The sequence below is a fragment of the Ascidiella aspersa genome, chromosome 9 (assembly GCF_963924565.1).
Source record: "Ascidiella aspersa chromosome 9, kaAscAspe10.2, whole genome shotgun sequence".
NCBI classification, from domain to species: domain Eukaryota; kingdom Metazoa; phylum Chordata; class Ascidiacea; order Phlebobranchia; family Ascidiidae; genus Ascidiella; species Ascidiella aspersa.
Window position 1 is genome coordinate 12183709 of NC_139455.1, and position 144179 is coordinate 12327887.

General features: G+C 35.9%; 2 protein-coding genes and 1 pseudogene across 4 annotated transcripts; 1 reads left to right on the forward strand and 2 right to left on the reverse strand.

Moving 5' to 3' along the window:
- Positions 1-30737: 30737 nt before the first annotated feature.
- LOC146133026 (uncharacterized) lies at positions 30738-95584 on the reverse strand. Of its 3 annotated transcripts, XM_083397390.1 has the most exons (14): positions 95442-95584; positions 83421-83567; positions 74680-74806; positions 71394-71561; positions 64136-64307; positions 63874-63984; positions 60289-60427; positions 56021-56166; positions 54303-54502; positions 47864-51347; positions 47665-47790; positions 41917-42069; positions 36155-36297; positions 30738-34395 (listed from the first exon to the last, which is right to left on the reverse strand). In XM_083397390.1, the coding sequence occupies exons 1-14, from the start codon at positions 95488-95490 to the stop codon at positions 34035-34037; spliced, it is 5526 nt and encodes a 1841-aa protein (XP_083253516.1). In that variant the 5' UTR covers positions 95491-95584; the 3' UTR covers positions 30738-34034. The 3 variants fall into 3 exon arrangements, with proteins under 3 accessions (XP_083253516.1, XP_083253517.1, XP_083253518.1); XM_083397391.1 differs by lacking the exon at positions 41917-42069; XM_083397392.1 differs by lacking the exons at positions 60289-60427; positions 63874-63984; positions 64136-64307; ... (2 more) ...; positions 83421-83567; positions 95442-95584 and adding an exon at positions 56752-57417.
- On the reverse strand, positions 69330-70111 carry LOC146133027 (uncharacterized; annotated as a pseudogene).
- Positions 95585-117718: 22134 nt separating the features above from the next.
- On the forward strand, positions 117719-137307 carry LOC146133028 (death-associated protein 1 homolog). Its single transcript, XM_083397313.1, has 3 exons — positions 117719-117828; positions 135888-135987; positions 137012-137307. Exons 1-3 carry the CDS (start codon positions 117777-117779, stop codon positions 137166-137168), a joined length of 309 nt encoding a protein of 102 aa, XP_083253439.1. The 5' UTR covers positions 117719-117776; the 3' UTR covers positions 137169-137307.
- The last annotated feature ends 6872 nt before the right edge of the window (positions 137308-144179 follow it).

Consider the following 144179-nt stretch of genomic DNA (forward strand, 5'->3'; position numbering starts at 1 on the left):
TTTGTCATTTCTTAACGAATTTTGATGCCGTTTCGGCTATAGACTCACGTGCAACATCTGAGCACTTCTACCGTAGGAAATCGTCGATTTCGCTCAAATAAAGATTTGACGCTTAACCGAAAATCGAGTTTTTTCGCTAAAATGCGATTTTGGCCAAAACGATAACTTTGTCATTTCTTAACGAATTTTGATGTCGTTTCGGCTATAGAATCACGTGCAACATCTGAGCACTTCTACCGTAGGAAATCGTCGATTTCGCTCAAATAAAGATTTGACGCTTAACCGAAAATCGAGTTTTTTCGCTAAAATGCGATTTTGGCCAAAACGATAACTTTGTCATTTCTTAACGAATTTTGATGCCGTTTCGGCTATAGACTCACCTGCAACATCTGAGCACTTCTACCGTAGGAAATCGTCGATTTCGCTCAAATAAAGATTTGACGCACCGAAAATCGACTTTTTTCGCTAAAATGCGATTTTGGCCAAAACGGTAACTTTGTCATTTCTTAACGAATTTTGATGCTGTTTCGGCTATAGACTCACGTGCAACATCTGAGCACTTCTACCGTAGGAAATCGTCGATTTCGCTCAAATAAAGATTTGACGCTTAACCGAAAATCGAGTTTTTTCGCTAAAATGCGATTTTGGCCAAAACGATAACTTTGTCATTTCTTAACGAATTTTGATGCCGTTTCGGCTATAGAATCACGTGCAACATCTGAGCACTTCTACCATAGGAAATCGTCGATTTCGCTCAAATAAAGATTTGACGCTTAACCGAAAATCGAATTTTTTCGCTAAAATGCCATTTTGGCCAAAACGGTAACTTTGTCATTTCTTAACGAATTTTGATGCCGTTTCGGCTATAGAATCACGTGCAACATATGAGCACTTCTACGGTAGGAAATTGTCGATTTCGCTCAAATAAAGATTTGACGCTTAACCGAAAATCGAGTTTTTTCGCTAAAATGCGATTTTGGCCAAAACGATAACTTTGTCATTTCTTCATGAATTTTGATGCCGTTTCGGCTATAGACTCACGTGCAACAACTGAGCACTTCTATAATAGGAAATTGTCAATTTCGCTCAAATAAAGATTTGACATTTAACCGAATATCGAGTTTTGTCTCTAAAATGCGATTTTGGCCAAAACGATAACTTTGTCATTTATCAATGAATTTTGATGCCGTTTCGGCTATAGACTCACGTGCAACATCTGCGCACTTCTACCGTAGGAAATCGTCGATTTCGCTCAAATAAAGATTTGACGCACCGAAAATCGACTTTTTTCGCTAAAATGCGATTTGGGCCAAAACGGTAACTTTGTCATTTCTTAACGAATTTTGATGCCGTTTCGGCTATAGACTCACGTGCAACATCTGAGCACTTCTACCGTAGGAAATCGTCGATTTCGCTCAAATAAAGATTTGACGCTTAACCGAAAATCGAGTTTTTTCGCTAAAATGCGATTTTGGCCAAAACGATAACTTTGTCATTTCTTAACGAATTTTGATGCCGTTTCGGCTATAGACTCACCTGCAACATCTGAGCACTTCTACCGTAGGAAATCGTCGATTTCGCTCAAATAAAGATTTGACGCACCGAAAATCGACTTTTTTCGCTAAAATGCGATTTTGGCCAAAACGGTAACTTTGTCATTTCTTAACGAATTTTGATGCCGTTTCGGCTATAGACTCACGTGCAACATCTGAGCACTTCTACCGTAGGAAATCGTCGATTTCGCTCAAATAAAGATTTGACGCACCGAAAATCGACTTTTTTCGCTAAAATGCGATTTGGGCCAAAACGGTAACTTTGTCATTTCTTAACGAATTTTGATGCTGTTTCGGCTATAGACTCACGTGCAACATCTGACCACTTCTACCGTAGGAAATCGTCGATTTCGCTCAAATAAAGATTTGACGCTTAACTGAAAACCGAATTTTTTCGCTAAAATGCGATTTTGGCCAAAACGGTAACTTTGTCATTTCTTAACGAATTTTGATGCCGTTTCGGCTATAGACTCACCTGCAACATCTGAGCACTTCTACCGTAGGAAATCGTCGATTTCGCTCAAATAAAGATTTGACGCACCGAAAATCGACTTTTTTCGCTAAAATGCGATTTTGGCCAAAACGGTAACTTTGTCATTTCTTAACGAATTTTGATGCCGTTTCGGCTATAGACTAACCTGCAACATCTGAGCACTTCTACCGTAGGAAATCGTCGATTTCGCTCAAATAAAGATTTGACGCACCGAAAATCGACTTTTTTCGCTAAAATGCGATTTGGGCCAAAACGGTAACTTTGTCATTTCTTAACGAATTTTGATGCTGTTTCGGCTATAGACTCACGTGCAACATCTGAGCACTTCTACCGTAGGAAATCGTCGATTTCGCTCAAATAAAGATTTGACGCTTAACTGAAAATCGAGTTTTTTCGCTAAAATGCGATTTTGGCCAAAACGGTAACTTTGTCATTTCTTAACGAATTTTGATGCCGTTTCGGCTATAGACTCACCTGCAACATCTGAGCACTTCTACCGTAGGAAATCGTCGATTTCGCTCAAATAAAGATTTGACGCACCGAAAATCGACTTTTTTTGCTATAATGCGATTTTGGCCAAAACGGTAACTTTGTCATTTCTTAACGAATTTTGATGCCGTTTCGGCTATAGACTCACCTGCAACATCTGAGCACTTCTACCGTAGGAAATCGTCGATTTCGCTCAAATAAAGATTTGACGCACCGAAAATCGACTTTTTTCGCTAAAATGCGATTTGGGCCAAAACGGTAACTTTGTCATTTCTTAACGAATTTTGATGCCGTTTCGGCTATAGACTCACGTGCAACATCTGAGCACTTCTACTGTAGGAAATCGTCGATTTCGCTCAAATAAAGATTTGACGCTTAACCGAAAATCGATTTTTTTCGCTAAAATGCGATTTTGGCCAAAACGGTAACTTTGTCATTTCTTAACGAATTTTGATGCCGTTTCGGCTATAGACTCACGTGCAACATCTGAGCACTTCTACCGTAGGAAATCGTCGATTTCGCTCAAATAAAGATTTGACGCACCGAAAATCGATTTTTTTCGCTAAAATGCGATTTTGGCCAAAACGGTAACTTTGTCATTTCTTAACGAATTTTGATGCCGTTTCGGCTAGACTCACCTGCAACATCTGAGCACTTCTACCGTAGGAAATCGTCGATTTCGCTCAAATAAAGATTTGACGCACCGAAAATCGACTTTTTTCGCTAAAATGCGATTTGGGCCAAAACGGTAACTTTGTCATTTCTTAACGAATTTTGATGCCGTTTCGGCTATAGACTCACGTGCAACATCTGAGCACTTCTACCGTAGGAAATCGTCGATTTCGCTCAAATAAAGATTTGACGCTTAACCGAAAATCGAGTTTTTTCGCTAAAATGCGATTTTGGCCAAAACGGTAACTTTGTCATTTCTAAACGAATTTTGATGCCGTTTCGGCTATAGACTCACGTGCAACATCTGAGCACTTCTACCGTAGGAAATCGTCGATTTCGCTCAAATAAAGATTTGACGCTTAACCGAAAATCGAGTTTTTTCGCTAAAATGCGATTTTGGCCAAAACGGTAACTTTGTCATTTCTTAACGAATTTTTATGCCGTTTCGGCTATAGACTCACGTGCAACATCTGAGCACCTCTACTGAAGGAAATCGTCGATTTGGCTAAAATAAAGATTTGACACACCGAAAATCGAGTTTTTTCGCTAAAATGCGATTTTGGCCAAAAACGTAACTTTGTCATTTCTAAACGAATTTTGATGCCGTTTCGGCTATAGACTCACGTGCAACATCTGAGCACTTCTACCGTAGGAAATCGTCGATTTCGCTGAAATAAAGATTTGACGCTTAACCGAAAATCGAGTTTTTTCGCTAAAATGCGATTTTGGCCAAAACGGTAACTTTGTCATTTCTTAACGAATTTTGATGCCGTTTCGGCTATAGACTCACGTGCAACATCTGAGCACTTCTACCGTAGGAAATCGTCGATTTCGCTCAAATAAAGATTTGACGCTTAACCGAAAATCGAGTTTTTTCGCTAAAATGCGATTTTGGCCAAAACGGTAACTTTGTCATTTCTTAACGAATTTTGATGCCGTTTCGGCTATAGACTCACGTGCAACATCTGAGCACTTCTACCGTAGGAAATCGTCGATTTCGCTCAAATAAAGATTTGACGCTTAACTGAAAATCGAGTTTTTTCGCTAAAATGCGATTTTGGCCAAAACGGTAACTTTGTCATTTCTTAACGAATTTTGATGCCGTTTCGGCTATAGACTCACGTGCAACATCTGAGCACTTCTACCGTAGGAAATCGTCGATTTCGCTCAAATAAAGATTTGACGCACCGAAAATCGAGTTTTTTCGCTAAAATGCGATTTTGGCCAAAACGGTAACTTTGTCATTTCTTAACGAATTTTGATGCCGTTTCGGCTATAGACTCACGTGCAACATCTGAGCACTTCTACCGTAGGAAATCGTCGATTTCGCTCAAATAAAGATTTGACGCTTAACTGAAAATCGAGTTTTTTCGCTAAAATGCGATTTTGGCCAAAACGGTAACTTTGTCATTTCTTAACGAATTTTGATGCCGTTTCGGCTATAGACTCACCTGCAACATCTGAGCACTTCTACCGTAGGAAATCGTCGATTTCGCTCAAATAAAGATTTGACGCTTAACCGAAAATCGACTTTTTTCGCTAAAATGCGATTTTGGCCAAAACGGTAACTTTGTCATTTCTTAACGAATTTTGATGCCGTTTCGGCTATAGACTCACGTGCAACATCTGAGCACCTCTACTGTAGGAAATCGTCGATTTCGCTCAAATAAAGATTTGACGCTCAAACGAAAATCGAGTTTTTTTGCTAAAATGCGATTTTGGCCAAAACGATAACTTTGTCATTTTCTAATGAATTTTGATGCCGTTTCGGCTATAGACTCACGTGCAACATCTGAGCCCTTCTAATGAAGGAAATTGTCAATTTCGCTCAAACAAAGATTTGACATTTAACCGAATATCGAGTTTTGTCGCTAAAATGCGATTTTAACCAAAACGTTAACTTTGTCATTTCTTAACGAATTTTGATGCCGTTTCGGCTATAGACTCAAGTGCAACATCTGCGCACTTCCATCGAAGGAAATCGTCGATTTCGCTCAAATAAAGATTTGACGCTTAACCGAAAATCGAGTTTTTTCGCTAAAATGCGATTTTGGCCAAAACGATAACTTTGTCATTTCTTAACGAATTTTGATGTCGTTTCGGCTATAGAATCACGTGCAACATCTGAGCACTTCTACCGTAGGAAATCGTCGATTTCGCTCAAATAAAGATTTGACGCTTAACCGAAAATCGAGTTTTTTCGCTAAAATGCGATTTTGGCCAAAACGATAACTTTGTCATTTCTTAACGAATTTTGATGTCGTTTCGGCTATAGAATCACGTGCAACATCTGAGCACTTCTACCGTAGGAAATCGTCGATTTCGCTCAAATAAAGATTTGACGCTTAACCGAAAATCGAGTTTTTTCGCTAAAATGCGATTTTGGCCAAAACGATAACTTTGTCATTTCTTAACGAATTTTGATGCCGTTTCGGCTATAGACTCACCTGCAACATCTGAGCACTTCTACCGTAGGAAATCGTCGATTTCGCTCAAATAAAGATTTGACGCACCGAAAATCGACTTTTTTCGCTAAAATGCGATTTTGGCCAAAACGGTAACTTTGTCATTTCTTAACGAATTTTGATGCCGTTTCGGCTATAGACTCACGTGCAACATCTGAGCACTTCTACCGTAGGAAATCGTCGATTTTGCTCAAATAAAGATTTGACGCACCGAAAATCGACTTTTTTCGCTAAAATGCGATTTGGGCCAAAACGGTAACTTTGTCATTTCTTAACGAATTTTGATGCTGTTTCGGCTATAGACTCACGTGCAACATCTGAGCACTTCTACCGTAGGAAATCGTCGATTTCGCTCAAATAAAGATTTGACGCTTAACTGAAAATCGAGTTTTTTCGCTAAAATGCGATTTTGGCCAAAACGGTAACTTTGTCATTTCTTAACGAATTTTGATGCCGTTTCGGCTATAGACTCACCTGCAACATCTGAGCACTTCTACCGTAGGAAATCGTCGATTTCGCTCAAATAAAGATTTGACGCACCGAAAATCGACTTTTTTCGCTAAAATGCGATTTTGGCCAAAACGGTAACTTTGTCATTTCTTAACGAATTTTGATGCCGTTTCGGCTATAGACTCACGTGCAACATCTGAGCACTTCTACGGTAGGAAATTGTCAATTTCGCTCAAATAAAGATTTTGATTTTAGTTAGTGTAATGTGGTCAGGTGAAAGATATAATTTTAATTAAAATGGCATCAGGTGAAGTACGTCAACACATTGCTGCTCAAATGAGTAGCTGGACATAATGGACAATAGTAGGCTAGACCTATAGGCTACACCAGGGTGGTCCAAACCCAGGCCCGTAGGCTACATGTGACGTCATTGTTTGTGGCCGCGAAGCAATGTTGACTTACTGCATGCGCACCGTTGAGAGTTGAATCAAAGAACTCTAAGTTGCCAACGAACAGTAAGCATACTGCAATTGTTTGGATATGATTACACTTATCCGGTTATACCATTAAATAAACCAGTTTTTGCGTGATGACATCTTTGTAATTGGGCGATTGTGTAGTTTGCAACATCTCTCTTAAAATTTTAGTAAGGTACGCACGGTTTTCGCAAACATTCTACGCTTATAAAATGCAGTCATCTAAATTAAAAGTTTTGTCAAATGCGCAAATTTTTAGCGCTTTGCGCGCACCATTTTTCCCAATCTTATAAACACTCGATTTCATTTGCGCACAAGTTCGACGATAGTAGCAAGTTTCTGGAACTTATACGATGCTATGTTACATCATTTAACCATTTCATCTCCCGACCAAACGAAAATCGTCGATCCTCTTCTGGCACGCATTTAGCCTACTTTATGTGGCCCGCAAAGAATATGGAAGAAATATTGTGGCCCGCGATGCTGTCAACCTTGGACCACCCTGAGTTACACAATGCAACAACTTAAAAAAATATGGGAATTTCTACAGCTCGCTTTTAGCATGTAAACAAGGTTAATTTTTTTGTCATTTGTATATATACATGTACCCTTACTAGCCATCTTTGAGGATTGATCACATAGTATAACGCGCAAATTATGGTTTAGGGATTTTTCATGCCATCTAGGGATTTTTTTGACATAGCTTTAGGTATTTTCTGGTTTTCATTTGTGAGAGCCCTGCGAACTGTGCGCTTTCAGCATTTCGCATTTCATTTTGTTTTTCGACTTAATACGTCTTACTGATTGCGGCTTGAACCGCCGCTTTACGTGTAATGAGATTTGCGATGTAAGAATCTCTAAGATGACAGAAGGCAATTCCATGAGCAAGTTAGAGAATCGACAGCCAATCGTTTCTATCCGAAGACGCCAGATAGACTTCCTATGAGCCACAGGTACGAATGACTTGCAAGAATAGCCCCTAAGATGCTCAGCCCTCTTTAGCGTTCCTCAGCAATCTTGCACCTCAAAGGTGTTCGACGCACCCAAAATGTTTAGAAGGATTATTTCACACCAAAGATATCCTCGCTTTCCAGATATCTCAATGAGGGACCCAAGAGCGAACGCTTACATGGAATCAAGCTTACACAGAATAAAACTTCATGCGTATGGAACGGATCGACTAGGATTTCTTCACGACAACGCAACAGTCCAGTAAGACATTTAGGTCAGCACAGAAATTGTGTTGCAAAAAGTTTTTATATCGTTTCCCGATTTTACGTTTGACACAGTGCATTTTTAAACGCTCACCCACAGCGCCACTAAATCATTTCCTGTTCTCACGCTTTTATAACAATGTGCACTGAGGGACCGGGACCACATTTGAGCTGTAATTATGCAGTTGACTTATTGTTCGCAAACCGAGTTCGAATCTCGGCAACACCGTACAAAGTTGACCCTTCACCTTACCCTTTGTGAATTCACATCTACCATTGCCATACAAACATGTTGTTTGGTGACAAGACATATGGAGGTCCTTGGCAATAACGAAGGTTTCTTTGCATCAACATGCTCCTCAACTTCAAAAGATTTCAGGCGTTCTCACAGCTCAACTACGCATCGGAACCAGCTTGTCACGAGAAAAGCTTTTCGACCGCTTATTGGGATCGAATGTGATCTCAGTCTTAAGTGCAACTCTAAACGCACTTCATCAAACCCTGCGTTGAACTTCACAGCACAAGAATACGTGATGCCGCGTCTTTGCTTCCGTTGAACCGATTTCAGTAAAGTGAATTCTATTGATAAATCACGTCGATTTACTGAAGAAAATTCAAGCTATACATGAGACAGCCTGCTAACTATGAAGATCCTTGGGGAATGTAATATATCCCGGGGAGCATTCGACTTCGCAAATTTGCTAGACGACGCATTTCTACTCCTCCTTGCCTCTAACGAACCCAACCCACCCTTACTAACATACCCATACCTGCAGCGTTACTGTTGACAGAGTTGGTGTCTGACAGCGCAAACAACGACTCAGGGGCCCAAACTATATGTCTGCTAAATAAACTTAAAACCAAGTGCTAAACTTACCGAATCGTGCATGAAATTTATCGCCATGTATCGCATTTAATCAATAAATATCTGATTTCTATTCGCGTTTAAAGGGTTCAACTAACCAAAACGAATTCATTATTTACAAAACAGACAGCCTTAGCAGTCCATTTTAGTTTCTGTGAACATAGAATCCACAGCCGATTATTTCTTGCTTCCTGCATTGTATTTTAAACCGTTTGTATACACATTTATTGCAAAGAAATATCTTTTAAAAATTCTCCCCCAAAAATTATAAAAACACCCATAAAACCTTACTCTGTTGAGTTGTAAATATAGTGTTTTCTTATAACGCCACATATGTACCTTTTGCATGTGTAGCGTCATAATTAATAATTAGTGGATAATTTGGAATTTATCGTATTGCATATTTTTACCTCGTTTGTTTTCACATAAAACATGTCTTTTATCAATATGACGTAATGGAAATTTACCGTTATTTTGCCGCTCGCAAGAACCGTTTCTAACCAAAACATTCCCAGCAAAACGCGCCGTTATGTTATGACACATACTTCCGCTGCCCAAAAAAGTTTTTCGTGCTATGAGACATAACCTGTTTCCGTCATACGAAGTGTAAACATTTTCATGTGTTGGCGTTTCGATATACTCAGTTGGTATCAGTCTTGTTTAGTTAATACAGTGAGCGGTTGTGCTTGCCGGCATGCTGGCCGGCTTGCCCATACCAGCCAACCAAACTGCGTGGACTTGTATTAAGAATCCGACAATCCCCATTGGAGAAGTAGGTGATTCATCAGGCAGATACATTAATGAGAACTCATAATCTTACCAACTTGCTTCACATGCTATTTCTCTTTGTGTCACGCAGTTTTTTGCCCCGCACCCAAGCCATATCCTAATATCAATCTTCCAGATCTCTTTTTTCTCATTAATGAACAACCCTTCCTACGTCTGACTTGTTTATTGGAAGGGGGATTCTGTAGCATTTATCATGCAATATTACTCGATATTGCCTAAGTTGGCGTCACTATACACGTGACCGTTGTTCACTGACGCGTGATCAAAACGCCGAACTGTGCACTTTCAGCGTTTCGCATTCCATTTTATTTTATGGTTTTCGACTTAATACGTCTTACTGATTGCGGCCTGAATCACCGCTCCGTTTATCGTGTGTTTCTGAAATTTGTTAATATACTCAACGGGCAATTATCTACTGAGTGGATTGACTTTGCCCAGAGTTCAAGAAGTTAAAGACAGGTATTTTAGCGGCCTGTTTTCTTTGGACCCAGATTAAGAACTTGTAAGGGATTTAGGCCGTCGGCTCTCAGCGCCTCTTACACCTACCCACAGACCACGATTCGCTAAAGTTAGAGTTGTACCTACATTAGGCTACTTATCTCAAAATGTGCGCACATTCTGAAAAACAAAATTTTAACTTTAACCCTAACCCTAAATTTATCTTTAAACTCTAACTTAAAAATGTGCGCACATTTTGAAGGCATTTTAAAATGTGGACACATTGTGAAAAAAGTGCGCACATTGTGCAAAATAACGCCACGTCCCCTGTTACAGGATTGGATGTTAAACATTCTAAGTTCTTTGCATAGCTAGAGAATAAGTTTGCAACTCCTTTATACCAATACAATATTACAGAAAGCCTGAGATTAAAAATGAATTGTTTTATTTTGCGTTACTGTAGTGCCAATATACGTTATACGAAAAAAAATTGTGGTAAACGCGTGAACAAAAAATCGAAATAAACACGAAAAATTATTTCGCTGAAATGACAACTGCTAAATTTAAACCACCTCGGAACTGTCTTTCTACCCATAAAAAGAAAATCCATAAAACGTTTTCTTTCAACATGAAGGCAAGGTTTATTTGAAAATTTAACCCTTTGAAATCAACTGAAGAATGTTTCGGAACGATTATGCTTACCAACAATAACCAGCAATCTTTTGAAGCGAAAAGAAAAAAACAAGAAAGATAGATCTGTAGCAACAGCGGTCATTTAAGATGTTTTATTGAGTATTTAAGACGTTTATTTGAGTTGTGTTCTTTTCAAAATGTATAATCAAAAATGTTGCTACCTTTTCACGCCTTTACCAAACACTTCCTGTCACGCTGCGAATAAAGCTTCAACTGGTTCACAAATGATTAATGTATAATGTGACACATATTCCGTTACAGCAAAAAGTATTTCACCTGTGTGAACGCGTGATTGTCACTGTTCCCGCCAGCCAGAAAAGGCTATACAGGTTCTGAATCATTTACGCTTTCTCGTGTCGCCTTTTCTCTTTCATGTAAACCTTCAACTTATATATGCGAAATCTTATGTCAATATAACCAGACCAGTCTTGTCCAGTTAATAAACAGAATGGTTGCTGCTGCAAGGTTGAGTGGTTGTTTTCTGAACTAAGGCTTAATACGAAGCAGAAGATGAACAATTCCATTTGAATAAGTTTCTACCTTGAAGTAATAGTGAGGTTGATTCATCGGGCAAAAGACACTAAAGAGACTTGTAATTAACTACGCATGCTTCAAATGATGCCCTCCGAGTGACAAACGAAGCTCAAGAGAAGTTGTGCCGAAATCCGAACGAACCACCCGCAAACTACTTTCCCAAGAAGACTGAGGAACGAAGCTCAAAGAAAAGATGTGCCTTAATCTGTACGGACCACCTACAAACGACCGCCTGAAATCTATTGTGTTTGGCACCTGCAAGAAGCTAGCTGTTGGAAGAATTGATCTCGTCGAAAGATACGTCGCAAGACGCTCCATGTCGTCATCAAAGCATTTGCTTGGAATTCGAAACACTAAATACAAACAAGCGTTGCCGATAAAGACATCACCACCCTTTGGAATCATGGATTTCACAATAACTGATTCTGCCTAGTTTATCAGGTGAAAAATCTATTATAGTTTTAAAATAAAAATAAAATTATATATATATAATAAGTTTTAAATAAAAATTAATTAAAATTAAAAATTAAAAAAAAAAAGGCGGAAATCAAGGATTTCTTTAAGGCACTCTACGGTTGTGTTCTAACCGCATTTCCCACCCTTAAACACACATCGTTTCTAGAAACGGATTCGCAAATACTTTTAAAATGCAAGCCAGTCAAATTGACTAATCTCGAGTGTACACTGCAACGTCTGCATTATATTACTTTTATATTACACATTTCATGAACCAATCTGCGCAAGTAAGCGCAAAAACTTTCTAAATCACCAGGATTGCATAGTACAGTAAGGACGCCTGGGCACTATCTAAAAAAATAGCTTGTTCATTTGTAATCTTACGTCAAGGCGTGCCTGTCTTACAAGGCTTAGTTGCCAACTCAATCTCTTTTGCCGGAAAATCGCGAATCCGACCAACTCCATTAGCGGTGTTTCAGTAAACCAGTGCTTTTCGACGCCAGTACTAAATCCCACTCCTTGAAACGTAAAGCAAAATTCTACATTTCAAGATAAATTTTACTTATCTTTTCAAAAGAATACTTGGCACAGAATCAACTGATGTAAACTTACTTTCACCAAGTGCCCAATGTATTTCACGTTACAAATTCCTTGCTCTGGTCACGGGCCCCATCGCTAGCGTGATGATCTTGCTACGTTGACCCTAATAACCTATTACTGCTATTGGTGGTTAATTCTACCATTTCCATGATAAGAAATTTACTCTTATCCGCCTAGGCCTCTATATGCGGCCGCAATTACAAAATGGTGGGAGACTTACCTCCACAAACGCTTTTCCCTACTTCAGAAACCAACAAATCGTAGAGTTGCTGCGCAAAAATCAAATTATGAAGCCAATTTCAATGAAAATACACGTTGCACGAGCACTAATTACAAATGTTTCACTTGTGAAAATTGTTAACTAAAATCATTGTATGTATCGCCAATGAATCGAAAATGAAAAAGTAATACCGCTATGAAAATGTCGTTTAAAAATCGTGTATAACCGAGATTGAGTTAATGTGTAATTGCTATAAAATATATGTGTTATTGTATTGAATCGCAAGATATGTGTAACGTGAGTAATGATGACGATGAACAATAAGTTGGAACAGCAAGCGGCTATGGCTTCAAACAACCAGCGAATGCTGACGTCACAATCATCGTTGCAACACCAAAGAAACGTGCCACCAGGCACACAAAATAATTAAAGAAATGTCGAAGAAGCATGAATTGAAGCAGAAACAATTGCGCAAACGCGTTCAATGATCAGACAATTTCGCGTCCAACGCTCCACGAGCATTCCACAACAACAAACACAACAACACAAACAATAAAACAAATAGCCAGGGCTTTATATGCACCCTGGCCATAAATTTAAAGGCCGAGTGTTCTGTAGCAACAGCGGTCATTTAAGATGTTTCATTGAGTATTTAAGACCTGATTTCACCTGTGCGAACGCGTGATTGTCACTGTTCCCGCCAGCCAGAAAAGGCTATGGGTTCTGAATCATTTCCTCTTTCTCGTGTCGCCTTTTCTCTTTCATGCAAACCTTCAACTTATATATGCGAAATCTTATATCAATATAACCAGACCAGTCTTCTCTAGTCAATACACTGAGCGGGTGTGACCGGCTTGCTGCCAGGCCAACTCAACACCAGCCAAAAACTGTGTGGATTTGTAATCAAACTACAGCAATACTTATTGAAGTAATATTGAGGTTGATTCATCGGGCAAAAGACACTAATGAGACTTGTATTAACTACGCATGCTACAACTGATGCCCTCCGAGTGACGAACGAAGCTCAAGAGAAGTTGTAATTAAACAACGCTGCTTCAGATCTAAGATACAAACGTAGAAAGGCCAACAAATCTGCCAATTTTACACTATATCAAGCAGAAAAGCTTATTTTAAATAAATCCAAGGTAGTACAGGACACGGACAAACGATTGCTTGCCAAGGCCTTAACTTCGTGCCCACGCCTATGTGGCCAGATAAGATCGATGACGACCAGGAATGGATAAAGGCAATCCAACCTGTTTGTCGGGTTGAATGGGAAGTTTGTCTTCGGTCAAGATTCAAATGACAACGTTATCAACATCCCGGATAAGTTAAAAATTCCGAAATAATTGAGGCCATCCAACGAACTCTTTTACAAAGAAACAATGGCATACGAACAACTGGTTTTGGCTTAACTTCGAAATTTTTATCAAAGTGGTATATTCAACTATACTAGAATGTTTACCAAAATTACCACACAAAGTGCGCAATGCCCATAAGGATACGACCCAGGTTTAGTGCGTGTAACGTAATCATTGGGCAAGCCGTTTGTAAAGTGTTAATATGTTAGATAGTGTAGTCGGTCTTGTGTAAGCCACTGTCGCATAGAGTTTCAACAACCGTTCTTTTTGCTACAGTTTAAGTAGGTCTATGGAGCTCGTAGCTCAGACGACCTTTTGCGCAGCGGTGTTGTGTCGGATTTTGGCTGGAAATCTTTCTGTCCATTTGGCGGCCATATCAATTATATCCACCTTAATCGGTACCGATTTAAATGATTACGTTACACGCACTAAACCTGGGTCGTATCCTTATGGGCATTGCGCACTTTGTGGTAATTTTGGTAAACATTCTAGTATAGTTGACCACTTTGATAAAGACTAAGTGTGGTTTATTCAAACTTAACAAGTTTTTTTCTTGTCGCAATTATGGTATTTTTCACCTGTTGTCGCCTTTATAAAGAACAATATGATGGCAAAACGATATGATGGCTCCCAGCAAACACAAAACGTTATACAACCATTTTACAACGTTACCAATTGGTTGTAAAGTGGTAATAGCCTACGTCGAAACACAGCAGATTAAATGTTATATCTTGGTTTTTCCCGAACGTTGTGTTGTTTACCAAACTAAAACTAATGTTCAAATGTTATTATACCGCAACCATAGAGTTTTTAAATAACCTAAAACTACAAACGTTTATGTAACATTAAAACAAGCGTTTGAAAAACGTCTTGAACATTTATTAGGACGTTAACGTTGCTTTTTTATGACGTTGGTTATACGTTAATAAGCAACTTTGAAAGGTAATTTTTTTAACATATTTTCATAACGTTTAAAGCGTCGTGCTTTGGACAGTTCAAGCGCGGCACTCGACAGGATACACTAATTTCCTAGATTGGTGAACTGTAGTCTCTCTGTCAGTCCTATAGAAGGTTTTATTAGAGCTTATTTTAACATATTTTTTTGGTAATTTAGCTACGACTGGATTTTCGATCACCCCTTTACCTGTGTTATAGCAGTTAGATTTTACTTTCTATTATTCCATAGATTTTCTAATTATTTCCATAGATTTTCAATTATTCCATAGATTTTCACTGAATTCATTTACAAAACGGAATTCAACAAATACATGAACATACAAATATTTTCCCAATTACCACCAAAAAAACATTCTATTTTATAACACATAATTACAATAATGTCTATTTTCTATGACTCTTTTTAGAAGGCTTGGCTAAATCCTTGCTCTCCGTCCAAATAGTTTGGCATAGTTTAACAATATCGTTTAACTGATTTCTAACATTGGAATCCACAATGCTATCTGTCAAAGGTATGGCTTCGTAGAATTTTATGTTTGGAATTAAATATTTTAAGAAATTCTGCGGTGAGTATATTTTTTGAATTCTTGACTTTAAAATCATTTTGTACTCCTTAATTTTTGCAGCTGTAGTAATAATCTTTGATTGAATTATGCAGTCGGCACCCTCAGAAAAACCCAAGTTGGCCAGACCAATACCGAACAAATGAATATCCATTTTGACACTCTTTGGTTTTCGGGTAAATAATGATACACGGACTCTCAACACCTATTAAATAGTCAACTATAGTTTTTAGTTTGCTTTGATTGAAGTAAGATTTGTTTTGTATCTTTATACTAAGGGTTAACATCCGTAATATACATTCTTCAAAAGGCAATCTTTTTCCACGTACTTTTTACATGTCTTCTTCATGGGCCGACCATCACAGTTTGTGGTTTCTTTACGTTTTGATTGACTGGGTGTCTCAAAAATTTGTTGATTCTGGAAAAGCTGGGGTTCTTGAAAAATCTGTGAATCTTCGAATACTTGTGAATCGTTGCAAATATCAACTAAACTCTGTGCCATATTTCTGTCTTAAAACAATTGTGAATTTTAATTCAGACTTTGTGCGTTATATAGCCTTCATAAAACGAAAAAAACTGGGCAAGTTATGGCATGCCAAATGATTTTGGGGTCGAACTTGAAGAGTGTTTCACATTGTTGTGCAATTTCGGAGGGCAAGGGCATGCCTTGGCTTGCTTTAAAAACATACGGTTTTCCAAAAAAAAAATATGGGTGGAGTATAAGGGTGGAGTCCGTTAAAATATTAGTCAGAGCTGCCCTGCAATACTCCTTTGGAGCAGTAGGCAACACTCACTGATTTAAGGACATACCGGTACCCCAAGAATGCAGTTATTCGCGAAAGATGGGTTCTACCAGAGGAATAAAGGTCATAAACACTTGTCATGGCCATTGTTCGGCCGTCATTTTATGTGTCATAAACATAGGCAGGGGTGTTGCAAACAAAGAATTTTGCTTTATCTCCTGTAACATCTTAATACCAACGATATGCAAAATATACTATTCGTCAATTAAACCCTTTTGCAACAAAATACACAGATCTTCATACCTTTGTCGCACTTGTGCGATGTGCTTATAATACGTGTCGGTGTTGAACGGCAGTTGTTCAAATCGGTAAAGTTCTTTTTCCATTATTTCAAAATCACAGTAATCCAAGACGATGATTTACCCGTCCTTATCAGCTTTGAAAATAACTATTTTGCGTCTGAACGTTATAGATGTCAAAGTTTGTCTAAGCTACGTCTCAAATCGCGCCCCTATTGTTGCGTGTGCGGTACATGGCATTTACTGCAGGTCCAACATTCCGAAGTTAAGCCAAAACCAGTTGTTCGTACGCCATTGTTCCTTCGTATTTTATCCGGGATGTTGATAACGTTGTCATTTGAATCGTGACCGAAGACAAACTTCCATTCAACCCGACGAACAGGTTGGATTGCCTTTATCCATTCCTGGTCGTCATCAATCTTATCTGGCCACCTAGGCGTGGGCACGAAGTTGTAGCGTCATAAGTAATAATTAGTGGATAATTTAGAGTTTATGGTATTGTGTATTTTCTGATGTGTTGCTGTGTACGCTGTTTGGCGTGGTTATGCCCCTTTGATGTGACGTCACGTAAAATTTAAAAAACTTTTTAGCATGCAGAAATCCGTTCGCAGTCACTTTGATAACATATCTTCGACTGTTTTCACACATGACAATTGTTTTTGTGTGACACATATTTCCGTTACAGATAAAAGTATTTCACCTGTGTGAACACGTGGCTGTCACAGTTCCCGGCTTCGGGTTATAAAAAATTTCCGCTTTTCCGTGTCGCCTTTCTTTTTCATGCAAATTCTCAACTTGTATATGCAAGAGCGTTATATGAATATGTAGCGTCTGGGGTCATTTAAGATGTTTTATTGAGTATTTCAGACGTTTATTTGAGTTGTGTTCTTTTGAAAATGTGTAATAAAATGTTGCTACTTTTTCACGCCTTTACCAAACACTTGCTGTCACTCTGAGAACAAAGCATTTGGCTGTTTCACACATGAATAATGTTATCTCGTGACACATATTTCCGTTATAGACAAAAGTATTTCACCTGTGTGAACGCGTTGCTGTAACAGTACCCAGCTGCCAGAAAGGCTTTTTTCTGAATCATTTCCGCTTTTCCGTATTGCCCTTTTGTTGTTCATGCAAAATTTTCACTTATATAAGCAGACGCGTTATGTGAATATACACCAGTCTTGTCCAGTTAATAAACAGAATGGTTGCTGCTGCAAGGTCGAGTGATTGTTTTCTGAGCTAAGGCTTAATACGAAGCAGAAGATGAATAATTCAATTTGAATAAGTTTCTACCTTGAAATAATAGTGAGGTTGATACACCGAGGCAAAAAGACTTGATTTTCATAATTTAACACCAACATGCTTCAAAATTGGTGCCCCGAGTGAGGAAGAACTTTATTTCTTATGGACAAGAAAAGTTGTCGAACGAACTCTGAAAACTATTGTGTTTGGAACCTGCAAGAAGCCAGAACCCTGCAAGAAGTCTTTTTTTTTCATCAATGAACAACCCTTCCTACGTCTGAATTGTTCATTGGAAGGGGGATTCTGTAGCATTTATCATGCCATATTACTCGATATTGCCTAAGTTGACGTCACTATACAAGTGACCGTTGTTCATTGACGCGTGATCAAAACGCCGAACTGTGCACTTTCAGCGTTTCGCATTTCATTTTATTTTATGCTTTTCGAGTGAATACATCTGACTAATTGCGACTTGAATCACCGCTCCATTTATTGTGTGTTTCTGAGATTTGTTGATATACGCAACGGGCAATTATCTGCTGTGTGGATTGACTTTGCCCAGAGTTCAAGAAGTTAAGGACAGGTATTTTAGCGGCCTGTTTTTTTTTTGGAATCAGATTAAGAACTTGTAAGGGATTTAGGCAGCCGTCGGCTCTCGTCAACAGAGCCAGCGCCTCTTACACCTAACTACAGACCACGATTCGCTAAAGTTAGAGTTGTGCCTACATTACTTATCTCAAAATGTGCGCACCAGCGTTTGGAAGAATTGATTTTGTCGAACGATATGTCAAGACGAAGCATAGCATCAACAAAGCTAAAGAAACAACCGCTTGGAATCATGGATTTCACAATAACTGATTCTGCCTAGGTTATCAGGTGAAAAGCTATTTTACTTTTGAAAATATTTAAAAATAAATAAGTAAAATTACCGACCGAAAGGTCTGTAAATTGTATTTATGTGACTTTTTATTAAACCATTATGTATCGCATTTCGCAAATTATGTATAGTCTATATCTATGAAGTCTAAGCTTAAACGTGGATCACACGATCTTTTGATAAATTTTAAAATAACTTAATTTTTGTGCTTGGAGCTGAATAGTTTGAAATCAACGCGTTAAACTTGTTAATCACGACTTAATATTGTTGTGCACGAAATAATTTCGTGTTAAATTTCCAAATTCTTTTAAACATTTGGTAAATTTTGGGGTTTTGTCTGTTTTTTCTCTGATCATACGCAGCCGCGTTTAAAATACCTCGTATCAAGCATAATGAATTATCCACATGCGAAACATTAGTTTTTCAGAATGTGCGCACATTTTGAGATAAGTAATGTAGGCACAACTCTAACTTTAGCGAATCGTGGTCTGTAGTTAGGTGTAAGAGGCGTTGGATCTGTTGACGAGAGCCGACGGCTGCATAAATCCCTTACAAGTTCTTAATCTGATTCCAAAGAAAACAGGCCGCTAAAATACCTGTCCTTAACTTCTTGAACTCTGGGCAAAGTCAATCCACACAGCAGATAATTGCCCGTTGCGTATATTAACAAATCTCAGAAACACACAATAAATGGAGCGGTGATTCAAGCCGCAATCAGTAAGATGTATTCACTCGAAAAGCATAAAATAAAATGAAATGCGAAACGCTGAAAGTGCACAGTTCGGCGTTTTGATCACGCGTCAATGAACAACGGTGACGTGTATAGTGACGTCAACTTAGGCAATATCGAGTAATATGGCATGATAAATGCTACAGAATTCCCCTTCCAATGAACAATTCAGACGTAGGAAGGGTTGTTCATTGATGAAAAAAAATATCTGGAAGATTGATATTAGGATATGGCTTGGGTGCGTGTCAAAAACTGCGTGACACAAAGATAAATAGCATGCAAAAGGTACATATGTGGCGTTATAAAAATAAATATATTTACAACTCAACAGAGCAACGTTTTATGGGTGTTTTTATCATGTTTTTGCGGGGGGCGAATTTTCAAAAGATATTTCCTACACAAGGGGAATTTCAACTATTATAGTCTGATTTTAGTAAATCATAAAACGAAAAATGTAACGTATGCAGTGAAGGTATATTTAAAAAATGTGTAATTTCGACAACTGATGACGTCAATATGAGGTCATAATTCGACTGGAGATGTAAAAAAAATTCTAGAAAAAAAAACGCAAATTTAAATCTATAAAAATGATTAGAATGGTGTGATTTATTGTATAACTAGACGAAATACCCGGCGTTGCCCAGGTTAAGTAGGGTATATACAGTAACCACTTCTCACTCTACTGACCCTCAATTTGACAATCAATACTGTCTTAAGTGGTTAAACAAACTGCGAAAAGATATTAAACATAAAAGTATAAACTTTGCCACATGAAATTTTATTTTTATCAAGACAATGTATTTGACTTGATTTAAACGGTCCCTTTTTCTTGATTTTAACGGTCCCTTCTACTTGATTTTAACGGTCCCAGTTTTGCGAGAAGTCGCACGCGCGCCCATTGGATCTGACATGCAACCAAACTGCAATGCTTTGTGATGTTTTTAAAATGGCACAACTAAATCATCGACTATAGCGCACAACATTTGGCTAAGCATGCAATACATCTTTTAAGCAACGAAAACCCGTGACATTTGTCAATTGAGAATAACTCCCAAACGTAAAACTTTAGGTTGCAGCAGCAATTGCTTAGACTTGCTTGATAGCGTCATGTTTAAGCAAATACGTAATCCCAGTGCTAAACTGCGTCAAACGTGAGAAAAATCCTCATTGAAAAAACAAAAGCTTAACTACTGCAATAAACGCAATATTTCGCAAACTCTGCTAAGTATTGCGTGGGTAAACACATTATAAGAAGTCATTAGGCTTTGGCCTCAATCACTATCGCTAACAAACGGCGTAAAAATAAAAATTCAATTCTTCATAAATGTGCGAACTCTACCTAAATTTTACGCGGTAACAGGCATCAATAAGTTCCTAAACATAATAGTCTTAGTTGGAAACATTAAAATTTTACTTTAGGAAGGAAATATACTTAGTTTTATATTTTTATTTCCCCGGCAGGTAAATTAAACTTGAACTATGTTTACTTACTGCGACAACAAACGCGATATTTTGCGAAATCTGCCTAAATTTGGCATTGTTAAACTTGAGTCTTTACTTGGAACGTTGCACACGTTTGTTAGCATAGTTTATAACAGTGGTTTTCAACGGGGGGTCCACAAAAACTTCTAAATATACCTATATTAAACTAACTAACGCTGGGGCTTGGGATACATGCTTAAACACAATCTTGGTAACATTGTACCATGTTGTAAATCGCATTAAGTGTGACGTAACATTTCGATTGTGATATAACACAAATATATTGTAAAATGACTGGGCGAACATGTTGCCACACACACACACACACACACACATCTTACAAACTTTCTCTTTTATTATGTAGACTAGACGAAATACCCGGCGTTTCCCAGGTGAAATAGAATATTTACCGATTATTCGTAAGATCTTAGTAAAATACATAAATAATGGAAACATATTTTTTTAAATGTCATAACAAATTTGCTTATGCCTAAACGTTTGAACTGAGTGTCACTAAATAGAAATTTTAAATCATGTGATGTGTTTCAAACCATGGCATATCGCGTGTCTAAAGTCGGTTAACCTAATGCTTCCCCGCAATCAGAGTATCACCCCACAGCCTGTGTGAAAGCGACATTAATGTAAAAGCGAAATCGCGTGTTTAATATGTGACTTATTTGCGTGGCTCTGAAGATTTAATTCTTTGTCTCCGTCGAACGCGCTGTGACCATTTTAATCACTAATTCACGTGTTACCAGCATTGTATAAGCTTGCTGAAGCCGCATGTTATAGCTGATGATTTTTAAAAACATAAAACGTTTTCAGGGGGTCCACAAAAACTTCTCAATATACCTATATTAAATTAACTAACGCTGGGGCCTGGGATACATTAAATTAACTAACACTGGGGCCTGGGATACAAACACAATCTTGGTAAATGATAAAATCACATTGCACCATGTTGTTAATCGCATTGAGTGTGACGTAACACTTCCATTGTGATGTAACGCAAATATATTGTAAACTTACTGGGCGAACATCTTGCCACACACACACACACACACACACACATCTCACAAACTTTCTCTTTTATTATGTAGACTAGACGAAATACCCGGCGTTGCCCAGGTTACAAAGAATAGGGTAACAACACTAATTTACGGAATGATGAATGGTCGGAACGCTCACAGTAATATTATTAAAGATAATAACACTTGACCCACCTTCACCCAAACGCTAACCCCCACCCTAACCCAAATATTGTGCGTTGGTTTAATAATTGTTTTAACGGGGTAACACTTAAATTAGTGAGCGTTCCGACCATTCCGACCATTCATCATTCCGTAAATTAGTATTACCAAAAAGAATATTTACCGGTTATTCGTAAGATCTTCGTAAATGACATAAATAATGCAAACATATTTTTTTAAATGTCATAACAAATTTGCTTATGCCTAAACGTTTGAACTGAGTGTCACTAAATAGAAGTTTCAAATCATGTGATATGAAGTCGGTTAACTATAGCGCACAACACTTGGCTAAGCATGCAATACATCTTTTAATTAACGAAAACCTGTGACGTTTGTCAATTGAGCATAACTCCCAAACGTAAAACTTAAGGTTGCAGCAGCAATTGCTTAGACTTGATTAAAAGCGTCATGTTTAAGCAAATACGTAATCCCGGTGCTAAACTGCTTTAAACGTCAGAAAAATCCTCATTGAAAAAACAAATGCTTACTGTTAACTACTGTTATAAACGCAATATTTCGCAAACTCTGCTAAGTATTGCGTGGGTAAACACGTTGTAAGAAGTCATTAGGCTTTAGCCTCAATTACTATCGCTAACAAACGGCTTAAAAATAAAAATCCAATTCTTCGTAAATTTGCGAACTCTACCTAAATTTTACGCGTAAACAGGCATCAATAAGTTCCTAAACATAATAGTCTTAGTTGGAAACATTAAAATTTTACTTTATGAAGGAAATGTACTTATAGTTTTATTTTTTTATTTCCCGGCAGGTAAATTAAACTTGGACTATATTCTACTTACTGCGACAACAAACGCGATATTTTGCGAACTCTGCCAAAATTTGGCATTGTTAAACTTGAGTCTTTATTTGGAACGTTGCACACGTTTGTTAGCATAGTTTATAATAGTGGTTCTCAACCGGGGGTCCACAAAAACTTCTCAATATACCTATATTAAATTAACCAACGCTGGGGCTTGGGATACATGCTTAAACACAATCTTGGTAACATTGTACCATGTTGAAAATCGCATTGAGTGTGACGTAACATTTCGATTGTGATGTAACACAAATTCATTGTAAAATGACTGGGCGACCATCTTGCCACATTAGTTGAAAACATTAAAATTTTACTTTACTAAGGAAATATACTTACTTTTATTTTTTTATTTCCCGGCAGGTAATTGCACTTGAAAAAAAGTGTTGCGCGGATACCTTAAACTTGGACTATCTTTTACTTAAACTCTGCCTAACACAAAAACTTCTAAATATACCTATATTAAACTAACTAACGCTGGGGCCTGGGATACATGCTTAAACACAATCTTGGTAACATTGTACCATGTTGAAAATTGCATTGTAACATTTTGTGAATCGCATCGAGTGTGACGTTGTGGTGGCAGTGGCCATTTTTACATGTTTAATTAATCGTTTTAAGTAATTAACGAATAACAAAAACATGCGCCCCTTTATTATTCCTTGTCTATTTATCAAAATTGTCATAACGCATCCTTACCAAAAACATCCTGTTGTATATTTATCAAAATTGTAATAATATATCTATTTATCAAAGAGCTTTATGTGTCTAAACTCGAAAATGTAATGTTGACGAATTGCTACTGTGTGCGTTTTTAGTGAAAACTTCCGGTAAATTGCCAGTGCCTTGCGAAACAGTTCGGCCACTTGTTCACAGATGACGAATAGCAAAATTAACACACATCCTTCCTTATATTGTCCTCGAATGTGCGACCTCAAATCGCCGCTTTGAGAATTGGCACAGTAGCCATATCTCAAAACAGTGATTCGAAATTGTGTTTGCAGTTAGAGAAGCCGTTTTCGTGTACTAATATGGACAGATTCTAACTTCCTTGTAAGAGATAAGTCGAGAAAGAAAGGCGATAAAGCCAACACCCGTGTGACGAAATTACTATTAAATAATGTAACAATTTGCCGTGTCATTGCTGCGTCATAATCTTTTTCTCGCGTCATAATCTTTTTCTCGCACAGAAAATTTCTCTTCTGAATTTTGTGTATAAAAAGGATTGCTTACTAAATAAAAATGTCCAGTAATCAGGATCAATTTACAAGTTGTTCTGCTGTTAAACCTAGTTCAGGTTACAGTCCACGAAGTTCAATAGAAAACGAACAGTTAGACGAATGGGACGCTGTTAGCCCTTCGTCAGAAGATTCATCAGCGCATTCAGCAAAAAGGACTCTCAACCCATTTGTAGATTTGGGTAGTGATTGGCCATCAAGCTCGACATTTGGACGAGTGAAAAGACCAACGCCCATACCAAGAGCTCAAGCTAAGTCTTGGGAAAGTTCACCAGAAGACAGAAGAATCCAATCAGATTCAGATTATTATCCTGATAGTCTAGAATCTTATAGTCGACGCCAAAGAAGAAGAACCAGAGAAACTTCAAGACAAAGAACATTTTTGCAAGACAGACGTCTCACCTTCCGTCTATGCTCGGAGACAAGAACCACGTTGAAGAATATATCGCCTTGAGTACATAGGAGTCCCGTCCCATCTTATACGTGACCTCGTACTCACAACGTAACAATGTTATGCAACACATTGTAAACAGAAAGCGAACATTTCAACAGTGAGGTTTTCAAACACGACCTTTGGTTCACAAAACCAGTTCTCTACCACTGAGCTAAAGCGGGGCAACGTTAAATTGCTCGAATTTCATATTATAATCATCACCGACTGTGCGAACATCTTACATCTTACATCTCACAAACTTTTCTTTTATTATGTAGATTATGTTGTACTTTGCGTCATTTGCTTAAACCGCGTGTTATTGCCGATGATTCAAAAAGGTAATTTACCATGTTACTAATTAGTAATGTTACGGACAGCGTAGCTTGTGTGGAAGCAGCATTTAATCGGATGGCGTGTTATAAATTACCACATTTATCTGCGTGACTGTGAAACATCTAATTGTTCGTCTTCGCAAACTAACATTTTACAGTTTGTTGAAACAAAATTGCAAATAATTTGTGCTTATTTGAAATGAAACGACTAAATACGGCTAAGCACGTCAAACATCTTTTACGTAACGAAAACCAGTGACAAATATCAATAGGGAACCACTCACTAACGTAAAACCTTAAGTTGTATAGCAGCCATTGTTCCGCATTGCGTGATATTCAGCAAATACGTAATCCTGGTACCATACTGCGTCCAACGTAATCTCGTTTGAAACTAAAAATTGGTTACGATTGAAACCGCCGAGTTAAATGCGAAATTTTGCGAACTCCACCTAAATTTTGCACGGTAACATACTACACTACAAGAAGTTCTCAAACCTAAAAGTAATAAATTTTAATTAAGGCAATACACGTAATTTAATTTTTATTTACACGCAGGTAATTGCTACTAAAGTTTTTTTATAAAATGCAACAAAGTATGTAACCAAAAGCAATTTTGCAACTACTCACAAATGTAAAACCTTTAAGCAGATACGTAATCCCTGTACCATATTGCGTCGAACGTAGGTAAAATCTTGTTTGAAACTGAAAATTGGTTACTATTAAATCCGCCGCATTGAATGCGAAATTTTGCGAACTCTACCTAAATTTTGCGCGGTAACAGGCATCAGGGAGTTTTTTAACATATAAGCCTCAAGTTGAAAACATTAAAACTAATTTCTATTAAGCCAATCAGTATGTTATGACTTTAATGTGATTTGTAATGCTGAAAAGCCGCGACATTTATCGATATAGAATTACTAACAAACGTTAAACTTCAAGTTGTAACAGCAATTGTTTAGACTTGAGTAATATTCAAGCAAATGATACCGGCACCAAACAGCGTCATACGTGAAAAAAAATCCTTGAAAATAAAAATTGTTTAACGGGGACCGGGTTGCGACGGCGCTCACTTACCTTCCTTAAAAAGATATCTACCAGCACCCGACGGAGAATATCCATTTAAATTTATTTGCTTACCACACAAAAATATTTCTTAAAACTTTTGGTAAATCTCAACCAAAATAGAAAACTTTTGGTAAATCTCAAATAAAAAAATCTGGGACAAATTGGTTAACCGGGCGGGACACTGGGACAAGGTCTTAAAATCGGGACTGTCCCGGCTAAACCGGGACGTATGTCAAGCCTAGCTATAGTTAACCGACTTCACATCACATGATTTGAAATTTCTATTTAGTGCACTCAGTTCAAACGTTCAGGCATAAACAAATTTGTTATGACATTTAAAAAAATATGTTTGCATTATTTATGTCATTTACGAAGATTTTACGAATAACCGGTAAATATTCTATTTAACCTGGGAAACGCCAGGTATTTCGTTTAGTATGCCACTATAACACATTAGGCCAGCGTTTCTCAACCGGTAGTGCGCCGCGGAAGGTTGTCAGGTGCGCCGCGAGACAATGGGAAAAAATGTTACAAAAATTCTGTATTATTTTAGAATTTGCGACTAAAAGTGGATTCCAGCAATAAGACCAAAATTAAAATAACATCAACATCGGAATAAAGCACAGTTCGGAATAAGATCGATAAAGGACCAATTGATAACAAACCCCTATCGAACAGTCCAGTTTCAAAACAGCGTCTACAAACACCGCCGTTTAAAAAAACATGGCCCTTATAAGGCGGCGTTTTATATCCATTTCCTGCGAATGAGGATGTTATTTAGGCCACTTGGATCTCACACCGAAAATGTATTGGGTTTTATTATGGCGTTGGTCAATTCTGGAATTCAAAGTTAAAAATTTAAATGACAAATTCCAACATTTGAATAGTTTAAAATTGTCAATGCAGAATCAAATTGAAAACACTCATCCACAAATAAAATTAAAGCTTTTCTTAAAAAAATAGGGATTTGGAGAAGGAAAGTTAAATTAGGCTATTTGGAGATGATTTTTTAATCAAAGATGACCATTCAGATTTATATTTTTTTTAGGACTCTGTTTGTAAATAAACTCTAGTCACTATTTTCTGTGAATAAACACTGAGCAATATGACTGGATTCGTAGCCCCTATTATTGCAACATGTATCTAGCGGGGTTTTCGCCATAAGACCGCAATTAAAACAACATCAACTTCGGTATAAAAAACAGTTCGGAATAAGACCAAAATAGGACTAATACCTAATACTCGTAATAAAGTTTAAATCAAAATAAGACCTAAATTCGTCCGAATAGGGCCTAAATTGCAAGAATAAGGCCTTTAAAACAAAAAATAAGACCTTTTTTACTTAACCCCAAACTCCACCCATAACTTCAACACTAACTCACCTAATCATTTGAACCATAACCCAAATTTTTATCCTACCCATTACTCGCGCCTAACCCCAAAGAGAGGCAACCAATGCAGTGCAAAAACAGCGGGGCCCTAACGGCATTTTAAACTAGGGCACCCAAACGTCGACACCAAAACGGCCGATGCCAAGAAGATGTCCCTTAACCGTCCCAGGCCACACCCTGCTTTTACTGTTTTGGGCGTTATTTTGTCCATTTATAGGTATTATTCCGTTAAATTTTGGATTTATTCCGAGTTAGATGTTGTTGCTTTCGTCCCTTATTCTATGTTTCCATCGAGCTCTAACTAACATACCGTGTGTTTTTATAATTTACAACATAAAAGGCCTATTTAATTTTTTTCTTTTTATTTAGGCCTGTCTTATTAAGCACATCGTATTTTAAAGCAGGGCTGTGGAGTCGGAGTCAGATTTGGGACTCTACGTACCGTAGTCGATTTGTTTTGCTAAAATCGGACTGCCTGAGCCCCCAGGTCCCGAGTTCGACGTGCGCAGTAACAGTTTTAAAACTGATAATGCCGCCAACTGCAAATTGAAAACGCGGAATAGCATATGGTGGATATTTTCCAGCAATGGTTTGTGGGTGGATGAGATATATGACACCCCTATGAGGGGATAGTTGAAAATCCACTTTAATTTAGTTGCGTACTTGGTTGAACAAAGGCTGTAGAGTGGCAGCCGGACTCAAAATTTGACGAAATTGCACATTTGGTCCGAGTCGAACTCGAGAGTTGGAGTCGGGTTATTTTTAACCGACTCTGCCTGGCTTCTTTATAGATAATAAAATTAGGAGCCTGATTTAATAACAACTGCCAGCAAAAAACAAAATATCCAAACAAAGCTAGCAGTCGACTCGCTCGTCAGGTGCGCCGCCGCGTTTTGAAAAGTTTACGAGTGCGCCCCAGGGTGAAAAAGGTTGAGAAACACTGCATTAGGCGTTTAGGACATAATTGCTAAAAGTTAAAAAAACTCCCTTCAACAAAAACATGGTCGGCCCTTGGATACAAGAACGCGTCGCGTTTAATTGGCACACATAATATAGCGTAGGGCTACCATATAGCAGCACCCAAAAAGGGGACGTTTTTTGGCCGGCAAGTAAAACGAAAGTAGAATTGTTACGTTAGAGTTGATGATGTTTTACGTGAAATTGTTTACAGGAACACTAAACATTTCTTCGGTTCTGAATGTAGGAAATTTTCTGTCCATTTTTTATGTGCCATCAATTTAGAAAATGCAGTTGCATCAGTTGCGTGCCGCCTTTGTACGAACATGCACAAGCCTTGGTACTGGTCGAACAATTTAGCATCATCAATGACAACGTTTTTTTGTTTTTTTTTGTTGGAAAACCTTTTGTTAAACCAGCAATTCAGCATGTTTCATGGCTACATTAATTTTGTGGAAATAAATAAAACGTCTCGCCTTAAAGTCTTGTTGAAAGTATAAGCAACTAACTCAAAAGGCGAAAAATAGGACATTTGGGCGTTTTTAAGCGTCCTCGGAGGACCATTTACGTTTCTTAAAATAAGAGGACAAGTCGTCCTAAAGGAGGACATGGTAAGCCTAATGTAGCGAGCTGTACAAATTCATGAAATGCAAACAGTGCCTTATAACTTAATGCTCGTTCCAAGTTACAGTTGAAATAGAAATCGTTAAGAGTCATAATCTGATACCCGTTACAATAAAACATAACACGGCGTTTTTATGGAGATATTGCCATTAGCAAACGAATAAAGGCATTTGCTTACTAACCGTCTGACTAATAAAATTATGAGGTCCTTACTAACTTAAAATATCACACCCTGCGGCGTTTTTAGTAATTATTTATTTTCTGGCGTGTTTAGTAATTATTTATTTTAACTGAACCTTCATTTGCGCTGACGCGCCTTTCAGAGAAAAACTCCCCAAAATTGACCCTGCCAAAGTGGGTACGAATATTTAATTAACGAAAGGAAAATCCGGTTAACGCAAACACATTTAGCCTACGCCCGTAGCACGTATCTCTGAGCATACTCTCTCTAACAGGCGATAATTTGGTTTTGTGTATTTAGAAAATAGGCCTATAACGCACGTACATTAGGGTTGTTCAGAATTTAAATATTTTTATACTCCTCATCGCCCCAAAGTTAAATTGCTTCAAACCCAAATACAACTGAACCGGTTATGTTAAGCAGTGCGACTCCATTTACTAAAAAAATGATAACTTTTTGTAAGTTATTTAATGTATGCTGCTTGTAGACCATGTTAATATACATATATCAATTTTACTATTTTTTATTATGTGAATAAGCAACAATAAAAGTGGTCATTCGAAACATTTTCCCCGGACGTGCACGTCACCTCTACTATAGGCTCTTTCATTTCAGCAATTTCTACCAATTTTTTCAGAGAAAAGTCAACCTCTTATTAGATTCCACAAGTCTTCTATTTTAAGCTGATTAACTCCTCACCATTAACACGTGTTTTAACAAGCATTTGGTGGCGGCCGTGCCCGTGCTGGCATGCGTTAATGGTTGATATGCTAAATGCAGATAGAAATTCTTTTACGACTTTAGGGAGTGCAGTTAAATCAGTGAGCTGAGCTTAATCGCTGCTTTCTCGGTGAACAGATTTCTCGTGTGCGTTAAAATAAGTTGATTTTATTGATTGATGCCAAAATAGTAGGTCAGGAGATGTGGAACAATCTGAATGGTGATGTCAATCACATAACGATAAAATCAGAATTGATGATAATTATCGGCTGAGCCGGCATGAGTTATGCGAGTTGTGAAGAAAACTATGGTAAAACTGTGGGACAGGTTGCGCGGTAGTTAAGAGAAAGCCTTGGTTAAACAAATAAGATTGTGCGAGTGTATCTTATACTGTTATGGAGCAAATGGAGAGACTACATGTAAGACTAAATGGCAAACACACAAAAAATTCTGTATTTTGTTAATACCAATGAAGCCAACAATATTAAATCATAAACCACAGAAAGTACGTTGACACAAACTTGAATTTTACCTAATGCTGAAATTGGAACTTAAGGACCTAGGTCAAAAATTAGATTTTTTTATATTATAGGGCAGCCAGACACCCATCTAATTGCTTGCTGGTGATCAGATTGGCTAATAGCATTGCAAGCAGGTGTGGATCTAAATACAATTTTTTCGAGCGAACTTACTTCTATCTGTCTGTTAAGTTTGTTTTAGTGTTTTAGTCTCTTTCAAGTAAATAAGTTAATATCAAAGGTATTATGTAGGCTATATCATAGCATGTTGCGCCCCATTACTAACAATTTTTTTCTTTAATTGGAACATGAATGTTTGTGTTTCTAACAATATGGGACTTTTTATGTGTCAAAGCCTATTTCGACTAAATTCTAAGTTTTACCAAATTTAAACCTAATAAACTCATTTTTTCGCGCTTCGCGCTTTAAGATTACAGTTTAGTTCCATATTTTCCTACGAGTTTGTTACAACAACAAAACGGGTTTTTAAGATTTTTTTTATGACGTCACGATTTGACAACTTTCTGAGACATCCTAAAAAATTCACCTGGCGCCGTGAGAAAAATAAAGACCTTCAAGAGCTAAAAAGTTGGGCATCTCTGGCTTAAATAGTTTCTCCGTGCACTTTCACATGCCCCTAAGCATAACTAACTTTTTCGCTCATTTTGCTCAGTGCTCTAGGAGCACCAGTTTTGAATGTTGGTTGACTGGGATTTAAGTCATTTCAAAACGACATGAAATCATAAAATTGTTTTGGGGGGTTACAAACCCTGAAAACCTGTATCACGCACTGTACAACGAAGCGGATTTAGGCCAAACACTGCAAAGCTATCGCTTAACGACAACTGTTAGAAATGGATGATTGCAAGCGTGTTGTGGTACACCAATACGAACAATAGGTTTAAACAACAAAAACTGTCAACTAATTTCATAACACAAAATTTACAATCTATATAAAAGAAATAAGCATACATTTTCAATCATTTAACGAAAATTAGCATATGGTTGCGAATAAATCAACTGCTGTGATGGAAACATGTTTTACCAAAAAACAGTAAAAGACAATTTAGAGCTCATCATAAAGATCCTTTAACCAGATTTAAAAAGAACACTTATATAACAAGTATATTTTTTTAATTTTAAGACTAACCACAATGATAATATATTTTAGGGCAGGGCTGCGGAGTCGGGTAAGGCCACGTAAAACTACCAGAGTCCGACAAGCGCATGAACAGTACCAAATTTTAAAAGTGATATAGCCGCCAACTCTAAATTGCAAAGGCGGAATAGCTTATGGCGGAATATTTTCCAACCATGTATTGTGAGTGAAATAATTACACGACACCCCTATAAGTTGATTGCTGAATATCCACGTTATTTTAGTTACTTAAATTGGCGGAACACAGGCTGCAGAGTCAGGGCCGGACTCGGGACTCGACAAAAATCGCACATTTGACCGGAGTTGGACTCGGATTATTTCTAACCGACTCCGCAGCCGTGTTTTAGGGTAAATATACCTGCATACAAATTTGGTAGTTTTTCATTAGTTTCTTAGAATCGGTTCAGTGCAGACAAATAGTGTAGTCTTCAAACATTATTAGCTATCTTTGGTTCACCTGGGCATATCATGGTTAACTAATTTTTCATTTTACAAAAAAATAAGATAATTTTAACTATGTATTACGATTAGATCTAAAAAAATATTCTTAAAACGTACGTTTTCTTTGTTCTTAAAGCGTACGTTTATTTTTAAACATGTATCACTGATTTTTCTCGCGACACAAAAATGATATTCATAAAAACGTCGTGACGTGTTTAAGTTTTAATATGATTTTGCTATAATAACGATTCGATTTAATGACAAATACATTTGGGCCGCCGTGGCTGGATTTTAAGACAAACGGTGGTAAAAAAACTTCGCATTTTCACACTAAAAATCAAATGGCTGCACCAAACGCATACAAAATTATTATACTAATATTTAAGCACCTTGAATTTATAGAAAAAATATAAGAGCAACAGAAGTAGGCTCTTTTACAAGCATAATCTAGGAATCTAGCAGTAAGACCACAATAAGGCTTTTATGATCCTCGGAAAAGCTATACCGAATAGGGAAAGGGCCTAAACGGCCAAAGTGAGATGTGTAACCAACGTTTACCTTTACTAACTAAAATGTCAACTACAACTCCAAACAAAGGAAAACAGTCCGGTGCCAAAACAGCGCCGTACAATTTGCGCCGTTTAAACTGCTTTGTTTCTGTTTTAGATTTCGATAGAACTTACTACGACGGGTTTGGGTCTTATCCCGACGAATTTGTCTTATTCCGTCGTAGTAGCAAATGATACAAACTTGGTTTAATTATGTCCAAGATTAATTTTTGGTAAATAAAGTAAGCCTCGAAATAAAAAAACGGTAACACAAGAAGAAAACATATAAAACAACAATATATAAAGCGGAATTATCATAATAAAGCCAAATACGCCTTAATATACACTCCGAAATAAGACTTTAAAAAGTCGAACACAAAAAAAAAACTTGTCGGAATAAACCGTAAACTCATCGGAATAAAGTCTAAAAAACATAAATAACGCCTAAAACTGTATGGAGAGGGTAGATTGGGGGCCAGCGGCGAGAGATCGGCCGTTTTGGTATCAACGTTGGGCGACCTGGTTTAAACGGCTGTTTTGACACCAGACTCTTTGTCCCCGTTAGGATCAGGTGAGGGTTAGAATTCGCGTTGTGGTTGAAATTATTAGGTTTCGTGGTGAAGTTACGGGTTGGGACTTGGATTCAGCAAAATGTTTATTTATGGCTTTTCTAGTCGTTAGGTATTATTCCAACAGATTTGGTTTAAATTGTAAATAGGCCCTTATTTTGACTTGGGTATTAGTGCTATTTTGGCATTATTCAAACTGTGTTTTAACCCTACAATGATGTGAATTGGAGATCAGTCTTACTGCTATAGTCTAAAAAATCCTGCTATAATCAGACGTCGAATAAATTAGAAGTTTTGCAGAAATGCTACTTCACGTCGTCTCAATGGTTAACTTTTATGACAATTTACACTGATGTATTTTTCATATTGGAAAACAAAACTTATAATAAAATACCTTAGGTGCTTATAAGTAAAAAATACATTAAATAAACGAAACGGTATAGCGCAGTAAGTGCAATGGACTTTTTCTGTAAAAAGCGCTGATCACAATACCAGTTGGAACATATTCAGATGTGCATGTAACATATTGTTCCAAATCCCGCGTACTATTTAAATACGTTTACGATATCAAATTCGAGAACATGGTTTGCAGCACTAATAGCACCAAGAATATGGTCATGTAAGTTGGCACAAAACGGTAAAGCACCTATGTTTTTATACATTTAAGTGTTCTACAGAGACCCGGCAATTGCTGATATATTTGGGTAAAAGGCTGCCATGATAAAATTTGTTAAATATGGACAATTTGCTGACAACCACACATTAAAAAACATTGCGAAATAGAACAGCAGAAGCATAGTGAATATAATTATATATATATATATATATATACATATATATATATACAAAACGGTAAAACTTTTAACAGCAAAAAATATTTCATAATATAACAACATGAGTCTTCAACTTCCAAAAATTGCTTCATTAGTTGATTTAACTAAAAACTTTACACCTAAAATTATTAGATAAAACTAGAAAAGACAACTGTAATATCACTAACTTTCTCAATAATTTTATAAAAAAATTTCAGATTTTTTTTTTATTAAAAAAAAATCATGATTAGAAAGCAGTATTCAATTTTTTTTCAATTTTTAAAGTGTTTGATGAAACAGTACAAAATGTAAAACCTGGTATCACAGGTCTTTCTCAGCAGCTTCTGATAAACATGGATCATTGACACCAGACATTTTGTCTACCAGCTGTACTGAAGTATGAGGTCTACAAATTACAGAAACCACTGCAGCTGATTTGGAGTTAACAGAGATTGCTTTTGTTGTGGTGTCGGTAGTGCCAGAAAGAATAGCAGGTGGCCCGTTTCCAGGAGACTTTGGGGTGATGCAGTCTTCTGCTTTATCTATGTTACTGTTATTTGGTATGGCAGAGGGTGGAGGAAATTGAAATACTGGAAATTTCTTCATAAGTGCAGATTTTAGTAGTGATCCGCTATTACTACCAGTAGCTGAATTTCCGCGCTGAAGGATTCCAAAGGCGGGACTATCAAAACAATGGCACAAAATGTAGGTATTAAAAGCGACTGTGCTATACTCTACAATACTTGATGTTTTGTTTAGTTATTTTAGTAGTCCCATGCTTTCACCTTGCGATTAGGTCAAGTTAGTTTTCCCTTGCCATTGGGTCAAGTTGTATTTCAACAGTCAATTTGGGATGCTCTTAGTACAAATCTAACAATCTGATGCAGTAAATGGAGATATCGGATGTAAACAGAGAATTAGCACCAGGCCATGCCCAGCAAAAAAACTATTTGATCTAACAGTTTAAATGAGCAATAACCAATACTCACCCTATCAAACAAAAAAATAAGATTTAGCCAAATGTTGAATTTAGAACATCTTTTAACAGAATTAGTGTATCACGCAGTAAAATTTATCTCATGTTAATTTTTTTCACATTTAGGTATTTTTTGTCGCAGAATACTGATTTTATAAAACCCATTAACATAAAATTAACAGTTGTTATAATTAAACTGTGTGGGAAATGTAAGGATGTATATTTTGCCAGAGTCATATACCACTATGCTAAATATGTTTTTAACCACTGTGTATTCTATAGCATGAGGACTTTGGCGAAAATACGCTTATCAAAATGACAGGAGGCTGTCTGAAAATTTCCACCCTATTCTTATTGTTTTTTTTTCATATGATTTACTATTTGAGTGTGTTTATATATTTCTGCATCAGCCGGCCTGGATTGTTTTCCGGAATATTAAGTGCAAACACTTTTTACCATGTGCAACATGCTTGTGTGTATCATTAGTGTTTAATGCAGTGGTTCTGAACTATTCTACAGCCCCTTTTTGGTAATTGTGAGCCTTGTGCCCCCCTCAAATATTATATAATGATCATACCAAATGCAATTCTTTTTTGGAATTACATATCAGAAAGAAAACATAAAAATAGTTCATTGTTAGTGGCGGTTTGTACATAAAGTCCAAAAAATGCCAAAAATTGTTTTTTTTTTTGGATTTTTGTACTAATGTTGGGCGTTTTTTGCCATAGTGTCGTATTTCTAGCTTCTTTAGTTCTTAGATATAAATTTCCTAAAAGTATAGTAGATGCAATTGTTTCTTATAAAATTATATGTGTTGTATGTGTCCATTTATGTCAGTTTAAGGATTTTGTATTCCTTTTTTTAAAGTTACCACTGTTTTATGAAATAACCAAATTAACAACACAAGACCAATTTAGTAGCGTAGCGATGGGTGAAACCATCGAAAACAGAACAAAGGGGTGCAAAATATCATGGTACTCTGTTCGTGTTGGGCATTTCGAAAGTTAAACCGCCCCGATTTTCAAAACAGTAGTTATAGTGAGTGGTTGTAGTAACTTTTTCTAAACAGAATGATCCAATTATGAAAAACTGTCGTAACTCCATAAAAAACAACTTTAATATAGAATATTCAATGCCTAAAACAGGCAATCAGAATTTTAACTGGTACAACATCTTTTTTAATAATATATTGAAATTATTCTGTTTTGTCAACAAAAACTTTTTAAAACAAAAAACATTAAAATGCGTTTTTCTCAAAACCATAAATTTAGACTTACAACATTTTTTTTTATTAGCGACAATATTATATCAAATTCCTAAAATGTAAACCAAAGTTTGCAGAGCACTTGACAATTATTTTACCTTTTTCAAACTATTGATAAAAATAACATAGAGCTTGCCAAAACTTAAAAAAAAAACTCTATATTTGTTTGGGACCAATAGTCATTAAAATTGTATGCCTTACCTGACAGTACTAACTGGGCTAGCTGTTCGCGGACCCGACACAGCACCATAGGACCTTCCTGGATAAGGATACACTAAAACTGGTGGTGAAGACGGCGTAGCTTGAGACGGACTGATTATGTGGAAAAAAGTAGGAGTCTGAACCTGAAGAAGGTATTAAAAATTGAACACTACTAACACTATTTTGTTTCACACAAATATAAACATCCATGTGCAATTTAGGTAACATGGTGATTAAGAGTTGTTCAACACCTTTTGCTGTTAACATAGGCAGGGATGGGATATGATCAACCTTGGATTTAAAAATACCAGGCAGGGCCAAACCGTGGCTCTCAAGTTAAATGCGGGACTTCACCCAATTACATGTGGATCTTATTTTCAGGCTGTATTTGTGCAATTAAGAATTCCAGTATACAATTTTTCATGTGCTTATTTTTTGCCCAATTCAACTACTTTCATGCAATCTTTTTTCAGTAACATCATAAGCCGCTATAAAAAATGTATGCAGCCGGGTGTGCTACGTGATATGAATAAGGAGACAATACAGAATTCGCTCATATCTCTTGCTTTGTTCAGCTTGCGATGCAACTAGCATCTACGCTAGGTTCAGTGTTTTTATTAAGGTGGACCGAAACGGTCCCCCACATTTCTCCAGCGGTTTCCCAACATTTGGACTTGCAACTACAGCAGAAAAGTAATGGTTGCTTCTCGCTACGTCTTGTCGATAATATAAATATAGCCTACGATCAATAGTTCACATCCGGAAAAAAGAATAAGTGGAGGTACAGTTAACAGCTGAATCAAAGAGTTATTCACAACAGAATTGCACCTTCGATACTCGTCAATGTTTATTTCTGATTTATGGCGCATAATGATCAGTTTTTACGTGTGGAAACATAACAAGCCGAAGCCAACAAGAACACTTTGTTTGATTGTGCAGCAAACTTGTTTGGCGGCCGTGTTGGGCTGTTAGGTCGCTGTCACAATCATTTAAGCTGTGCATTGTCGAATAATTCATTTTATGTTGCGTTGATTGTATGTAGTTTAAATGCCTAGGTTTGTACCGCATCTTTAGAGATTAATGTTTGTCAGTCGTTAATTGATCAGCGATCTCTTTCCTGGTAAAAGAAAAGGAAGACGTGACAGTTGCTATTTTGAGCATTTTTGAGATAGAAAGATTGTTTTAGCGATAAAATTTAGAATAGGCTATTTCTTAAATACTCTTTCTGTTTTTCAACTTAAAATATTAAGTTTTTGTGAGTTATTTCAGGTGAAAATGTCTCAGCATAAACGCTTATCCTCTGATAAACTTAACAATCGAAGTATAAAGCATTTCTTTTCTGGTAAACCGAAAACACGTACTGCTGCTTTAACCCCCGAAACCGCATTTGCCAACAGCACAACAAGTTCTAATTGTGTTTTACTGAATGACCGCAATTCTGCTGAAAATGTTCAAGAGCAGTCGACTCTTCCTGTTGCAACGTCGACGACTGTTCCAGCTGCACCATCCAACAAGATATTTCAATCGTGGATTAAACTGAAAGGTTTTGATGATGCTCTACGAATGAACGTGTTCACCCTCCATGCTGATGGAGGCATAATATGTTTGCTTTGCTCTAATCATCCAGTAGCTATCACTGGCCGAGGCAAGCAACGTACCCGCCAGACCTCAGCGCCCCTCTCGTCTGGATATGCAACTGAGCTCGGAGCAACACCAGCAAGCAGTTAAACTGGAACAGAACCAATGTGTCTTGCTATTTCACACAAAGCATCAAGATCGTGTATTAAATAAAACCAAAACAGTGGCTGAGAGAGTACACCTAATTTACTGGGTACTGAAAGAGGAAGTAGCGAATCGAAAAATTGCTTCCTTGCAAACACTGGTTGACCGCATTGGTCACAATACTCACAATGACCGGCTTCGTGACCTGCGACATACCAGTTCAACAACAGTGACGAAGTTTATTTTGCTCATCTCCGACCATCTGACTGATCGCATCGTTGCTGATGTCAAGCAAAGCCTATGCTGGGCTACCATGGTCGACGAGACAACCGATATTGCTACTTTGCAGCAATGTATTACATTTGTTCAGTACGTCAATGAAAAGGGACGCCAGGCAACTGCATTTTTGAATATCCGTCGGATAGACGCTCACGGGGCAACTGCTGCCAACCTATTCCGACTCTGGGAAGAGGTCGCTGCTGACTACAGTCTTGATGTGGGTAAACATGTCCCTATTGCATGCGATGGAGCTGCTGCAATGATAGGCCGCCGAAATTCCCTCTCACAGAAATTGACTACACAAAATCCGATTACCTACACAGTGCACTGCCATGCGCATCGCTTAGCCTTGGCATGTACGGACACGGTAAAGGAGCTACAACACATCCAGGATTGCGAACGTGGCTTAGTCCAGACGTGGAAGTACTTTTCAATTTCGCCGCTCAAGACCGCAAAACTACAAGAATGAAAACTGTTGATGTTGATTCGTCTGCGCAAAAATTAGTTAAAGCCTGCTGCTTTGGTTCATCTCAAGAAGTTATCATTGTTGTTTCAAAAAGGTAGTTTTCACTTTTCTCACATGCAGTCGGCACTTTCAATATGCAAAAAAGAGATTAGGAGCATTGCCAATTCAGGTCAGGTTTTAAACAGCCTAAAACTTGACTGGGAGAAGATTTCAAAAATTTTACCAAGATCTCAAAATACACTTCTTGAAGATGATTTTAAACTGCTGCGATTTACCACAGAAACATATTGTGAGGCACTGCTCTGTAATCTCGTAGAACGTTTCCCTGTGCCTGAGTTACTCTCTGCTTTAAGAATCTTTGATGCTAATGAGATTCCTCTTGATACCCCTCAGCGCCAGCTTGATGGGAATGATGATCTCTCGCTGCTTATCAAAAGATTTGACATTGTTCCTGCTGAACAAACCTTGAAAGTACTAAATTACTATCAACATTGAAAGATAGAATGACAATGCCAGAATTTGAGTTCTGCCAAGATCCCGGCGATGTCTGCAGCAAAATTGCTCGGGACAACGTATTCCAGCAAATGTTTCCAGAGCTGCATCGACTTTGCTGCATTGCATTGTCCATTCCTGGCCAGAGTGAGGATTTTCGACTCTATGTCGTGTTAAAACCAAGCAACGAAATAGGCTACTAGATATCACCCTGAATGCTCTAATCAACATTTCGATGAATGGTCCGGAGCAGCTCACTGACGAGGATGCACAAAAGATAGCTAAGAAGTGGCAAAAACAAAGGAACGACAAACAGTGACAGTGTGAGCATTGAAGGCGTTGGAATCTGCAAACAATGAAGAAATGGAAGCTGGCGGATGGGAACGGGAATGCGAATCTGTTTTGTTGCATGAGATAGAACTTGAAAAATTTGTTCTGTGATTGTGCACTGCCAGTAACCTAATAAATAATTCGTTTAAGCAAATATGGCTATTTTTTGGTATTAAAATGAAACACTTGCGGTCTCTTAAAACTACTTAGCGGTCACCCAAACCAAACCTTAAAAAAAAACCTGGCTAGGTTCATTGTGCGAAGTGGCTCGTCTTTGTAAAACATTGGCTAAAGTGTAGTATATATGCGTTAAACCATTTTAAAGAGAATCATTATACTTGCTTTTTTAAATAGTTAGCTTTAACAAGTTAAAGTGTATAATATGGCCGTACGCATAATCTACATAATGTCTATTTATCAAATATATTTTTCAAAAATACGTCGTCATATTTGAATTTATTGTTGCGGTAATACAGCAAGGCCATGTGATAAAGTCTAACCCACCATACAACGCAGGAAAACATTGCAAGTAGGAATATCAGATACTTAGATTCAAAACTTAACTGGATCCGTATCCAATTTTGCAGTTTATATCAGGTAATTGGAACCGATATCATTTAATATTTTACCCTGTAAAGTTGCGCTTTATTGTACACATGTAGTGTGGCATTAGCATTTTTGGGGCCACTAATTGCAAAATCTTTGCCTAATAACCAAGTGTCAATCAGGTGTTATTTATGTAAGCATTTACTTATTACCGCCGGCCGCATGAGAAACATAAAATGTTGTGGTGGGCCATGTTAAAAATAAAATCTTAAATTCATGCAATTTGAACCTGTTATTACGTTGGAGTTCAGGTGCCAGCTGCAAAACCGCTTAGTGTGCAGTTTACTTGCAAAAAACTAAACAAAGACCGTGAAATATGTTTGATTGATTTTGGTAGATCCATCCATGTACGGATTAGATCAACATCTGCGCCGGGCTGTGTGCCAAGTTAGCTAAAATACAAGCACATCGTGCAGACTTATATCAACATCGGATAGTAGCGTAGACAGCTAACAGCGAGGAACATCAGCTGCACCTGACCTTAACGTTTCATCAAAGAAAAAACGAAAACCACTTTTTTAAATTTTGGTTTCATTCACTGTTGGTTGGTAATATAATCCGACAAGTTCATTACACAGTAGTTCATATTTTTTTTCCTTTCCACGACATGCTTTCGTTCATCACACTGTCACCTCATTGATATTATATGCCTATTACAATCTGTCATCAGGCAAATATAATGTGAACTAGACCGGGGTGTGATTGTTGTATATTTTGTTGGGGGGTATATTTTCAGGGTATATCATTTATTTTATTTTATTTTAATATTTACGCAGTTCAGACTGAGCTACGCAGTTCAGTGGAAGCGGGTAGAGAAACGAACACAGCACCGTTGCCTGCTGCATCCTGTTCATACATACAACCTTTTTCAAAGGGATAAATGTCTATATCAGCAACTAATATGTGCGCTGTTACCGTAGGTCAGGTCTACTCCAGAAAGGCTAGAAAATATTTAGTTTGCAAAGCTTTTATCTAAGAGAGTGACATTGTACACATAGTGCCTTATGTCGGAAAATGACCTCAATTCAGCATGAAAACACTAGAAAGCAGGGCTGATAAAAAAATTCAAAGACTTTTAAAAATTCAAAGACTTTGTGAGAACTCTGTGTTTGTGCTTCTGTATACGGCCACCCCATCAGTATTAAGTATTTGCGATAAGTTTCATAGCTAATCGGGAACACTGATAACTAGGGCGATTATTTTTTAATTAGAAAAAGGAGAAATTTTATCCTAAAAATATTTTTTTAAACATTTTTGACCTTTTAGAAATACATTGATCTAACAACATAATTTTGTTTGAAATACTGCATTAGTGCTGCCTTGGCGTAGTCAACCACAAGTCAGTTTTGTTTTCGGGTTTAAGAATGCTTAGTTGATAACTTTATCATTTCAAAAAGACAAACAACTATAAAAAAAAGATGCTGGTTATTTTAGAAATATGCTGTGTAAACAGTTACAGAAGATTAACAAGCAAACACGGTTTAATACATTTTTCCAAATCAGAGATACACAAATATACATAAAGCAAAAAAATTCAAGCTGGACTAAATGCGATAAACTAGACCTCAGTGAATTACTATTTTAAAGATTGACTATAATTTCTTTAATTTTAAATTGATTTTGACTTGAAATAATTTTGACAAATTTCAACCTAACGTGTAAATTTTGACAGCATTTTGACCTAACATACAAATTTTGAATTTTTTGACCGCTAAAAATCGCTATTTTAGACAAAAGTTTTTTGAAGATTCTTTTTGAAAGTTGCTCGCAGCTCTGGTGTAATAAATCATTAACAAAAAAAAATTCCAGATTACTTACAGACACATAGTGTATGTTAATAAGCTTTCGGTAAAAAACAAAGAGCAACCTGCATTCCTGATGAACCAGATTGTGTAGATACTTGGTTAAGACAGATAGGAGTAACCACCAAAGGTTGTGGGTGAACACAAAGCGCACGCGAAATTCGTTTGGTTGGGGATTCCACTTGAACAGATCCACTGCTTATTGTTGGTGTTATAATCTATAACGTTAACGCTTGATCATTTGTCTACTATGCATCAGATGAAATTCAGACTACAGGACTACCAGTGCTTCAAGAATATAAATCCAATATTTGATTTATTATGAGTCAAAACATTCTTCCAGCAAATTATCTGGAATGTAAATTTATTATTTCCAAGTGTGAAGTTTCTACAAGTTCATTGTACATTTACCTCCTTATTAATACAACATTTAGTTTGTATAATAAACCTATATGAGTCAGCATTAAAATAAAACCAAATGACATACTAGGTTAGTAAATTTGTGTGTTTTTAAGAAAATGCAATATAAACTTTCACATAAAATTTTGGTCCAAATTTACTGATTATGATATATCTGTAGGAGTAAAACTTTGGCATATCTCTGCACACTACCAAGGACATTCCGGAAATCATCTTATTCTGTTTGTGAGTGATTCATCTCAAAATAAAGCATGACCTTCATGGATTTAGCCAAAAAGTGGTACACCCACTAAGCACTAAATATTTACACTTTGTTCCAAATTTTGTTGAAATTGGACCAGTACTTTTCGAGATAACACACTTTCAATTTAAGCAATATAGCCACTAGATGGCGATATATATTCTGTATTTTTGGTAATACCCTGGTCGATTTTATCGCTGTAACTTTAGTACTTTATTAAAAAATCTGAAATTACAACCGAATAAACATTTTTTTTGTTACATTTAAAGGGTCTATAACGCAAAAATCTCATTTAAAACAATCTTTTCGGCCAAATGTGGACTATATTATAATGATGCATAAAACGCCAAAACTGGAGTGAAATAATTATAGAGTAAAGTTTAGGAGATTTTTTTTTGTAGTAACATTTGGTATGATTGCTAAACACTTCTATGTCGCTTCAATGTACTATATCGGGTGGTACAAGGTTGACTTAATCGTGGGCCATAATATTTATTGCATATTTGCAACATTTTTTGTATATTCAGGAGCGGATCAATTTTTTTCTTTTGGTCGGGGCATGAAATGTTTGAAGATCACGTCACAAAGTAACATCGAAAGACATATAAGCTCTAGAAACTTGTTTCTATCGTCAAACTTGTGCGCAAATAAAATCGAATGTTATGAGACTGGGGAATATGGTGTGAGCAAAGTACAAAGAATTCGCATCTTTAACAAATTTTAATTTAGAAGCGCAGAATGTTCGCGTTAAGACAGATGTAGAGTACTACATAATCGCTAAATTACAAAGACGTTATCAGTTCGCGCAAAAAGGTTTTATTAACCAGATCAATCTGGCTGAAATTGCATCTTGGAAAGGGTCAGGGCATTTAGCCTAAAGTCACAGTAAAAACCTATAGGACAATACTTTCTAGCAACGCAATATATTTTTTCATACATTTGATTTAAAATGCAAACAAATTATAAGTTGGAAAAACAGCCATTTTAGAAGGAAAGTGCCATGTAGGACGCACAGCGGCATCTCTCAAACCGGTCTTACACATACCAAAAATTAGGCGTTCTTGCCACCTCCTTGGTCTGAATTTGGTGAGCGATAGGAAACTGGTTTATTTCATTGTATAACCGGAAAAATATGATCATAACCAAACAATTGCAGTATGCTTACTGTTCGTTGGTCACTCAGATTTCTTTGAATAAACCCTTAAACGTACGCATTGCAATAATTTAACAGTGCTTAGCGGGCCACGAACAATGATATCGCGGGCCACATTAGGCCAGGCAAATTTTGCAGTTAAAAACAGAAAGACACAGTTTGAAATAGCAGAAAACTAATTATAATGATTTAATCTTTTAATCTTTAATTAAAGGGTTTCTGTTGCTCAGTTTTGTTGGTTTCTGTTTGCTCAGTTTAATGGAATTCAGAAGAAGGGGATGAACCAGCAGGATGTAAATACTTGACATGGACGTTATCTATTTCACTGCTGGAACTTATTACAATTTCGAGCCACCATTGGTTATCATACTCTACAGATATATATCCCACTATATCTTTCAGAGAAATGTCCTCTAAACAATGTGGGGATGACACTTGTTTTTGCAGAATATTGCAATAGAAGGCATATTCCTTTACCATGATATGTACTTCTGAATTTAAGAGTTAGGGATGTTCAAAGTAGAATCCCAAGGTATTCTAGAATAGTAGGTTTCGAATCTAGAATAACGAATCCAGAATTTTGAATCTTTATGTAATATGTTGAGGAATTTTTACAATTTATGAATATTTGGCATCTGTATGACAACACAATAATGTAAGTACAACATTTTATTTAAAATAATCGAATATTTTTGAAAAAAAAAAGAAAAAAAAAATGAAAAAAATATGAACAAAAACATAACATAATGAACATACAACAAAAATTAAAAAAGTACAAAATGCATTGAGGAAAAAGAATGCATTCTACAATAAAAATTTGTTGCAATTCAAAACATTTAGTTCTTCTAAATGCTTTCCAGTAAGCCTTGAACGTAGCTTACTGGAGGTTATGCCAGCACTTGAAAATGAATGTTCTGATGACGCAGAGAAGGAAGGTATTGCAAAGTATATTTTGGCAATTTGTTTAAGGTTAAGCCTTGAACGTAGCTTACTGGAGGTTATGCCAGCACTTGAAAATTAATGTTCTGATTACGCAGAGAAGGAAGGTATTGCAAAGTATATTTTGGCAATTTGTTTAAGGTTTGGTCATTTTTGCTGGCATGCCACCATTTTAAAATGTCTACCGACACTTTACAGGCTTTAGCTTTGGCATATCGTGCCACATTTTTTCTTTCATTATCATAGTTTGACTCATCATTGCTGGAATTCCCAGCTTCAGCCTCAAGAGCCACGAGGCCAGCAACCAGGTCTATTTGAGCTGGAGGTATTTCAGTGGATGTGATGCTGTACCACTTTCTACCATCTCCGACACCTCTGACTCTGACTCTATAGAGGTTTTAACCAGGTAAAATATCATATATTTCATGTACAGCATAGAATGATTCTGAAATCCAAGATATCTTGCGACCTGCCTGCTATATACATTGTCTTAAAGAATGGATTGTTCTTGAATCCTCATCTGTTGTGCTGAGTTTTTCATGTAATCCTTTGACAATGGGAACCACACTTGCACTGGACACATACTTTTCTTTCTTCTTCATCAAAACTATGTCTATGCTTCTCAACCGCAATGACAACAATGCAATACAGAATTCCTTAGCACCAACGTGAAACTTAACATACAAAGTGTTTTTTAACATGAGTCCAAAGCCTAATCGAGTGGTCAGTCCAAATACTTCACACACGGCCTTCTGAAAAACGCACTTAGGAATGAAATTTATGTAGCACCAACGCAAAGCGAACATTAAACTGCAAAGTCAGCATATTTTATGACTACCATGAGACCCCAGTCCAATCGCGCGGTCAGTCCAAATACGTCACACATGGCCTTATAAAAAGCGCTCTTTGAAATAAAATTTATATCGCTTCCAATTAACCGATATAAATAGCAAAATTGCATTCGAATCCAGTTTGGATTTTTGTTAGTTGGCTCTAGCAGCTAGTCATTTAACAGTGCCATCCAGCCCATTGCATGGTCCCTTTCCATGAGATGTGGCAAAAAAGTTCCATTCTGCATTAACTCCAAAGTAATTCCTGTGATTTATCAAATTAATGAAGTTTTTCTTATTGTTATTTTGTGATGATGCCACATCAGTGAAAAGAGTGGTTTTATAGAATTTTGCCTTCAAGGAATTGTACCAGGTGTTTCTGGAAACAATGCACTGCTGTTGTGTCCGGTTTCAAATAGGGATGTTCAAAAAAGAATCCCAGGTGATTCTAAAACTTAAGGTTTCGAATCTATAATACTAAATCCAGAATATTGAATCCTAGTATATTTTTGTTAAATTATTTAACTTTGATTTTGTTTTGGGGGGGATTAGTCTTAATATACCCTACATGGCATATCTACTTCTTCTTCTGTGTGTTAAACACGGAGCTATGTTGACGAGAGCCATTCCAGAGTGTGAAAAGTTTTTCTTATTCCATCTCTGATGCCATCTCTGACGACCTGTAACATCTTTGCCTGGGCAGCAAAGGAGTGTCTTGATTTTAGGCGCTGACGGCAAGTCCTCTCTGTGACAAGTTTGTGCAGTAGATATTCTTCGGTGCAGAGCGCTTTTCTACAGAGGGCCAGGGTCGCTGGCTCTTGGCGGATGTCAGGTGGTGCTATGCCGGCCAGCACGGGCAGCTGCTCGGTTGGCAGCCAGATATGACGCGCAACACACTATTAAGGGTAGTGTCGACCTTCTTTTCACGGCACCACACAGGGGCAGAGTACTCGCTAAGTTATCATGAGACGCAAAGTAATTGGTCAGCCTAAACCAAGGTGACACTGCACTACAAGGCTACGTTTAAAGCAAGCACTATTAATGCGACAGGCTTTGATCTAAACTTGCCACTCTTGTATGTACAATTAGGCGAAACCATTAGCGGTAAAATATTAAGTTTTTAGTTCCAATCACCCGAAAATAAACGGCAAAATGGGATATGAATCCTATTTGGATTCGAATTTGCTTATTTTTTATTAAGCTTTATTTATTTAAGTTTTGTGTGCCGTGCAATTTTATGATATAAACAATATTTTATGAATTTATTTTTTAAGATGAGATGTTTTAATGAACCCTCAAAGGTTAATGATATAATTTTGTTTACTTTATTATAAATAAAAAATTATTAGAAAGAGCAATAGTTCGGCCTTACCTTTACCTTCAAAAAGAGCCCAAAATTGTAGAAATTCAATGAGAAATGGGAGAGATATTACCAAAAACACAAAATACATATCGCCAATTGTTACAAAATCAAGGCATTTTCAAAGTGCGATATCTCAGAAAGTACTTCACCAATTTTTATAAAACATACGGGTATTTTGTCATTTCTAAGCTGCTGTGTGAATTTTATTAAATTTGAAAAAGGTCTGGTCACAAATGTGATTTAAATTGGGTGATTTAATATGAAATCACTCTTGTCTGTAACAAATTATTATTATCTTTTAAATATTTGGAACATGCAAGGCTGCTGGTAATGTCTTGCAATAAGCCTTTTTCTCTTCTCTTATTACTTTTTGGAAACATGTGAACAGAACGACAGACAGTTTAAAGTTTCTTTTACTACAAATTTATCTCAATTTACCAAAAAAATAATATTACAAACAAAACAAAAAAATCTAGTGAAAAACATATGTTTGGTCCACCTTTTTTCTTTGTTGGTGATGTCAAGATAAGCTGAACTTTAAAAAGACCAGCAGACATTAAAGCACACAGTTTGGCTAATGTAGAAAAAGAATTTAAATTTTCAAAAATAGTAAAGAAATTAATAAAAATGATTGAAAAGGTTGTCTTAACCATGTTGGGCCATTTAATGATATTAATTCAAGGCAATTAATTATATATAAACCTTAGTAATAAGAAATAAAGGTCTTTTGGAATTGGCTGGGACAGCCATACTCAAGTCCATCAATTCAGGAATAAAATACACCAAATTGTGAACTTCACTGTTAGGCATTCTTACTCAGAAAAGTTACAGAATCCCATGTTATGGTAGAAAATTGTGTAAACCAACCTGTATAGTCGATGGAGTGTCCAAAGGAGAGGACTTGCTTGTCTCACTGGATTGTGCTGTTACAGAAATTATTAAATCAGTTTTTCCACCAGATCTGACACGGTGTAGAGTTTGTTTGTTTTTCACCTGATTTTTTGAAAAAGTATACCATTTACAATATTTATTAAAAAACATATTTATATGCTCTAAAATTAAGTACCTGACCAATGGCCTTTAATTTACTCTCCATATCACTGTGTTCACTATTTTCTTCCTCTACATCAGATGGAGGGTCAACAACAAAGGTTGGAATAACAGATGGTGGAGCCATGGCATTTCCGGTATCTTCTTCAGTGGGTTTAGTTTTTTTAGATTTAGTTTGGAAGGAACTTGTTGAATCTTTTGATAAACCAGGTTGAATAGAATTTTCTGTACAAACTAAATTTTGATTGGCTATCTGAGTTGCCATTAAGTTATTTTGAGTGGAAATCACTTGCTCAGAGAAAGAGAACATTTGAGCAACCTCTGCAGTTGGAACAATCCCCGCACTATTTAGTGATGCACTTGGCGTAACAACTTGAATCTTTGATGGTGTCTGCAATGCATCATCTTTAACAGATTGTGAAATTGTAAGAGCTCTTGGTATCTGCTTTTCACCATCACTAGTGGACATAGCACATCCATCATTAAGTTTGCTTCTTTTTGGTTGTTCAGGTGCAAAAAATACAGTGGGGGTGGAAAACCCTGCATTTGGCATAAAAGTAAAAAATTGTGGGGTAGATGTGAGTGAAATGTTTCCCTGGCCTGAAGTTGATTTTCGAACATGGGAAGAAGTAATCCGGCTTGATGGCGTCATTAGTGCAGCTGAATGAATAAAAACTGGAGTATTCAGTTGAGTCTGTGACGTACATGAAAATGAATCCGAAGAAACTGGGACAGGGAATACTGGAGTAATTCGCTGCAAAAGTGGAGCTTTCATATGAGCTAACTGCAAGGCATTGCCAACTAAAACAACACTGTCTTTTTGACTTTCTATCGATTTTCCTTGATGTATCATTTTATCTTTTGGCTTTTCAATATTTTCAGAATCCTCAATTTTAGGGTTTTGTTCCGAATCTTTATCATTAACAGGTTTGGGTTTTGTCTGCTTGCGACATCTGCGTTGCCCTTTTCCTATATCACAATCTGACAAAATAACTGGCGAGCCAGTTTTCATGTAAGCCGTTGGTGTAAATCCATCTTTTTCCCAATCCTGTGGGGTAAAATGGTGGAACCTTAACTTACCAGCCTTTTCACACCCTGTAGCACTGGTGTCAGCTTTTCGCTTTTTTCCTATTGGTGCAGGCAGCAGCTCTTTTACAGGGGAGTCCTCATCAACCGATGTGATCACGTCTGCTTGATTTGGTGAATCGCAATCATGTGTAGGGGTATTTAAAGGTTGTGTAGGAGTGTTAAGTTGATTAGGGGTATTGAGTGCTTCATTTGGAGTATTTAGCGGTTGGTTAGGAGTATGGAGTTGTTCTGTAGGTGACTTTCCTGAATTAGAAGATGGAGTTATGTGCTGAGTAGGAGTGTCTAGCACTGGTGTTGGAGTTTTTAGTTGCTGATGATTAGATTGGTTTTGACCTCCAGTAGATTCTTTCACAGTAACTATTATATTAGTATCATCAGTCCAACCAGCCGATGGCAAGCTTAAAACAGGTAATGCCTTTACATTTGTCAAATCTACCAATCCACCTTGCAATAATGATTCCGATATATATCCCAGGGATGATGCACTTTCCAAACTCCCTGAGTTTTTGGGCGGTGATTTCAGTTTTTCAACTTTTTCTTCTAAAGTTGGAGAGATGTTATCATCTTTCCTTATAGAATCATTTACTGGATTTAATTTATTTCCTTTATCCAGTGTAACACCTTGCATCCTAAGAGCAGCCATTCGACGGCTTATGTGCGCTGGTGGAAAACGGAAAACACTGTTGTCTAGTTTGTTAGTTGCCTGTGGACTACCAGACAAAGGTTCAGGATCACCGGTACTATTTGTACAACTGCTGGGTGGCAAACTTGGAGATTCAGAAGGTGTAAGTGGGGTCATTGGAGGTAAACACGGGCTATCTATTGTTGCACGAAGTCGGTCCCGGCTAAATCGCTTTGATCGATCACCAATAGAAGCACCTTTTGGAGAGGAAATTTGTTCACACTGACTTTCAGATTCTTTCAAACTTTCGGTAGTTTCATTTCCTTTAACTGTTGCTGGAAGAGGTGCTAGCGGAGGCATTAACCTTGTGGACTCTTTTCCTGGCTCAGATATTGCAGTCAAAACAACTGGTTCATTTATAATTTGTGTTGGCTGTGTCACATTTTTCATGTTGATTGGAGTACTAATCCAAGAATTCGAGGTAGAAGAGATTTGATCAACAATATTACCTGAAGCTTGCCAGTCAGGTAAAATGGCAAACTGCTGAGGCCTTAGTGACTGCTCATAGTATCTACCATCAGAATGAGTAGCATAATTAGTGGGATCTAAATAATACTTATCTCTTTGTTCCAGATCATTCTTAGTTAACAGACTTTCAGAGTTATTTTCTTGACCATGATTTGGATCATCAAGGGAAGTTGCAATCCATCCCACATTTGAAAATAGGTGACTTGGCTGCATAACTGCCACAGGTGTAAGTCCTGGAGTAAAGTAGGACTGCTGAGACGCATTATTGGGCAGAGCTAATTGTTGTCTTTTTTGTTCACTCAATAGTTGCTGATTTGAAGTTTCATAAGAAGAGTGTACCTCCACAGATTGACCAGCAGGCATGCTGGAGTCAACCATCGGAAACATAAAATGTTGTTGTTCCCCTGACCAGGTTTGCAAGTTTTTTTGTTCTCCACCTTCATTATTTTGTGAAAAATATGATGCGGGATACATTTGTATTGGAGTTAGAGGCATGCCCATTTGTTTCCAATTTTCAAAATCAAAACCACCCTTATCTTGGCTGTTTGGTAATGCTGGACTAAGCAGAAAAAATTGTGAAGATGTTGTGCCTCCTTCCTGCTCGCCCTGTGGTATTTCAGGCTGTTGAGTTTGAGCCAAAAAAAGTGGTGTCATTCCGGTATGAAAAATTCCATCCTGTGCATGATTTACATTTCCTGAAGCAGCGAGGTAATATGATGGCCGACTACTTTCACCAAACGTGTTTTCTGGCAAACTGGCAATGAAGGGGGCTGAATAGAACTTATCTTGATCCTCTCTTCGAAAACTTTGTATGTAGCTGTTATCCTGCAATTGCTGGTTGCTGCCTTCCTCATGATAAGTTTGTTGGCCTCGCTGGGCTGCTCTAGGTTGAATAATGACACTTCCACGAGACTGCAACTGATTTACTGTTGTCAGGGTATTTTTTTCTATAAAACCCTGTGACTGCATTGTTACAGGGACAGAAAATGATGAAGTATTCTCATAAATATCATTGTGTTGAGATAAGACAGGAGCAGATAGCCTAAAACCATGTCCTGACTGTTGAACATTGCTCAAAAGAGAATTTGAGTTATTGTCTGAAATTTGATAGGCCTGTTGCAGTTTTACAGCAATTTGCGGTTGTTCCTCATTACTGTTTGTGTAAGAAAGTCTGGATTCATAAGTTGTTCCATTCAAAGGTTGGTACAGAATAGGGTTGGTTTGTGTCGATGAACCAGGTTGTCGAAAGTGTGTTTCAAATCTGTAACATTTAGGCATTAACAACAATAATCAATCTACATATTTATTAAGCAAAATTATATATCTAAAAATAAAACTATTTGTTTTATAATAATAGCTACTTAATAGAAGTGTTTTCTGTGGTTTGGTCCTTAAAAATAGGATTGACAAAAAATTTATTAAAATTTGGTCATGATTTTGTATTGCTCACCACACAAAAGTTGGCACTCAATTCTGTAACATCTGGGCGAGCCCCTATTCGCTGGAGCAAAATCAAGCGGTATTGCTTGTTTTTTTACCACTTTTTTTTACCAGTTACGTAGTAAAACGCTAGATAAAGTTCAATAAATATGCAGTATACACTTTTTAAACAATGTGGAGTAAATATGTGTGTTCTTTGTTTTAATAAGTGGATCAAGGCTGCCAACTTACTAATGCAATATGTTTTGCATTTGAATGAGCTGAGTAATAAAAGCAATCCCAACGAACAGTGCAGGCAGTTGACAATGTTTCAGTGTTGTGGATGATGGCAGGCATTACCACCATAACTAAACAAAATGCCAAAAGTGAACTAGAGAAAACAGGGAAAACATGGATTTTATTGAAAAAAATAAAACACAATTCTCCCAAACGATATTAATGAAAAATAAAATCATCCAAGAAGCCTTGTGCTAACTCTGGGATATTTACCCACCTATTGCAATTACTGAAATAAAGAACAATAGATTTCTTTCTAGTGCAGAGGATATAGCATTTTACGAGGATCAAAACACCTCGCGAACACCAGAAGACACATAAAGCAGTGTTGTTTCTTTGGAACCGTCAACAATTGTTTTAACTGATTTTGTGACATTAAATGCTCCTAATAAATTAAGAGAATACTCACATTGATAAGTTTTAGACCAGGTCAAGACAAACACTGCCACATTGCCACAATGATAATGGCGCCTTTATCGAAGCTTGTAATGGAAACCCCAACGATTTTCTTTTATCTCAGCCTAGTACAGATATAGAATTCCAAAAAGATTACAAATATCTCACAACATATTTACCAAGGTTTCAGAAAATCAACCCTAGTACCAGTGGCAGGGCACAGACTAAGGCTTTATTTGAGCTTTTCAAGCTACTATAGAATTTGACACCACTGCTTTTAACAGTGGCTTAAAAGAGGTGCTGCCCCTTTTGGAAGAGTTAATCATCAAAAAGGAAGAGTTAATCACCAAAAAAAGGGCTTATACCTTGCAAAAAGCCAAATAGGTTAAAAGTGATCTTTACCTTCTTCATACTCAAGAAAAACAAACCAAAAGTGCATTTATAAGCAACAACTACAAAAAATGTGCGATAAACACTCTTGAACTATAGGAAGTCATTAACAAAGTTTCCCTTCTTGTCATTGACCTGGTGCTAGACAGCACTCGATGACGGAGTCAGACCCAAAGCTGTTCATAAAGATGAAAAAGATGGGCTACGAACATGATTTTGTAACCAGCTTGAGCGCTGTAACCAGTTGGTTGCCTTGTTTGATGTTCCAGCCTGGTTAAAAACAAATATTGGTTCCGGTGCTCCAATAAAAATCTAATGAATTTGGATACACCTAAGCCACATAAATTTTGCCTTTCAGTGATGCATTCATTGCAGCTGGTTGAGACTTTTAGTTTGTGACTGGTTGCAAAATAGAGACTTCAAAGTTGGAGCAAACTTTGTAAAAACTGTCAAAGTCGTTAATGATGCTACTAAGAGAATAGTCAAGTTAAACTCTGATTACTCAGCAGCGCTCTTGCCTCCTGCAAGTCGTAGAAGAATATCGGTGATTGGTCTTCCAGACAAAATCAACCCTTGTAAAAAAATATTTTTTTGGCTAATTTGGACTGCTTCGTAGTGTTGTATATGGTATTCGTTGTTAAGAAATTACAAATAACATTTTGCAACACTGTTTGGGGTTCTTAACAATACAATAAAGCCACTTTAGCAAATTTTTTCGATACTAGGGAAATTCCAAAAATTTGATGATTGCCTGCTAAACTTTCACGTTGAGTGATAAAACAACATGACCAATTTTCATTGATTTTTTATAAATCCTATTTTTAAATCCAAACCACAGGAAAAACTTTGATTAGCTAAAACCATTTAAAAATTTTTAAAAAACTGAACAGTCATAACTGTTGAAAACCTTGGAAGCAGATTACAAAATATAATGAGTAGGGATATGGATACTTGCCATTTGAGTAGAATTGCAATACCTGAATGTTTTTACAAAAAGTCAAGATTTGATCTGATCCCTTAAAATCGTTGCTATGCTCAATAAGCAAAATGTGAAATTAAAACATTCAACGGCCATTTTTATGGTATTCGGACCAAATTTGCTTTATTGTTAAGAAATTTATTTACCTATAATTTAACACAAGGGGCCATAAAATCAAAAAATGGGGAGTTCCAAATTTTTAACTTAGAGAAATCTCAAATTTTCTGTTTGACGTTAATAAAATAAAAAATGAGGTCATAAAATAGGGATTGTAATGACGTTATTAAAAAATAATCAAACACAGCCAATTAACATCCAACGAAAGAAAACCTTGCATCAAAATTGCCTAGTTTGCAGTCGTTAACTTCAGGCGAAAAACCAAACCAAGATCATGAAATATGTGTGATTGATTTTGGTAGAATCATTTTTAGACTATCAGCAGGGCAGTTTCCTAAGTTCCATGAACAGGACTTTGTTAAATACAAGCACGTCCTTTTCAAGATGGAAATGTGTTTGAACACAAATTAGGACTGAAATTCTGATATTAACTTGGTATCACTTCTATACCTATACCATCTTAGCATCAAACGACTACCATAAGATATCTGTTCTGATCTGATATTATCGGATATCCCTAATAATGAGTAACATTTAGAAAGAATAAACTTAAGCTGTTTGTAACTGCTGAAAGGTATAAAAAATAACACAAAATAAACTCTAGCACAAGCAACTCACCTGTTATTATTTGTGTTTACATTGTTTACTTGTGTGTCATGTATTGAGTTATCAGCTGTGCGAGATATACTACGAGCATCATATGTAGATGGAAATCGATCCACACCTTGTGTTCCATAATAACTTATACTGTCCTTTTCCATTTTAACCTGGCTAGAGGAAGAACTCTTCGACTTAGATGATCCTTTGCTTGCCTTGTTCTGTAAATCATAACCATATTAGTTGATAAGCACGTTATAGAGTGGTAATATATTCCCATCTACAGTCCATGGTAATTTAAACCAAACATAACAAATTTTCCGCCATGGTTAACTAAACACAATAGTTTGATGGATTCAATGCCTGCACAATTAGTTGTTAGGGCAACCCGAAAATACCAGTCTCAAATTTTCTTGACCCAGCTACTTCTTGAGTTGCTTTTAATAGATTTTGTTTAACCTGTGTCTCTATAGCGATTTAAGGTTTAAAGTAAGTAGGCAGAAGTAGGATTACTTGCAAAAGTAATAAAAACAGAAAGTGGTCTCTATCTATTAAGATAAATCTGTGCTCTGCGTAAGTCATGTTACATTGCAAAAAGACTAAGCCTATAAGATCCGGAGAAAGTGTTAGTCTTGTTGTATTACATTAAGATGACAAAAGCAACTGGGGAACTTATTTATTTATTGGTCTTTCTATCGGTTTTTGTCCCCAACCCTGTCATAATCAGGTACTTAGCTTACTGTAATAATTACTAGTAAGCTGTATAATAGTTTTTGGTGAGACCCAACCAAAACTGCATGACATGTCATGACCTATTCAAAAGAAAAATTAAACCTAGAAGATAAGCACAAGGGGCAGATCCTGAGTTTTGTTAAGGGATAAAGATATTTTAATACAATGGGTTTTAACATTTTTGCTACTGTGCCTCCTCTTGGTAATTGCTCTGTGCCTTGCACCCGTCACTTATATATATTTATATCTAAAGTTTAATTCAGGAGGCATTCTGTATAGGGACACAACAAATTACTTGTGCTTTATATATTCCCTTTTGCTTGGTACGTGTTGTTTGCGATTAAAAGTATAAAACTAACAGGACAGAGTCTCACTTGTATATAATTTTTGTAAAAAACTTAAAACGTTACCAAATATACGCCGGTGTTAAAAATAGTAGGGTTTGGGCGATCCAAAGTGAATGGTCTTATAACCCAAGCCACTATTTGCAGACCCTTGTATTATACCAGGGGTCAAAAAAATTATTTTAAAAAGGTCCATATTTTCTTAGATGCTGTTTTACTGATTTTTTTAATTAAACATTATTATAAATGTCACCCAAAATTAGGCAGTGAGCTTCTTTAAAGGTTGACCTCTAGTCCAAACATCACTGAACTTTTTTGACAACAGACATTTTTATTCTTTTTTCACACACAAATTGTATTCTAAAATGTGACTTTTTTGAGAGTTTCTTGACTCACATAAAGGTGTCTAGGTTTTGCAATGTTTAACAGTGTTATTCAAAATTAATTCATTGTTTTCTGTTATTCCAGAAGTGTTAAAGGATTGGGTTAAACTTAAACTGTGTTTATTAGGCCATAACAAAAACAGTATTTGGTATGAGCTTACTAAAAGTATTTTACAAGATGCCCGAAAAACCTGCCCCGAATAATTTCACTCATGGGAATCATTTCTGCTAAAAGCCTACAGTTTAACAGTTTAACAGTTTTTTTATTAACCATTTATACCTTCCAATACTTTTTAAGGCCATGTTCTGGTAATGTTTTAGGATCCTTCTTGAGGTGGTCACGAACTCTTCGAATCTTCTTAAAACTACATCCAGTTACCCAGTGGACCAAATTTTGACAAAAGCTGTTTTGTCCATCTAAAGAAGCTGTATGAAAAACACAACATTACCAGCAGTTGGTTAACCAAAAATAGTGTTGTTTTTCAGCCTGGGGTTATGAATCCTTTAAGGGGCAAATGACAGAGATTTAAAAGATACACCGAAAAGCCATTGCAGACTCACCGCATCTGTCAATCAATGATGCAAGCAGAGCAGACTAGAAAAACAACTAGCCTGCAGTGAGGTTCGAACTCACGACCTCCGGAGATTTGCAGGCTCAGAAGGGAACGAGTCGAGAAACAACCATACGCCAATGCTTGCTCAATCTGTTAGTACAAGCAACTGCATAGCTCAGTTGGTAGAGCGACGGTCCTGGCATGACAGGAGGTCGTGAGTTCGAACCTCACTGCAGGCTAGTTGCTTTTCTAGTCTGCTCTGCTTGCATCATTGATCGACAGATTCGGTAAGTCTGCAATGGCTTTTTGGTGTACTAATAATACATAAGCTGTTATCGTTGGTCAAAAATCAGCTTCAGAAGGGCTAGATCTCAGTTGCAAGCACACATTTATGTGTGTACATATGTTTCATTGTATAATGATATGATACTGGCGATCCCCTTCATTATGAACTTACTTGTACTAACAGATTGAGCAAGCATTGGCGTATGGTTGTTTCCTTCTGAGCTTGCATAGCTCAGTTGGTAGAGCGGCGGTCCCGGCTTGACCGGAGGTCGTGAGTTCGAACCTCACTGCAGGCTAGTTGTTTTTCTAGTCTGCTCTGCTTGCATCATTGATTGACAGATTCGGTGAGTCTGTAATGACTTTTCGGTGCACTAATAATACGTAAGCCGTTATCGTTGGTCAAAAATCAGCTTCAGAAGGGCTAGATCTCAGTTGTAAGCACACATATATGTGTGTACATATGTTTCATTGTATAATGATATGATACTGGCGATCCCCTTCATTATGAAGTTGCTTGTTCTAACAGATTGAGCAAGCATTGGCGTATGGTTGTCTCTCGACTCGTTCCCTTCTGAACCTGCATAGCTCAGTTGGTAGAGCGACGGTCCTGGCATGACAGGAGGTCGTGAGTTCGAACCTCACTGCAGGCTAGTTGCTTTTCTAGTCTGCTCTGCTTGCATCATTGATCGACAATTTCGGTGAGTCTGCAATGGCTTTTTGGTGTACTAATAATACGTAAGCCGTTTTCGTTGGTCAAAAAGCAGCTTCAGAAGCGCTAGATCTCAGTTGTAAGCACACATATATGTGTGTACATATGTTTGATTATACAATGATATGATACTGGCGATACCCTTCATTATGAAGTTGCTTGTACTAACAGATTGAGCAAGCATTGGCGTATGGTTGTTTCTCGACTCGGTCCCGGCTTGACCGAGGTCGTGAGTTCGAACCTCGCTGCAGGCTAGTTGTTTTTGTAGTCTGCTCTGCTTGCATCATTGATCGACAGATTCGGTGAGTCTGCAATGTCTTTTTGGTGTACTAATAATACATAAGCCGTTATCGTTGGTCAAAATGCAGCTTCATAAGGGCTAGATCTCAGTTGTAAGCACACATATATGTGTGTACATATGTTTCATTGTATAATGATATGATACTGGCGATACCCTTCATTATGAAGTTGCTTGTACTAACAGATTGAGCAAGCATTGGCGTATGGTTGTTTCTCGACTCGGTCCCGGCTTGACCGAGGTCGTGAGTTCGAACCTCGCTGCAGGCTAGTTGTTTTTGTAGTCTGCTCTGCTTGCATCATTGATCGACAGATTCGGTGAGTCTGCAATGTCTTTTTGGTGTACTAATAATACATAAGCCGTTATCGTTGGTCAAAATGCAGCTTCATAAGGGCTAGATCTCAGTTGTAAGCACACATATATGTGTGTACATATGTTTCATTGTATAATGATATGATACTGGCGATACCCTTCATTATGAAGTTACTTGTACTAACAGATTGAGCAAGCATTGGCGTATGGTTGTTTCCTTCTGAGCCTGCATAGCTCAGTTGGTAGAGCGGCGGTCCCGGCTTGACCGGAGGTCGTGAGTTCGAACCTCACTGCAGGCTAGTTGTTTTTCTAGTCTGCTCTGCTTGCATCATTGATCGACAGATTCGGTGAGTCTGTAATGACTTTTCGGTGCACTAATAATACGTAAGCCGTTATCGTTGGTCAAAAATCAGCTTCAGAAGGGCTAGATCTCAGTTGAAGCACACATAAATGTGTGTATATATGTTTCAGATTTTAAGATATTATTATATATTCAGAGATTAGTTATGATGAAAGAAGCGAAAAAAGGGAGTGTTTCCTGTGCTGAATTAAATTATCTAACTAACTTATTAAACAGGAAAATATAATTTATTTACAAAACAATAACTAGACCAGCACTTCCAGTTAGTTGTGAGGTCTTTCAGGTGGGCCTTCCAAAGTTAGCAAGTCAATTAATTTTTGTTGGTGATAAACATGCAATTACTTTGTAACGTGTCAGTAAGGCATGACTAACAACTTATATCAATTATTTGCCATAAGACAAATTTCAGAGTTATTATTATCATAAGTTACTTTACGAATAAATAAATAGAATCTTAGGGAAGCGCATTCTAGCCTTTGTATGCCAAATGTAATATTTTATGATATGTGTCTCACGTAGGAATGTTCAAAGTAGAATCTCAAGGTATTCTAGAATAGTATGTTTCGAATCTAGAATAACGAATCCAGAATATTGAATCCTTATGTAATACACAACAATTTAAAGACAACATTTAATTTAAAATAATTGAAAAAAAGAAAGAAAAAACAAAAACATGTCAGTTATCAAAAACATAATCAGTTATTTATAAGGTAAGGCAACTCAAAACCAGGAGCCATCTCTTTTATCAAAATTTTAAAATGTTCTCTGACTACAAGGTTTATTGGTTGTAATCTCCAACAATCACATTTGTTATTAGTTTTGATTAGGGGTGACTTTGGTGCGAACATATGGGGTCAATCTGGTTTGTCTGCTTGTTGTTTGTATTGATTCTTCTGACCTGTGAAGTCAGAACAATGGTTTTCTTACACTTTACCAAAATTAACAGTGGATGTTTTTTTCACGTCCTTTAATAAAATGCCATTGCTATTGCAATAGACAAGCTAACCATTACAATTTGTGACATGATTTAAAAAAATGTGACATCATTTTGTCGGTCCGGTGCAGTAAAATGTTCCCAAACACCCGCATGTGGCATTTCTTTCCACTTAGTCAAAACTCTGTGCTTTTCAACCGCAATGACAACAAATGGTGATACATGCAATGCCTCAGCACCAAGAACAAGGCCTTCTGAAACATGCACTTTGGAATGAAATTTATATCGCGTAGTAATTTGGATTCGGATCCAAGGATCCGATATTCTACTTCGAACATCCCTAGTGTCAAGAGTGCTTTTTGCCTCAAATAAGCAATTGATACATGACATTTATGTAGTGCTTGTTAATGTTCCGCCCAGCGTCTGTCACATCCTCTAAAGTGGGAGAATGCCCTATTATCTGTAATCGTTCATTGCACGCATTGGATAGGATTATTACTGGCGTCTTGGTGCCAGGGAATGTCGGGTAAATACAGGTAATTGTGAAAATTACTTGGCTGTTTGAAATAAAACATTGTTTTTTATTTGGTGGTATCACATTATTTTTGTCTATCTAAATATTGCGTTGTTAGGAGTAGTAGTATTGGTTGCTGGAAGTTGTTGCCAAATGGATTTAGTGTTAAAATATTAAGGTTTTGACTCGCATTAACTTCGAAACAAATATACATTTATTGATGCGATTTGGTAACATACTAATCAATATCTAAAACAATATACTTGGATTTAACAGGTATTTATTAGACAGATTATTTTACACAGCCAATAGAACTTGCGGTTAAGCCTTTCCCAAACAATTTCGGTTAACTTATAATCTTTAACAATATTACTCAGTAAGGACATAACACACATCTTATTGTGGGGAACTGAAATAAATTCCCAGTAATAGTGGCTAGATTAAATAGGTTAAACAAATTGGTGATGGTGTGTAGCAATGTATATAATGTTGATAAGCACTGGTTCAGACTATGTTTGTAACAGCTGACACAACATTGTAAATAGGAAACAATAACACAATGAAGCCACTTCTCGTGTTACCTGATGCAAGAAGAACTTCTGCAACAATTTCTTGTGCAACCCTTTGGCCACTTCCTTCCAATCTTTGGCGCCAGTCAACAATTTTATCAAAATGTTGTTTTACAAGCCAACTAATACAGTTGCGGCAACAGCATTGGCTCTGCAGGGAAACATTGGAATTCATAAGACCAAAACAACCTTAAAGCTATGCCAGATTTGAGTAAATGTAATCAACCACTAGAATATACAAGTCACAAAGTTGTTAAATCTTTAAAACGAGTGTTTATATTTTAAAATTTCCTTGCGCTACAATTTTCTAAATGTATACAAGTGTAAAATTGCAATTGACGAAGGCATGTCTCCATTTTTACATCATACCACACCACTACGATATTAAACAGGCTTTAGGTTGGCTGAACATAAAAAAAAATTAGATAACAAAAATCCGAAAGTTCCTTGGCTAGTTTTGCCCAATTAGGAAATTCCACTAAAATATTAAATTTGCATTTTTTCTCAAAAAAAAGTATAGTTAGGGTGTCTCTTAATATACAAGTGCAAAAACTCCTTCGTAATGCCTTTTTACAGAACTCAAAAGAAAATTGTTAAACCATATCTTACTTCTTTATCAAAAAAGATGCAGTGGATATGCTAATATCTATTTATAACATAACGCCGTATTCTATAAATAAAGGCCTTTCTATTCACAGTAACCACAGACCAACAGTGTTGAAATTAATACAACAGTCGAAATTAAAACAACTATTTTTCAGTCAAAATATGGTTTAAAAATCTGTTTATGATTCCCAAACATCTTGTATGGCTTATAGCAAGTTTACCAAATGGTAAGTTAATATAGCAAACCACTATACAAATTAACCTGTCTTGAGTAGCACCATTAATAACTCAACTTTGTCTAAAAAAAACAATCACCTTTCATGACACCCATTTGACGAGAGAAAGATAAATCAGAAAAACTCTAATCCAGTTACCTAATTGTTTAGTCAGGGCTTTCCGAACTTTTCAGTCTGCAGAATTTTTAATTCATTAAAGGTTTTGCGCAACAATTTATATTTGACAATTATAAGCTACTTTTGTTGGCTGCTTTTACACAATGTTGTTACAGTATTGTGCACTTGTCAACTTTTACTTTTAAAGTCAATCGAATCACATTTTTTAAATATAATTTGAAAATAAAACAAAATGCCATGGTCTACACCAGTTCTCCGCAACCAGTGTGCCGCGAGACCATGCCAGGTGTGCCACGTAACGATAGAGAAAAAAATACTGTGTTTACAGTCGACCAGACAAGAAACGAAAAACGACGTTTGGTGATTTTGGTTTCTTATAAGCTTAAGACGAGTGACCTAATTACATTAAAAACATTGAAGCTTTCTGCGATTCAAACCTTGACAAAAATGAACAAAAAACGATAATATCACTAACGAAAAGGGGGGGGGGGTCCAAACACCCAAGTCACAATATAAAACAATCACAGCAATTACAACAACTAACATTTACTTCTAATTTTGGAACATTAAACTATAGTGGAGACTATCATTCACATAATTATATAGCTTGGTGTAAAGAAGCAAAAGCTAGCTCACCAACGGACACTTATATGCAGTAATGCCCTTTTCTACTATGAAGCTTGAAGCTAATCTATTTTTAGAGTTTCCATTCGGATTCAAATCCAAGGATGCAATGTTCTACTGGGAACATTCATACTTGGGAAAAATATATGTTCTTTAACGACTATTCAATATGTAAAACAATTTTTTACGAAGATATTAAAAGACTCCATGGCAACACTGGGGATTTTACAGTTCCAAAGGATAGAAGTTAAGATATAAAACTTCACAAATTTGTTTTTTTCCCAAGATTTCCTTTTATGGTAATTTGCTGCTTAGGATATCTTTCCTCATATAATCTTAAATTACCACATTTTTATAAAATAATACCAATTTATGGTGTTTTCTGTGACCCTTCAATGTTACAATGTTATGGCCAACTTTACCTTTGACTTATACTAAAACTCTTTGTAAGCAACCTAGTGGTGCACAGATAAGACAGTTTAGTAGTATCAACTGTATAGGATTAATTCCTGTTTTAAGTTTGATTACAAAGGAGTAACCTTTATTATTTTAAGGGTTACACTACATCTTTGGTGATATTAGACGTCTGCTATTATGGCTCAAAACAAGTCTGAAGTGGTTTATTTACTTTAATTTTACATAGTTATATCTACATAATAAAAGAGAAAGTTTGTGTGTCAGCATGTTCGCCTGGTCGGTCGCTGGCAAAGTCATCGTTAACTAACAAAAGGACCGGTATCAAGCAGGTCTAAACAATTGCTGCTACAACCTAAAGTTTGACGTCTGAGAGTTATTCTTAATTGACAAATGTTACGGGTTGCGTTACTCAAAATATGCATGACATGCTTAGCCAAGTGATGTGTGATATAGTCGATTATTTAGTCGTACCATTTCAAAACATCACGGAGCATAGTACTTTGTTTGCATGTTAAATACAAAGGGGTGCATGCGACTTCTCGCTAAACCTCTGGGCGTATAAGGGTAGAAAGTTTCCAAACATTTATAGGGCAATAACCTGCGTGGCCGCAAAAATCAAGACAAGTACATTGCCTTGGTAAAAATCACTTTCATGTGGAAAAATTTATACTTTTATGTTTAATAGCTTTTTGCAGTTTGTTTAACCACGTAAATGGAGCATAAGTTTATTGCAGCGTTTCCTTAACATTCTTTCATCCCTAACATTCTTTCATGAGGAAGTAGGACTCTTACACAGACAACATACAACAACCCTAACCAAGTATAAACTACGCAACACGACTTTTTTATGTTTGTTAGTAATTTTTGATTGACATATGTCACAGGTTTTCGTTACGTAAAATATGCAGATGTGTTTAGCCAAGGTTGTGTATTTAGTAGCTCCAATTTAAAAAACACACAATGTTGCAATTTGGTTTGATGTTAAATATATTTTTTTAAATTATCAGCTATAACATGAAATTTCTATTTAGTGGCACACAGTGCGAACGTTTAGTAATACGCAAATTTATTATGACATTACAAAAATATGTTAGCATTTATGCTTCTTACGAAGTTCTTACGCTAGTAACATTACTTTTTGGGTATATTCTGATTACCACATTTATCTTCCATAATCATGGGCTATATAACATGAGGTCAGCAGTTTAACATGTAACAACATAATGTGCAAGAGTGATAAAGAGCCCACAATATGTTGGATTGTTTCATTTTGTTTAACCAGACAAAATTCAGGTAGACTTCGTACATTATGGTAATTATGGTGGTGTAATTAATTTTGAACAACTGGAAAATATTCTATTCAACCTGGGCAATGCCACGAATTTTGTCTAGTACCATATAAATGATGTTATGCCTTGTGTAGAGTGTAGAGATTAATCTAAAAAAATTGGGGTATTTTTTTAATGACAAAGCAAATCTATAAGGGGTCCGTAAGCAATTGTTTCCAGCTCAAATCTGGGTTGAGACTGTTTACATTAGGTCACAAAAAAGTATGTATAGTGGTATTCTTGTTAATATTTAGGGTTTTTAAACTTACACTTCCTGGTGGATTTGTTGCAATTTCACGTAATTGTTGAAGTGATATGAGATGTCGAGGAACTTTTGATGCCCTTTCAGCTTTATTTGTTGCAACTAATCTTGATGTTTTCTATTACAAAAATATTAATTTAGTTCCATGTTTTATTGCAATAAAATAAAACAAAATTCCAAAAAATATGTTGTATTTTTAAAAAATTATGGGCATTTACCTTACCAGTAAGTTATTATTAATTGTAAAGCATAAATATAGATATATAAACCTGTGGATTTGTGCGAAGTTTCTTGTACAAGAAATTAATTGAATAGCCGAGAAGTTTTTGTGCAGCTTTTTCACATAATGAATACTGATTTCTAAGTTGGCTACGCTTGTCAAGAACAAAATCTTCATACTTCTTTGATCGCTTTCTTCCATTACCAAGACCAATCATTCCTCTAAAAACAATTAACAATGCTGGGGTATGGTACTACTGCATGGCAAAGTATAACATACCTCTTGCCTACATTAGGTAGCATATTTACCAGTTTATACAATGTCTATTAAATTCAGGGTTCTTAGATTAGGGGGCGCGCAAAGGATTCACTGAGAAAACTACTTTTGGTAATTAGTTTTAAAAACACGAACATCTACTTGTTTACTATCATGGACACAGACTCCCATCACATCAATTCTCCTCAGTGATATGCACCAGGATTATGTATTTGCTTGAATACTATGCTATCATGCAAGTCTAAACAGTTGTTGCTACAACCTAAAGTTTTGTGTGAAAATCAGTGACGTGCGATGAGGTTCCTAGATGGTGAGGCACAACTTTTTTCGGGTCACATTTTTCTTTAACAACCACAAGAACGGTATCGTACTAATAAAAATAAAAAAGTTTGAACTTTTTTGTTTAGCTTTTGCCATTGTATGAAATGCGTATCGAAAACCAAAAAAATTAGCTAGCAAACCGTTTCGAGCAGCAACTAGCTGAGTTTTAGCGCAATACTGTAAAACTATTCAGAGAGCAAAAACAAAATGACTTAAAAATCGCAAAACTACATAAATATAGCAAACGTAATAATAACTACATCGTTTATGACAAAACAGTCCACGACAATTCAAGGTGTGGCATGCCTGTTATCGACTGTTGTGGTAGGATACTGCTCATAAAAGCTGCAAAACAAATTATTATTAAGAGTACAATATTTATTAATTTTTGGGTGGCCATGGGCCCCCCAGGCTACGCTTTTGACAGCCACACATCCACTCATTTTTTACCAAGCTCTTGTTGCGCAGTTGTGTGGTATTTTTTTGTCGATGTGTCTGATACAAAACTTGTAAATTTGCAATAGGTCTGCCTATATTTATGACTTCAACTTTAGAGCTTTACACTACAAGAAGTCAATGTACACGCACTATGCGGGCATTCAAGCTCGACAAAAAAAGGTTTCATAGCGTGGACGTCACAATTGAGGCATGCCTCAAATCATAGCTAAATCGTTCATCATGTTTTCCGAGAGAATTTGCGAAAGAAAAAGGCACGCACAATGCAGTGTATGGCACTTTGGTGATCTGAAGAGAGGCACGGCTTGGCGCTGCCTCTCTTCGCGTATTTTAATGATTTTGACCGCGTGAACGCTTAATATGAATGACGCAACAGAAATATAAAAAAAGAACACTAGGTATAGAACGTGAAATTTGCGGTAGAGATTTAACTTTTGCTTGATATATCTTTTGCTGTGCCAGATGTTAGTGCCTCACCTGCCTCCCCTGACTGAACGTCCCTGGTGAAAATCATTCCTGATCGATAAACGTCACAGGTTCTCCTTACTTAAAAAGATGTGTGACATAATAAGCAGGGGGTGTTGTGTGCTGTAGTTGAATATTTAATTGTACCGTTTCAAAATCATCACACAACATTGCATTAAAGCACACCGAAAGTCATTGCAGACTCGCCAAATCTGTTGATCTATGATGCAAGCCGGGCAGGCTAGAAAACCAACTAGCCTGCAGTGAGGTTTAACACTAAAACGGCCAAGGTGTCGATTTTAACACTTTTCAAATTTTGATGTATATTTTTTGCTACTAAATAAGGTTACTGCAATATAAAACTTTTAATAGCTTCCTAACTTTCTTTAAAGAGTATGAATAAGATATATTTGAACAAATATATTTTTTATTTTATTTTTTATAACCTGTTATACCTCCAACAGCCGAGGTGTCAAAATCGACACCAGACGAATTTTGGAAATATAACCATACGTTTGCACTATCAGCCTTTATATTTGATTATCATTTGGCCTTTATTCTGCCAAGTGATTGTTTATCTTATTTAGATACAACGTTTATGACGAGTTTAAGACTTATAACAGGTACTTTATCTTTGATCTGTTGGCAAATGACACTAACTTCTAAACTTCTCACGGCAGGTTTTGCGCAATGTGCAGTTTGTACGTTATAAGGCTAAGAGTCTAAGAGAGGTAACATCTCATACTTTTCCGGGTAAAAACATACCCTGCGGCCGAAACCATAAAAAACATTCTAAAAGATTCTAAAATTGACCAGTCTGACAATCAAGAACATATGCCTAAAGAAGAGCTTCAAGCATGTTAGAGTGACTCTTCAAGTGATTTTGAGGATTTGTTTGATGCTGATGATTCTGGCAGTACGATCACAGCGATGGTTGAAGCTCATCTTCAGTACAATACATAGCCAGAAATGAAGAGAAGTGGACCCCTTTACTGTGTGCAAGAGTAGTGCATTTCAATCATTTAAACTTAGTGCAGGTTAGATCAGGTTTCAATCCCAGTGTTAGCTATAAACAGGGTTAACATCGGCATGGACCCAAAAACAAGGACAACCGAAAAAATTAGATTAGCATTTAAAAAACGTTTTTTGGAAATGCATTGGATTTATACAAGCCGTGTCATATCTACTCCTGTTAATGTTGCTTGAAGAATGCTATTTTAAAAATCCGACACATAACGCGATCAACCAGCTGAAATGTGGCGATCTAACGGTCGATCACGATCGAAGTGTCGGTCACCCCTGATTATAACTTTACTGATTTAATCAAAGTTTTGACTGCGCTGCGCACCCATTTCCCCATTACCAACCACTTTGCAAAAAATGCTGCCTTTGTCGCACCCTATTCTGCTGTAGCCTAAACAACAGTAACCTTGTACTACTGTTTACTGCTAAAATGTTGTCAGCTGCTGTATCCTGGTACAGCAGCCAAAACTGCTGTTACACTGCCCTACCTATCTCACCAATTATAGAAGTAAAATCCTGAGACTTGTATGCCACGGGAGTACCTTTTCATTTATGATGTCATAAAATATTGGCGCAAAGGCCTAATTTTAAAATATTATTCAACATGGTTACCAGTGAAAAACGATTGAAGTTCTGTAGTTGTTTAAAAAAGGACACAAGTTGAAAATAAGGATTTCTTAGAAATAAGGACCTTTAGGTTTTCTAAGACCTGGCCCTTTAAAATAAGGACAAATCTTATAAATAAGGACGGTATGGCAACCCTGGCTATAAAGCTTGTTGTAGTTGGTGGCTTATTCACATTCGTGAGCCTATGGAAGCATTGATTCCTAATCACATAAGAAACTACTGGCCGGATTGGAGTTTGACAGTGGATGAACAGTTTGTTTTCAGCTGTCCACTGTTTTTATGTCAACACATGAAGTTTCGGTACTAGCTAAGGTGAGCTCCAAATATGTTTGTAATATCTTGCCATACCTTAGAGCCCTGCGAATAACTGTATGCTTGTGAATTACTAGTGCAAACAAAATAAAAAATGTCAATCTTTCATCGACAATGCACAACAGCCCAAGCACCGATGCAACAGAAAAAGACCTACTGTTACATAATTCTACAAACATAAAAATGTAGGCGGGGGGACGTTTTCGACCAAATGACGAGAACATATACAACCCATGCAGCAAGTAGACGGTGGCTTTTGGCTGTTTGGACAAAACCTATTGGACATAGCAGCACTGAACTATTGGATGCTGTACAGCAGGGGTTCCCAACCTGTGGTATGCGTACCACTAGTGGTACGCGAAGGTATTTCAGGTGGTACGCCAGTAGCTTCCATTTTTTTTCACAAAAACCAGAATTCACAATTTTTATATTTTGTTTTTCTTTTTTTTAGAACAAAAAAAATCCTGAAGCCTATTCATTATTACGTAACTATCCCTGTTGTTTCGTACCATCACGAGCTTCAAAATACAGGTAATGTGAATTGTCAACAAGGAGCACAGTTGCTTTAAAAAGCCGTTCAACGCTATAGGACAGAGGGGTTTAATTGTCAAATAGGTGCTCTTGATAGATATCATCAACTGTTTGATAGCTTAATAATTGCATTGAACAATGCTAGTTGTAAGCTAAAAATAGGTAAAAGTATGATTCGAACAAAATAGTCGTTCACATCAGTGGTTCTTAACCGGGGGCGCCAAGCACTTCTTAGTTGGGCGCAAGCTCTACTCCAATATTAAACTTTTCATAATGATTTTATTAGTTCAATGTTGCGTTAGTTATTAAATAACGTAGTTTATTGTGTAAGAAATGGCTTACTTATGTAATAATAGTATCGGTACTGGTTTTGAGTGTAGGCAATAAACTGTACTTGATCCATACATTAGGCGCACCGGCTTATAAGGCGCACGATCAATTTATGAGGAAACAAAGGATTTAGATTGCACCTTATGGTCCGTTAAATACAGTATGCTAAACAATTTTTAAGTATCCGAGTTGCTTGTTTGAGTTGTGCGTTTTCTTATCGCTTTGTATTTCTTAACGTTGTCTCGCACATTTTTATTTCCGTTTTTCTTTGTGTCATATTATTTCGCGTCCTGTTGGCAATTTGTGTCAGTCCCTGACGAAGGCTTGCCGTATAGTAAGCCGAAACAATGGTTGAAGAATATTATGCCAGAAGAACCTATTTTGAATACACTAGGCGACATTTTTCAACTTTTTTTTAATTTTTTTCAAATAATTTATTGAGTTTACCTAATTTGACTATGCTGATTCCGAATTTGCAGTGAGAATTTACCCATCACGTCACACTTTTTTGCAAAAATTGAATAAAAATTTTACTCAAAAACGGTTGTATTAAGGGCGTTTGTGCCCCCTATTACAGGTCAAGAGCTCCGTATGTGAAACGAAACACAGCCTACAAGGTGCTTAACTTACTCAATTGAATTTTTAACCCTCAAAACCTAAACCTTAGACCCCAATAGCACATGATCATGTTTATTTTTACTCAATAAACTTTTCATTCAAACAACTTTTCTTTATTATTTCTTATTGGTCTTTGGCATGAATTTTCTTCTTTTAGCTTTTCTCGCAGCCTCACTATTCTCGCAGTCACGTTTCAGGCACCAACAGTAGTCCGCCATCATCGTTACATCCCATCGCCCTTGATACCGCGTTTCCATGGTTTTGATATCCTGGTGAAAACGTGTTCAAAGTTTCATATTTTCGTAAGACTCCTTCATGCTAGTTGAATGAGCTACAGGGATAGAAGCAAATTGATTTGTATTGTGCAACAATACAGCTTTTAAGCTTGACTTTGATGCATCAATAAAGAGGCGCCAGTCACTGGGAATATACACTGTTCCCAATTTCTCTATAAGACCTTGAACATCCACACAATAGACTAAAGAGGGTTCGGAGGCAAAGAAGCGTGTGTATTCACTCTCACGATGCTTATACCAAGCAAAATTGGCATCGGTGCAAGCATAAGTTTGGCTTTTAATCTGGAACCCGCAATAAGAGCAGACTCTTTTGGCAAATTTAAATCTCTGACAAAGTCATTTAGTTCCGCTTGATTGAACTTTGGCTGCTGATCATCATCACACTCCTACTCGGAACATTCTTCAGACAAAGTCTCTTCGCTGAGAGAATCTTCTTCAGCTGTTTGTAGGCCTAAAACTTTTGGAGGCAATGGAATTGGGACATCTGGCCCATGCCGAATCGGTCGTATAGCACAAGGCAAATTAGGGTATTGAATTTTATGCTTATTTTTGACATTGAATCCAAAAACAACACATGAGCAAAAGTAACATTCTTTTCCATGTCCATTTGGCTCTCTCCAAACCATTGGCACACCAAATGCTAAAGATTTTTGTTTTCCAATGCTCCACTGCCTTAATGACGACACACAAGTACGACACACTTTGTAGCTTCCGCATATGTAGCAAAATATGTCTGGGTCATTAATACAGCTTCTTCGTTTAGATGACATTTTTCTTATAAAACTCGAGCAGCAGCCTAAACAAAAGTAACTCCAACACTAGAAGAACGAAGACTAGATTGTTTCTGACAATCTTCTTGTATCCGGGCTAAAAATTTCATTTATTCAAATTTTTGCTGCAAGAAACAAACAAAATCAGGCAAGATACAAAACAAAAAAAAATCTTCGCTGGTTAAGTAACAACTCTAGTAGAAACGAGAGTAAACCCGGCCTATATATATGCACAAGCTGGCATAATGTTATGTGCAGGTGCTGCTATTTTGCCAACTTGTGCTTGTATGTAGCCTGGTTTACTCACAATAAAATTATTATGATGTCACAATGATGTATAATGGCTATGACAATAATAACTATGACCCAACAGCAAGAAATACTTCGTAGAACAGGCTGCTATTAGTAGTGCAATGCAAAATTTTAAATCACAAATTATAAAAAATCTTGACGTGATAGAAAAAAACCGACTTCATATTCGTAATCAGCGTACACGAATTATCTTAGAAGTCACCATTTTAGCCAGAAAATAAAAATCATGTCGACCAGTGATATCCGAGTTGCTTGTTGCTAGCCTGTTATCATATAAAACATTTAAAAAAATAGTTGGAGAAAGATAACTTTTATTGTTTATCTATACATTAACCAAACTGTAAATTGAATAGTGCTGTTATCCTTTCGATGATATGCGTGTTTTTAATCACATGAAAACATGCCACTCTATTCACATAAACTTTGTGCAAAAAATGTCAACGGAACAGAAAATAAAAAATAAAAGATTCACTAATGGCATAAAATTTTCGGCAGTTTCAATGTTAAAGTTGGCAAAAACAGAGTTTGTACAGGAATGGTTCCCAACCAAGTTGCACAACTTAGATCGCATGTACACAACTTACCGAAGTGTCCAACAAATGTGCACAACTTACAACTATATCGTTTCGACTAAACATAGTCCAAGTTGGTCACAAAAAGTAGCACTAAAAAACGATAAGCTATTAAAAATTAATAGCCCAGCTCACAAATAACAAAACCGTAAACTATTTCTGCGGTTAACTGTTAACTATTTCACTACACAAATGCAATTTAATGTAAAGCATAGCACATTATAAAATCAGATGGACACACCAAACAAAAACATTAAAAACATTGAAAAAAAAATAAAGAGTTGCTTGGTGACCCCTTACCGGTTAAGAACCACCCAAACCATTGGATTGTTTACCCTGATGTTAGTGGTAAACACAAAGGTAAAATTAATCATATTTTTGTTGCAAATGTTTCATACCTAAGCTCCTTTAGCGGTTTTCCATCGATTCCTTCTGATGCAACAGTATAGCATTTTTCTTTTTTTAGGTCAGAAGCTTGATGAACTATCTGAAGCAGTTCTCTGGCCCTCGTAACTTGTTCCTCTTGAATAGTCATTCTATCATTTGCTGCGATTGCATCTTCATTGCTTATAAAAAAAAAAAATTTGGCATATAAGACAAAACTTCAATAAAAAGTTAAAATCTATCTAATTTTTAAATAAAAATTAGTTTGTTTATATATTAATCTGATGCTAACAAATATTGTTAGCAAGTGTATACCTCACATGTTTACAAAGAGTAGTATGGAGCAGTGTTTTTTTCCAGTAAAAATGTTGTTGCAAATGGAAAACAAACACCTGGGTAGTTTATGAGTTTTGCTAAATTGAGAGAAGATGATGATCTAATGCAGGGGTCGGCAACCTTTCGTACGCAGTGTGCCAGTTTATGAATAATGTTAAAATATAACAACTCGCGTGCCAAACATTTTTCTAAGTTTGGTTTCGCACTGGCAATCAGGGCTGCGGACTTGGTTAAAAACAACCCGAATCCGACTTCGGCAGAATATGAGAGTTCATAGGGCAGTAAAGAAGTATTTCCCACCATTGGCTTCCACACACCCCACAACCTGTGGCCGTTTAAGAGTTCCAGGGGGAGCTGTGAGTCTTTTCTTGATTTGGGGTGCGGCAAATCCACATCAGGGGGTATTTGTAAATTAACATGCTACAGTTTACCAGGGTTACTTTTAAATATTATTAATTTAATTTTGGTTCGTGGTTAAGTATATTCGTTTCATGTTATATAGTATATTTAACTTGTTTCTGCAAGCAAAAACAGATATGGGCCTCAATTTTCAGCCCATATAATAAGAGCAAAAACAAGATATATCCAGAAAATCAACTTTCAGCCCATATAATAATGAGCAACATAAGTACATAAAATATAGTCGTCACACAATTCTACCAAAATCAATAACATATAATTCACGGTATTTGTTTAGTTTACTAAGGGGTTCACAGCTGGTGCCTTAAGGAGTGTCGACAAAGCATGTCTCACATGTGTTAGTTTGCGTCCAAAGGTGTTCTTTTGTTGGCATTAATTTCCTGTTTCTGATAGTCAGTGTTGCTAAGTTCTCCGTTTACTATGCCTTCAAATCGTCATCCATATAACACTATTTTTTGTTACAGCGATAACTATTTTGTAAATTGTTGTATAAAGCTAACTAAACGTTTTTGAAGTTGTTTATTGTAAGTCACTTCAAGTCGTCTTGCTAAGAGGTGCTCCTATTTCTAAAATCTATTGGCTGCACTAAACAGAGATCCAGGGTGTGTTTTTCTGGATGTCGCATGGAGCCAGGTTAAAATTTTAGGCAATAAGAATTCCAACTGAATAATTTTTAAACCAACCTTACAAATTTGGAACATTTTTTGTAAGACACATTTGGACGGTGGATTCTTAATTTGCATACATGATAATAGCAAGTAAAATATATTAGGTTTATCTTATTTTTATATATTCCTTGCAAATGCTTCTTGTTTAAACTATTATATTATTTTCTTGTTTAAAACAATTATATATATTTGAAATATATAATGAAATGGTTTTTCAGATTTGCATGTAATTATTTTTTCTATTGTGCAGTTCAACTAAGCGAAAAAACAGTTTAGTGAGTGCGGGTTGTCTAAAGTCCAGCATTCACTTTGGTGTCAGTCTGTTATAAATAGGTTGTTACGTTCTGAAAAAATGTGATGTTTTTATTCATAATAATAATGTTAACAAATGCCAGGTTGAATTATATGCTAGACCAGTGGTTTACAACCATTTCTTGTCACGATTCCCTTTTCAGTTTTAAAAACCTATGCGACCCCATAACTTTGGCATATTACCAATAGAATATATTAAGTTCATCTAACAATTTGGCAAAATCTACGCTATTCTAGACCGTTTGTTTGTAAAAAAAATAGGAGGCATTTTCAAAAGTATGCCAAGCATGCGTAAGTTACTTTAGTTACGGTTTATTTCACAACAACATTCCCTAAAAAAATCGGGAACCACTGCGCTAAACAGATGCCATGAACAAAAAAGTCATGTTGCAGTATAAAATTACAAAAACCAAATAATGTTTGCCTCGTATAAATCAAAACCAATAGCTAGATGAACATTAAAAAACTTAGATAAAATTACATTGGCCACAACTACCTGTTACAAATGACAGTTTTTTTAATATAGTTGAAAAAGCTGAATAAGTTCCTTATATTAAAGCGTTTTGAAAATGACCAACCTAAAATTTTGGAGTTTTCATATTATAACTTCTCTGGTGAAAAACATTTTGGATAAAAAATGCATTTATTTGCTTTTTTAGTCATAAGCACAACACAAAGGTATGGCTGCAGCTGATAACGCAGACCAATAAAACAGCAAACACAAACTTGCCTTTCGACCTATTGCCAAGCACTAAAAATGACCAAATGGCTTAATTTAAAATAGCACCCTTTTTTAATGCTGGCACTGACCCATTTGACTTAACAATAAAAAAAATGTAGCTTTTTTAGGTCAATGCTATAAAAATTGGGAATTAGAATAAAGTATATTTACACAAACAAACCCATGGCTACATTAGTTTTTTTTTTAATGGGAGTTGGAGGGCTAATTTTTTTTGTTAATTTTCAAAAATTGGCCCATAGAATTTATGATACAGTTTTATGTGCAGAATATTGTGGAAACCTTAACATTTTTTGCTAGGTAAATTTCTACGAAAGTTGTATATTCTGCCATTTTTGAAAATGCATTGCATTGATTTTATATGGTAAACATAGGTCGATAAAAGTGAAACAAATGGTCTTAATTAGGGATGTTCAAAGTAGAATATTGAATCCTTGGATTCAAATCCAATAGGATTTGTATCCAATTCTGACGTTTATTTTGGGTAATTGGAACTAATATAATTTAATGTTTTACCACCGATGGTTGTGCCTAATTATACATACACGAGTGGTTAAACCATAAAGAAGATAAGTAGGTGTTTAAATTAACACTTTTTTGATTAGTTACCCACTAAAGGGTTGTACAAAAGTAACATTAAACAAGCAAAACAAAAGTTGCTTCTGTATAGCGGTAGTGCTCAAAAAAAATTAGGCTGTTGCTGTATATTATGTTATTCAATTATTTAAGAGCATAAAAATAGTTTATGAACTAGTCTTTGAACATGTATGAAAAGTATCAAACCAAATAATAAATAGGCATTTATATTTTTAAAGTTATACTTACATATCATTATTTTGACCAATATGAAGGTTTGGCATAGTACTGTCTTTCCATCCTTGACCAGCAATTATAAATTTCCGTATGCACCCACAAGGTTTTCCATACGTCACACAGCACTGAAGATCACATGCTAATAAAAATAAAATAGAAATGGGAATGGATACTAAAAATAGTTAAGTTGTGCATTTACAATTTTAAATTAAATATGTTATGTTGGACTATTCAATTATAATTGTCTTAAAAAACAAAGTAATGTAATGTATACTTAACCACATGTTGTATAAACCAAATGCCTTTGACTGAAGGCCTACCCACCATTGTGTACATTGTCTATGATTAACTTCACCAACAAACTAACGTTAGGGCCTGTAGCTGTGGCAAAACAATTATTGTGGCGCTTTAATTGTAGCCAGGTATAGGCCTCGTCAGTGTTTTTCTCCATGGAACCAATTATTTGTCGATCAATCTTCACCTCAAAAATATTAGGTGTCAATCTAATGTTATTTGGCAGTTGGCTAGCGTGCAATGCCAGGTGCAGTGATTTGCCAATTTCAGTTGTTTACAAGGCAAGGTAAAGTAACATTCTAATGTAAAATGATACGCTACGTGTTACTAAAGGTCAACTTTGGCCCAATATTCAGCGAGGTTACGCCACAGCTTAATCGTCAAGTAATGGTGACACACAAAGGCACCGAAGGTGGATGTGCAGAGTGTTTTCAGATGCCCTGAATTTCTCGTAGAGTGTCAAAACGCACTGGAGTTTCCTCAGACTTTCCGTCCAAGCTTTTCACAAATTTCACAGAAACATGGAGTGGAACATCAAATCCTTACCGCAGGACCTGGGATTCACGCGAGACAAAGATTGCCTCCAGAAAAATTGCAACTTGCAAAATCTGAATTCAGCAAAACGTTTGAAATGGGCATTATTCGGTGTGAGCGCATCAACCGGTTTATTGCATTTTTTATGTTCCAGCTTGGTTAAAGGTATTGATTCCATTGCTCTAATAAATGACCCGTCATTTTTGCAAACCATGAAATAGTATTCAAAATATGACAATCAGGTCGTAGAGATTGCCTACAAGTTGCTAAAGTATCATTGGAACATCAATGAAAAAACTGTGGTGTTTTCTATGTTCAGTTAACACAAAACTATAGACAAAGAAAAAAAGAAGCATTGAAAAAAAAATTTAGATAAACCCAAAGTAAATTTCGCCTCATTTGCCAGTGATACGTTCACAGGTAAAAAAATGCACTAAAATTGAAGACTTTTATCATTGGTACATCAATAAAGAAACTGTAGTGTTTTCTATGTTCAGTTAACACACTACTATGGACAAATAAAGAAAATGGCTTTGGAAAGCCAAAATTTGGATACACCTACATGTAAGCCAAGTAAATTTGCCTGGGGTTATCAGTGCTACGTTCACAATTAAGTAAAAGCACCAAAATTAAAAAGTTGGTGGGTTGAAAGTGCTGGCTTCTTTTTCCTCCCTGGACGTGAAGGACAACTGGCTGCAGGATAGAGACCTCCAAGTTGCAACAACTTTATAAATACTGTCAAGGTTGTTAATAATGCTACATAGTGGGTCTCGACCCAAATTTGGGTCGCAATACCATTATGTTTGGGTTGCACATGCCTGAAGACATTTTAATAGTGGCCTATATTTGGTAAGTTTTTAATTGTTTTCATTGGTACACTCAATTATATACAAGAGAGGCTGTCTTACTTTGAGTGCGACAACAAGCCCGGTAAAATGTCAGAAGACCTTTGTTCGATTTGATGAGAGAAAAAAATGCTTGCAATTCAAAACTATTGTTAGTCATTACCGAAAAACCAAACTAATCTGCCTAGCCAGAATATGGGTTTACTTCCTAGTATGTGTTTTTAAAAAACTCTCTTTTACTTTTCCCTCGTTTTCTGTAACCAAAGCACCGTGAGCACATTGCACTCTAAACAAGTAAAATATGCCTAAACCAGATAAATATTTTTTGGCTTAAAGCGATATGTAATGAGCATTATTGTCTCTATTAATAATAAAATTTTTGCTAACATAAACTGCTTAAGCAGGATTTGTAGTTTTCCACGAATTTCACAATGCAAACAAGCTATTATAAGATGTTTTCATGAATCTTTATGTGGTTTAAGTGTTGAAAATGTAAGTTAGCTTTGCGGAAGCGTTTTTTGCTAACTAAAACCACATGCAGGTCATCTGGTTGCGCTTGGCGCATTGAGTTAGAGGCTTGACAAAGCAGGGTTTTTTAAAGTTTTTGTGTTTTGTGAGGATGTCGCGTTTTGGTTTAATTTTGTACCATGATGTCTTAAAATTTACATTGCCCCTTAAAAATCCTTAGATCCACACCTTATAATGTTGAAATAATGTTGAGTTTCCTAAAATGATTGCAAGTCGTCTGGCATTGGTGAGAAGCGCCGAAAATCGTTACACATCTTGCCAGTAATTATTGCAATAAGCTAAGTAGCGAACAGGGGTTGAAGGGGTTATAGCGAGGAGTTGATGGGGCTGCAATCCCAGGAACACATATTAGTTGCTAAATCATATTTGCCATCTGAATAGGACGTCACAAGTAGTAAAACTTAAGGCTTCTTTTCAGTCGTGCCACAGAATCCTTTCTCTTATAAAACAAACAAAACACATAACACAGATTTGTCTCAATCAATAGAGACACAATGAGTTACTGAGTTCTTTTAACAAAGCTATATTCACAAACATCAAAGGAGTATTTGGGTCGCGAGACCTTGGTACCAGTAATTTTGGGTTGCGCCAAAAAGTATTTGCGTACCCATGCAATAGAGCACATTTAGCAAGTTTTCACAGGAGGGGATTTTTCTTATCAAGCATGTACAACTCTACAGTTTCAGCAAACCTACTCAGCGAAACAAACTAATCAAAAAATATTAAAATTCAACAAACAAGTGGATGAAAGTTTTGATTACTACAGCTTGTCTTTACTATGCTCCTTAAAAACCCATTGCACCAATTTCCACAACAAATATACAAAAAGCAAAAGTACCTGGTATAAAGAGAAACTGCCCGATTTGTTTTCATAACGTTGTTTTGCAACTACAGAGATTGAGATGTCTCTAGCGCATATTACTCTGTCCCCCTCTTGCAATGAATATTGGTCCCTCTTACGAGCAGTGGTCAAAACAAGCCAAACATTTTAAGGATCCAATATATTTATATATTTTTGGCAACAAATTTTCAAGTCTGGCAACATATTTTCTAGAATTTACAAGTTGGGTAAATACCTATTAATCTCATGATGTCAAACAAAAGAGGGTTATTTTAAATTAATAGCTAGAAAGTGGCAATCTTTTGATCCGTCGCGTCACTAAGTGATCTGCCACAGACTTGATATTGACATTAGCAGACTGAAAAAAAAACAGAAGACAATAAAGGTCTGCTGTAAAGCAAATTAGGGCACTTTCAGTTTGATGATTTTAGCACTTTTTTGGCTCATGGATCAAAATTTTGAGCACCTGATCACATAGTAAAATTAGAGGGAACACTAATGATATTGCTCAATATGAACATCAGTTCAAAATTTTGTCACACTTAAATACTGGTAGTCATAAAATATGCTGACTTTGCATGTTAATGGTTCGCTTTGCATTGGTGCTACATAAATTTCATTCCTAAGTGCATTTTTCAGAAGGCCGTGTGTGACGTATTTGAACTGACCGCGCAGTTGGACTTTGGACTCATGGTAGTGTTAAAAAACGCTGAATTATGTTTGTTTGTTAACATTTTGTATTGGTGCTAAAGCATGTATCACCACTTGTTGTCAGTGTGGTTAAGAAGCACAGACAGAGTTTTGACTAAGGAGAAAGAAATGCCATGTGCAAGGTCTTCAGGTGAAAAAAATCACATTACATATAGAAATTATAATGTTCAGCTGGCGTATTGCAATAGCACTGTTGGTTTATTGAAGCACTTGAAACCACTGTTGGCTTCATTTACCATAATAAAGTAACAATCAATTCAAACAACAAGCAGACAACCCAGATTGTTGACCCCATAATATGTTCACCCCACAGTCGCCCCTAATCAAAGCAATAAAATCACCAAACTAAAAACAAATGTGATTGTTGGAGATTGATGACCAATAAACCTTGTAGCATGGGAGCATTTTAAAATTTTGATAAAAGAGATGGCTCCTGGTTATGAGTTGCCCAGTATTCAAATATTTCAAATAAAATGTTGTCTTTTAAATTGTTGCGTTGTCATACATATGCCAAATATTCATAAATAGTTAAAATTCCTCAACATATTTCATAAGGATTTGATATTATTGATTCGTTATTCTAGATTCGAAACATACTATTCTAGAATACCTTGGGATTCTACTTTGAACATCCCTACACACCATTGATCTATAAACAAAAAACACCTTACTTTGCTAGCTGTTTTATGCTTTCAGATATTTTTTTGTTTTGTTACCCCAATCGATTCTATAGGAATGTGTTATTTTTTTGTTGTTGTTACCCTTATGTACATTTTTGCAATTTTTAGGTTTATTAAGCAGGTTTGGGATTTTTACCTCGCCCGCTCGCCAGATGCGAGTGCAAATCGCCCTGGGTGAGTCCTGAATGACACCCACTCGCCCGACTGGCAAGTGGCGTTGGCGAGAAATTTAGTTAGTTGGTGTAGGACAACGGTGTTAAACCTGCGGCCGTTAACACATATTTTATTAAGCCTGTGTCGGCGGCCCTTGCTAGCATGCGTTTATTGTTGATATGCTAAATGCAGATTTAAAAATATTTAACGCTGATGCAAAAAGAAATCAGTGTAGAAGGATGTGTAACAATCTGAATGGTGATGTCACATAAAGATAAAATAATAATTGATAATACATAATTAACGGATTAACACTGTGAGCAGGAATAGGTTGAGTAGGGCGATTATTTTTTACTTGTCAAAAAGACAAAATTTTGTCAAAATTTACAGGTTAGGTCAAATTTTGTCAAAATTAAATTATCTCAAGGCAAAATCGATTAAAAATCACAAAAATCGTTTAAAAAAACTTAAAAAAGAACTTTGGCAACTTTTTAAAATTGTTGTTCAGATAAAATTTTATTCAACAATTTTAGTTTTTTTAATTAGGTTCAACGACATTTTAACTGTATTATATCATCATTAAAGTAATATACAGTATACACGAGCCAGCAGAATTAAATACCCAGGCCAAGTTTGTATCAAAATAGGTTCAGTTCGAACTTTGTTTGGACAAATGTATTGAACAGTAATTGTTTTTTTGTTTGTGATTCGCCATTTTGTATTTTGATAATATGCTCATTTTCTGCAAAATTTTTATGAGGTATTTCAACAGTTTACATAACATTTTTCTAAAATAACCAGCGTATTTTATTTTGTTTGGTATTTTAGAGTGGTTTGTCTTTTTGAAATGACCAAATTATCAATTAAGCATTATATTGTTTTGCATGAACCAGAAAAATAACTAAATTGTGTTTCACCGATAGTGAGTGAAACGTTTCACATCTAAAATGTGTTGTTGTGCTAAGACACTAATGCAATTCTTTAAACACCAATATGTTGTTTAAATCAATGCATTTTTAATAGGTCAAAATTTTGTCAAAAAAATATATTTTAAGGTAAAAATTTTAATTTTCTAGGTCAAAATTTCTTATTTGTTTGGTCAAAAAATAATCACCATAGTTATGAGAGTTACGAGTGGAATTATAACAAAACTGTGTTTAAACGAAAAAGATTGTGTAAGTGTTTCTTAAACTGTTGAGAAAATGGAGAGAAAATACATCAAGGATTAAATATCCAAACACCAAAAAAATCTGTATTTCGTTAATAGGCCCAAAACCCCCAAAAATTAAATGATAAACCACAGACAATAGGCCCAGGGTCCCAGGTCAACAAATGGTACCACCCTGGAACTGCATGAGTGCTGTGAGATTAACAAAGGCGGTCAATGCGGCCGTCAACAGTTAAAAGCTTGCACACCCCTGGTGTACGACAACATGTATATATTAACACCACTACTAGGCAAAATATTACTTAACGCCAGTTATTTCATAAATACCAAATATAACGCAAATGCATTTAACACTACACAAAAAATAAGGTTAATCGAAGGTCACATTCGCAGCAATGATCACTTGATATGTACCCAGCGATAAGAATTTTCTATTTTTGTATTTTCTATTTTTGTATTCATTGAATTGTTTTTATTAGAAAATTATAATCAATTGCTGCAGTTTTTAGGGAACAATAAGTCCAAATGCAGTCTTATAATAATATTTGTATTCAGAGTTTTATAAGATGTTTTAAGGGGACGAAACCTCAATCTCTTAAAGTTCATAGCGGTCAACCAAGCCAAAGTTTAAAAACCAACTGTCTGTGAATACTTTATATCGCAATTATGATTATATACAAATCAAAACTATTGTGCGACGCCCTTGAAAAATTAAAACGATTCACTATAGGGTGACGTGCAGTACAGAACCTCAGGTGCATGTGGTGGTTACCTTTTCAAATGAATGGTTTATTTGTAAATTTACAATTAATTTTTCATTATTTTACACAGTATAAATTTATAGTGTTAGCGAAATGTGGCGTTTTGTTTTTGACGCGAAACAACCTGCGGTGAAAGGACAGTGATTGTGGACCAAGCTAGAATTGACAAACTTATTAGCTCGTGTAGCTCTCAAATCAGGTTGTAACTAGACGGGGCGCAGTTGCTGTATATTTTGTCTAGGGGTATATTATCATGGCTTATTGTTTATTTAATTTTGAAATAAAGTTTAGTGTTAGCGGGCCGTTATAGCAGTACTTACCAGGGTTACTTTCAAATATTATTAATTTCACTTTGGTTCATGGTTTAATATATTTGTTGCATTTATGTTCTATAGTTTCCTTGTTTCTGCAAGAAAAAACAGATGTGGGCCGAAAATTTCCCCACTTATCTTATGGCTTAGATGCGAAAGGGGTAAAAATACAGCAAGGTATTTGGGGAATGGTTAAAACATATATTTCATAAATAGAACTATGTAAATTATGCATACAGCCATGTTATTAAATTTTGGCCATCTAACATGTTTAAAAAGAAATATAATCATTCTCTTAAAATAGTCTATGGTATGCTATACTTTTGCCAACCTTTACTTGGCAAATTTTTACCATGGCTTGGTCCGAGCAATCACCTATAACTACAAGAGCAATCACCGATAACTTTGAATGCTAAAACGATGAAGTCACAATATTTTAGTTTTCTGCCCCCCAATCGAAAGGGCCTAGGGGTGCAGACTCATAAACCTATCATTTCCCACTCAATAGCACTCTATATTGATGTATACTTTTTCTATAAAGCTCCGGACAAAAATCAGTCTAAAACATAGGATAGCAAACTAAAAAAAGTATAGCAGCCAAACCAAGATATGTCCTGAAAATATATTTTGGGCCCATATAAATCTTGTTGGTGATATTTTTCACTAAAGATTGTAAAAAAAAGATTGGCTAAAGGAATTGTTTGCATTGTTTTAAGGGTAAACTGCTTTATTGGTCATTAATTTGTTCATCAAAGCATTGAAATAAACGACCACACTTATATAAAAGAAATATTTACTATAGTAACCACAACACAGGTTAATGATAACTCAAGAAATGAACCCGCTAGGACAGAAATTTGCAGACGGCATGCCAACATTTTTGGTCGGTGTTGATTGATAGCCGTGCTGTATAATTGAGTATAATTTTTTCAAAGAAACAACCCTGTATATTCTTCATTTTATAGTATGTTTTACATTAAGGCGCCATGTAATATTTCACCTTAAAATCAAGTATCCTATATCCGCCACTGGACTACTTTGAGCCGCGGCAAAAAAAGTTTGTCGACCATTTTCAAAATTGATTGAAATAAAAACTGCCCTTGATCTGGTAAAATTCTCTAGCAGGAAGCCAGACACTATGGACTAAAGATGAATGTAGCATCACAGGCTGTACAAAGCTAGTTCTGCCTTACTCTCTTGATGAATCAGCTATATACCACTCAGGTTGCCGACCCCTGATCAAGACCGTGCAATAGAAGGCTAATGTATGTCTGACCTTTTACAAAAAAAATTGTGCTTTCAGAAGCAAAATTTCAATAAAAACTGTACAAAAGTTTGTATCATTAAACGACCACTAAAAGATGGAACACCACAATTTCTACCTAATAATCAAAAATTTCAATCGCTATATTTTAGCAAGACTAGTCATAAAATATTTGAATTTTTGGCAATCCTTTTTTTTCATTGAGATTTTAAATTGTTTGAAGAATGAAGATCATCTGAGAACATGGTTTTTGGGCTTTGTGTATGGAATGACCCTGCAATCATGCTGAAAAAGCTTTGCATTCAATAATGTGGTGGTACTAAAATGAATAGGATCTACAAAAATCAATGATTTCAGCAAAGTCGAGATTTCAACAATACACTGCACATCCCAAAAAATATGAATGCCATGTCAACAGAAGAGAGTCATTGACAGGGTAAGAGCTGTGTTGGCCACACTTGAGATTTTTAGAGCCAAGCATATTTATAACTGTGTTCGATAATGACTTTTTTGTGAAAAGATAATTTACCAAAATCTAAAAATTGATGCTCCAGAAAAAGCTAAACAAAGACACAAATAGGCGAAGAACATCAGAAATGATACAAAAAAGTTATGTTCAAAAGCAATTTTTAATGTGTCTTAATGTCAAGCATAAGAAATTACCAAGTTGATCGTGAAGTAGTTGGGAGAGATGATGAGAGAACATTTCTTGTACTCTACTGTGAATATTAAGGACCATAGTGTCTCCTTTGTTTGTCTCAGATTTTACCATACCACCAGGGTTGCGAAATTTGCTTCTTTTGCTGGTAACTGCAAAGAAAAAGGTGCTATTAATTACAAATGGATTTTTCACTGTTATAAAATAATTGTCCCAAAAGAAACTCAATTAAGTGGTTGAAAATTCATATTCGGGACCAGTGCCATTTAACCTTTTTCCATTGTATACCTTAACTAACATATTGAAAACTTTGTATACCTCACAAATAGGGATGCTCAAAGTAGAATATTGAATCCTTGGATTCGAATCCAATTCTGTCGTTTATTTCGGGTAATTGGAACCGATATAATTTAATGTTTTACCGCCGATTGTTGCGCCTAATTGTACAAACGCGTGTGGTAAGTTGGCCTGTCGCTGCGGCGGCTAATTTATAGTGCTTGATTTAAAGGTAACCTGGTAGTAAAGTGTCAGCGTTTTTTCGGGCGACCAATTACTTCGCGTCTGGGGATAACGTTCGTCTAATAATTAAGCGTTATTGGGCGAGCGACTAACGTGTAATGTCAGGAGTGGAGTTCGCAATTTCCCTAAATGCGTTAAGTTGCAAAAGTAACACGTGCTGGCCATCGAGAAAGCGCGCTATAGGGTTACTTAAGGTCAACTTTAGGCCAATATTCAGCGAGGTTATGCAGTTATGCACAGTGTAAATTGTCAAGTATTCGTTATGTCAATAGTAACCTTGTATTCTTTGCTGTACATTATTTGACTGTATAACAGATCAATTAGTCAAAAAAGAAGCACTAAGACCCAACAATGCTTTTGAAAACTGTACAGAATTGCTAAAGAGTTCTGTGTGCAGTGTTGCATTGTACTCACTATTGGCAAAAATATAAGTTTTGGCAACAACCTGGACAGTGGATTACAGTTTACACAACTGCTTCAAATGACAGTTGTTAAGAATGTAAAACATTTTTTATTATAATGTACACATGTTAGCAAATTGTTTGGGCGATTTATTGCTGTGAATGTGGGCCCTGTAGGGTAGAAAAAGATTAATCCCTTCCCCAAACAAAATCGAGGTTAAATAGTTTAATAAAAATATACTAGGATTCGCTATTCTGGATTCGTTATTCTAGATTCGAAACCTATTATTCTAGAATACCTTGGTATTCTACTTTGAACATCCCTACTCACAAAAGGAATCTGTTTTAAAATAAACCAGAATCTTTCTTTGAAAATAAAATCAGTAGTTGTTTGGTAAAAACTGCTACTTGCCTGGATGAAAATAACACTCGCCAAAAATACCTGCTCAACGTGTGCGAATTTCCATCCTAACAAATAGCTTTTCAATAATTTAACCTGCCTTACTATTTTAGTGTGTAAGTATAGTTCTAAAAAGGCAAATCAGCATGGAACAATATATAAACCTTGCTATGTTAGGTAATAAACAAAGCAATTAACAGGAAATAAAGGATACTAAGAGTTGCATGGCTGACAGACAATTTTGTGACATTGACAAATACTAAAGGGGATGTTACGTCACTGTTACATCACACTCACATACCCATATACTTAACTTGCATGTGGTTGTATCAATAAAATTTATATATATCACCTGCTCAGCTGGGCCGAGACAGCTGTACCTAAAGCTAAATCTGGAGACAATTCCTTTGGGATTGCCAGCCATGTAATGAAAACTGTGAATGTCACACACTCGAATATGGCTGGGCTGAGCAGTAGCGGCGCTTGGCGAATTTATGTGGGTTTACTTTTGACAAGTTAAGTTATCGGTTGTAAGCTTTAAATTGTCAGTTGATGGTTGCCATTTGTAATATGTTAGAATAATCTGAATTAAAAATATTAGCTGAAAATTCACAAAAGATAACCAAATATTTGAGATAGAATTAATAACAATTGACCCACCTGAACCCAAACGCTAACCAGAATCCTAACCAAAATAATGCGCATTAATTTAATAATTATTGGAATGCTGGGAAAAAAGCCCAAACTCCGGTGGGCATAAGATAGTTTCTGGTCCATTGTATATAGGATTGTTACATCACAAATTGAGGTATTGGGACCATTTTATGTGTTTGTTAACCCAGTAAACATCTAAATTGGTTAATTGACATAAGCCCATAATCTCAAAGTTCTTATTTTTATTAGGAATTATTATGAACTGTTAAATAGGGTTTTAGGATGGCGATTGTGCAAAAAGTGTTTTTGCATTTCTAAATTGATTTAGTTATTAAAGATTTGTTTCTTTCTATTTTCCTGTACATTACCATGGGTTTTTTTATCTATGACCGCATACGTTGGTGATGTAATGTTATATTTAGGGTTTAGCATGCAAAAGAAACTTGTTGTTTGAGCCGTGCGTAATATGTGGGCGCCGAAAGCCGGGCGTGTTTACCTAAGTAGTTTTTTTCTCTATGTAGGCTTTATAGTTGCACATCTTTGAAGAGACTCCAGCCTTGAGACCAAAATAAGAACAACTCCAACTTCGCAATAAAATACAGTTGGGAATAAGGCTTAAATAGGGCTAATACCTAATAGTCGTAATAGCAACGAAATCGGAATAAGACCTAAATGGCCAAAATAAGGCCTAAACATTACAACCATTTGTCTATCCCCAAACACCATCCATAACTTTCACTAACTCCCCGAATATTTCCAACCCTAACCCAATTGCTAACACCACCAACTACCCGCCCATTAGCGCAAACAGGGTAAAAAAATCTAGGGCACAACAGCTGCGCCCAAATGTCGACAGCAAACGGCCAATGCCAAACAGGGCGTAATTTTGTCTATTTAAATCTTATTCCGATTATATTTGGGCTTGATTCGACATGTTTAGGTCTTATCTAGACCATTTTAAATATTATTCTGTCGTGGTAATTACTGCGAATTTGGCGTTATTATGTCGGTGGTCTTAGTACTATGGTATTATAGATTATCTAATCTAGATGTTGTTGCTTTGCAGGTCTTATTGTGTTTTCTACTTAAAATTACTGCGAATTAAATGAGCTAATCTTAAAAGAAAAGTAAAAATACATGTGCTATATATTGAATTACTTTTTCCATTTCGCTCCTGGCGCACCTGGCAGCCTTCCATGGTGCAGCAGTGCGCCGCGGCGCACCGGTTGAGAAACGCTGTAATAAGGTAACGCAGTTGTAGATAACTTTTTCGTAAATAAAGCACCAACCAACTCTATTCATCGTAAAAACGCATTTACAACATGTGCTGTTGATAATATTAACCATAACCCTCTACTACAGCATGCTACGCGTTTCATGGAACTGCCATAACTATTACGCAACATCCAGATGTTGACAATGATGGTATATGCCTTCAAGATACTTCTTCAGTCCTTGATGATGCACTCAAATTGGATTGGTTAAAACATGTAAAAAGTGTATAGATTTCCCTGCAGAACAGCTGAATCATTTTTAAAAGCTGATAACATATTCAAAACCAGACATGCGCAACCATGTGAACTATATCAAATGGATATCTGTCCATACAAAATATCTTGAAGAACTTCGAATGCGGCATCCCAACATTTTTCAATCATTTAAACAGGGTAAATTTACGGCGCAAAAGACTACAAACCGCTTTTCGTGTATGGTGCTCGACCAAATCCATGAGCAGGAAAATGTCTACATTAAAGGAGTTGCTGGTGCAACATTACTTTTGAACAAAGACGACGCCTTGCGCCGATGGATGGTAGCAGCACTCGAAATAACTTCAACTTTAAAAGAGTTTGAAACCAAAATTGGCATTACATCTCGTGATCGACGAGGTTACCATCATGACGAAGGTAGATTGGTCCAAGTTAAATTTGAATGCAAAGTAAAAGCATTGCTGTCATCAATTAAGAGAAAAGGATAACCCCTTTTCAGAAAATTCAAAACAACTAATAAATTTGTATACAAGATTTGTAGCACCAGATATTCTCTTAAAGCAAAGGTTCCTAAACTGTGGTACATGTACCAGCGGTAGAACTGGAGAGTCTTTCAGGTTGTATGAGACTAACTTCAGCATATGTATAAATTTGCGAAAACTTCCAGCTTTTAAATTTTTCAGCTTGGGTAATTTGGAATCTCGTTTTAGTTACCTTTGGTTTCGCACGTTTATGACGTAACACTTATTTTGTTCAACATAATAAGACGCTAATTGTTAGCTGGTTTAATATGTATATAATAATAATGAACTGATAGCAGCAGTGTAGTACTGTCGTTTGTATATTGATATTTCCATCATATTGAACTACTGTAATTTCTTCTAAAATAGAGGAATAGTGAGAGAACAAAATGTTGTTAAAAATTTAGGAACATGTTTAAAAACGAAAGTACAGTCAGGCAGTGGCGTATCCAGGGGGGGGGGGGTTTCGGACCCCCCCCCCCCCCCACTTTTCGTAAGTGACAATATCGTTTTTTGTTCGTTTTTGTCAGCGTTTAAACTTACTGTCCGAAGCTGCGTGTTTTTAAATGTAATTGGGTCACGCGTCTTGAGCTAATGCGAAACTAAAATCAAAACGCCGTTTTTCATCTTTTGTTTGGTCGACCGTACACGCTAGATAGTGTTTTCTCTTCTTTCGTTATTCGTTCGGGTTGGCTGATCAGCAAGTGTGTGTTCGACAATTAATAATATAAATCAAGCAGTTTCCGCTTTTTTCTCTCTGAAAACGTCGAGTTAAACTGTACTGATGTTTCTCGCTGTTTGTTGTCTGCGTTAATAACAGATGTTGGTGTAAGACTGGGGTCGGCAACCTACTGTATCGGGCCTGTTGCCTCTTTGACAAACTATACACTTTTGACAAACTATACACGAGTTGATTTCAAATACTTTTTGACTATTTTAACTATGTAAGTGCGAAATTTTTTCGCGCTTTGTGCAAATGATCTTACTACGTCCCATTTGTTAACGTTTTGATGCTGTATTTTGAACTAGATCAGCGCTTCCTTACCGTTGCGCAGTGGAAGGCTGCCAATTTCGTCGCGGACAAAACGAAAACATATTCAAAAATATTTGACATATATTTTTCAACTTTTTTCATTTTCGGCAATGTAATAAAAACTTGCAAGAAATTTAATGGAAACGGCGTTATACCACAAATAAATCGCGCTCGCTTCGCTCGCCAGGTGCGCCCAAACTTAAAACGGTTATCAAACGCTGAACTAAATTAACTATAAGTTAGACCATTTTTTCGAAATAGTTTTATATGTCGCGCTAATCAAAAACACACCCGGGAAAAACGATCTCCGTTTAGTATTGCAGATGGCGAAAGACGTGCTTGGAATATAGCCTAGTCCAGTACATGGATCTACCAAAATCAATCACACATATTTCACGGTCTTGGTTTAGTTTTTCGCCTGAAGTTAACGATTGCACACTATGCGGTTTCGCAGCTGGCGCCTGGTAGGATTGTTGATAACGCACGTGTTCGCTTTCCGTCTAAATGTTCTATTTTGCTGGACGTTAATTGGCTGTTTCGGAGGATTTTTTTTCTTGTTTATGATGTCATTACAATCGCTATTTTATGACGTCATTAACGTCAGACAAAAAAACAACGGGGAATTCCCTAAGTTGAAAATTCGTAACCCAGCCCTAGGTGGTACATGAACACTGTACAAAATCTCAAAATGGTACGTGAGAAAAAAGTTTGGGAATCACTGTCTTAAAGAGAATGGAACCAAGCAATATTTAGATTTTTTAGGTAACGTTTTAATTGAACAAATAACGTCCTTTTGGGGAAAATTTCCCAACAACAAGCTTATTCTTTTTAAAACCATGTCAAAAGCTCCAGTCAGTCAAAAATCAAAACAACAATCCATCGCGAGTATTCGCAGAAATTACAGATTGTTTTTGCAATGCCTCAAAAATATTTAAGCTAGAGATCAGATTACGGCACTTTCTTTTCTCATGAAAGGGCATATTTCCCCCTTCTTTGTCTATTGACGGTCAAATAAGATTTGGGACAAAATCTGATTTAAAAACGTATTATGATAGACTGTCTAGGAAATCAAATTTTTTCCAATCCACATTCTCCTTGTGTCATTTTTGATGGTGCCATTTGAGTACAATCACTGTACATCCCCTCGTCCGTCAAGACGTTTCGCGAGTACCGCGATCATTTCCGGAAACACATTTTTAAAAAATCAGATGGTTGTGAAAGAATAAATGATGCATTGATCGCTATTTAAGTGCTAGCAATTAGTCTTTTGCGAGGTTTAAACGTGTTGAGTCCGTTAGTTCTTACGGTGTGATCAACATAAAAGAAAATGCCCCAATCCTGAAAAACTGGCGTGGCTTCTCAGCCGTTTACGAACAATTAGTTCCACTTTGAAGTTTCGCGAGTACCGCAATCATTTCCGGAAACACATTTTTAAAAAATCAGATGGTTGTGAAAGAATAAATGATGCATTGATCGCTATTTAACTGCTAGCATTTAGTCTTTTGCGAGGTTTAAACGTGTTGAGTCCGTTAGTTCTTAAGGTGTGATCAACATAAAAGAAAATGCCCCAATCCTGAAAAACTGGCGTGGCTTCTCAGCCGTTTACGAACAATTAGTTCCACTTTGAAGAACAGGTTTCAATTTTAAGTGGATCAAGTAACATATATAATTTAAAACTCCTTGGACCTTCAAACCATGAAGAAGCTGACACAAGGAGTTTTCTGCATTGCGCACATTGTGTCAAATCTGGTTTTGGGAATATATATACTTATTCGAACAGTGGATACCGATGTTGTTGTTCTGGCTGCTTTTTATGTAAAAAAAACTTCAAATCAAAGAGCTGTTGATAGAATTTGGTATTGGAAAAGAAAAACAGTATATTATTCTCCAATTGTTTGCCGACATTATGGGTGAAAAATGTAATGGCCTAGTGATCAAACTAGTAAATTTCGTCAAAACATCTGCCCTTACTCGGTTGTTTTAACGAGAAATTCAGTTTCAATTCCACCTGTTTTCTCTATTACACAGAGGTGCGCTGGCTCTAACATCCATCGAATTAAAACTATTTACTGTGTTTTGTATAATTTATGGCTTTTATGTCTTCCTGGAATGGCATTTGTTAAACTTTTATACAGCTACATGCTCATTTTCTTATCTATATGCTAAAATAGTTATGTTTGAGATATTCTAGTCGGATGTAGGCCTAACTTAGATGGTACATGAACACATGCAAAAAAATATTTTAGTGGTTCCACCAATTCCATCGCATGGAGTGATGTGCAAATAGAACCCCTACACGGCATCTTGGACAACTCAGCAAAATCAAGTAATATTACAACTTCATCATCAGCTAAATTCTGTTTATTTTGTTTCAAGTATCTTTATTATGAATTGCTAATGAAGCAATGGGTCTTCAAAGCAAGAAAGGGGCCACACACTTATTTAATAAAGTCATTAGGGATGTTCGAAGTGGAATCCCAAGGTATTCTAGAATAATAGGTTTCGAATGTAGAATAACGAATCCAGAATAGCGAATCCTAGTATATTTTTGTTAAATTATCTAACTTTGGTTTTGTTTGGGGAAGGGATTAATCTTAATCTACCCAAAAGGGCCTACAATCACAGCAATAAGTCGCCCAAACAATTTGCTAACATGTGTACATTAAAATAAAAAAATCCCCCATATGTTTAACATTCTTAACAATTGTGTCATTTGAAGCAGTTCTGTAAACTCTATTATGTCAACTGTCCAGGTTGTTGCCAAAACTTATATTTTTGCCAATAGTGAGTAACACTGCACACAGAAGTCTTAAGCAATTCGGTCCTGTTTTTTAAAGCATTGTTGGGTTTTAGTGCTTCTTTTTTGTACATGATCTGTTATGCAGTCAAATAAATGCATTTTGTGGACGGCCAAAACGTTTTGCAACTTATCGGGTTTAGGGAAATTGCGCACTCCACACCAGACATTACACATTGATCGCTCGCCCAATAACGCTTGATTGACACTTAATTATTAGACGAACGTTATCGCGAGACGCGGTAACTGGTCGCCCGAAAAAACGCTGACACTACAACCGGGTTACATTTAAAGCAAGCTCTGTAAATTGGTCGCCACAGCGACAGGCCAACTTACCACATGCGTTTGTACAATTAGGCGCAACAATCCGCAGTAAAAAATTAAATTATATCGGTTCCAATTACCCGAAATAAACGGCAGAATTGGATTCGATATTCTACTTTGAGCATCCCTAATCGCAGGTTCAGTAAACTTTTCCAAAGGCGTCAACGACCAGGTTAAAGATTTAAAAATTAACAAAGTTAAAGTTAAGCAATAAACCTCAACTATTTACCACTGCAGTAATGAAGTCTTTGATTGTTGGCCGGTAAACATTTTTTTAAAACGGGACAAAGAGTCTTTATTACGAGCTTCGAACGTGACTTCGATTAAACTTATTATTTGTGTAGTGTTGAATGTATTTGCGCCTTAGTGTGTAAGGAAATAACTGGCGCTAAGTAATATTTCGTATAGTAGTGGTGCTTAACACAAGTTGTCCTACACCAACTAATTATTTTTTTCGCCGAACGCACTCGCCAGTCGGGCGAGTGGGTGTCAATCAGCACTCGCCAGGAGCGATTTGTACTCGCATTGGCGAGCGGGCGCGTGCTTAAGCCCAACCCTGCACTGCACTAGCAGGTTACATTTAAAGCAAGCACTAAAAATTCTTCGCCGGAGCGGCAGACCACTCGCGTATGTACAATTAAGCGCAACAATCGGCGGTAAAACATTAAATTATATTGGTTCCAATTACCCAAAATAAACGGCAGAATTGGATTTGATATTCTACTTTGAACATCCCTAAAAGTCATCCAGGCTTTTCAGATGCTCAGTTAATTTCGTTCTATTAGTATGAACCTTTTGCTTAAACTTATTATAAAATAAATAAAACTGGTGTGTTTGTCTAACTTAGGGGTGACGCAACTATTTACTGTCGGGGGCCACTTTGTCAGTTACCGCTGAGTAAGTTGTCCGCACAACTTTTTACTCATAATATAAAACCTGTTAAAATCATAAACGATTGTTCATCAAACGAAACTAATCAAAACCCATGCAAAGCCTACACTCCTCAACTAGTTACTGCATTGTACTGAAGCAGTAACAGGCTCATGGTGTTAAATTATTATTAATATATTTTATGACACAACAATAAATAATAAACAGTTGAATCCTGAATTGATGGTTACTATGGATTTACATAACAGTTTCTACGATCCCTGCATGATATATGCGTTATTCTGGCTAGCAGCTTTTGATATCACATTGCAAAGAGTAGAAGCGTGTGAAAGTTTCCTAACTGTCTTTCGTTCCGAAGTTGACGTTGTTCTAATTTTGGTCTCAAGGCTGGAGTCCCTTTAAAGATATGCAACTATAAAGCCTATATAATAAAAAACTGCAAGCAATTTAAGAGAAATATCGGTACACCTCAAAAATTTCGCGATCGTTATGCTGGCAAGGTGCGGCACCACGTTTTCAAATGTCTCTAGGTGTGCCCCCAAGTAAAAAAGGTTAAGAAACACTGCTTTAGATGCACTAATTGTCATAGACCTTTTTGCTTAGAACTGCACTAATTTCTAACAGATGGGGTGCTAAAACCTAAAATACTATAAAAACCAGTCTTAGAAATTGTGTTTACATGGTTAAAGCTTGCAACAAAGTAACAGATTTGCGTTGATGCGTTCGACCAGTAATCAGTAAAACATTACAAACATGTGGTTGACCAGACAAAGACTATTTCAAACACCAAATTGTTGTTTAAATTAATGTATTTCGAATAGGTCAATGTAAAAAAAAAACATTTTGGGTCAAAATTTCTCATTATTTTAGTCAAAATATAATCGTCTTAGTTATCCTGCTAATGAGAAACCAAAATCAAATGCAAAACCCGCGTTTTTTTCCTTTTTGCCTCCGCGTTTTTTTCCTTTTTGCCTACTTCAAGTTGGGCGCAGTTAATGTTCCTCGCTGTTTACTGTCTGCACTGTTATCCAACATTGGTGCCAACACTACGTTTTTTTTTCTCAAGCAAATTCACTGTTGTGCACGATTTACATATTTATGTAATGATATTTACCACAAAATTGTTCGCTATAGGCATATTCTAAGACCATGTGTTTAGTTTGAAATAGACTCAGCTTATTTCCCTGTCAGAAAACAATCTTTGTTAAGTATGGAAGGAAGTGGAAAACGTGCTGGTTTAGCATAGTCCCGTACATGGAACTCGGAAAACTACACTGCTGATAGTAAAAAACAGGCTGGTTGCCAGCCTTCTGGTGACAAGCATTTTTGGCAAAAACTCTTTGGTTTTTTGGTTGTGCCCCAAAACTAAAATTACCTTGCCATGTTTAGGCGATAAACAAGATTATTAAGAAGTAAACGAATTAGAATAAAGTTGCAACGAAGGAGCAAAATTTTTTGTATCACAAAGATATACATATGGGGTATGCTGAAGTACCTGGGGGACTGGGGGTGCCCATGTCTGATTTTCTTACTCCTAACACTGTTACATAGATAAGCTGTTTTGGGGCGAACTCATGTGCACACATGCAGCCTAAAATCAGACTAAAAAGCGAGAATTTTTTTTTTGAACTGGGAGAAATTAAAAAAAAAACAACATTGTGTTATAATCCAAGTTAATAGAAATTGTATGCCGAAATTCACACAGTGAAGTGCAACATGTCATAGTATGCATAATATCTCATAGCTGAATAGATATGCTTCATAAACACAATCATGACTATAGGAGGGTGAAGTCCACGCGAAGCGCGAAAATTTTTTGAGTTTACGTAATTAAAACAGCCAAAAATATAGTTTAAGCCAGTGGTTCTCAACCTTTTTTTGTACCCGTGGCACCTTTTTGATGCCGTAAAATCGTTGTGAACCCCTTGCAGTTTCTGGTGTAATATGTGCTTTTAGTTCCTTTATTTATTCAGTATATCTGTGTAGGGCACGGTATGTTGAGTAAAGTAACAGACAACACCAATTTACTTTATGACAAGTTTATTTTAATGTGATTTCTGCTGCTGCATCTACGAAGCAAGTCTTAAAATGCGTGGTTGTGTTATTGACACCGCTAGACCATGTCATCTTTGCAAACGTTGGCATAAAGTTAAACCAAAATCCAGTACATGTGAACTGTTTATTGCTGACTTTCATTTTACAATCTACTCACATGGAAGTGTTATGTCATACTCAATACGATTTACCACATGTTATAATGTATTTTTATTACTTAGCAAGAATGTGATTAAGCATGTATCCCAGCTTTAATTAATTTAGTAAAGATATATTTTGAAGTTTTTGTGGACCCCCCTGAAAACGTTTTGCGGACCCCCGGTTCGAAATTTAGTACTTTTTAAACTAATAAACAATCTATATGCCAAACATTGGCTTTTTCCTGCTAAACAACATGAAGGCACAAAAAAAGTATTTTCTGCCAATTTTAGTGCAAAATGTTCCTACATATTCATCATTTAAAAAAAATATTGGATTGAATTAGAACAAGCACACGTTTTTGTTTTTTTGACCAATTTCTTAGGTTTTCTGTCTGATTCTTCGGCCGACATAGTCGCCAAGTCGCCATACTGGTAAAAAAAGGATTCTACCAAAATAAATCGTAATTTTTCGCCTGAAATTAATGATTGCACACTAAGCGGATTGGCAGCTGGCGCCTGGCTGCAGTGTCAACAACGCACGCACATGTTCGCTTTGTGTCTAAAGTTTCGCTTTCGCAGGATGGTAATTGACTGTTTTGGATTTGTTTTCCCTATTTATGATATCATGCCTGGGACTATTAATTATCACAACGTCAGACAAAAATTCGCTAAGTTAAAAATCGCCCCCTTGGGATTTCTGGATATATATACCAATAGAAGCAACCTTGTAATTCCATTATATGTTTGTGGATATATTTATATGTATACAACATACATCAACTTATCAGAAAAATAATAAAAAACCTTTTTGAAGTGCACCACTTGCAGTTTGTCCTAAAGATACAGCTTCCATTTTTCTTTATAAAGATAATAACTTCCAACAAAAATAAAACAGATGGAATTTTAGTTACCAATGTACCATTAGAATTTAACACATCAAACCTACAAATAAGAAAGATGTTATAACCTAAACAAAAGTTAAATTCAAAAGGTTGTCTAGTGTTGTTTACAGAATTCAAAATAAGACATTATTTAGAGAAGACAATAAGTTTTTAAATCACTAAAACTGACAACTGGGCATCGAATGTAATCCAAAAAACAGCCAATTATTACAACTAGGGAAATTTTAGTTTCCTTCACTTAGATATTAACGCATTTGCACATTGACAACTTGCACATTGGCAGAAAGGGAGTATCACCCTGCTTCTTCCTCACATACGGACATACCTCTACTCAGCTAGATTGAATATAATGTTGCACACTAATAATATTGCATAGACTGCATTTATTTACAATGAAGAACTTCTTAAATAATTGCCATCACGCAAATCTTTTCAACTAGATCAGCGCTTCGTTGCCGTTTAAAGTGAAAAAGCACAATTTTTCTCGTTAACATTTTGTGCGGCCACAAAGACATTTCTGAGTTTGGGGTTGGCCCGCGACTAGAAAAAGGTTGCCGACCCTGGTCTAAATCAATCTAACATTTTTCTTACTGAAATCTTGGTGCTGTATAGCACACTTCACTTTTGGGTTTTACAAATTTATCAGTATGTTATAGGGTACATTTACACAAATAAAGCACCATAATAATTAAAGCGTGCCCAATATGTTTACCATTCGTTTTTGGTGGATCATTATGTTGTCAGGTTTGGCTGTGGTGGATCATGGCAGAAATCATTTGAACACCCCTGCTCTAAAGTGTTTCGGAAAATTTGTGATGACCTAGATTTCTGAACAACTTCTTTACTACACCAAAGTACGATGGCTATCAATAGGCAACCATGTAGCCAGGGTGTTTGAGGTACGTGATGAGAGATGCAAGGTAAAGGAAAATATATTATTCAGTTTGTAGACTTTACAAGGGCATTTGTTGAAAAGCTGGGCAATTGGAAATGTAAAGTGGCAAATGGTAACTTTGACATGTTTCACAGTTTGACATGTTTGTCTAACGTGGATGCTGAGATTAGGGATGAAGTTGCAGACCACCTTGGTACTAAAACTGAATTCAAATCCTAATTTCCAGGTGATTTCGCACTTGTGGAAATCCATTTTGTGTTGCTAGTGAGCAAGTGGGTGACGAGTTGCAAGATGAACTAATTAATATTAGGATTGATTCAGGCTATCGTGCCAATTTGAAGAAGTGCCTGTCACTGAATTCTGAATCCAAGTGCCCTCATTATATCCACAAATCAGCAAAAATAGACTTATGAAACTATTGCCTTTCACCATCACGTGGTTGTGCGAGTCAGCATTTTATGCCCATTGAACATAAAATCCAAGCCGCGCAACAGACTTAATGTTGCAGCTGACATGTGCTGCGCACTCTCATCGACTGCATCCAGAATACAAAGTCTTGTGGACAAAATACAGCAACACCCTTCTTAATAATTTGTGTGATTGTTCAGCTAATTAATTTATTGTGTTGTTGAAACTTGTGTTTTTTTCATTGAACGTTAATGGGCCAACAACATTTTTTAACTAGTTTAGTGGGCCATGAGCAAACAAAGGTTGAAAATCCCTGAGTTAAACAATCATTTAATTGATGTTGCAGTTTGATTAATGAGGGCAAAAAAGTTTTAAAGTCTTATATTTAAGATGAGTGTGTATCGCCAATTTTGTGTACAGAATACAAAAAATCAAACTAAGCGAGGTGAGCCATTTAACAGACTCCAAATAGTGCCAAGTTACAAACTTTGCTTATAAAGCAACGAATATAAAAATAAAAGGCAACGCATTTGTTGACAGCATTTTATAGAATCTGACTACTAGCCAGACAAGCACCATTAATTAGCTTCAGAAATATTCATGCCAAGAAAATTGTTTATGCCTCATGCTATCCCCAGTTGGTGGCTGTAAAAAACAATAATTCAAAAGGGTAACAATAATGAAGCATCAAAATGCAATTACATGGCAACAAGCAGACCTTGTAAGGATAACGTAGGTTTAGTTTACTATCAAAAGTCAAAATCCTTGGCTAATCGATATTTTGGCGCTGGTCAAAAATCTTACCACATTTTTGTCTGAGGGTTTATATAGCTAACATTATTTCATTTAAAAGAGTTAGCGTTTGAGTTTGTCTTACTATATTTATTCTCTCATATTTATTTCTTCCATGCAATTTAAATTTTAACAACTCGTTTGTTATTGTAAAAAAAGTGGTTTGTTTCTAGACCAGCGTTTCCCAAACTTTTACAAAATTTTTGCCAGGTGGACCCGTTGGAATTATTTTATTATTTCACGGCCCTATACAAATTCAAGGGTCAGTTAATCCATGTTTCTTGTAGTACATTAGTGCAGTCACAATTCTTTCTAATGTGACAACTTTCTAACTGTGATGTCGCAAGAGACATCATAAAACAAGCTATATGATCGAACAATAAAGCATAACTAAAGACAATAATGATGACAAATAATGTTTGAAGCATAAACTAGTGTTCAAAAACATTAGCTAGAGCCTAATGTTGAAAAACTAAAAGCCTAATTCTCCTTGCCGACCCTCTGAAACTGCTGTACGGACCCCAGTTGGTCCGCGGACCCTAGTTTCGGAACCGTTATTTTAGACCATTCTAGATCAGCACCGATAATTTGCTTATTATTTGTTTTTAAGCCATTACACAAGAAAAAATACACGTAGAAAGAATGCTAAATATTTTTTATAAGCAGGGGGCCAAGAGGGTTGAGAGCCTTTCAAGGGGCGCTGTGTTTATAACAAATGCTTATTCCCTGGGTCAGGTATATATAGGTTAAACCAATGGTTTTCAACCTTTTATGCTTTGTGGCCCCCTTTGAAAGGCTCTCAACCATCGCGGTCCCCTGCTTATAAAAACTATTTAGCATTGTTTCTACGTGTAATTTTTTTCTTGTTTTACTTCTCCACGTTAATATCAAATACATACATTCATCAACGAATAAATGCGCTTAGTTTCTCCAAAATTTAACAAATCAGTTATTCTAATTTAAGTTAAACTTATTTAGTCATTACAAAGCTTTATCTTGCCAAGTTATGTTTTTATGTTCGGCTCTGTTTTATACTGAGCCAATGTTACGACATTTGTCAAGATGATTTATGGATTTTCGGTTTAATAATAATTTATGAATTGCTATTACTTTACATAACCAACCTAGCTGAGTATTGTCCTAAAATGACCTTGAGTTACCCTACAGCGTTTTACTATGGAACGTTACTTTTCCAACTTAACGCCGCTTAAGGGAATTGCGAAATCTATGTACCTGGCATTGTATGTTAGTTTCTCGCGGACTCTTAATAATTTATTGGCAAGCAATTGGACATGCCGCCCGAATACCGCTCCGTGAACCCCCAGGGGGGCTTAGGGCAACGGTTGAGAAACCCTGGGTTAAACAAAATGCAACATTAAACTGTGGCCTTCTAAAAACTCTATTACATATTATGTCAAACCCTGTGTCATTTGCTTGAACTGCATGTTATTGCCAATGATTTGAAAAGGCAATTTACAATTACTAAAAAATAAAGTTACAGATAGCGTAATATCCTGACTAGAATGCTAAATAGAGCGTAAAGTGGCAAAACATTTAAATTTCCCCAAACGTTGCACTATGTGGAGCTACACATTTGGTAAAATAAATTTGATATTATAAGTTTTAGTATTTTGCAAGATCAGATAGCTTATAATAGTAAAACAACAAAGACACTGGCAGCTAGTCGTCCCTATGCTTTTAGCCGCTGATTATGTGTGAAACGAAAAATATATTTCCACAATACCAGTAAAACCTTAGATGGAATCGGCCTGTGTGAAAGCGACTATTATTCGATTGGCATTATGTTTAAAACAAATATGCAAATCCCAAATTATTCTCGGGTACCATCAAGCTGTTCCCTGTTAACCACCATTACATATTATGTTGACCCATATAGTGTCAGTCTGTTCATATCTCTCTTTATAACCACTGATTTCAAAATAACTTGTTGCAATTTCAAATGTAACCGAAAGGTAACGTTCCCTATTGTGTCTAAAATAGGTTGTCAAAATCCACATATAAAATAAAACCTTTTAGGGAACACGATGGTTGGCCCTAACAAATAAATATTTTTGGCGCCACATCATTCTCGGAATAGTTTAGTAAATAAGTGCTAACCCAATCGGCTCCAACGTAATGGAATTTTGTGATATGTATATCGGGCAACCCTGACAAACCTAAACCTTATTTTTTTACTTAAAATGAATAAAAACCCACTGGCTAAGCAAGTCAAACTTGTTTTATGTAACAAAAACCTGTGAATTACTTGATTAGTTAATTAGGCAGGTAAGTAATATGCTTCATAGAAAACAAAGCCAGGTTGGAAATTAAGGCCAGGGACAAATCCCCAATGTAGTTTCCTGCTGGGCTATGGTAATAGGGGCGCATTTTATGTAAAATCAACATAAAATGCGATCAGCGGCAAAAAAAAGCACAAAACCTATGTCGCACTAATGTTTTCAGTACAGTTCTCTTCAGCTGTGCAAATTTTACAAATAACGTTATTACAGGGCAAATTTGGTGGAAATGTTATTACAGTCGCATACTTTGCAGAAGTATTAATTACCAACTGAATTTCAAAATCTAAACTAGGTTTTGTATCTGAATTTCAAAATCTAAACTAGGTTTTGTATACAGTAATTAAAGTGTGGTGCGTAACAATCAAACCATAAGCCGCAGACAAAGAGGGAACAATGGATTCAATAATGTTGGTAAGTTCTTGCATCAGGATAGTTAATTTAGAGATGCAATAAAATAGTTCCAAAGCTTTGCTGCCATAAATGAGTTCCAAATAAAGCTTCTTGATGCCATTAACTAGTTCAAAATAAAATAAAAGGGGATGGTGTAAGTTATTTTGGCTTATATTCACTGCCTATTTACAAAGAAATATTTCAAAGCTAAGCAGAACGCCACATTTACAGTCAATTATTGTATACTACAACCTTTCGTTTCTGGCAGATTTATTACAGAACGCAAAGATTGAAATCATCTCCATTTAGATTTTGCATTGAATGCATTTTTGGTTTCACCTGTCAAATGTTTTAGAATGTAAAAAGCATAGCAGAAAAGCAATTTCAATAGTTAGTTAAATACCAAGATCGGATTTGTTTAAAACCAAATCTAGAAAAAGAAATTGAATTTCACACATAGATGCAATGACGAGCGGGCAATTGGAACGAAAAATATTTTACAGGTTGAATTGTTTGTTAATAATGGTCGGTACTTAATAACGAATTGGACGCTGGTCTAAAATCCCACCACATTGCATATTATTTTGGAGTGTTTGGGTGGGTTAAGCATTATTGTTAAATAATAAATATAATAATACTTGACGTTGACCCACCCTCACCCAAACACTAACCAATACCCTAACCCAAATAATGTGCGATGATTTAATAATTGTTTGAACGCTGTGGTATGATTCCAGACCAGCACCCTGAATTACACCGAATAGAACTACATGGGATGTCATATTTACTCCTCAATAAATACTGCTAAACGTTTAATTTACTCCTGAATAGGGATGTTCAAAATCCAGATGGGATTCGAATCCAATTCTGCCGTTTATTTCGGGTAATTGGAGCAGAAATAATTTAATGTTTTACCGCCGATTGTTGCGCCTAATTGTACAAACGCGTGTGGTAAGATGGCCTGTCGCAATTTATTAGTGCTTGCTTTAAATGTAACCTGGTAGTGTTTTTTCGGGCGACCAATTACCGCGTCTCGCGATAAACGTTCGTCTAATAATTAACTGTCAATCAAGCGTTATAGGCCGAGCGCCTAACGTGTAATGCCAGGTGCGTTGTTTGCAATTTCCCTAAATGCGTTAAGTTGCAAAAGTAATATTACGTTGTAAAACGTGCTGGCCGTCCACAAAATGCGCTATAGGGTTACTTAAGGTCAACTTTAGGCCAATATTCAGCGAGGTTATGCAGTTTTGTTAATAGTATTGTATTCTTTGTTATGTCAATAGTATTGCATTCTTTGTAGCACATTATTTGACTGCATAACAGATCATGTTGGTAAAACAATAAGCACTAAGACAATGCTTGAAAAAACAGGACCGAATTGCTTAAGACTTATGTGTGCAGTGTTTCATTGTACTCACTATCGGCAAAAATATAAGTTTTGGCAACAACTGGACAGTTGACATATTACAGTTTACACAACTGAAATGACAGTTGTTAAGAATGTTAAACATATGGGAGATTTTTTTTATTATAATGTACACATGTTAGAAAATTGGGCGCTGGTCTAGAATCCTACCACAGTTCTAAAATCAACGCAAAAAATTTGAGTTAGGATGCGGGTTAGCGTTTGGGTGTTGGTGGGTCAAGTATTATTATATTCTTTATTTAATAATAATACTTGACCCACCTTAACCCAAACGCTAACCTGTACCCTAACCCAAATGGTGTTTCGTTGTGGTAGGATTCTAGACCAGCGCCGAAAATTGTTTGGGTGATTTATTGATGTGATTGTGGGCCCTGTGGGGTAGATTAACATTAATCCCTTCCCCAAACAAAACCGAGGTTAAATAATTTAATACAAGTATACTAGGATTCGCTATTCTGGATTCGTTATTCTAGATTCGAAACCTATTATTCTAGAATACCTTGGTATTCTACTTTGAACATCCCTACTCCTGAATCTAATTCAATTATACGCTAAACCCAAATAATGTGCAATGATTTAATAATTGTTTGAACGCTGTGTTATGATTCCAGACCAGCGCCCCGAATTACACCGAATAGAACTACATGGGATGTTATATTTACTCCTCAATAAATACTACACTAAACGTTTAATTTACTCCTGAATCTAATTCAATTATACGCTGAAGCATATCACGTCACATGAGAGCATTTAAAAACGTATGAGACGTAAGGAGGGTTGCAATCACTAATCTCTATGAAAAAATAAATGTCGCTACATATTTTGCTGCTGTGTAAGAAAATCGTGTGAAAAGAGTAATTTAATTTCAATCCTTTTAAGTCAAGAGACGACCAGCGCTTTGGTGTCTACAATAGGCTACACGTAAAGGCAAAAAATGAAACATATTATGAAATTTATTGTAACCGAAAGTGTGCAACGTTCCAAGTAACGAACTTCTAGCAGTATGTTCAACCACGCAAAATTTAGACAGAGTTTGCAAAACATCGTGTTTGTTGTCGCAGTTTGAACACTAAGCCGAGTTTCATTTTCAAACGAGGTTTTCTTTCGTTGGACGTCAAATACTGCTACCACACGGGTCGTATGTTGAACATACTGTGATTAAGCACCAGGAAACCTACACGGATATTGTACAACAAGCATTTCCAGCAATGTTGTAATGGAGATTGAGGCCAAAGCCTAATGACTTCTTACAATGGGTTTAACCACGCAATACTTGGCAGAGTTCGCGAAATATTGCGTTCATTGCAGCAGTTTAACAGAAAGCATTTTTTTTTTTTTTTATGAGGATTTTCCTACGTTTGACGCAGTTTAGCACCGGGATTACGTATTTGCTTCAACCAAAGAGATTATAACCATGAGGACAAACTCTCACTTTTGCCTTTTTTCTTTTGCCTTTAAGCAATGCATTCTACTTTCGACAGCCGTTACGGTCTGATTCACAATAAGAAAATCATCATCTTTCCCATTTAAGCCTGTTATAAAAATGTACGCTTTTGGCGTAATTTGTTGTTTAATGACCCCTAGTCCTAATTTAAACCGTTTTCTGTTTACAAAATTGACTTGGTAGGACAGGCAAGGTTATCACAAGTTGCGTGACACTTTCTTAGAACCCTACTGTACTTTTTTGAAAGGCGTGTTACTGTTAAAATGTACGCGATTGAGCTATGTCGTTGATTTCGGGGCTCTTTCCCAATTGGTACGTAGAAAGTAACGCAAAAAACGGTCTACAAATGCCGCATAACGCAACGCACATCATTATTTTATTATTAATAATAATGCTCTACCAACCCAAACTCAAACCCGCACCGTAACCCGTTGCCGTATGCGGTATTTGTTGACCGTTTTTTGCGTTACTTTCTACGTTAAGATTTATGTGAGGAGTTGGCGTATAAATTAAATTAATATCACTTAGTTTCTTGTTAATAATCTCAAGGTGCCGAACTCATTAAACTTAACTGTATGGCGGTGTTAATTGTTAGCTTCTTAATGTTTAATGTAAATGATATAGGTATTTTGCATTGTACACTGTACACTACAGAGCTTATTACAGAAAAAGAAACTTTTGGTAAACCAAACCCATAAATGAATTGGCTTTAGTGTATAAATTTTAGTAAAAATTGTAGAATTCCAAATTTGATAAGTGTGCCGCAAATCAAAATTCTTTTTTGAGGGCGTCGCAAAAAAAGTTTGCGAACCACTGCCTTACATTACTATTGGAATACAAATGTATCTATTTCTATACTACTGTTTAAGATCAATTTTTTGAAGTGCAAATTTTGTCTGCCCCTTGGTGGTAATTCCAGCTTTTCTTACATAAAGTAAGTTGGAGTAATATTTGGTTGTATACCAATTTAATTTAAATAAAAAAATTTGCTCTGCTTGGTAAATGGTAACAGCCGTTGTTCATTTAGGAAATGTTCTTTACGCAAATATATCCTTATCCTAAAGAATACTTTCCATACAGTAATTTTTCTTTAGTATGCCAGTTTCAGTGCGCAAAATAAATTTATGCTGTACTGCTGCTCTAAATAGTCTTCTATATACTAGTTCCAGTGTTACAAATTAAGACACATTGAAATTGATACCATAAACTGAAAATTAATGCCAAATTCTTTGAAAACATCGTTCAAACAAAAAGTTTTTGCACCTCAGTTTGCTGTGTGTAATATTTAACTAGCAAATATTATTGGTGGTGTGCTGTTTGTGCGAGTGAAGCAAGCAATTAGCATTTGTAGTTACATTTAAAAAAGGTAGTTACATTCGAAATCAGTAGTTACCAAATGTCACTGAATTCAGTTAATAATTTTGCAAATTATATTATATTTGATTGCTCAGTATTGAAGTATGTTATATTAATGTTAAAGTTCTCCACTTGGTTTATTTTTATAGAACTAGCTCGTATTTACTAGTTAAACTGTAATAAGAACACATATTCGTCTATAACTGTGATTCAGATATTCTGGGATTATGTTGGACATTGCTTAAAGACATATCAACAGTACACTGGGAAAATAAAAAAATAGTCAGTCTATTCCTCAAAGATACAACAAATCTCTGGTAAGATTATTGTGACAATGAGATCATAGTGTAATGCAAACCTTTATAGAGTATTTATTTTACTTATAAACAAAACTTTAAACTGCCATCTGTCCATGGGTAAAGTTTAGGCCTATCTAATTTAGGGCTACCCAAACTTTTCAGTCTGTGACTGCTTTTATTGTATTAAACTTTTTGACCCACTAGGTTTAACATTTTAAAACATAACATTTCTCGATGTCTGCTTTGGCATGTATTTATTGAAGTAATGTGCAGTACATAATTTGCCATTAACATACCAAACAAAAAAAATAACAATTTTATACATTTAGCACTTTGTATAAAATTTAACTCCATGAGCAACCCCCAGTTTGGAAAGCCTTGGTCTAGTTATACAAAACTTCCGAGTACTTTTACCAATGTTTTGTTTGTGACTTACTGGCATATTTTAAGTATTTATTTATTTAAAATCTTTTTTTATTTTAGTATGTTACACTATTTTTCTATTATACAGGTTGGAAAACTGATCGGGAACCTCCACTTAAAAAGCTCTGGTCACAGAATGAGCAGATTAAAGAGTAAAACACAATAAATTCCTTCAAATTTTCCACCCTTTTACCATTTGTTGTGCTGCAAGAAGCCTATTAATTAATGTGAAACTTTATTCTCTTGTGGATAACATATGACACTGCTTTACACAAATTCCTACTGGCAATTGTTTAGGGCTTTTGATTTGGATTTCTTAAGTCAGGGTGGTCCAAGGTTGCACAATATTTCTTACATATTCTTTACGGGCCACAAAGCAGGCTACATGCAGGCCAGGAGCGGATAAACGATTTTCGTTAGGTCGGAGCATGAAGGGGTTTACAGATGACGGCACAAAGCATTGTCAATAAGTAACTGTCGAAAGATATATAAACTGCACAAACTTTCTGCTATCACCAAATTGTGCACAAATAAAATCGAGCGATACTAATCAGACTGGCAGAATGGTGCGCTCAAAACACGCAAAATTGCATATTTGACAACACTTAATTTTGAAAAAGACTGCATTTATAAGTGAACACAAATATAACTTGCATTGCAAAACAGCCATTTTAGAAAGTTCCATATAGGACGCACTGCGACTTTCAAACCTGTCTGACACATACAAAAAATTAGGCTTTTTTTGCCAAGTTATAGTAAACTGGTTTATTTAATAGTGTAATCGCAAAAATGTAACCCTAACCAAACCATTGCAGTATGCTTACTGATTGTTGGTCACTTATATTTCGTTAAAATAAACCCTGTACGCATTACAATAATTCAACAGTGCTTCGCGGACCACAAACAATGATGTCGGGCCTGGGTTTTGGACCACCCTGTCTTAAGTAATCAATTTTTGTTAAAAGTGTCATTATTTTCCTACTTCTTTGGTAATATGCAAACTCAGGCAAGCAAAACAAAATAATGTTTATTTAAAATTTATTTGGTTAAACATGGCAGGAATCAATCAATTTAAGGAATGAATAAAGTTCTTGATTGACACTAGATTCCAGAGGCCATTTCAGTATTGTACTCTTTTGTGTAGTACCTGGTCAACAGCGTCTGTAAGAACACAATTTATCGACCAATATATTACAAATGTTTTTTATAATTTTATTAAATTATCTCTCTTTGCACTGATTTATTATATTTATATTTCCAAGTGTGTATTACATAGTAAAAGTTTTGTTTTATATGAATAAAATATTTATAAATTTTTACTTTGTCCTCAAAAGAGTTGTTGAGTTATTACTTATTCTGAATAAATTTCAGGAAATAAATTATAGACTGTAAAAGTATAGTGGCTTAATTTAGAGTAAATAAAAAATTCCACACAGAACTAGGTAGCATATTGTACAGGTTTGAAATCAGGACTGTGGAGTCTGCCTCGAGGAGTCGGTTTGTTTTGCTGGAGTCAGGCTCGAGTAAGACCATGTAAAACTACCCGACTCCCAAGTCTGACATGCGCAGTAAACTAATATGATCGCCAACTGAAAATTGTAAAGGTGGAATATAGCATGTGGTGGAATATTTTCCAACCATGTATTATGAATGAATGAATTATATGACACCCCTATAAGTGTATAGCTGAATATCCATTGTTAAACAGGCTGTTTAGTCAGGGCCAGACTCGGGACTCAACGAAATGTCACATTTAACCGGAGTCGGACTTTGGTTATTTTTAACCGACTCCGCAGCCCTGTTTGAAATAGATATTTTTTGTCATTTTCAATGTAAGTTTGCGAAAAGTATTTTTTACCTTGAGTGCTTTTCATCTCTTTTCTCCCTAATAGCTGATAACAAAAGTTTGGAGCTTAACTGCTGGAGGATGTAGTTGAATGAATATTAAAGCTCCTGTATAGAAATAGGTGACATCTTGTAAACAGGTTAAATATATATATATCTTTATTCAGTTTAAACTTGATTGGATAACTGGTAGTAAAAGAATAAAGGTTATTGTTACATTTAATTTCAACAGATTACAAAGCTGCATAATCTGGTGCTTTTCTTTTTCAATGAACAATATTACACACTAAGTTTGTGTTCACCGAACCCTATCGAGTACCAAAATGTGTAATGTTAATATTCCTTAACACCACAAATAAAGAATAATTGAATATATTACAAGATCCCTACTCTAATTTTCTTTAAGTTTTTTACTGTAATGCTAAAATAAACGAAACTGGGACAATAAAAATAACTTTAAGCAATATTGTAATATTTTGTTTATTGTACTATAAAAGCAAACACAAAAAGTTGTACCAAAAGTCTTACTAGTAATAATAAAAAATGTAAATTCCTCTCCGGCACCCCGGTTTGGAACCACTGGTCTACTCTACAGAAACGCGTTGTACGCTTCCGCAGTGGACGACGTTGGCGCGCCGACGAGTGTGTTAACCATATTATATAGTACTTATGGTTAACTGATATTGTATGCCCTACAGACATTTTTAAGCGTGTTTACACGAAACTCGGCAATGAAAGTTTGATACCTAATTCAAACATAACTTTTAACCTGTCAGAAATGTCGAACCTTAATATATATAAGCCGGTTGCTCCAAAATTTTAGCTCACCAACATACAAGTGAAGCCCAGTTGTTTACGTTTTACTATTATGCACTAGAGCGGAACACTGTCGAAAGTAGAACAATGGGCTACGTCACAGTTTGTCCTCATGGTTATAATCTCTTTGCTTCAACAATACGCTATCAAGCAAGTTTATACAAATTGCTGCTACAACTTAAAGTTTTACGTGTGAGAGTTGTTATCAATTGACAAATGTCAAGGGTTTTCGTTACTTAAAAGATGCATGACATGCTTATTGCTTAGCCAAGTTTTGTGTGCTATAGCCGATTATTTAGTCGTAGGACTACCATTTCAAAAACATTACACAACATTGGTTGCAATGTTAAATCGAAAGGGCGGACGTGTGTAGAGGACCCAGCATCTGTATTTGATATTTACTGTGTTCGTTGTGCGTGTGCTAAGGGTTTGTAAACGTTCTGGTGTATTTCCTTTCACATGCATCCTGCTCGTTAACTGGCGAGTTAATCCCCAACGCATTAGCTTTTACTGCAACGTTAGTCGTATCCGAATTCCACTGAAAACCAGTCAACGATACACTCCTTACTGGCAACACATGTTTTTACTGCGCTGTAAGCTATTTTTTGAAATCGAACTATGCTGAATTATGTGAAAGTACAATAAATATATAAGCGACCTGACAGTGTACACTTTTAAATGCAATGCCAGTTTGTTAGGTTTCAATATAGTGGAGTTAAGATAGTACCACGGTGGTCATGTCTCTCTCTTGAAATATTCACGTGCGACTTCTAGCAAAACCTCTTGACGAAAAGAGTAAAACGTTTTCAAACATTTATAAGGCAATAACCTGCGTGGAGTACATTGGTAAATATAAAGTTTCATGTGGCAAAGTTTATACTTTTATGTTTTGCAGTTTGTTTAACCACGTAAAAGATAGTCTAAAAGTTCGCAAAAGTATTTCGTTTATTGCAGCGTTTTCCTTAACGTTTTTTTATAAGGCAGAAAGACACTTACACAGACAACAACTTACAACAACCCTACAACCGAGTATAAACTACGCAACATTAGAACTGAGTTAGCAAAATATCGCGTTTATTGCAGCGGTTTAAACACTAAGCAAATTTACTTTTCAAACGGGATTTTTTTCGTTGCATGCAGTATAGTACCAATCGTTATTACTCATTTGTTTGAATTTCGTGCAAATTGAACAATTGCTGCTACGACTTTACGTTTGTTAGTGATTTTCGATCGATATAAGTCGCGGGTTTTCGTTACATAAAATATGCAAGACGTTTTTTAGCCAAGGTTCTGTATTTAGTAGCTCAATTAAAAAAAAAACACAATTTTTAAATCATTGGGTATCACATGCGACTTCAGCAAACTTATAGGATGCTGGTAACACGTGAATTAGTAATTAAATGGTCACAGCGCGTTCGCGCCTTTCCTTTAGTGAGCTCTTTTAGAAACAAAACTGCTTTTTATGTTATATGTTAGTTGGTCATCCTTAGCGTTTCAACCAAATTAAAAACGTACTGGGAAATTACGGAGACAAGAATTAGATCTTTAGAGCCACGCGGATAAGTCACATAATTAAACACGTCATTCCGATTTCACATTAGTGCCGCTTTCACACAGGCTGTGGATTGTTACTCTGATTGTGGGAAATAATTAGGTTAACCGATTTTAGACACACGATGTGACAAGATTTGAAACACATCACATGATTTAAAATTTCTATCAAGTGACACGCAGCACAAACGTTTAGACGTAAACAAACTTGTTAAGACATTTAAACAAATATGTTTGCATTATTTAGGCTACGAAGATCTTACGCTATCCGTAACATTACTTTCGGGTTATATGATGATTACCTAATTTAGCTTCCATAATTATGGGCTATAACATGAGGATAGTAGGTTAACATGTTACAACGTAATATGCAATAGTGAAAAAAGTCCACAGCATGAGGGATGATTTCATTTTGTTTAACCAGACAAAAATCAGGTAGACTTCGTACGATGGTTTAGTAGGTGTTTAATTAATTTTAAACCAGTAAGAATAACTGGTGTTCACACCGTTGTAACAAAGATGTGTAGAATTGGGTGATATGAGAATCATTGAGACTCATTAATGAACAACTCCCTAGAGATGAACAGAGCGCCAGCCCAGCCCGTTTTTGCTAGGCCAGTACCAAGATGTTTGTTTTGCAGTCAGGCACATTTATTTGTGAGTTGTCCATGTTTAAAGGCAATGACAGTTGCGGAAAGAGCCAGCTGTCTACGTGAAAATAAATTTGCTTTAATTGTTTACTGAGTGGCCACATTGCAAGACTCTGTAAAGAAGCTGTTAACTGTACTGTTCAAGTCTGTGGAAGAAGGCATCATGCATTGCTGCATTTGCCTCCGAAAAGCATTGTAGGGCACGAGTTTAGTTTGTTGAACTTCTGACTCCAATTTTAAGTTGCGTGCGTTAACTCGTTAGCCAACCACAATAATTCTGGTAAGAATTTTATTAGTTGATAAGCGAACAACCAGTTCAAACTATAGTCGGCGGAACAAGTTAGCATAAAGGAGATGCTACTTGCAAATATCAAAGCTGGAAACAGCACAAGTCGATAGGTAAGAAGAGTTAGTTCGACAAGCGGATAGCGGCGGTCTTAAATAGCTAGAGACCTTCCTGCTGACTGCAGAGATAATGGCAGAACAGGCCATTTAGCATTTAACACTTGGGCGTGAGTTAGCGATGCTTCGCATAGAATAATTCCCTCACATAAGCAAATACATCATAAAACTTACAGTAAACACAAACGCTCTTAGTCGGTAATTATTCATGCACTCTACACATTTCTGTCTCAAAAAGTCCTGAAGCGAGAGAGGGACACCCACTAAAAATGGTGTGCCTTCGACATCCAAAGTGAGTTGTAACAGAGTAAAGGTCGGACACAGCGCCTATATGAGCGTGTCCCTGTCAGGTTTCTTGACAATGGCAAGGAAGTGGAGTCCTATGCGTTCCTTGAATTTAGTTCAGATTTAACGTTTTGCCATTCCAAACTGATCCAGATTTGGCTTATCTGGAAAACAAACACGAGTACAAATGGATACACTTGGCAGAAGACCAAAGATACTAGAATAAATCGTAGGTGATTTTCAAGTTGTGTCCATTGATGGAAAATAATTCATTGATATAGAAGACGCAATGTCTGTTGACCATATTCCAGTTTGTCCATATACCTATCCTACTGAAGGGCAATTACAGCATCTACCTCATTTAAAAGGACAGGATATAATAAGCCAAGAGTTGATAGCCAGGAAATAATTTTGTTAATTGCCACCGATACGCCGTAAAAACACGTGTTGCCAGTAAGGAGCGCATCGTTGACTGTCGTTTTGTAGAATTTGGATACAACTAACCTTGCAGTGAAAGGGAATGCGTTGGGGATTAAAACTAGCCAGTTAACGAGCAGGATGCAGGGAACAGGAAATACGCCAGAAAGACTTTAGCAGACTTTAGCACACGCGCAACAAACACAGTACGGTAAATAACAAATACAGACGCTGGTTCGTTACAAGCCCTACTAGAATTTTCTACAAGTGTTTTACTGTAAACAAAACTGGGGCAATAAAAATTTTGTTTATTATATTTTATATGCGAACACAAAAAGTTGTACCAACTTACTATGCATAACAAAGTGTAAATTCCTAAAGATTCCCACATATCTCGCGGCACAGCGGTGTGGAGCCAAAGTTTACACTACAGCAACGCGTTGTACGCTGCCGCAGTCATTAAACGGACAACGTTAAACGAGTGATTTTACCATATTATATAGTGGTCAGCTGATAATTTGTGCCGTACAGGCTTTTTCAATTGTGATAACACGAAACTCCACATTTAAAGTTTGACACCAAATTCAAATATTACCTTTAACCTGTCAGAAATGACGCATCTTAATTTCTATAAGCTGGTTGCGCTAAAATTTTAGCTTACCAACATGCAAGTCAAGCCCAGTTGTTTTTGTTTTACTATTATGCACTAAAGCGGAACGTTCTTGAAATTAGAACAATGGGTTACGTCACAGTTTGTCCTCATGGTTATAATCTCTTTGCTTTATCTATACGACACTATTTACGAAAAACGCCCAACAATTTCATTGGTATACAAAACGAAAAAAATTGGCATTTTTGGACTTTTTTCGTTATAAGCAACGAGTTACCATTGTCATTTCGGCGAAATAAATTTTTGTAATTTTTTGATTTTTTTAGCACCCGTTTACCATAAAAATCATTTTTTGCCTATATATGATTTCAGAAAGGCTAAATTCAATCAAAATCGTCAGTTTTTATAACCCTTGTTTGATTAAATAATGAAACTCGTGATAATGTATTTTTTGAAATCTTGTATTTAATCTTCAAACATATATTGTTGTTAAGTAAACGCAATTAATTTCTTGTCGCCTATCTAATCAACATTTATTTTGGAGGTAGAAGTAACCTTGATTATATACTTCACAGGTCGAAAATATTTGCAAGTTTAAAGAATATTTCTTGATGCTTTTTTAAGACGTTAAAATAGCAACAATGTCATTATCGGAAAGTTAAACGAGGTAGTATTACGTCACAATTTAAACAGATCTACCAGGTCAATATCGTTTACGCTCAATTGAAATAATTGAAGTTTCCACCGGATACAGCGACCAATCGAAAGTTTTCAACCGGATCGCGCGAACTATTTGGAAATAAAACAACAGTACAAAGTCATGTTGTATGTTTATGTGAGCCATATCCATTAGCAAAGATTGAAGGATAATTTTTGACAAATTCTCAAAATATTGATAAACATAAGAAAAAGTTCAGGGCGATATTCAATAACTATCCATATTGTAGAATTGACTGAAAATTGCTATGATGCAACTTAAAACAACCCTTAACAAGGTGACATAGGTCTTTAGCACCAATCATTAACCGTTTTACAACGAAATATTATTTTCGAAGCCTATTTATGACCCAAATACGTAATTATTTGGTTGGCGTAAAACAAAGTTTAGGGCAATATTCAATAACTATCCATATTGTAGAATTCGCTGAAAATTGCCGTGATGCAACTTAAAACAACCCTTAACAAGGTGACATAGGTCTCTAACACTTAACTACTCCCTCCCTTCCCACTAAATAATGACTGGATATGTTAGGAACTCACTCATAGTACAGCAATCTTAGTTTTTTTTAAACTATGTCTTTATAGTAATCCCCCCCCCCCCCAAAATTATGTTCTGTACGTTTTTTTACCATCCTCTTCCACTCATCCAAGTTTACAATAAACTGTTTTGTTTCGTTTAATTGTTTGATTAGTTTACATGACTCAATAGTACTTTGGTTAATTTTAGACAAATCACATAATGTTTCGTTGTTAATCCAAGATGAAGCGTTGGGAGAATTATTGTCACTGAAAGAGTGTAAGGAGGAGGTAGTGCTAATTTCAATTGAGGAAATGTCATTTATTTCAAAGCTGGTTGGACTTTTAGAATGTTTTTCTAAGTCAGAGTAATTCATATAATTTTGTTTATCTGGAATAACAACTTCTTCATTATTATTTGAAATAGTATTTTCTTTGCCGGGAATCGATGGGTGATGAAAGACTCTATCTGGGGTCATTAGTTTTGACACTTTGCCCTCACAAACTAAATCCAAATAGTGCCATCTATACTCTGGATATGCACATGGGGAAGGTTGTTCAAAAATACAAGGAGGGTGAAACCAATCCTTACAAGAACCCTACTTAGCCATGTACCTACGTAGACCAGCATCGGAGAGGTGAGCATCATCACTCCACATCTTCTCCCCGTTGCCGATGTCGAAGTGAAGAAACGAAAGTTTCTCACGAAGAAACGCTGTTCGCCGCTTCGACGACAGCAACAGGAGGTCCGATCTGCGGCAGGATCTCGGCGAGCACGATCTAAAAAATAATAATTTTTATGGTTATAAAAGCTGTTGCGCCAATTGTAAAAATAAGTATAAAAAAGAATCAAGATAGGCTACACAATTTGTAGATTGCCGACAATAATTGATATTTAACTTCACACTGCGCACCACCGTCAAACTTACGCTGGAGTATTAAAAATTTATTTTATTATTCTCGATAGAAAAATATTTAATGTAACCAACGCGAGTGTATTGCTGACGACCATTAGGTTGTAACTATATATTTATCTTGTTTTTTCACTTCCATTTCGGCTATTACGGCAAACTCTTTAGGGCTGGCGTAAACTAAATTTACGGTTTTCATACCTCGGAACTAGGGTAACACTCCCGACATACATCGATGATGTTCTCACACTTGGCACCGATGTCGTTGTCCCACCACCTCCTGAAGTCGTTGGTACCAAGTGCAAGAACGATGTAGCTCACGTTCTCGAACCGCGTCCCCTCCGTCAGCTCAATCGCACCATGGTCGATCCCCCGTCTGGGATCGAAATCGCAGACAGAGAGAACATCTTGCTCGCGCACTTCACCACCTGGATATCAAAGCAACTACTACATTGTACATGTATGAGGCCCCGATATTGTACGATCAAACCAGTCCACTGATGAAATGCTGCTTCAAATTTGCAATTTAACGTATTTAAGGAATTAAAAAAACTTGCAACTGGCAATTGTTACGCTTTGCATCTGAGGCAGGCGGGGCTTAATTGCAAGTCCCATTAAACTAATTTGCCTCGGCAATCAACCTCGCTATTGCTTCATTAAGTATTGCTTTTGTCTGATTACAATTCCACACAGTTTGTGTTGGCTATTATGGGCAAACCGGCTAATGCCGGCAAGCACATCAAGACAAGACTGGATTGGTTCAACAGCAGAACAACTTGCAAATTGATCCTGATAACTGGACATTTTTATTTAGTAAGCAATCCTTTTTATACACAAAATTCAGAAGAGAAATTTTCTGTGCGAGAAAAAGATTATGACGCGAGAAAAAGATTATGACGCAGAAATGACACGGCAAATTGTTATATTATTTAATAGTAATTTCGTCACACGGGTGTTGGCTTTATCGCCTTTCTTTCTCAACATATCTCTTACAAGGAAATTAGAATCTGTCCATATTAGTACACGAAAACGGCTTCTCTAACTGTAAACACAATTTCGAATCACTGTTTTGAGATGTGGCTATTGTGCCAATTCTCAAAGCGGCGATTTGAGGTCGCACATTCGAGGACAATATAAGGATGTGTGTCAATTTTGCTATTCGTCATCTGTGAACAAGTGGCCGAACTGTTTCGCAAGGCACTGGCAATTTACCGGAAGTTTTCACTAAAACGCACACAGTAACAATTCATCAACATTACATTTTCGAGTTTAGACACATAAAGCTCTTTGATAAATAGATATATTATTACAATTCTGATAAATATACACAGGATGTTTTTGGTAAGGATGCATTATGACAATTTTGATAAATAGACAAGGAATAATAAAGGGGCGCATGTTTTTGTTATTCGTTAATTACTTAAAACGATTAATTAAACATCTAAAAATGGCCACTGCCACCACACATCCAATAATATTTAAGTGAAGTGTTTGCCAAAAAAAAGTTCAGCGGTTTCAATTCGCCAAAATTGTATTTGATTCATTGTGATCTGACATTCTACTATTGAACATACCAAAGTTTGCGACGATAAACTAATTTAATCTTTAGTATGACGTAATACGAGTTTAAAATGCTATAGGCTGCGGCAAACAACGAAATATTTTAAAAATCATTAAAGAATCATTAAAGAAAATGAACTACTTGAGCTTGTGCAGTACACATTAAAAAGTGCAAATGGTTGCCCCCTCCCGAGGTTAGCATATACTGTACGATGTTTATTCACCTGCGGATAAACGATGTTCCGGCCATAATTGCTGTCCGTCACCAGAAGCACCGAAGGCAGTTCGGACGGCTCTGGGCGAAGGTAGGCCGTCTGCTTGCCGCTCACACCTGGAATGTACCTCTTCGTCCTCGTCCGACACCCTCGAACACTCTCCTTGCGTCGAAACATCACTGACCTGAAAAACAAACTAAAGGAACTATTAAACACTAAAGTGTTCTACAGTTGATGGCGAAATCGAGTTTGAATATTTGAAAAGGGGTTGTTTTAAGTTGCATCACGGCAATTTTCAGCGAATTCTACAATATGGATGGTTATTGAATATCGCCCTAAACTTTGTTTTACGCCAACCAAATAATTACGTATTTGGGTTGTTAGGCTTGGAAAATATTATTTCGATGAAAAACGGTTAATGGGTGGTGTTAAAGACCTTTGTCACCTTGTTAAGGGTTGTTTTAAGTTGCATCACAGCAATTTTCATCCAATTCGTCATTATGGATAGTTATTGAATATCGCCCTAAACTTTGTTTTACGCCAACCAAATAATTGCGTATTTGGCTCATAATTAGGCTTCGAAAATAATATTTCGTTGTAAAACGGTTAATGAGTGGTGTTACGAACCTATGTCACCTTGTTAAGGGTTGTTTTAAGTTGCATCACAGCAATTTTCAGTCAATTCTACAATATGGATAGTTATTGAATATCGTCCTGAACTTTTTCTTATGTTTGTCAATATTTTGAGAATTTGTCAAAAATTATCCTTCAATCTTTGCTAATGGATATGGCTCACATAAACATAGAACATGAATTTGTACTGTTGTTTTATTTCCAAATAGTTCGCGCGATCCGGTTGAAAACTTTCGATTGGTCGCTGTATCCGGTGGAAACTTCAATTATTTCAATTGAGCGTAAACGATATTGACCTGGTAGACCTGTTTAAATTGTGATGTAATACTACCTCGTTTAACTTTCCGATAATGACATTGTTGCTATTTTAACGTCTTAAAAAAGCATCAAGAAATATCCTTTAAACTTGCAAATATTTTCGACCTGTGAAGTATATAATCAAGGTTACTTCTACCTGCAAAATAAATGTTGATTAGATAGGCGACAAGAAATTAATTGCGTTTACTTAACAACAATATATGTTTGAAGATTAAATACAAGATTTCAAAAAATACATTATCACGAGTTTCATTATTTAATCAAACAAGGGTTATAAAAACTGACGATTTTGATTGAATTTAGCCTTTCTGAAATCAGATATAGGCAAAAAATGATTTTTATGGTAAACGGGAGCTAAAAAAATTTTAAAAAATACCAAAAATTTATTTCGCCGAAATGACAATGGTCTATTAAAAGCAAACTATGTTCATTGGTGTCAATTACGCTCCTCGCACCTCTAAAATCAACTGTCTTTGAATGGAATTAATATATTGATTTAGTTTAGTCTTTTTTTTTCTTTTTCACAGTTTAAACAGGCAACAAATCTGGCGCTTGTCCCAGGTTGGAACTAATCCTGTTTCCTGCGGCCTGGTCATTTCATGTAAAAGCAATGTAAAAAATGCAGTCAGCCCCGAAAAAATCGATCAAACGCGCATACTTTTGTCGCGCTAACAGTTTTCAGTATAGTACTCCATTTTCAGCAGTGCGAATTTTACAAATAACGTTATTATAATCGTATTACAGCCGCACAATTTCAAGCTGCAAAATCGTTGTCCCCGCGCAGAATCCAAAGTTTCCAATCTGGCGCTGGCCTAAACTCCAGAATCCTACCACAAGTCCACAACACACAATATTTGGGTTAGGCTGCGGGTAAGCGTTTGGGTTAGGATGTTATTAGTATTAAATAATTAATATAATATTACTTGACCCACCTACACCCAAACGCTAACTCGCAACCTAACCCAAATATTGTGCGTTGATTTAATAACTGTGGTAGAATTCTAGACCAGCGCCGAAAATCTTCCTATAACCTTAATCTAAAAAAAAGTGGTTTCATGATGTCTTCCAAAGAAAATGAAGAACTTAAAGGTGGTCATCCACCTGCAGGTGGGTAAAGTATATTTGTTCTAAACACTACTTTGAGATATTGAATAGTCAAGTTTATTCTTAAAGATTTTAAACATTATATCAACATGAAATATGTTTTTTTTCAGGTATACTAAAAAATTCAAAATAATTAGTCGCGCATGAGAAAAAAATATAGAAAAGCATGAAAATATTTTACAATACTAAAAAGTTCACTGTGATTCTTGATTTAATTTAAGCCAGGGTTTCCAAAAAATTTTTGAATCCTGGACCACTATTTGCGAATCTGCTTTTTCGCGAACTGCAATACAAAGCAAAAAAATAAAACCGAATTTTATTGATTTACAAAAACTGACAACATTAATGAGAAGGATGCGATTCTTTTCTACATAAATCATCAATTTTTTTTTGAGTTATTTGTGAAAGCAACCCGTAAGTCAGAGTCCACAGAAATTCTGGACCTGTATTTGATCTTCATGTTGGTAAGAGTTGAAAATGCTGTCTCACACATGTATGTCGTGGCAAAAGACAATAGAATTTTAGTTGCCTTTTGCGATAGCAATGGGTATTCATCTACAACAGTGGTCTCCAACCTTTTATTAAGCGTCCCCAATTTCAATAAAATGGAATCAGAATTTACATTACAACCCCATTTTGTTTTTGGATAGGAATACAAATATTTTAAATAAACCACAGCAAACACAAACGAATATAAATTACACACATTTCCAGAGAACTATGGCTACATGTGCAACAGGGGTGTATCAAGAAATCCAAAAAGGTGGGGAGCCCGGATTTTAAACTTAGGGAAGTCATAAAATAGTGATTTAAATGACATCATAATTAGGAAATAAAATAATCAGATAGTTTAGACCCAATTAACGCCCAGCGAAAGGGAGCCTTTAGACCAGCGGTTCTTAACCAGGGGGCTCTAAGCTAATATTTAAATTTTTGCAAATGAATATAATGGTTTTGTTTGGGTTGTACACCACTCTTACAGGGGTGTACAAACACTGTTTTTGCCAATTTTGACATTAAAACTCCAAAAAAAATTTGTGACGTTTGTTAACTACGTTTTAGCCCAGTCTCTTGAATGCTATTCTATGTTTTCATATCATGAGGTATAACGGTCCTTATTTAATGACAAATTTGCTAACTTATGTATAAATGATAAAACCATTCCCGTTCGAACTATTTTTTATCCATACTTTATATATGATAACTGTCTAGCAACAGGGGGACTCAAACGTTTTGAGTGAATCTGTAATGTTTTGGCAATATCGACGTTGTATTGTGTGTCATCACATTTTTTAAAACAGGATAACGCAATTTGCGCTTGACATTTTTATATGCGCTCAGTATCACAGTCTTACAACTATAGAGTAAATGCCTTCACAACACGTTTGTCAATATCAGCTTGATAAAAATCAATGTGTCGAGCACGAGAAATTTGTGGTGTGCCCAATGCGAAAAGCCTCCTGAATTTGCAGTTTTGCGACAATTTAACCAATTAAAGTCTCACGCTTCACAAGATCGAAAAAAAAGTTTTCTAATTTTAAGTTGTCTAAGTGAAATCAAATTTAAAAAAGGCCTACATGGCGCGCCACTGAAAAAAAGGTAAAAACACCTGCTTTAGACGCAAAGCAAACATGTGCGTCGTTAACACTCCTCCCAGGCGCCAGCTGCGAACCACTTAGTGTGCAATCGTTAATTTCAGGCAAAAAACTAAACCAAAACCGTTAAATATGTGTGACATTTTAGTAGAATCTTAATGTTACAAAGTTCCATGTACGGAACTAGGTGCTAAATTAAAAGTGTGTCTTTCACTACCTGGAATACTAAACAAAATTGTTTTTCCCAGGTGTAACTATGCCATGATTAGTGCAGCATCTCTGGACTGTTCGGCAAATCAGCTAACATTCAAGCTATGTTTTAGGGAAAATAAGTTGTGTCAATTGCATACTAAACATGTGACCTTGAATATGCTTAAAAAAATTATTTTGGGGATAATCATTTCATATAAATGGCGACTTTCAAAACCTGCACCACAGTCATAGTTAGACCATTTTTTTAGTCTTAAGATAATCTGCTTCAGTTAAAAAAATACCATTGCATCGGATTTTGCGCAGACAGCAAACAGGGAGGAACATTTTGTGCAACTAGCTCAACGTTTTTAGCGAGAAATAAAGGAAGAGCGCTTGACTTAGCATTGCCGTTTGTCGAATACACCCTGGCTAATCATCCAACCTAAATGAATACCGAAAGGCGGAGGAGAATAAATATCCTGCGTTTATGTTTGACCAAACAAGAAACTAAAAACGGCATTTGGCGTTTAATTCTTGATTCGCATTAGCAACGCGTGACCCAATCACAGTAAAAGTGTTTTCCCTTCGGACAGTGAGTTAAACCCTGACAAAATAAACAAAAAAAAAATAATGTCACTTACGAAAAAGGAAGGCTGGATACCGCATACCGCTGTACATATGTGTGCACCAAAATGGTTTTATTTAAATTATGAATATAAATTTAACACACAAATGAACTCAAAAATTTTGATTTGTTTCAACGCTGAATTGCATTTAGCGTGATCGTTGCACCTGCATGGTATCCACCAATTTTTTTTTAAACTTGACTCCACTTTGCATTTATGAGCATAACCCTCATGCTCTACTTTCAAGCGATTTAAGATGTTTCATTTTTAATATGCTCATTGCGCTTAATTTCGTTAAACAAAGCCATGTGGTTGAAAACGGAAAGAGTAGTTAAATCACAAAATTGGACAGAGTCAGGTCAATTAATTGCATCGAAGTTCAAAAGTAAGTATTTGTGTGTTAAATCTTTGTAACCTAGCAGCTCTTAAGATCTAAATACACCTATTTTATGTAGAAGAAAGAAAACCTTGTCTTAGCTATGTACTCAGTCACGTTAATTGGTGTGACATCATTCTAAAATACTAAAACAGCAGAAATATGGTGAGTTACGGTGTCCCCACAAAAATTCCCCCCCCCCCACTTGGGGTCCCTACCCACTGGTTGGAGACAGACCACTGCTCTACAACACTCAACCAGAAAGATACAATAGCTACTTGATTAAAACTAAGCAATAAAGTTCTATTAAAAGATAATTCGGCAAATTCTTAACTTCGCGTCCTGACAGATCAGTCGTTCTAACAACAAAAGGCTTTAAAATCCAGTCGAAATTCTCATGTCTTGTTTAAAAACTATTTCTTAAAATGTGATGATAGCGATGTCTAATGTTGTGTAACATCAGAGAAAATCAACTCTTTACTAATTTTTACTAAACGTAATGTATTCACACACAGGGGCTTATCCAGAAATCAAAAAGGGCAAGGTCCAGAATCTTCAACTTAGGGAATTCCCCTATTTTCCGTTAATGAATAATGGCGTCATAAACTAGTGATGGGTATGACGTCATAAAATAGTGATTTGTAATGATATCATAAAATAGTAATTTGTAATGAAAAAGCGAACTTTAATGACGCAAACGAACACGTGCGACGAAATCGCTTAGTGTGCAGTTGTTAACTTCAGGCGAAAAACTAAACCAAGCCGGTAAAATATGTGTGATTAATTTTGGTAGAATCATGTTTAGACTATCAGCAACGCAGTTTCCTAAGTTCCATGTACAGGACCATGCTTAATTACAAGCCTGTCTCGTCACCTGCCATACTAAAGGAAGATCGGTTTTCCCGGATGTTATTATGCCACAATTAACGCAACATCTGCGCCGAGCAGTGTGCCAAGTCAGCTAAATAAAGCTGCATTTGAGAGAAAATCGGTTGTGTCAATTACACACTAAACACATGGTTTTAGGATATGTGGTAACAATCATTACATAAAAAAGAGCACTTTGAATGTCACAGTTAACCACCTTAAAAAAATGCTGTTGTTACACCAACATGGACTTAATACGCCAGTGGTCACACAGAACAGGAACATATCCACAACATTATCATTTATCCTTGTTTTCCATATGTTGAGTTTCTTTATGAATGCTGTTATTTTGTTTTAAGTAAGTAAAATGTTTGCTTCTCTTCCCTGAAGTGACAAGTTAAATTGGTTGTGACAAGTTCAAAGAAGGTTAAAAATGACTGCCAGGTATGCAAGTTTCTCAAGCCAAGTTTCATTAGAATGATGTCAACAAAATCGCCAATTCTAAATGAAGATAAGAATATATAATTACATCATAGACAATGAATACAACAATTTTTGCGTAAACAACTTTTTAACTACAACGAAAGCACAACAAGTACGATTTACGATACTGGATAGCAAAAGATTTTCGAAATCAAGTTTGGAGTAACTGCAGCAATTATCTTTGGAAGGGTACGTACTAAACAATGATTACAAAACTTAAACCGGTATTGTTGCGGAAACATTGCACATGACATGGAAAACGCATTGGTGCTTATTGCCTAATCACCGCTCTTATCAGAGTTTCATTTAGCAGTTCGCCTGTCACCGACTAGTAATCTCAAACAGGCCTGATAAAGAAAATATATTTTTATTTGTAAAACTAGCAGACTTCCTAATGACGCAACAAAAACAGACGTGTAAGCTACAGCAATGTGTATTTTAAACAAAATTTATCCTTCTCAATTTTTTTGATATGAACTGCTGTATATTATCATCCACGGAGTAGTTAATTTTCTAATTGGAACCTATATAATTTTAAGTTTTACCGCCATGGTTACATACGCAAAATTGCTTGCTTTAAATGTAGCCTGGTAGTGCAGTGTCAATGTTTTTTCGGGCGACTTATTAATTCGCTTCGTGATAACATTCGCCTAATAATTAAGTGTCAATCAAGCGTTTTTAGGTTTGTGACTAATGTGTCAGACTGCGAAGTCCGCAATTTGGTTAACTGCGTTAAGTTGCAAATGTAACATTCCCTCATCAAACGTGGTTGTCTTGAACAAAATGCGCTACAGGGTTACTTACGGAAAACTTTCGACCAATATTCAGTGAGGTTACGCACATCGTAATTGTGACTGTGGGCCTTATAGAGTATTGAAATCATGTGACTTGAATGCGTCAACAAGCTAAAACTAAATATGTCAACAAGGTTTAAGCTCCTAATAATCACCGTTTTCCGCGTCTAGAATACACGATTCTTAACATTTTTGGGCTCCGCCCATACTGGCTTTGAATGTTCATACCACATTCTTATACCCCCTAGGTCATTTGGGTTGCTGATCATGTGACACCTAGTGACGTATCCAGGGTAGTTGGGTGTCTGGACCGCCCCCTTTTTTTTATATGTCCGAATATGTTTTTTTGGTTGTTTTGTCAGGGTTTAACTTACTGTCCGAAGCGGCAATGTTTTTAATGTAATTGGGTCACGCATCTTAATAGTGGGGGAGCTATGTGTCCAAAAAACCTTCTGGCATGCAAACGATAGGTAGAAGCTTGAGATTTTTGGTACAGATGTTTATTTTGGCGTTTTATCTTAACTAGCTGTAATTGGTTTCAAACAAACGAGAATAAAAAAATATTTTAAAAATATATGTTTTTTAATTTTATGACGTATAATTTTGTTATGGCTATTTTACGTTTTGATGACGTTATGGCTATTTTATGTTTTGATGACGTCATCGCTGTGTGGGAATTTCGTCTTCCTAATCAATGTATCCCCTCATTCGTATCACTTTTATAGATTTTATTTTGCCTTTTTGTTTTGTAGATTTTTTTATCTCTAGTCGAATTATGACGTCATAGTGATGTCATCTGTTGTCAAAATTGCACATATTTTCAAAATTACTTCACAGCAGACGTTAAAGGTGTTGTTTTATGGTTTATTTAAACATAGACAAAAATATATACGTTCATTAAATGCAGACTATAATATTTAAAAATCGCCCAAGTGCATTTGCCTTGTAGTTGCATGTAAGCTGTATCTAAAGCAACTATTTATGATACATCAAAGGTTTCTTAATTTTGTATAATTTAATAATCAAAAGATGAAAAAACTGTGCAAATAAGATATCCATTAGCGATAAATCAACAGCATGCCGGGCAAAATACAATTGTAACGCTATATGCATATTGGTGAATAAAGAACAATACATTTATGTTAAAGTCAGTAAATATATTAGAAAAATAGTAAAACAGAAAATTGCGCTAAAAACAATATATAATCTATCTAAACAACAACATTTTAGTTAATAAAAAATGTGAAATTATTACACTGGTCTTCAGGTTAAACAAGACTTTTTACATTTGCACAAAGGTGAACAACTTAATTTTGCCTTTCTACACGAGCAATTCATTGAGCAGCCCTTGAAACAGCCACAAATATACATCTGTTTTGTTTTATGTGCTGGAGGCAATTCAGTCCAAAATGGAACCAACTGATTGCTTTTCTAACAGCAACCCCATTTTGTAGCGTCTGGTAAAATTTGCAGAGGAGTTAAGGACTGCCCCTAAACGAAACCAGCTTTATAAGTGTCCCTTTTGACGTGGTTAAGTAAAGCTGCTGCTGTTGGTGATAGTCTATCTACGGACGACCCCTTTGTTAACAGCATTTCTTTTATTAATTCATCACCTCCAGTTACGTGGCTACTTTTGGAATAAACATGATCGACAAACTTTTCGATCACTCTAATTTGTCCTTCTTTAATTTTTATGGTTGATTGGGATAATGATTGAAAAACATTGTCTATTTCGTTGAAAGAAAGCCAGCAATTCCACGCTTGTTTTATTCCATGCCCTAGAAAAGTGGACACAGTGTCACACCCTGTGTGTAAATGCATGGAAAAAGGTAGGCCATTGAATTTTTCACCCATAGTGTCGGCAAACAAGTGGACGGGAATATACTGTTTTTCTTTTCCAACACCAAATTCTATCCACAGCTCTTAGATTTGAAGTTTTTTTACATAAAAAGCAGCCAGAACAACAACATCGGTATCCACTGTTTGAATAAGCATATTCCTAAAACCAGATTTTACACAATGTGCGCAATGCAGAAAAATCCTTGTGTCAGCTTCTTCATGGTTTGAAGGTTCAAGGAGTTCTAAATTAGATATGTTACTTGGTCCACTTAAAATTGAAACCTGTTCTCCAAAGTGGAAATAATTGTTTTCCGTCCATACCTTGGCTTGATGTTTGAAGGAAATTAAAGAGATTTTCCTTGTTTTCGTAAACTGCTAAGAGGCCACGCCAGTTCTTCAGGGTAGGGGCATTTTCTTTTTATGTTGATCACACCGTAAGAACTAACGGACTCAACACGTTTAAACCTGGCAAAACACTAAATGTTAGTAGTTAAATAGTGATTAAATACAACATCTATTCTTTCACAATCTGCTAATTTTTTTGGATGTGTTTCCAGAAAAGATTGCGGTACTCGCGAAACGTTTGCCGGACGAGGGGATGTAATTTTCCCCAAAAGGACGTCTTTTGTTCAATTAAAACGTTACGGAAAAAATCTAAATATTGCTTGGCTCCATTCTCGGAGACAGACAGTGATTCCCAAACTTTTTTCTCACGTACCATTTTGAGATTTTGTACAGTGTTCATGTACCACCTAAGTTAGGCCTACATCCGACTAGAATATCTCAAACTATAACTATTTTAGCATATAGATAAGAAAATGAGCATGTAGCTGTATTAAAGTTTAACAAATGCCATTCCAGGAAGACATAAAAGCCATAAATTTTACGAAACATAGTAAATAGTTTTAATGCGATGGATGTTAGAGCCAGTGCACCTCTGTGTAATAGAGAAAACAGGTGGAATTAAAACTGAATTTCTTGTTAAACAACCGAGTAAGGGCAGATGTTTTGACAAATTTACTAGTTTGATCACTCGGATCAAGCACGATAAGATATTTCACACAAACTACACATTGCGAAAGGGCTTCTCCATTGTTATCAATAGCTACAAACTCGTACTTTATGTAAGCCTGACTGTTAACAAAATTTAGTTCTCTCACTATTCCTCTATTTTGGAAGAAATTACAGTAGTTCAATATGATGGAAATATCAATATACAAACGACAGTACTACACTGCTGTTATCAGTTCATTATTATTATATACATATTAAACCAGCTAACAATTAGCGTTTTATTATGTTGAACAAGATAAGTGTTACGTCATAAACATGCGAAACCAAAGGTAACTAAAACGAGGTAACAAATTACCCAGGCTGAAAAATTTAAAAGTTGGAAGTTTTCTCAAATTTATACGTATGCTGAAGTTAGTCGCGTACCACCTGAAAGACTCTTGCGTACCACCGGTGGTACGCGTACCACAGTTTGGGAACCACTGCTTTATAGATTGCAAGCAATTAGAAACGCTATCTGGTGCTACAAATCTTGTATACAAGTTTATTAGTTGTTTTGAATTTTCTGAAAAGGGGTTACCCTTTTCTCTAATTGATGACACCAATGATTTTACTTTGCATTCAAATTTTACTCGGACCAAACTACCTTTGTCATGATGGTAACCTCGTCGATCACGAGATGTAATACCAATTTTACACGAGATGTAATGCCAAACCTTTTTAAAGTTTGTTCAAAAGTAATGTTGCACCAGCAACTCCTTTAATATGGACATTTTCATGCTCATGGATTTTGTCAAGCGCCATACATGAAAAGCGGTTTGTAGTCTTTTGCGCCGTAAATTTACCCTGTTTAAATGATTGAAAAATGTCGGAAAGCCGCATTCGAAGTTCTTCAAGGTCTTTTATATGAACAGATATCCATTTGTTATAGTTCACATGGTTTAAGAGCGGTGGTTGTCCAACCTTTTTAACTTACGGTAAATTTTCTAAACAAAAATTGCGGATAGGCGGACCTTAAAAATCAAAATCAACCCAAAATGTTATTACGACAATAGTATGCAACTTTAAAGCAAAGAATGAAAACATCAATTTAATGAGCATTTTGTTGCTGTCTTTTTATATCATACTTGATATACATGATTTTATTGGATTTTTTTTTACATACAACTGATCTCAAAAGCGATTTGAACCAACATTTAAATAGTTATGGGCACAGCACTTGCAGCTTTGTGGCGTATACCATAAAGTCCAAAGTAGACCATTAACTCTATGTTACGCCACAATTGTGCAAATTATGGAACTGGCGAAGTTCTAAGTTTGATGGACAAGCGTTGAACGTCTCGCGTTTTGAAATTGAGATTAAATTGTAATATTTTTGGCGGACCGGCAGGAAAGTTGATGAGGACCGGCGGTTGAGAACCACTGGTTTAGAGCGAACAACCAAGGAACAACTGCCTTCAGAGAACATAAATATAAGGCAAAATTGTGTTTCCTGGGGAGCCACCGTAAAATAGCATTAGCTCCGGTTCCAGCTCCAGCTCCGGAGTCGTAAAACTCAATCCTTTGGCTCCGGCTCCAGCTCCGGAGTAGTAAAACTCATATTCTTTGGCTCCGGCTCCAGCTCCGGAGCCATCATACACACACCCAATGACTCTGGCTCCAGCTCCGGTGCCACCATTCACTTATCCAATGGCATGTTTCAAAAATTTCTTAGCTTGAGCACCACAAATTGAAAAATGGCTCCAGCTCCACAAAAATAATAAAAAGGGCTCCGGCTTCAGCTCCACAAAAATAATAAAAATGGCTCCGCCTCCGGCTCCTCAAAAATAATAATGGCTCCGGCTCTGGCTCCAGAGAAAATGCTTAGCTCCGGGCTCCAGCTCCAGCTCCGGCTCCCCCGCCCTGGTTTTAACCAATCCAATTCGTGTGCATCCCCACTGCACATAGAATGGCATATAAAACTAGTTTTGGTCATATCTGAAAGAACTTTACCTACACGTTTTAAAGATATTTCTAAGGGAGGAATAGTAATGTACCATTCGGGAAGTTTTTCACAGCATTTGGTGAACCAAGGACTGAAGAAGTATCTTGAAGGCATATACCATCATTTTCAACATCTGGATGTTGCGTAATAGTTATGGCAGTTCTATGAAACGAGTAGCACGCTGTAGTAGAGGTAGGGTTGTGGTCGATATTATCAACAGCACATGTTGTAAATACGTTTTTACGATAAATAGAGTTGGTTGGTGCTTTATCTACGAAAAAGTTATCTACAACTGTGTTACCGTATTGATTGGCAAGCTGTACAATTCTCTAATAACATGGCGAAAGACCAAGGTGGTTGTATATCTTAATTAATTGCTTGGACCCGGTTTTGGGATACGTGGCCAATCCAATGTAGATCGGTGAAGGGTTTCCTGAGCGTATGGGTGACGGATTCGTTTAGGTGCTTCTGTATAAATTCGACTACGCGTGTGAATAAAATCATATATATTTTCAAGTTTACGTTGTTGTTATATTCAATATGTCAATATTAAAATAAAAACTTATGTATGGAAGTTAAATAAAATCAGTTGAGCAATTGTGTTCACAGCTTGCGAAAAATGACCATTCGAAGTAGGGGAATCTTGAACAGGTACTTTATGACCTATGAGTAAGTGGTATAAAAATATTTTAAGCTCTGAAGGTACTGAGTCTTCTTGACAATTGTAAGAAAGTCATCCCTCAAAATGGTACTTTATGGAAGAAATAGCCCTTCTTAAGAACTGAGATAATTGTATTAACTGTTGAATTATCTTGGAATTGGCTGAATCACTCGGACAAGGACTATGGGTGGAGGATTTTAAAGTAACAAAACGAATGTTGGCATTTGAAATAAAATCCTGTAACTCTGGAATTTCGCTTTTTAACAATTGGTAAAACCTGGAAGAATGCAAATTCTGCTCTATACCAAACCTTTAAAGAATACAATTGGTACCGAGATTCCAAATCGATAAGGTTAAATGGAGTTGCTGCGTTTTTTTTCTTTCTGAATATACTTACAAATCATTTTTAGTGCTAAAAAACGATAGAAGTTCTTATCTGATTCATTCTTAGTTGTATGAGACAAAATCCTTTCATACTCTTTTTTGAATTCATTATAAAATTTATTGTGATATACCACTTCTTATGAACGGAGATCTGCAGAAAATGGCAAAGATGTTGTACCTAGCAAAGATATAAGTGTACGATTATTGCAAATTGTTGCCATTTTTCGCCAATTTGCGCTCTAGTTTTTTGAAAAATCATTTTTTGTGTTTGATAAGTTGGTCACTTGAGAACATGCGGCATGCAGACGATCTTTCTTTCTTTTACATAGTTTTCCATTGTGACATATTTTAAATTTGTGATGATATTCTTAAAATTTATTCTTGTTTTCTTTGGAGAAGGTTCCCATGTCGCCAAATCGCTACTAGTCACATTTTTTCTGTTTTTGTTGCATTCGCTCAAACTTTTCTTTACTAAACTTACGGTAGCAGGACGGGCGATACTTTGCGTTACATTTAATTAGGGTGTTGAGTAAGTTACTTGGAAGAACCATTATTTAAGTGTTTAATCTTTTGTTTCGACTCGACTTCAGTGTTAAGACTTGCAATAGATTTTGCAAGGTGCTCATACTCCGCTATCGACTGTAGCAACGATTCTCTGCTCCAAGTCTGTGTTAAGAAAAGGGCACTGTAGTTAATCTCATAAATTTTCATATGAATAAAACCAGTTTAAACTATATTATCTTATAATTCACATCTCAGGTATGACTTTCCTTTCTAAATTACAACAATGCCTATAGAAGTAAACTACAATTTTTAATCAAATTGCTTTATCGCTATATAATTGTTCTCACCTAACATATACAACAAAGATTCCACAATGTATTATTGTCTTCTGTTGCAGCAGACATATAGTCACTTGAGGTAAAAAAATTTTTAGCTAAAGTTGGGGTAAACAAAAACAATGTCACCACACATGTATATATAATTTTTTTTTAATTTCTTTTTCAGGTAAAAAATACATCCTTGGCCTAACCAATAAGCCCTCAACCATCTTAACTTTTTTCTCTTTAGAAATAAAGTTATGCTGGTTTAAACAACAGTTGTTAAATTCGTATCTTAAAAAGGTTTGCAAGACCTTTAGAAACATTTGTGTAATTCGTAAACAACCAAGATTGTGACAATGGCCTTTATTCTGTGTTGTGTCATAACATTGATCTATTAAACAAAAATACCTTACTTTCCTAGCTGTTTTAGTTTTTAGACATTTTGTTGTTGTTTTTTAGCCCGACCGGTTCTATGGGAACGGGGTGAAAAAAACAGTGTTTTTTATTACCCCAATGTAATTTTTAGGTTTAAAAAGTACACTAAATATGCCTAGCAAATATGTACCATTACCAAAGCTACATAATGAGGCTTGTTTGTAGACCATGAGCTAAAAACACTAAGGTAGACAACTAACAGACATGTACTTTGGGTAAAAAAAAAACTATTTAGTTTTATTGCCAGAAGAAAGTGACACATTTGAAGAAATTAATCGGTTACGAATAAGGACTTGAAATCTTATTCTGATACCGATACCCAATATTTTCAACAAAGTGTATCGCAATCCAAATCAATACCACATGAAGGTAATATTATGCTCAAACAGGCAAAATAAATTAAATTGAAACTTCTAGGATTATTCTCTTCAGGTTAATTGATCAAAATTTGCCTTAACAGTAGGAAAGTAATTACCTTGAGATGTTAAACTTCTATAAATTTACCAAAGTAGAAAAAGTAGAAAATTTATTTTTAGTAAATAACAAGTGGCCCAGAACTTAACAAGTGCAGATCACAAAGGTAGACTTGAGCAATTATTTTTCATTAGGGTAAAAAATACAACAGATTTTGCAAAATATTTTTTTTATTTTACAATAAAATTAAAAATGCTTTATGTGCTTGGAAAGGTAGACCCATCAGCTCAATAAGAATGAAAAATTACACTTCTGTTGCGAAAAACAAAAGTTAGGCAGACAAGTTATCTTAAATTTTTTTTTTACCCCGCTTGACTATAGTTTTAAATTTAAGATCTTACTTTCTAGTTGAATGTTTTTTTTTGAGAGATCGTTAAATGTAAATCCTTTCTGACTTAAAAGAGATCGTTAAATGTAAATCCTTTCTGACTTAAAAGTAAGTTGACCTTGTCTAATGGCAAAAATATAATTTTCACTTTAACCTGTTATTAATAACAACCTTACCTGTACTAAAACTTTCCTAAAAAGACACCTCTTTTTTCGCAATTTACTTTTAAGTTTGACTGCATCTTTAATTGTTTCTATAGGCATATCCTAAGACCACGTGTTAAGTATGCAATTGACCCATTTTTCTATCAACCGCATCTTTTACTTTAGCTGACTTGACCATGGCATAATAACAGGAAAAACAATTTTCATTCAGTATTGCAGGTGGCCAAAGACCTGCTTGTAATTTAGCGCTATTAGTCCCTACATGGAACTTTCTAAACATGATTCTACCAAAATCAATTGGATATATTTCAAGGCCTCTTGGTGGTTTAGTTTTTCGCCTAAAGTAAACACAGATCAGTATTTTATGATGTCATAACCGTCGCTTTTTTATCACGTCATTATTATTTAACGTGATACAAAAAATAGTGGAATTCCCCAAGTTGAAAATTCAAACCCCCCTTTTTTATTTCTGGATACACCCTTGGTGACACCCCCTTTCAAACAGTCACGCTAAGCACCCCCCTATATTACACCAATTAAATCAACTTCGATTTTTTTATTTTATTTTGGTTAATGATTTGATTGTATAAATCAGTGGTTCCCAATCTTTAGGTTGCTGTCAATTGTAAGTAGAAAATGTCTTTGGCAAATATTAGCTATTTGAAATACATCAACTTTGACATTTTTAAATCAGTTTCCATCCCTATAACAAAAAATGGTAATATTATTAAAAACAGACCTAAAGGCGCAAAACTTTTTGTGACATTAACAAATACAAAATGGAGGTGCTAAAGTATAACTGCGGGTGCACATGTCTGCTTTTCTTACTCTTGCACTGTTACATAGATAAGCTGTTTTTAGGAAAACTCTATGCAGCTAAAAACTAGCTTAAATGAGCGAAGCTCGAAAAAAAATAGCATTTATATTTGGTTTAAATTGCCAGAAATTTTTAATTTCAAATAATATGTGAAACATAGGCACATAACAGAGTGGGTGCACATGTCTGCTTTTCTTACTCTTGCACTGTTACATAGATAAGCTGTTTTTAGGCAAACTCTATGCAGCTAAAAACTAGCTTAAATGAGCGAAGCTCGAAAAAAAAATAGCATTTATATTTGGTTTAAATTGACAGAAATTTTTAATTTCAAATAATATGTGAAACATAAAGCACATAACAGAGATTTGCTTATTGCTCAAAATAATGACATTTATAGCTCAATTTGATAGAAATTGTTTGCCAAGGTTTAAAGTCTCATAGAGCAACATGTCGTAGTATCCATAGCACCTTTGGGCTGATTAGATTTGCTTAACACAGAGGCACATGCAGTAAAACTGATTTAGCTTGAAAAATGTCTCTTCGGAATTAAAACAGACAAAAAATAGCATTTAGGACAGTAGTTCTCAACCTTTTTCATCCTGTGTGTTGTAGTAAATTCGCCCCTTATAAAACAGCACCTGTCAAAAAGTTAATGCAAAGTAAGTATGATTTAATATTTTAATAAGGAATATGTTTTGATAAAGCACTCAGAGCAACAGTTTTATCTATGTTATTGCCATATGAATCAATTGTTGTACACAAAACACCATGGTCTTAGATTTCTGATTATTCTAACATATTACGAATGACAAACATCAACTGACAAGTGATAATTGAAAACTTACAACCGATAACTTAACATGTACAAATAAACCCACTCAAATCACCAAGCACTGCTGCTGGTTAGGCCAGCTATATTCGAGACTTTTAGTTTGCGTCTGAGTCAGTCTGGCATTCACAAGAGCCGACATTTCTGGCAATCCCTAAGGAATTGTTCGCCAGATTAAGTTTAGCGACAGCCGCCTTGATGCAGCTGAACAGGCGAGATATTAATTTGAATGATAGAATCACATGCAAGTTAAATATATGTTGCGTACGTACGTAAACACAGCACTTAACTTTAGGGGCCCGACTAAAAAATGAAGCTTGTCAATAAAAAGCTGACAAGATTCTGCCATCCTGACTCAGACATTGCCTTTACCTTCGAACATTAAACTTTTACAGCTGAATGCCATCTGTGGAAATTTAGATTCACGTTTATAAAGATATAATTAAGAAGAGCATTATACATCAAATTAAAAAAGTTTAGTTAAAAGGAAGAAAGCATTAATACACATTAATGCAAATTCAGAATAATGATAGAAACAAAATACATTTTAAAAGTTAAGCATGTTTAGGTAATTACATTCTACAGAATTCTGCCAGTTACTTTACCAACAACTGCATTACAAATTTTATTTGTTCACATTAAACAGAATACAATAGACTTATTAAAAATTCCTTTCTTTCACAGGTACATCCAAAACAGATTTTGCAACTTGGAAGATTTATTTAAAAAAAAAAGCCATGTGTCTTCCAAATTTGCATTTATGTTATGTTAATGTTTATCTTTTGAATTTGATTTATTGCACTTCTTGATTTTTGTTACTAATATAGATACTGAATAGATCTTAATTAAATCTTTAATATATTTCCACACACATTCCACTGGAAAATTTAAATAAAAAAGGGGAAAATAAAAAAGGGAAATGTTTGGGTACATTTAAATGAAAGGGAAGTTTAGATGTTTTAAATAGCTTCTATTTACTAATCCCTGAGCAATCCTCATTAATGAAAAAAAGCTTTTTGTACTTTACTATTGACTAATAAATTGTAAGCAATTTTCTAGAAAATACAAAATAATTAATTGATTTCAGTAGGCCCAGGGCTCATACAGTAGATTTATGTTTGCACTAATTATTTTAAATTCCAGTTGTGAACAAGAGTTTAACATTATTTGGCTTCCTTATCTAATTTAAGTCATTAATCAATTAGATCAGCCTTTCTTAACCTGGGGTAAATTTTCTCGTATTTGGGGGTAAATGAGCTATCAATCAAAATATCCACATCAGCTGACAGGACAGAAAAAGTGTGCAAGCCGTAGGTATTGGTGGCCTACTTTCTTAGTTCAGATTAACTGCTCATTCGAAGTTAGCCTATAGTGCCTATTAATTCTTTATCATCTTGTGTCTGTAACATTATTTTTCGCGATGATAGCTATTTTAGTTAATTGGCAACACCCTTATCTCTTAGCAACTTAATTGTTACATCATAACTGATATAATTTGCTACTCGTTTAAAAAAAAATAGAACCATTTTATATATTGGGGGCAAATCTGATATTCATCTTTGTTAAACGGGTAAAACATACAAAAAAGGTTAAGAATCCCTGAATTAGATTCTTAGGAAGTGTGCCCTAAATGCTTAAGATTAATGCTACAAAATTTATGAAAAGCCAGTCTGTTCATTATAGCAATATAACAAACAGATATTAAGTCTTAACAAAATAAGTGACCCAATAAAAAGTCAGAATAAACATGTTTATAGTTTATCCAGAGTAAATAATAAATATTTTAGAAGGATTTTATGACCCGTCAACCCTCAAAATGCCCTGGCTTGTGGCAGTTTAAAGCATTGGCTAAAACATTTAAAAAAATTTGGTTTATACATATACTCCGATATTTAGATAAATATTTTAGAAAATCACCCAAAAAGGATGTGCCCTCTTGGCACATATTTACCAAACCCTAAACCAGGTAAACCAAAGCCGTACAAGTAACCTCCAGGGACAAAATAAATTTTGATGGTGGTGAACAAATTTGTTTTACTGAAACTGTTATGATTTTTCACCAAAAATTGTTGCTTGAAGCGATTGTGGCTTTATTTTGTGGCTGCAACATGATAAGTAGGGCGATTATTTTTTGATCTAAAAAATTAAAAATTTCGACCTCAATAATTGAAATTTTGACCTAAAAATATATTTTTTTGACTAAGTTTTGACCTATCAGAAATAAATTGATTTAAACAACATATTGTTGTTTGAGGCACTGCATCAGTGCCTTAAAGTCGTCAACCACTCATTTTTGATGTATTACTGACCAACGGTGAAACACAATTCAGTTATTTTTTTGTGTTTATGCAATTCTCTTGGGAATGTGTAGTTGATATTTTTGTCATTTCAAAAAAAGCAAGTATAAATATACCAAAGAAAAAATACGCTATGTATTTTAGAAATATTTTGTGTAAACAGTTGAAATACAAGGTATAAAAGTTAAAAAAACACTTCGAGCTGAACCTCATACGATAAACTAGGTCTAGGTGGTTGTTTCCACCGGCTCTTGTATACAGTATATTGCTCTAATGAAGATATAATGTAGTTAACAATTTCGTTGAATATAATTCAAAACTATTTTTTTTATGATAAAACGATAGCTGAATGCCAATTTCAAAAATCTAACTAAAGTTTTTTTTAATTTTGTAAACCATTTATGTTCATTTTAATCGATTTTGACAATTTTGTGTAAATTTTGACTTTCAGTCAAAGAAACAATCGCCCTATTGATAAGGGTTAGTGCAACACAAACAAGCAAATATAAAATCAAAATTGACGAAATGGTAATAGGCCTGCTGCAAGCTTTAAAGCACATGGTTGCACACCACTAGGTTTGCCACTGGCTAACGTTTATGTAACATGCTTAAAAAAAGTTTTAATCATGCTACACATTTTTACGACTTGCTGCAAGACATTAACAAATACTGTTATTTGAATGTGTATAGGAGGAGAAAGCTATTAACAACTAACATTTGGTTAAGGCTGTTTTCTCAAATTGTAGGAATGTGCGATAATATTTCATCAGAGCTGATACCCGATCCCGAGTGGTAGTATCGGTACTCATCTGTCACTAGGATGGTATCAGTGCTGATCCACTACCAAATTAATTTAGCAAATTCAGCCATGATTTGCAAATCCAAAGCAGGGATTTTGTACCAAGTAATTTTTTTTTAAAAACGGCGAGTTAGCAAACAGAGATAATTAGACCTGTTGTAAAAAGTACCTTTTATTAATTTGGCCTGTTTTTTGTAAAACTCAGCATGTCAAATTGGTCATGTATACACACATTTGTGCCAAACTAGCTTTTTCAGCGTGAAAAATTCAAATAAATGTTTAGTTAAGGCTGGAGGAATGAGGATAAAGGGAGCACGGGTACATGAAGATAAGGTGACCAAAGAAGAAGCTGAATCTCCTTGGGAATCTGAACCTGTCAAACTGTAAGTAAAAATGTTTGTTTCATTTTGAATATTGGGTGTTATGTGTTATGTTGACAAATAAATCTTTAACTGTTATTAATCATGAGTAGTTGAGTATAGTTTAAAATATTTCTGCATTCAAAAACAATCAAAAGCACTTCATAAAGAACTGTACATTTTTCAATATGAAGTTATGCATACGATAGTTTCCCTTCAATCATTTGGTTTTTGTACATCATCCATATTTGTTTGTGTGGCTAGCTTTACTCCATAAAAACAACCCATCCTTCACATATTAAATTAGAGAAATTTCTATGATTAGCCTTTAAGTAGTATTTATGATTAGCCTACTAAGTAGTATTTAAAAAATTTCTAAAAAAAAAAAAATTCTAAAAATTCTTCTTCCTTTAATGCAGGGGTTCCCAACCTTTTTACGATCTCATACCACGATAGAACTTGCGCTCACCTAAGAATTGCTTTGCGCCCCCCTATTGACAATCAACATGACCTGTATTTTGAAAATCGTAATGGTACGAAAGAACAGGGATAGTTAGACCTTCGCGTACCACAGTTTGGGAACCCCTGCTTTAATGGATTGATTTGTTGTCTTACATAATGTTGTCTTACATAAAAAATAAAAAGATCTCTAACTAACATTTGTAAAAAATGCTGATACTCTTGTGTAATTTTTAGTACTTTCTCCTAATAAAAGGTGTGTCAAAGGCAGTAGTTTAGCCACCATTGTTATTTGTTTACTTATTTGCCTGACAGTCACACCCACAAAACCTTAGTTGTTTTTAAATCAATCACATTTAAAATCCTTGGATAAAATGTAATCAAAAAATATTTCCATCAAATATCATACTGTTTTTAACTGTTGAACTGTCATTTTGCTGGCATATTATTTGTGAAATCATGTTCAAAGAGGATAAAATAATGCACATAGCCCCCAAACATCTTATGAATGGAAGACCTGTGGTTTTTTACCCTGCCACCTTGTAATTCATACTTTTCACATTATCTATGTAAACTTTACTTTTTTTAGGCAAGCCAAGGAGGTTATAGTTGCAGGAGCTATAACACATGGTGACAAAGATTTTACTCCAGAGTCTATTCGCTTGTCTCATGATAAACCTCAACCAACAGTCCACAAGCCAGTCCCCAACAAGCAAGTGAATAGAGTAATTCAACAGCCTCGTTAGTTTTATGCTTGGTATCAAATAGATGGTGGTGGTATTTGTTTTTTCGGCAATTTATACTTATTTAAATTTTGGGTTGATCAAAAACATTGGTTTTAGTTTGTGAAATTTGAAATATATAAAATAAATTAAATCAAACGATTGTTCCCTGTCATCTGTTTTCTAAAAAAAATTACAAAACTATATTTCTTTAACGCATTATATCATGTTTTGTTCAAACTAATAATATTGTCCATTTAATAGTTTTCTTATGAATAATGTATATTGATTTGTAAACTTGTTACAACTGCGTGTCCATTGGTGTATAATATTTTTTTGGGTTAATTGTACACTTTCACCCTTTTCTGTCTTACAATAAAAAAAAGCTTTATTTAACTTTAAGCTTTCTCCACAAACCCTGCAAATGATATTTATTTTTTGTATTGGGGCATTTTAGTGTGATAAAATATCGGAAACACTTTGTTGTGCCTCTAAGAAGAAAGTTGTACACATTCATTGTATTTGCTTTAGCTATCTAGCAAACACACTGTTATGTTTTATGTCCTTTATTAGCTGATTCGAATAAGAAGCTTAACTAGCAAATCAGCCTATTCGAAAATGGACATGAACCGCCGTGAATTAGTTATTTTCGCAATTTGATAAAACACACACCACTCGATTCCAATTGATAAGGTATATTAAATGCATTATTTTTAGTTTCTATAATTATTGCCAAACGAATCGGGTGTTGTACACAAAACACCATGGTATTGTAGAGGTAGGTTAATTATGAGAATCATAAATTGTCTTTTGTGCCTCGGTGTATCAACCTCACAACTACAAGGTAGATAATGCATTCAAATTGAATTGTTCATCTTCTGCTTCGTATAAAGCCTTAGCTCAAAAAATAACCACCCGAATTTGTTGTCTGCGTATTGGGCATTCTTTATTGATTGTGCACACATTTAGAAAATTTCTGTTGAAAGAGGAAGGATTTACGTAGTCAATTCTTACAACATTTACCAAAAATCACGTGACAAAGGGCGTTACCTAAAAACCTTTTTCTATACATATCTCTTGTCGTGGAAATACAATTTCTACGTCAAAAATTGCGATTGCAACATAGGGCTGCTTCACACAAATAAAAACAATGTGCATTTCACGAGGCTGCGAAAATATAAGTTTTGTTTACACCACGGCGCTCTAAAACAGTGGTCGGCAAACGCCGGTCCGCGAGGAGTTGGTTACCGGTCCGTAGCAGTGTTGTCAGATTGAAATTTTGTTTAAACACGAACTGTACGTAAAAACCTGATAAAAAGTCAAAAATAATTAATTGTATTTTTATATTTAAAACACATTCGCTTTCGTTTCAATATAGCCTACTACTCCATGATTGGTATGATAAAAAAATCTCTAATTATAGTATCAATCTCTCGTGAGGTTCAAAACAACTAGTGTGCTGTGGCCATATGAGTTACATAGCACGTTCACAACATCCATATTGCATTTTTTTACACAAATTCTAACTTCTAGTACTTACAATGTATCGAAAAATGGGCTAAAATATCTCGTGTTTTAATTTTAAGCGTGCTCACCTTAAAGTGCACTAGAATTTCATGCAAACAATGGTTATAAACTATGTCCCATAATGAAATAATTTATTATTTTGATATTTAGGCAGGAAAGGTTTCGAAAAAACGTACCGGTATGTATATTAATTAGTTTTAGACTTTATAAAAATGACAAAAATCCTAACGATTTTTTCAGCTTTCGTTGCCAACTTTTGCTGCAATGTTTTTTTTACAGTATTTTTCATGATGAAACATTAAACGGTGATCAGCGATAAAACAAAGAATTTTCTGTTATAAATAACAATGTGATGACGTGTCGCTACAATATTGCATTTCCGAGTATTCTAACATATTCCGAATGACAAACATTAACTGACAATTGATAATTGAAAACTTAAAACCGATAACTAAACATTTTTTTTTATTAATAAATAAATGGTGAAAAACGAATAAGAAAGAGAAATCAAAATAGTAAAACTCGAGCAGCTAACAATCATTTACTTTTATGTAGCCTATCGTCATACTTCCTCTATTTAAAGCCGAATATCGCTATAAAGTTCGCACATAAGCTAACATCATGAAAAAGCGTAACATAGTAGGGACAGCTTCGGCATATTTACATTGATAAATCACATATCGCGCGCAAAAAAGGACACAATTCACAAATGTTTTGCACGGTTCGTTTTTGTGCACTCCAAGAGTAATTGCTCGCGGGAAAAAATACACGACATTTGCAGTTTAGGACTTATCCACGCACTCACGTTTTTCAGAATAGACACGCCGCAGGACACAAATAAAACAAGTGGTACAGGGTTCCGTGGCCTTTTCGGAAAAAGTACATTGGTTACATTCGGTTTACCAAAAGAATAAAGGGAGTCATTTGTAGCCTAACAATTGCGCCCAAGTTAAACTTTATCTGAAAGCTCCTTAGTTTGTTTTCGATTGTTGAATTGTAAAGATTGCGGTCATTTTTTTCCCATGGCAGACCTGCACTCCCGCAACTTAAGGTCCGGTGCCATTCTAATTGAGTTCTTGGAGGAAAGAGGATTGTTGTTTGTATTTTTGGTATACCTGATAACTTAAGATGTCCAAAATAAACCCACACAAATCACCAAGCGCCGTCGCTGGTTAGGCCAGTCGTATTTGAGACTTTCAGTCTGAGTCAGTCTGACATTCACAAGAGTTCGTTACATAGTTGCAATCCCAAGGGAATTGCTTGCCAAATTTAGCTTCAGCGACAGCCGCCTCGACGCAAGTGAGGAGGCTAGATATTAATTTGATTGATAGAACCACATGAACGGAAAGTGCATGTTGCGTACGTGACGTAACACACACTTTTCACGTGAACTCGGCATTTACCTCTAATTGTCCTGCTAACAAGTCCCATTTTAACGGTCTAAAATTAGAGGACACTTATAGCGAATGCAGGGCTGTAATTACGAGAAGACGCTGGCCCTGAAGACAAAAGTCAACGGCTACGTAAGTCAATTAGAAGTCTTTCTAACCCTAAAGAAGCAGGCCGCTAAAATACCTGTCCATATTGCTCGTTGAGTATATTCACAAGTCTCAGAAATACACGGTAAGGTAAGGCGGGGATTCAATCCGCTAGTCTATAAGACGTATAAAATAGAATAAATGCGAAACACTTACAGCGCACAGTTCGGTGCTAGGTCACGCGTCCGTAAACAACGGTAACAAGCCAGACGTAGGAAGGGTTGTTCATTAATGAAAAAAAGGAGATCTGTAAGATTGATATTTGGATATGATTTGGGTGCGTGGCAAAAACTGCGGGACACAAAGAGCCATAGCTTGCGAAAAGTAACGAGCGAAACACAGGAGACCGGAGCGTGTTGATACAATTTTGACATATTATCTAATGGCTGGTTTATCATCTTTCGAATGAATGAAAAAAAAACTTCGTCAAATGAAAATACAATCTTTTAGCAATAAGTTGCCACAGGTTCTACAATAATATCTTTCCACAGAAAAAGTTATGGGGGTACGAGATTGGACATTAAGGGGTACGCGGGGGGTAATTTAGAACTGAATATAAATTTACTTGCTGCTAGCAGTCAACAACCATCAAGCACAAATTTGGAAAGAAAATGTACAAATAAAGGATACATTTAATGTCTTCCAAACGGTCTACTATCCACCTCTAGAACTAAAGTGTAAAAGACAATATTTGAGGCACAGAAATCGACTGTCCCTCACCAGAAGTCATTGAACGAACAGTTTACGAAACAAGTATAGACATGAAAAACGTCTCAAATGACGTCTTAATTTTCCTTGAGTAAAATCGAACCATCGTTCCAGCGGATTTTATCAATGAAACAGCAACAAATATCTCACTCAGATGTTGCAAACAAATAATTGACGTTTAATTGAGATATAGAAGAAATGTAACTTAGCAATATATATCTGAAAAATTCCACCAGAAATTTTTGGAGTTACGAAGAATGCTCTGCCCTGACTAAGGAGTACGAGCAGCAAAAATGGTTGGAAGCCCCTCCCTAAGATGATATAAAACATACAATGTCAGTCAAAGAGACTTTGTGATAAAAAAGTTAGTAAAAGTAAAAAACACAAGACTCGCGCCAAGCGCGAAAGTATTTTTTGCAGTTTCAATGTTAAAGTTGTCAAAAACAGAGTTTGTACAGCGTTGCAGGAGAATCATTGCAAAAATAAATAAATATACGGTAACTTAATTAGAGCTCGCGCCCCCAGGTTAATAACCGCTGTTATAGACTAACTAGACAAGCTTCTGTACATACCTTTGCTTTATTAATGGGCCTTTTTAGATGTGAGGTTCTGTTGCCATTTTCTGGCGCAATGTTTATAATAACAATCAAGAAGGTGTTTTCAACCAGCAATTCAGCATGCTTCATGGCAATACAGTATTTTTTGGAAAATAAATACAATGTCTCGCCTAAAAGTATTGTTAAAACTATAAGCAACTAACTCGAAATGCGAAAAAAGAGGGCATTTAGACATTTTTGAGCGTCCTTGGAGGACCATTTAGTTTTCTTGAGAAAAGAGGACAAATCCTCCTAAAAGAGGACATATGGTAGGCCTAAATTAAGATATATTTAATTTACGTATTTTATTAGGTACCGTCATGAGGGGCTACTTTGAACAGCACTCTAACTTTGAACACTAATTCAAACAAATCATTGCACCATACATTAACGTCTGTAACATACACTATATAAATCGGTTTTCCCTGAAAATGTGATGAAATAAACTTTAATACCCGCTCTTTCCGAATATTTTAAAACAAGATTTCTATGTTGAAAGTAAGGACTGCTTTGGTACTAAAACTGCACCACGTGACTTTTATCAACATTTGGTACTTTGTAATATTGGAATTGTAAGTAGCGTGGAAACTTCCAGTTGGATCTCGGAAAGTAAAAGAGGTTTTGATTGCACCCATCCGTCAGAAATCAGTGCAGTTCTAAGCAAAAAGGTCTACGACAATCAGTGCATTCAAAGGATCAAAAAGTCCGACTTTTAGACTTTGAGGTCTTGGACAATGCACTCATTTGCATTAACAAATGTGTGTATATTTCAACAGGTTAGACATGACCACCGTGCTATCTGAACTCCACTAAATCGAATCTAAACAAACTGTCATAGCATTTCAAAGTGCATACTGTCAGGTCGCTTATAGATTTATTGTACATTCACATAATTTAGCATAGCTCGCTTTCAATAAAAGAGCGCAGTAAAAACGGGTCTCGCAAGTAAGGCATGCATCAGTTGACTGTAGTGTTTAATCCAACAGCAGCGTGACACTATATAGCACAAGATCGACTGCGATGGAGATTAGCTGAGTCGAATGTTGGCTAGATTTGCCAGAACGGCCACGAAAGGAAATGAGTATCTAGGTGAAATATTTAACACTTTACCAGGCGAACACGCTATAATTACAAGCACAAACAGACATGCGTCGTTTCTCTACATTATTTCCTTCCTCCCTTGAAAACGAAAAAGGTCTCGAGCAGTTCGTTGGGCCGCGCTTCTTTAAAATCTTCCCAGGATCCGATCACGAGTCGACCAGCAAACGCAGAATGTTTGACATTTGTGCAATATCGATCCAGCACGTATTGGAAATCGTGGTGTTCAATAGAGCGAAAAATGTTCATGAATTCCTTGTCTTGGCGGCAAACGGACAATTCCAGTGGTAGCTGATCGTACGACACGATGCAAGTCTGAAATGGTACTTAAAAGGCACAATAAACAACAATGCAAAACACTTTTGAATAGCCTATAATGCAGAAAATTATCGTCTTAAAACGCAGTTCGAATTTCAAATCGTAAAACTGAAGTTAGTTGCTTAGAGTATTTTGCTCTAGAATACCAATTAAAAGGGGGTAAGGTGCTAATCTCAAAAACGCGAAAACAAATTACATCGCCTAGTCCACATTAGATGGATTTCCTAAAGCAGACATAACTAGACGGGGGTGCGGTTGTTGTATATTTTGTCAGGGGATATATTTTCAGGGCTTAGTGTTTATTTTCAATTTTTACTTTATTTTAATTTTTTTTTTTTTTAATTTTTTTTTAATATTTTGTATTGTGTACTTTATATTATATATTTTGTTTTTCATTTTCCTTAACTTGTTTCTGCAAGCAAAAACAGATATGGGCCGAAAACTTCCCCACTTAAAATATGCCTTTGATGCGAAAGGGGTTCAAATATGGCGTAGAATTTGGGGAATGATCGAAACATATATTTGATAAATAGAATTTACTTAGATAATGCATATGGCTATTTTATTAAATTTTGACCAGCTTACGTGTTTGAAAATCAAATATTATCATTCTCTTAAAGACTAAAAATGGTTTAACGCCTATGGTTTGCAATACTTTTGCAAACTTTCACTAGGTAATTTTTTACCATAGCTTGGTCCGAGCAATCACTGTTAAAACAGGCTTTAAATCTGTCGTTTCAAACAATATGAAAAACACTATTACGTGCCTAATACGCAAACTATTAAATCGAAAGTTTTGCTAGATAAGTTTAGGCCTGATGTTGGTATGCTGGTTGGAGCAAGATGCACAACAGGTGCTAACAGAGAGGCGTAGACTGCCTTAAGATTTCGCATTTAAACTTGCGGCGGTAAATACACCCTATTGACACTTAATTATTAGGCGAAGCTTATCGCGAAGTAATTGGTCGCCCCAAAAAATGCTGACGCCGCATTTAAAGCAAGCATTATAAATGTGTCGCCGATATTCTGCCTTGAACATCCCTACTCGAAATGCTTCCCTCCGTTAATTGTACGGTGGGTGAAACTTTATTCACGGCCTTACCTCTTTGTGTATTACCAATGATACTATATATATAGTATCATATATAGTATCATTGGTATTACCGCGACAATACGATGAAATACGATTTGGAGAATATTGGAAACATCGTATTTGGAGAATATTTGCTATTTGCACCTGTTCTGTATGT

What these genes read in the sequence shown, in the direction of transcription:
- LOC146133026 (XM_083397390.1), bottom strand. Translation starts at nt 95,490, where the DNA reads ATGGAAGCTGTATCTTTAGGACAAACTGCAAGTGGTGCACTTCAAAAA. An exon ending in CAACAAATCCACCAGGAAGT is followed by an intron (nt 60,428 to 63,873) that starts GTAAGTTTAAAA and finishes GTTTCCCTGCAG; the next exon opens with AGCCAATGCTGTTGCCGCAA. An exon ending in AGAAGTTCTTCTTGCATCAG is followed by an intron (nt 56,167 to 60,288) that starts GTAACACGAGAA and finishes TTTTTCATACAG; the next exon opens with CTTCTTTAGATGGACAAAAC.
- LOC146133028 (XM_083397313.1), top strand. Translation starts at nt 117,777, where the DNA reads ATGATGTCTTCCAAAGAAAATGAAGAACTTAAAGGTGGTCATCCACCT. An exon ending in AGGTGGTCATCCACCTGCAG is followed by an intron (nt 117,829 to 135,887) that starts GTGGGTAAAGTA and finishes ATAAATGTTTAG; the next exon opens with TTAAGGCTGGAGGAATGAGG. An exon ending in GAATCTGAACCTGTCAAACT is followed by an intron (nt 135,988 to 137,011) that starts GTAAGTAAAAAT and finishes TACTTTTTTTAG; the next exon opens with GCAAGCCAAGGAGGTTATAG.